Source organism: Choloepus didactylus, chromosome 2, assembly GCF_015220235.1.
Source record: "Choloepus didactylus isolate mChoDid1 chromosome 2, mChoDid1.pri, whole genome shotgun sequence".
Taxonomy (NCBI): Eukaryota; Metazoa; Chordata; class Mammalia; order Pilosa; family Megalonychidae; genus Choloepus; species Choloepus didactylus.
The window spans coordinates 240,690,246-240,834,424 of record NC_051308.1 but is presented as its reverse complement, the minus strand read 5'-3'; the positions used below and the strand labels follow the sequence as shown (position 1 = coordinate 240,834,424).

The 144,179-nt window shown below is 40.2% G+C and overlaps 3 protein-coding genes across 3 annotated transcripts; 2 read left to right on the top strand and 1 right to left on the bottom strand.

Annotated features, from left to right (window-relative positions):
* The first annotated feature begins 30,415 nt into the window (after positions 1 to 30,415).
* ERRFI1 (ERBB receptor feedback inhibitor 1) lies at positions 30,416 to 44,528 on the top strand. Its single transcript, XM_037828602.1, has 4 exons — positions 30,416 to 30,552; positions 40,603 to 40,794; positions 40,903 to 40,979; positions 41,868 to 44,528. Exons 2-4 carry the CDS (start codon positions 40,673 to 40,675, stop codon positions 43,052 to 43,054), a joined length of 1,386 nt encoding a protein of 461 aa, XP_037684530.1. The 5' UTR covers positions 30,416 to 30,552; positions 40,603 to 40,672; the 3' UTR covers positions 43,055 to 44,528.
* A 23,090-nt stretch (positions 44,529 to 67,618) lies between these two features.
* PARK7 (Parkinsonism associated deglycase) lies at positions 67,619 to 88,100 on the bottom strand. The gene is made up of 7 exons (XM_037828603.1): positions 87,971 to 88,100; positions 86,692 to 86,844; positions 85,237 to 85,338; positions 77,301 to 77,360; positions 76,390 to 76,459; positions 72,704 to 72,790; positions 67,619 to 68,190 (listed from the first exon to the last, which is right to left on the bottom strand). The coding sequence occupies exons 2-7, from the start codon at positions 86,779 to 86,781 to the stop codon at positions 68,030 to 68,032; spliced, it is 570 nt and encodes a 189-aa protein (XP_037684531.1). The 5' UTR covers positions 86,782 to 86,844; positions 87,971 to 88,100; the 3' UTR covers positions 67,619 to 68,029.
* A 14,520-nt stretch (positions 88,101 to 102,620) lies between these two features.
* TNFRSF9 (TNF receptor superfamily member 9) lies at positions 102,621 to 122,912 on the top strand. The gene is made up of 9 exons (XM_037818885.1): positions 102,621 to 102,722; positions 104,341 to 104,417; positions 105,176 to 105,359; positions 106,083 to 106,190; positions 106,600 to 106,737; positions 107,388 to 107,454; positions 109,536 to 109,666; positions 110,275 to 110,409; positions 121,963 to 122,912. The coding sequence occupies exons 3-9, from the start codon at positions 105,245 to 105,247 to the stop codon at positions 122,049 to 122,051; spliced, it is 783 nt and encodes a 260-aa protein (XP_037674813.1). The 5' UTR covers positions 102,621 to 102,722; positions 104,341 to 104,417; positions 105,176 to 105,244; the 3' UTR covers positions 122,052 to 122,912.
* The last annotated feature ends 21,267 nt before the right edge of the window (positions 122,913 to 144,179 follow it).

Genomic DNA, 144,179 nt, shown 5'->3' with positions numbered 1-144,179 from the left:
ACCTCTTTCAAGAAATGGTGAAAAGACTAAATTAAATAATGTATGTCAAAGCAGCTCACACTATGCCTGGCACATAATAGGGTCTGGCAAATGACCATTACTTGAGGGTGCCTGGTGCATCTTCCTTGATTTGGGGTTTCCAAAACTGAAATTATGAGAGATGTTTCCCCTTCTAGCATCAAATGAGGCAAAGCTGACCCTTTTCCTCCTCCTGTCCAACGCTCCTCATTTCTTGATTTGAATCATGAGGGAAGAGAAGGGAAGGGAAGGGAGGGGAGGGGAGGGGAGGGGAGGGGAGGGGAGGGGAAGGGAAGGGAAGGGAAGGGAAGGGAAAAGGAAAAAGGAAAAGGAAGAAAGAAAGAGAGAGAGAGAGAATTGAGTGCCTGCAGCGTGCAGTCAGTAGCTTCCTAAGTGCTCTGGGAGTGGCAGGAGATGGGGGTGGCCCCCTGCCCTCACGGTCCCCGCAATACAAACACGATGGTAAGACCTCTGTAGATGAAACAACTAGAATAAGACTAAAAGACAATTAGAAAAGGTTTTATAGAATCAAGAAATGCTAGACTATACGCTACAGACTGACTTGGCAAGGTGATTCACCAGTAGAAAAAAAACTGATGTGGGTTATAGAGCATTCAGATTCAGATTCTCAAACTAAACGTGGTGAAGGAGAACTTTTGTTTTGCTTTGCTTTGTTTTAATTTCTAATCTATCATGGACCAACAAGTGATCCTACGCCCATGACTATAACAAGCTCATGCTACAGGTGACACCCAAAATGGTCTATACCCTGTGTGGTAGGTTGAATTATGTACCCAACAAACATATATTATTAATCTTAACCGGTGTTCCTGTGGGTGTGAACCTATTGCAAATAGGATCTTTAGAAGACGTTATTTTTAGTTAGGGTGTAGGAAATGAAGCCGGGTGAGCTTTTATAAAAGACTACTGGAAGACTTACAAAGAGAACCCAGAAGCCACAGGAGCCAGAAAGGAGAGGACATCGCCATGTGATGGGAGGCAAAGATACAAGCCAAGGAACCCAAGGACTGCCAGTAGCTGGCACCAGAACACCACAGATTTTCGGGAGAAAGCACTGCTTTGCCATAGATTTCAGATCTCCTAGCCTCAGAAATGTAAGCCAATAAATTCCCGTTGTGTAAGCCAACCCATTTTGTGATATTTGTCATAGCAGCCTGGCAAACTAAGACACCCTGTCAACAAGGATACTTCATTGACCGTAGGCTGGGGGGTTGGGGTAATGCTAAATTGCTAAAAAGTGTCTAAACACTGACTATTTCTCTACTCTTCACTGACTGGTAACAGTTTTTGAACCAGTAAGTACTAGTCCCTGGACAACTCTCTGACTTTGTCCTGTGTCAGACCTAAAGGGGTGGGAATAAGATTATCAGAGGGGCATCCCAGGAAGATCAGTGACGGGCAAACTAAGCCAGAGTCTAGAGCTGGAACGGGCCCTGCGTGTACTTGGGATAATTATTCTTATCACAACTTGGTTTAAATCAATAGGAGGTGCAGTATAGCAAAAACTGCTATGTCTTATACTGGGAGGAAGCATGAATTCAGTAGGGATCCCCAAACAGCAAAACAGATGGACCCACATGAAGGTTTTCCGAACCACCACCTGATGAGCTTATCAGCAATGAGGAATGGAATCCAGAAAGACACTCCACTGTAAGAACAGTCCACACATCACGTTTGTGCATGCATTTCAGAACTCCTCCTGCTCAGCAAAGAGGAGGACACAGGAGTGATTTTTCTCAGGTTTCATTCAAGCCCTGCCTATTATGAATGTAGGATCTCAGGCTCTGGGTTCAAATCCTAGCCCTTCCACTTACTAGCCATGCAATCTCAGGCATGTTGCTTAATCTCTCTTGCCTCAGTTTTCTCACCTGTGGAGTGGGGATAAAGAAAGCGCCTTCCTCCCAGAGATGCTGTGAGGACTGAGTGAGGTGATACATGTAACTTTCAGTGTCTGGCACACTGTCAGCTACTATTACATTATTTTTACTATTAGTATTACTATTTTCTCCTGCAGGTTCCTCCTCTGTTCCCTATTTCTGACATCAGTTCTAGAGGTACAAACTGTCCTAGTCCAACACCCTTGAACTCTGATGATAAATCCTTAATGTTCAAAAGCCCTAGGTCTGAGCAGAGCACTTAGGAATCGCTCTCTCTGGGGGTTCCATTCCCACACCCTTCAAAGCCCCTTTTAAATGTCATTCCTTAAATAAGCTGTATCAGTAAGGATTTGCATTTGAATGTATGTAATAGAAACCCATCTACTGTAGCTTAATCAAATTGGGCCTCATTGTTAGCACCTAACAAGAAAATCCAGGCTGGTGCAACAGTTCCTAGATACTATCAAAGCCTCAGGCTCTTTTTATCTTTCTGCCTGACCCTCTTTAGCTTGGGACTTCAATCCTCGTGGTCACTACGTGGTCACCCCCTATCAGACAGGAAGCAGAAGAAAGAGACAAGGACCAAGAGGCGGTGTCTTTATCTGGAGAGCCATCCTGGCCCAGCCATCTCCAGCACACTTGCACTGTCTCAGTGGTTCAGGCTGTCAGGAAGGCACTCCTGGTTGCAAGGGGGGTACAAAAATGGAGGTTTGTTTGTTTGTTTGTTTTAAAGCCGCAAAAATATATTGCAAACCAAACAAAATTGGGGCTCTGTTAGTTACAAAAAAGGGAAGAATGATTATTGGGTAAACAACTAGCACAGAAGCTTTCCTTGACCCGTAAGACTAGCTCAGATTGCACTGTTAGATACTTTCATAGCATCTTATACTTCTTTGTGTATCACTTAAAGATTGTAATTCAATAATTTCCTATGTAACTAATTTTTAATATCTGTCTTGCAGCAGAGCACAAGCTTGGGCAAGGCAGGGGCTGTGCTTGTTTTGCTCAGCTCTCCCCAGGACCCCCAGGACTGAGCCCAATGACTGGTACACAGTGACCACACGACGAAGACAGGCAGAATTGATGAATAAACAACTTAATAAAAGCTTGTGGGTGTACTTCCTAGCCATGAACAGTTAATTTCACTTTTTTCTTTTTGTAAATCGGAGCAGAAATAATTACATGCCTTATAAGGTGAATGTTATGAAGAATATGTGAAAAGAAAATCAGGAAACACTGGGAAAATAAGTTGGCTAGGAATTCGATCCATGTGGTAACCAAACAACAGAGCTTGGTATTCACCAGGGATATGTTTTAAGGTCATGGGAACAGCAAGATGCCAAATAGGGGAATCCCAGAAAAACTAGCTACATTATTTAGTAATAAATATGGGAGGTGGAGATAACAAAATGAGAGGTAGGGTTATATTTGGATATGACTGCCTTTTTCTTTTCTTCTCCTCTTTCTCTCCTGCCAGTAAAAGAGGAATGCATTTTTATAAACTGAATTTAACTACTCAGGACACATTTACCAGTAGACGATTGTCTTGGTTTGTTCCCTCAGCAAACACTCGTTAGGAGCATGCTAAGCCCAGGCCTGTATTAGGTACCAGGACCACAGTGACAATCCAACAAACATGGTCTGACAGTCTTGGCATGAATGTGTGGGTTGGGTGCATGGGATACAGAAGTAAACAAATGTACTGCTTGTAATAGGTGCCATGAGATGCTGTAACACCAAATAATGAGGAAGGGGATGACACAGGACACCACCCAAGGAGGAAGGACAAACTACTAGAACAGTCTGGGATGGAACACCCAGGTATAGAGAAAGGCAAGAGCGAGAGGCACGAGGATGATGTGTCTTCAGAACAGTGTGAAGCACATCATGAGCAAGGGCAGAGTGGCCTTCCATGGCCCGCTTCTCTGAGGGCTGACCATCCCCTGGCCCGCACTGCTCGCTCTTCCTTGAACGTACGAAGCTCGCTGCTGCCTCAGGCCATTTGCACATACTGTCCTCTGACTCTTCCCGGAACACTCTTCCCTACATCTTCTCATAGTTCACCCTCATCTAGATTTCCTTAAATTTCACCTTATCAAAGAGGCTACCAATGACCATCCATCTAAAGGAGACCCTCCAGTTCTACTCTGTCCCCCAATCTTGCTGTGTTTTTCTTCTTAATCATTTATCATCTATTCACCTGGTATAAATACATTTTATTTAATAGATGCCTCCCATGCACTAGAATGTAAGTTCCTTGAGAGCAGGACTTTGTCCATTGATGTATTTCCAGCAACTACCTGAAACAGAGGAAGTTTTTAATAAATATTTGTGGAATGAATGAATGAGTAAATAATGGACTCAAAGAATAAGAGAAGCCATAAAGGACCAGAAGATAACAGTAAAATTGGCTACCTTCCTAGATTCACTAATCACTAAGATGAGTCATATCAAAGTATTTTAGAATATGAAACAAAATATCCAGTTTCAAAAGTGACACCTTTCAATATAGAAAAAACTGCTAAATTTGTAAATAAATATTTTTAAAATATCCCCAAAGTAGCTGAAACTAGCAAAATGGATGAAAAGAGCAAAGAATTAGCTGTGCTGAGTATATAGCAAATCCAATATCCTGCCAAATTAAACAAATAGACAATAACAAGGAAAGAGATATTAAAAGTCTTAGAGAATGAATCCAAAGAAATCCATTTGTTTCAAACAAATACACCAGAATAATTAGAAAAGGTCAACAATGTGGAAAATAAAAGTTGAAAAAAATTAAACAAGTATTTTCTAAATGAAATAAAATCCTAGTATCATTATTAGGTTGCATAGAATTCGTCTCAGGAATACTTTTAAAAACAAAAACAAAACACCCACACATCCACTTCTTAAGTTTTCAGACCAAAACTTTTAAAAAATGAAAAAATGAAAACACATGCATATATTAAAATGATCCCAACATTAAAACTAAGAGAAAAGTTCCTACCCTCTATACAGAATCCAACCAAGTTGACACTTCTCTTCAAAGGCCAATGGAGAATATTCTTAGAACTAGAAAGGTGAAATAATCCACAAAGACTAGTGAAACAGTGGTCACAATCTCTTCTCTCTCCCAATTATTCTTTAGTAGTCTAGCATTCTTTTGAAACTCTATGCATGCTTTCTTATAACTTTCAGCACTCTGTTGTCTAATTTTCTAATTAATAACTTGATATTACTAGCTTTGCATTTTGTTGATTTGATAGACTTATCTCTTTTCAATTTCCATATGCTTTCAGATTTCGGTTTTATTCTGATTGTGACCAATCAGAAAAAAACAGAGTGATCAAAAGAGGCCTCTTTGAAGAAGTAAGGTTTGAGCAGAGAAACAATGATGGAAACAAGCCGTGAGAAGATGGGGAAAAGAAGATTGAGGCAGAGAGAGCCACTGCAAATACAAAAGCCTGAGGCAAAAAATATCTTTTTAAAAAACTGCAGGAAGTCAGGAGCAGTCACAGCAGAGTTAGGTGGGGAGTGAGGGACCAGACCACATGAGGCCTTGACGATTCTGACTGGGATGCTGTCAAATGGCTTCTTTACAGGGGAATGACATGCTTTTAAAGCATCTCTCTGACTATGCCATGTACAACTGCAGGTCGGTTCCTGGCAAGTGTAGAAGCAAGGAAACCAGAGAGGAGGTTACTCAGTGTTCCAGGCAAGAGGGGATGGTGGCTTTGCCTGGGTGTCAGAGCAACACAGGTGGTGAAGAGCAGTGAGATGAGAGACGATCTTGAAGGGCCACCAGGACTTGTTGATGGATTGGATACGGAGTGTGAGCAAAAGAGAGAAGTCAAAGTTGTCTCCTGGGTGGTGTCTGACCCAAACAATACTGTGAGTGGTGCTGCCAATTACTGAGATGGGAAAACCTGAGGAAGAAGGCTTATAGGGTAGAAATTAAAAAAAAAAAAAAAATCTGTTTGACATGTTAAGTGTGAGATGCCCATTAGACATCCAAGTTCTGGAGTTCAGGAGAGAGTTTGGAGCTGAAGAAGTAAATTTGGAAATATAACTATAACACTATGAGCAAATAGTCTGAACTTCACTATAAAGCAAAATCCAACAATCTGTTGTCTACAGATGTTACATAAACACTAACAGATGTCAACCTTTAAAGTCAGGAGATGGTCTACATTCTTAGATGCCTGTACAAATTTAAGAAAAGCAGAGCCAATCACCACGGTATCAGATTAAATCAATGCCACAGCAAGAAGAATTAACAGGTAAAATCACCGTATAATGGCAGACTAGTAAACAATAAAAACATAATATTCAATTCATGATCCAATTAGTACAATAAAAAATGTATTAAATGGTAGAAACCTAGCAAATAGACACACATAGTGATAACTCGTGACCTCTATACTTCCTAAAATGATAGAATCAAATATCAAAAAATCTGACCGAGAAAGTAGACCAGGATGATACAAGTAAGATGGAATTAACAGGTATCAATGGAGAAAAGAAATAGCAGGACAATAAACTTCCTTTTTTAGTATATATGTTTCACTAATAAAAATGTTATCAGATTCTAGAACAGAATTTGGTCATATTCTTAGATCAAAACCACAACAAAACAAAATAAAGGAAAAGGTGCCTTGCAGTAATTAAAACTTACAGTTAAAACATCTTGTATGGGATAAATTCAGAACACATCCAACTGTTTTTACAGTGATTAAGATAAATATAATACCTCCAAGTATAAAATGCTGTCTTAAGTTAGAATTCCTGTCCATTAGGTTCCTGAGTGTGAGAAAAGCACAACTTTGAATCCATCATCCCCCCGACTACCATGGTTGATGGGCTGATTTGTCAGGCTAAGACCTTCCCTCCCAACACTCACGCTTCATCCTGTTGGAGGATGGCTGAGCTTTTCAACGAGAAGCTGGTGCAGGAAACTTTGACAGGCTTTTCCTTATAAAAGACCCTTAAGATGATCATTTTAAAAGAAATCTCATTGCATCTAAAATTCAGGTCCCAACTTTTATTCCAGCACCCTAATCAAATTAAAAACTGTGTAGAATCAATTTTAACAACTGTGATCCTGCGACTCCGGCGGGTTTCTGTGGGTGTTTGGCAGCAGTGGGGATTTCCTGCCTCCTCTGTTTGATGAAATCTCTAGTTGTAGCATTGTTTGGTCACCAAGACCCACAGCTTGCCAAACCTCATCTTAGACATTTATGTGGGTTTTCCCGAATATCCTTCAACAACTTGCATCCTAGATACTATTGCCAGCTACCAGAGAAATTAAATAAGGAATACAGGAAATATAAAGTGACTAACAGTTAGCAATTGCAAAACTTTTTCTCATGGGCATTTTCCATGGCTGGGAAACAAACTTGAGGGAACAGTGGAACACTGTAAAATGTTAGCAGACATCTTGAGGTTTAGTGTCTACAGACACATGGAGAAATTTCTGGTTTTGTTCCTGTTAGGACTGAATGTCTTAGTCAGAAACTGCTAGGTCTGGGGCTTGTTCACTTGTATCTGAGTCGTCGTGATCAAAACAATTGAAGTCATGTGTTTGCAAAGGTCAACACTGTAAAGTTTTATAGGTATACAGTCCTCTTTCTTTCATAAAAATAGCGAATTCATAATCAAAAAGAGCTGTCAATAGAAACACATTTTAGATCTTCCTATTCAAACTTAAAGTTCCTCAAACATTTGAGATTAGATGATATACTCATGAAAAGAGAAAATCTAAATAATACATGCTAATTTATTGTTAGTGCAGAATGGGAAACTGTTAAGCGGTAACTAAGTACAGATATTACCCAACAGGATGAGGAAGCCGGGGGAGGGAGTCTAATTCTTAGGGAAGTAAAGAACATGTAAAATATCAGCTATCTGAGGTTGTACTCGGGTGTATGAAAACAGAACAATGGAAGGCCAGAGAGCATAACATGAAGACATAATATGCACCTGCTTGAAATGGACTAAAAAGATATATTACAGAAGACAGAATTTTCTGACCAGGGTCCCTTACATCTGGAATCCCCTCTATTTTCAGGTGTAAAAAGAATTAAAGCCTCCAGTTAAATTTTCACTTGTATAATGGGCCTATTTTCTCCAAGATTTTTCTGTTGGGGTTGAGTTTTGTTATTAATTTCAATATATCCTTGTGAATTCACCCAACATAGGGAAGGTTTAAAAGTTGAATAAGTATGCTTTCTATATAGATGTATGCAAATACAACAAAACTTTTTAAAAGCATACTTGTTATTTATGCAAAATGCACTTCTCTGAAGAAAAGTTCTGACCCTCATACTCCAGAACAAGTAAACATTTTCCTGCCTGCCAGATTCTTTGTATCTGCAAATTTATGATTTCTCTAGAAGGAAAGGCAGTTTGCTTTCCCCTCTATTTTAGTGACATTCTTTCTTTCTTTCTTTTTTTAAACTATTTACATTAAGGTTTCTAATTGCAAAATAGGTAGTGCACAATTTCTCTGTCCCTATCCATCCTATAACTAACAGAAAGAGAAAAAAAATTTGAGAATCTATAAAACCCTGCTTGTATGAAATGTTCTTTATACCTACTGATCCCACCTCACAAACTAATAAACTGCTTAATTCAGTCCTAGTCTACCCTCCAGAATACACATTAGAGCCAGATGAAAATTCCACTGACTAAATTAAAACATACTAATTGGGCATCAAATTTCTCCTGAAAACGTTCCTTCCCAGCATCGTAGATGAGGTATCGTGTGGGTGTCGGATGTACGACTAAGAGGAAATTCATTCTTTCTGTATAAATAAATCATTCGGATTCCCTTTATTAAACTTTCTTATTGGCTCCTGGAAATGATCAAATGTAGGATGTGGGAAATTTAACTGAGCAAACATTCAAAAGGTTTATTCAGTGAATGGAAACAAGAATCAGTGCCATAAGACAGCTAAATCATATTCTAGATAAGAAGTGTTCCTTTGCAAAACAATTCTAGAAAATCAAAGACTACATCTGGGTCACAGACAAATACAGATGTTCTCAGCTCTATTTGGATAACATGTTAAACAACCTTGCAGTTCCAATAATATCCTAAATGTTTTTAAGAACAGATCTTAAGACTTTCTGTTGTAATATTAATTCCTAGTTCATAGTATTACTAAAAGCACACTGTGTAGAATTAACCTTACACTTTGGGACTCTCCATCAACATGTTATTCAGGACTGAAGTGCGCTACATACAACAGTTTTCTGACTGTTGTACAGTTTTCATGATGATTCAAAGATAACTCAAACCTCCAAACTTTGTTCAGAATAGGTGACCTGAAAGCTACTGATTATAATGTTTTCATAGGCCTTAAAAGGTAACATATTCTTCAGCCAGGTGCTCAAGGTCAACAGTAACAGTGATAAATCATGTTCACAGTATGTACCCTTGATACGATGTGATGAAAATGGCACTTCACCTCTGTGGTCTTCCTCCCCAAAACCACAGCTCCAATCTAATCAAGAGAAACATACCAGACAAATTCCATGAGAGGAGCATCCTACAAAATACCTGATCAGTGCTCCTCAAAACTGCCAAGGTCTTCAAAAACAAGAAAAGCCTGAGGAACTGACACAGCCAAGAGGAGTTTAAGGACACATGATGAATAAACACAATGTAGGATCTCGGATGGGATCTGGGAAGAGAAAAAGGTTATTCGATAAAAACTATGAATAAACTATGGACTTTAGTTAATAATTATGTATTAACTTTGGTTCATTAACTGTAACAAATGAACTATACTAGTGTAAGAAGTTATAATAGAGGAACTGGGTATAGGATATATGAGCACTCTGTCCTATATGCTCAATTTTTCTATAAATTTAAAACTGTCTAAAAAATAATGCCATATCTTCATGTCTACAATTTACTTGTAAATGGTTCAAAATAGAAATTATATAGAGATAGAAACAGGGGAAAAGAATAAAACAAATATAATAAAATGTTTTAGAGGTATGAGCAACAAAAGAAAAAATAAACTGGACTTCACAAAAATTAAAAACTTTTCTGCATCAAAGACATTATCAAGAAAGTGAAGAGACAACGTTTTCACTTTATAGTGAGAATGAGAGAAAATACTTGCAAATCATATATCTGATAAGGGTTTAATATTCAGAAAATATAAAGAACTCCATATAACCCAGCAACAAAAAGACAAACAGGCCAATTTTAAAGTGGGCAAAGAACTTGAACAGACTTTTCTTCAAAAACACACAAATGGCCAATGAGCACATGAAGAAATGAGTAACATCACTGGTCTTTAGGGAAATGCAAATCAAAGCCACAAAGAGATACCACGTCACACCCACTGGAATGGTTATTATTTTAAAAATGGAAAATGACAAGTGTTGGTAAGGATGCAGAGAAATAGGAAACTTTGCGCATTGTGGGTGGGAATGCAAAATGGTGCCGCCACTGTGAATGAGTTTGGCAGTTCTCAGAAAGTTAAAACACTGACTTAAACCATATGACCTGGCAATTCCACTTCTGGGTATATACCCAAAAGAATTGAAAGCAAGGACTCAAACAGATACTTACTTCTATGCCAATGTTCATAGCAGCATTATTCACAATAGCCAAAAGGTGGAAACACCCAATTGTCCATCAATAGAAGAACTGATAAAGAAGATGTGGTCTACGCATACAAGGGAACATTATTTAGCTACAAAAATGAATGACGTTCTGATACATGCTACAGTATGGATAAACCTTGAAAGCATTATGCTAAGTGAGGAATCCAGACATAAAAGGACAAATATTGTATGATACCACTTACATGAAATATCTAGAATAGGCAAATTCATAGAGACAAAAAGTAGATTAGAGGTTACCAGGGGCTAGGAGAGAGGGAGGAAGGGATAGTTATTGTTTAATGGGTATAGAGTTTCAGTTTGAAGTGACGAAAAAGTTTTTGTAATGGATGGTGGTGATGTTAAGACAGCATTGTGTATGTAATTAATGTCACTGGATTGTACATTTAAAAATGGTTAAAATGGCAAAAAAAGACTTAACTTTTGGGGACTCTGGGTGAATGGTATCTGAGAATCTTTTGCACTAATCTTGCAAGTTTTCTGTAAGTCTGAAATTATCTCAAAAAAAATTTAAGGTAAAAAATATTGCCATAAGCAAAAATAAGAGACAGACTAAAATGGGAAAAAAAATTTGTAACATATATAATGGACAACAAACTGATTCCTTATTACATAAAATCACTTAAAAAGGAAAATGCTACAATAGAAACATTTAATGAACAAGTAAGTAACAAAATTAGAGTGTAAGCACCAATCAACATGTATATGTATATATATGTGTGTGTGTGTGTGTGTGGTTTCACACACATATATATATTCAACCTCAGAATCAATAAGAGGAATGAAAATCTTTAAAAAGCTGTGAGAAAATTGTGCCTAATAAATTTCCCCCTCAAAAACAAATAAACTGGGGGAGGATCTAAGATGGCGGCATAGAGAGGAGTGGAAGCTAAGTAGTCCCCCTGGAACAACTAAAAAAACCAGAAACAACTAGTAAATAATCCGGAATAACTGCAGGGGGACAGACGTGACCGTCCACTCATCATACACCAACCTGAATTGGGAGGAATGCCCAAGATCACAGCATAAAATCTGTAAGAACTGCAGATCCAAATCAGGAGACCCTCCCCCACAGCCTGAGCTACAAAGCCTTGTGGTGCCAGAGAGAAGCTTTCTCCCAGCACGCAAATATAGCTCAGCTGAGCTCCAACTGGGGTTTTAATTAGCCAGTGGGAACTGCTCACTACAAGGTACGAATCCCCAACAAGTAGACAGAAGTTTTGGGTGACGAATGACCTTGGAGAGCCGGAGGGTCACCTTGGACTAGCTCTGTTCCTTTTTTGACTCAGTGGAGAAAGCCTCAGCCATTTTCAGTTCCCAGTTCTGTGACCCAGACAGGTGTGTGGCACAGGCAGAGAGAGACCATTGAAATGCTAATGACCTCCCCCTAAGGCATCTATCTTCTCTAAGAGGAAAGGGGTGGGGCCCAGCTCTACTACCTGCCTTTCATTCAGAACTTACACCAGTCAAGAATTATAGGCTAATCTTTGCATCAGGCTGGGAGTGCCCCTGCACGGCCCGGTGGCCCGGGGCTTCCCTTGAGGGACGATGCGCACTAGTGACATAGCACAGTCTTCCCTCAGCAGAGGTCCTGGAAGATCACAGCTGAGAAGGGGGACCTGCTCGGAAAACCCAGGGACGCTATGTCAATGCTGGTGGTTTGTGGGTCAGCGACAGAGAAAATCTGGGGCAAAACTGAAATGAAGGCTTTGACTCTTGCAACAGCCTTGAATCTCTGGGAACACCTGGGAGGTTTGAATATTAAAGCGGCCCTGCCTCCCTGACTACCCAAACACACACACCTCGTTCAGGGTGGACAGCTCCAACAACAAACCCAAACTGAATTCACCAACTGAACCCCACAAAAATCATTTCCCCACACACCACAGAGACAGAGTTGGGGAGAACTGACTTGAGGGGTATCGGTGACTCACAGATGCCATCTACTGGTAAGTTGGAGAAAGTGTACACCACCAACTTGTATTTCTGAAAAATTAGATTGGTATTTTTTTTTTTTTTACAACTTGAAAGAACCCTATCAAGCAAAGCAAATGCCAAGAGGCCAAAAACAACAGAAAATCTTAATGCATATGATAAAACCAGATGCTATGGAGAACCCGATCCCAAACACTCAAATCAAAATATCAGAAGAGACACAGTACTTGGCACAATTAATCAAACAATCACAATCGAGGAACAAAAACATGGCACAGGATATAAAAGACATGAAGAAGACCATGGAACAGGATAAAAGGGACATAGAGAAGACCCTAGAAGAGCATAAAGAAGAAATTGCAAGATTAAATAAAAAAATAGAAGATCTTATGGAAATAAAAGAAATTGTTGGCCAAATTAAAAAGACTCTGGATACTCATAATACAAGATTAGAGGAAGTTGAACAATGACTCAGAGTCCTAGAGGTCCACAGAACAGAAAATGAAAGAACAAAAGAAAGAATGGAGGAAAAAAAAAAACAAAAAAATTGAAAAGGATCTTAGGGATACGATAGATAAAATAAAACGTCCAAATTTAAGACTCATTCGTGTCCCAGAAGGGGAAGAGAAGGGTAAAGGTCTAGAAAGAGTATTCAAAGAAATTGTTGGGGAAAACTTCCCCAACCTTATACACAATATAAATACACAAAGCATAAATGCCCAGTGAACTCCAAATAGAATAAATCCAAATAAACCCACTCTGAGACATATTCTGATCAGACTCTCAAATACTGAAGAGAAGGAGCAAGTTCTGAAAGCAGCAAGAGAAAAGCAATTCACCACATACAAAGGAAACAACATAAGACTAAGTTGTGACTACTCAGCGGCCACCATGGAGGCGAGAAGGCAGTGGCATGACATATTTAAAATTCTGAGAGAGAAAAATTTCCAACCAAGAATACTTTATCCAGCAAAACTCTCCTTCAACTTTGAGGGAGAGCTTAAATTTTTCACAGACAAACAAATGCTGAGAGAGTTTGCCAATAAAAGACCTGCCCTACTTCAGATACTAAAGGGAGCCCTACCGACAGAGAAACAAAGAAAGGAGAAAGAGATATAGAGAATTTTAACAGACATATATAGAACCTTACATCCCAAATCACCAGGCCACTCATTTTTCTCTAGTGATCACAGATCTTTCTCCAGAGTGGACCATATGCTGGGACATAAAACAAGCCTCAATAAATTAAAAAAAAAAAAAACAAAAAACAATTGAACATATTCAAAGCACCATCTCTGATCACAATGGAATACAACTAGATATCAATAATTATTGAATTGTAACTCCACTATTTACTTCCTACAGGATATAAAATACACAAACTCTAATGACAAATCAGTGGTTTTGAAATCAATGTAAAATATGTCATTTTTGACAAGAACTATATAAAGGTGGGGGAATGGAGGAGTATAGGTACATAGTTTATGTGTCCTATTGAAATTAAGTTGGTATCAAAGGAAAACAAGATTGTTATGGATTTAAGAGTTTAATTTTAAGCCCCACAGTAAACACAAAGAAATTATCAGAGAATATGACCATAGAGATGACAAGTAGAGTATGGATCAAGAGAAATGGGGGAAGGGGCAATGAGGAGTTAAGAAATGAGTGTAGGGTTGCTATTTGAGGTGAAGGGAAATTTCTAGTAATGGATGGTGAGAAAGTGATAGCATTACAACATTCTACATGTGATTAATCCCACTAATGGAATGCTAGGGAGGGGATGGAATGGGAATATTTAGGCTGTATATATGTTTCCACAATTGAGGAAAAAAAAAAAAAGACAATCTAAATAGATGACAATTGAATGCCAAGGATGATCCTGGATGGGATCTGAGGATGGAGGACAAGAGGCTCAAAGGGACATAGTTGACACATAAGGAAAAGGAAATATAGAATGTAAGCTTTGTATCATTGTTGAATCTCTTGTACTTCTTAGCTGTGCTTAATGGGATTGCATAAAAGAATGTTCTTGTTCATGGGAATTGTATATGTGAATTATAGTGCTTATTCAAGGGTGTGAGCAGCTAGCTCTCATATGTTCAGAAGACAGAGCAATAGATGATGGATGATAGATAGGGAGAGAGGGAGGGAGGGAGGGAAAGAAATAGCAGTGTGACAACATGTTAAAGTTAGTGGATCGGGGTATCGGGGGGGGTCAGGGAATGCTGGAGTTCTGTGTATGGGGTTTGTATATTTTTTGCAACTGTTCCTATAACTTTGAATTTATTTCAAAATAAAATGTAAAACAACAACAACAACAAATAAACTAAGAAAAAAATAAAAACTAACAAAAAATCCAAAGTCGTAGAGTGAATCATTACATGGGCACTTTACTGCTGGTGGCGTTTGATTAGTCCAATAATCTGGTTACAATTTGGCAACAGAAAGTTTTTAAAGATGTTCAGTCCCTTTGATCCAGCATTTCCTTTTACTTAATTGAATTTATCTTGAGGATATAAGCAGAGAGGGGCAAACTTATGTTTAAGACAGTTTGTTACAGCATGATTTATGACAATATTGGTAAAAGCCTAACAATGGGGAGCTGGTCAGATATGAGCCATGCTATAGTCATATGATAGTTTCCTAAGCTGCAGTGAAAAAAAAATCACATTGGGGAAGAGTGTTTACTGACAGTGAGAGATGCTAACAATATGTACCCTAAAAACTGTAGTTATCTTCGGGTGATGGTGTAATATTGCTCACAATAATCTTCTGACACCATGAAAAGATATTCTACATAGGTTGTAGATTCTATTTCTGAAGGAAGGCAATGCCTATGACAAGTGGTTGATAAACCTAAGAAGAAACGAAGATGAAAGTAAAGATGACAATAAAATACTAAGTTTTACCAAATTAAGAAAAAAAGACTATATACATTCATTTTGCAAGTATTTAAGTAAGTCTTCAAAGTTGGATGAGGGATGCTCCCTCTCTTCAATGAGCTTACAATCTAGCAGGTGTGATAAAAATAGTTTTACAAATGACAGGAAAATGGGGAGAGTATACCCAATTGAGATTAAAATAAAGGAGATGAAACCTGTATTCGTTTCCCGGGGCTGCTGTTCCAGTTTGCTGAAGCTGCCATTATGCAAAATACCAGAAATGGATTGGCTTTTATAAAGGGGATTTATTAAGTTATAGATTTACAGTACTAAGGCCATAAAAGTGTCCAAATTAAGGCTTCAACAAGAGGATACCTTCACTGACGCCAATGGCGTCTGGAACACCTCCATCAGCTAGGAAGGCACGTGGCTGGCATCTGCTGGTCCTTTGCTCCCGAGTATCTCCAAAATGTCTCTGGGCTCCATCTCTTAGCTTAGCATCTCCAAGCATCTCTGAGCATCAGCAAGCTTCTGGGTCTGTGTTGGCTCTTAGCTTCTCTCTTAAATACTTCACTGAACTAATCAAGATCCACTCTGAATGGGCAGGGTCCACACCACCATGGAAATAATCAGAGTTATCACCCACAGTTGATTGAGTCACATCTCCATGGAAACACTCAATCAAAAGATTCCACTCAACAAAATTGGGTTAAAAGATCACAGCTCCTCTGGGGGACACAATATATCCAAACCAGCACAGCTGCCATAGCAAAATACCACAAACTTGATGGTTTAAAACAACAGGCATTTATTCACTCACAGTTGTGGAGGCCATCTGAAATCAAGGTGTCATTGGGCCATGCTGCATCTGAAACCTAGTGGGGAGAGTCTTTCCTTGTCTCTTCTAGCTTCTAGTGATTTGCTGGCAATCCTTGGCATTCCTTGGCATTGCTTGGCTTGCAGATGCATCTCTCCAATCTGCCTCTGTCTTCACATGGCCATCTTCTCTCTGTGTCTCTGCATTTGTTGTCCAACTTTCCCTCTTCTTATAAAGACACCAGTGAGGTGGACTTAGGGCTCCCTCCCCCTCCCCAGTGCTGTATAAACTATTCTCCACTTGATTATGTCTGCAAAGACCCTATTTCCAAATAAGCTCACATTTACAGGAACCAGGGTGTGCTAGCTTGGATGTATTATGTCCCCCAAAATACCATGTTCTTTGATGCAGTCTTTTGGAGGCAGACATACCAGTGTTGATTAGGTTGGAAACTTTGAATTAGGTTGTTTCCATGGAGATGTGATCTACCCAACTGTAGGTGATAACTCTGATTAGATAATTTCCATGGAGTCATGGCCCAGCCCATTCAGCATGGGCCTTGATTAGTTTACTAGAGCACTATATAAGAGCTCAGACAGAAGGAGCTCAGTGCTGCAACTTACAGAGACATTTTGAAGACGGCTGTTGAAGGCAGAGTTTTGTTCATGCTTTGGAGGTACTAGCCCAGAGCCTGCACCAAGAAGCTGACACAGAGACATTTTGGAGAATGCCACTTTGAAACGCAACCTGGGAGCAAGGAGATGCTAGCCATGTGCCTTCTGAGCTAACAGAGGTTTTCTGGACGCCATTAGCCTTCTTTCAGTGAAGGTACCTTACTGTTGATGCCTTTATTTGGACATTTTCATGGCCATAAAACTGCAACTGTGTAACCAAATAAACCCCCTTTATGAAAACCAATCCATTTCTGGTATTTTGCAAAATGGCAGCATTAGCAAATGGGAACACAGGGGTTAGAACTTGAACATGTCTTTCAGGAACACACTTCAACCCACAACAGTATCTGAGATGAGATTTGAAGATGGAGACATCATCTGACTGGTGGTTATAGCTATGGGACATGAAACATGTAAAGATAGTACAGGGCACAGCGTGAGCACAGGAGGGAGAAAGATGAAAAATAAAAGGATTATTCAGGAAACGAGTGTGGTAGTTCGGCTGAAAATATGACAGATGTAAAGGGTAGAGGGAATTAAGAACTGGAAAGACAGGTTCAGGTCAGATAATAAAAAGACTTAAAGGCCCAAATGAGAAGTTTGGACTAGATGTGTTAGGAAAATGCAGTTATTAAAGGTTTCTGGGAGGTTTGAAAGGCTGACAAAAATCTGTTCTGGTAAGATGAACTTGACTTCTATTGCTAACAATGCGATAGACTAGATTTCCAGAAAAACCTCCCCATACAGCTCAGCTCAAATGCAAGCAAAATATTTTAAAACATCTTTATAAATGCATGGCTGGATTGAGAAAATATTAAGTGAACTCCTCAGACATCCGATAAGGAGAAAGCATGAATCTAAATAAATAAGAAAATGATGCAGTTAGCATCTCCCCTGAGGGCACCTGCCAATTCCCGATGGCCTAGAGAAGTGGTCCACAAACTATAGCCCATGGCCCACATCCAGCAAGCAACCTGTTTGTGTAAATAAAGCTTTACTGGAACACAGCCATATCCATTCATTTATGTATTGTCTATAGCTGCTTTCGGGCTCCAAAGGCAAAGATAAATAGTAGTATTAGACTCTATGGCCTACAAATGCTAACATATTTATTTTCTAGCCCTTTACAGAAAAAAATTTTGACTTATGGATTAGCACATGTGTTTTAATGGGCTGAATTTTTGGGGTTTGGAAGTTAAAGGCTGGTACCTGCACAGTTATATGAAAGATTCTACATAAAGTAGGGACCCTAAAATCTGAATTCAGTAGAAGAGGGAGAAGGAAGGAATGCTCACCTGGTCATATCTTGGCTGTAAGCAGAAAAAAAGTTTTCCCCCAAGAATTTCTTATCACAAGCCTACTCTCACATAGGTCAGAGTCCACATTATCTGTACAGTGGTACAAAAACAACTCCAAGCCAAAAATTCAGTTTATTCAAGTATCCTGGGTCAGTAATGCAGGTGATTAGCAAAAACAAATGCCAATCCTTGAATTCCCACAGGTAAAGTTCCAAGAAACACAAGCTTTGAATCCAAAAGCATAAGCACATAAAGAAAAAGTTACTAAACGTAAATTTAACCAGAAAAAAAAACAACTGGAGACCCACGAAGATTGCAGATATTGGAATTATTAGATATGATAAATATTTAATATTATGTTCACTAAGATTAAAGAAAGTATAAGAGAAAGGAAAAAAGGTTATCAAAATGACCAAGCATATTTGGAATAGAACCAAATACAATTATCTAAAAATGACCAATATAATAATAATTGATATTATAAAGCCAATCAATGTTAAGGAGAAGATACAGCTGAAAAAGTAATAGTAAATTGGAAGAAAGATTTGAGGAAATCACAAAAAAAATCTAGCACAGAGAGAATAATAAAATGAGAAAGAGCTAAGAGACATGAAGAACAGAGTACAAAGATCCATTACTCACCTAATTGAGTTACAGAAGGTAATAAAAGAATGCAGAGGCAGTAGGGGCAATGGACATAATGGCTAACAATTTTGCAGAACTACCGAAAGACAACAATCCTCAATGTGATGGTTAGGTTCATGTGTCAACTTGGCCAGGTGATAGCACCCAGCTGTCTGGTCAGGCAAGCACTGGACTAACAATTGCTGCGAGGACATTTGTGGCTGGTTAATAAACCAACAGGCTGGTTTATTAAATTATCAGTCAATTGGCTGCCGCTGTGACTGATGACTTACTGAAGGGCCTGTCTTCCACAATGAGAGAATGCAATTGGCTGGATTTAATCCAATTAATCAGTTGAAGACTTACAAATGAGACAGATAGACGACCCTCACTTCTTCTTTGGCTGCCCAGCAAAGCATTTCCTGAGGAGTTCGTTGAAGTTGCTGGTTCGTTTCCCGAGGAGTTCACAGGATATCTTCATTGGAGTTGACAGTTTGCTGACTGCACTACAGAATTTGGACTTGTGCATACCACAGCTGCGTGAGTCACTTTTATCTTATATTCATAGATACCTCTCATTGATTCTGTTTCCCTGAAGAACTCTAATTAATACACTCAGTTATAAATAAAATGAAATTCCACAGACCCATTATAAATAAACTGCAGAACATCAACAAAGAGAAAGTCTTCAAAAACAGAGAGAAAAGATAAAATGCCTCCAAGAAAACAGAGAGCAGCTGATTTTTTTTCAATAATGACAGTATCAGAAGACAGCGAAATATTTTCAAGTTCTGAGGGAAAAAAAAAACAACTGTTCAACCTGGAATTGTATACCCTCAAAATTATCTTTCAAGAATGGGTGTTTTTTGTTTTTTTTAAAAAAACAACATTCTCAGGCAAACAAAAACTGACAGAGTTTTCAACCAGCAGATCATCTCTAAACAAACTTCTGAAAGAAATATATTTTGGAAGATAGAAAACAAACCCTAAAAGAAGATCAGAGGGGCAAGAAGGAATGGTGAACAAAAAAGACATATGGTTAAATCTAAATAAATTTTGACTATATAAACAATAATAATAATGTCCAATTACTGGGGATAAAGAAAGAGAGATTTAAATTCTAGACAAGAACATGAAAATTGGGAGGTGGTAATATGAATTAACATGATATAAGTGCTCCTTTTATTTTTCAGGAGGGTAACAAGATTAGCTTAAGACTTTGCTATACTAGGTATGCATGTTGAAATTTCTAGATAACCACTAGGAAAAAAAAAAATAGAGTGTATAACTCCCAAATTTGGAGGAGGGAAAGGAAGAGAAAAAAGTAAATGCAGTAAGTATTAAAGAAAGAAGAAAAAAGAAACTCTAAAAGCAACACAAATAGAAGGTACAACTAATATGGTAGAAATGAATTCAAATTATCAGTAAATAAATCAGTAATCATAAGAATTATAAGTGGACCAAACTTTCCATTTAGAAGACAAAGATTGCCAGCTGCAGTTTTTAAATATCCAGCTCTGTACTTTTTAATAACAAACACATCTAAAGCTTTGGATCCCAAACCAAAAGAAAGCCAGTATGACTACAGCAATATCAAACAAAATAGACTTTAAGGCAAGAGGTGTTACTGGAAAAAGAGGCTCATTACATATTAACAATAATGCTCAATTTACCAGGAGGATTTAATGATTCTAAACTTGTATGCACCTAATACCATAGCCTCAAAATATCTAAGTTAAAAAAAAAAAACAAAAACCTATTCACAAAAATGGAGTAAAAGGGGAACGACTACAGCGGGGAGAACAAAAGGAAGCCATGAGGAAAGCCCTATTCCCCTGGCTGCTGGGGCTGCTGAAAGAAAATGGCCCTTAGTTGTCAGCCCTTGTTGGAGATTGCCTCAGCTGAAGAGAACTGCCTTGCACAAGGTACACCTCCTTCCAAGACCAACCGACATCTAATAACTGACCAACAGGAGTGGGAGAATAAAGGCCCAGACCCTTGCTCAGCTTGTGATAACTCTCAAGGGCCAACTCAGGGGGTCAGATGAGAACTTTATTGGTCCTGCACCACAGCTCAATTTGTCTCCCCTTCCCTTCCTTTAACAGGTGTTGAGCCCAAGAGCACACTCTAATAAATATCCTCCATGCCAAACTCCACATTAAGTCTCTTCCCAAGGAGCTCGATTTGCAACAACTATTCAGGGAAGATGCAGTGGTAAGAAACTGAAGATATGAGATTAAAGTTCAGGAGAGAAGACAGAGCAACAAGTAGTTCCATTCCTATGGAGATGTTAATTAAAACTTGGGACTTGAATGAGATGGCTAAGTTAAGGAACAAATAAAGATAGCCTCATAGGATGCTACATCTAAGTATCCAAGGAAAAGAGGAACAGAAGCCTGAGGACTGAGGAGAGGCATTCACAAATTGGTGACAGTGTAGTGTTGAGATCAAAGAACAGAAATTTCTAGAAATTAACAGTGTTAAATGTTATAGATAAGAAAATAGTTTTTGTGGGTACTTGATTTAGGCTAACATCCACTTTCCCTTTCTTCTAGGCCATTCTCCACCTCCTCTACTCTCAGTCCATTGTGTTTCAGACGGAGCTGATTCTAACCATGGTTCCAAAGGTGGGCTCATCCTTAGACTTGCGCAGTCAGAGCATTACATTTCCAGTGGCCTTGAGTTTGGGCCAGCAAAAATCAGGCTTGCGGTTTTTGTTCACACCATTAAATAAGCTTCATTCTTTTTTTAAATTGGCTGACACTAAGGTTTGTTGGAGGCCATCTTACCACTTAGAGCTCCTGGCAGCCATCATGCTACCAAAGAGCCTCAAAATGAAGTCAACATAAAAGAGGACAAAGCCAAAAAGAGAAAGTCCAGATCTGGATGACATTATTTGAACAGCCAAATAAGGCTAGGCCTGTGCTACATACCCTTAGGCTTTTCCCCATTACTAAACCACTGAATTCCCTTTTATTTATCCAACTTGTTATCCCGATAACATGAGGATAAATACTCAATATTCAATTTTGTATTCTGCTCTTTTCACTAAGCATGATATTGAAAGCATTGGTAGTAGTTAAAAATAAACTGCCTTGGTTTGAATCTACAGTTACTAGCTGTGTAACTTTGGGCATAATTGTAAATTAATTGTTGGTACTTAACCATTCCAGTCGTAAACTGGATATGATAATAGCATGTTATCTCATAGTGTTGGTATGGATGTTAAATTAATAAATGTATGTAAGCCTTAGAACAGTTCCTGGTTCTTAGTAAATGCTATAAAAATGTTAGCTATTATTAGTTATTATTATTCCTAATTACAAAGTCTTCTTAAGTATCATTTTAAAAGCTGAAAAAGATATTCCATATTTTATTTGGCCAGCTGTCCTAATAACAGGCCAGTTATTCACTATTATGAATTACATTCACTGGACATTTTTGGGTATAAAGCTTTCTGTATTTACGATTATTTCCTTAGTGTAGAGTGCTAGTGAAAATACTAGTTCAAAGGTCTATTTAATTCTCAAAGATTTTAAGGAAGTAGAGTCTACAACTTTGCTCTGAAGGCTCTTCCTGTGTGTTTTTAATATTAATCACACTGTTTACATTCATCCAAACCTTCCTTCCTATAATTGAAGCTTATGTCTATGGCCAAGATAGTCAACAATGGTGCTGTGTACTATCAGAGATATAAAACAAATAATACAGTCTTTACTAGAATCGTAGACTCTAATTAGTGAGTCAGGGCAAATGCATATAAAGTATAAAATAAAACTTAAAATAGAAACAACCAGAAAGCTCAAATGAGTAGAAATTGTTCTGACTATGAAAAGGTAGAAACCATCAGAAGTATGTCGCTGATACTCAGTAAATAGTTGTTAAATGAATATAATGATTATCCTGAATGTTCTGAAGGCTTTTCTGATGCACCATGACAGCATGTGTTATAGGAAGAGATTTTATTACATTCCTAATTAGTGAAAACTAAGTTTTTATCACATTTCCCCCCAAACTGCTATTAATCACAATACTCTGAAATTAATGACAAATATAATCACACTTGTTTTCCAAACAGAAGCAACTGAGCATAGGAATGGTCATTTGTTTTCATTACACAAATATGCCTTTTTTAGAAAAATAAAAATCTGCCATCATTCATAATCATTATTTTAAGAAAATTATAATCTGGAACAATGAGGACTTTAATTCCACAGTCATAAATTGACTAAGGAAGAGGTCGGAAACAACTCAAGAGATTATGGTTGCCAATAACTAAGGCTGATTGCCAAAAACCAATCAACATTCATTTAACTTTCATAATAGATTTGAAGTTCCTCTCTTCTCTTATATAATTGAACCCAAAGCCCTGAGTTCTAGTGATGTCTCCAACCAATATCTGTAGCTTTTGCAATGGTGAGGGACCAAGAGATTTATGTATGCAAACATGAATATCAAACTATAATCCCCAAAGTAAGACTGTCAGCCAGAGACCATTCCCAAGTTACCCTAAAGGGCTAAAGACAAAAGAACTTCTGCCTAACCTACCCTGTCACTAGAATCCAGGTTGCTAACCACAGGGCTCTCTGCCCAAACTTCATTGAGCAACATGAAACCAGGCTACCAATCTCTACCCACATCCTACACAGGACTGATGAAACTAATCACTCTGAAATCTTCCACCAGGGAAACACCGTGCTTCACATTTCTCTTGTCCTTAGATCTTCACCTAAATTATAAACCCACTGGCCATCAGGCATATATCTTCTCCCATATTCTAATCCCCAATCTGCTGTCTTCCTCCCCTGGTCTTCTCAACAAACTGCACCGTTGTCCACCTAGTTGTTTAAGGCAGAAAGATGGAATCATTTCAGAGTTTTCCTTTCCTTCATTTCTCATGTGCAAGTTATCAAATGCAGTAGATTCTATGTCCAAATACATTCCTTGACTCTGTTTTTCTGGAATCATTTTGCTTTGCTCCATTTCTGCTGCCATTATCCTCTCTCAAGTCCTCATCTGCAACAGCCACCCGACTAATTTCAGACTGTCCCACTCCAAGTGCCTCCGCCACACCAAGCTCTCTCCCATTTCCTGGCCTTTATTCATGCTGTTTCTCTACCCAAAATGTATTTTCCCCAGGCTCTCCATTTGGAAGGTTCCTTCTCCAACTTCGGGCCTCAGCATACATGTCATCTCCCTAGGGTGGCCTTCCCTGTCCACTGTCTAAAGAGCCCATCTCCTCCCATCACCCTATCGTTCGCTGCCTCAGCACATTCTGATGGCACATTGACTTTGGTAATTATTTCCCTATCTGCTAATCATTTGTCCCCCCACACACACTAGACTGTAAGCTTTATGAGGGCAAGGATTATATTCGTTTTGTTTTTCAAATGACACCCATGCCTGGGACAGTGCCGGCATGCAACAGGCAGCTTAACAGATAACCGCAGAATAAATGGAATGACACCTTGTGATTCCTCTTGCCCACACCCTCTAATGTTCTCAAGTCTTTCTACTGGGAATTGAGGGCTTATCAGTACATGCACAACAAATGCAACAAACTCCCCCACCCTCTTCAGTGAACACTCCCTCCTCCTCCTTGCCTTAACACTAACTAGAAGGACCTAGTTTCCCCAGTAGTTTCTCCAGGTGAAACAGTTCCTTCTCCTACTCAGATATTGGACGGTAGACTCACTCCAGAACGTCTGAACAGAACAAGCACAGGAGAGGAGGTCCCGACAACTTCTTAGAGAAAAAAAAATTAGTGTGACAGTTCTAAGTATGAGAGAACTAACAGAAGTATGGGAAACTGACCACTTTAATTTTAAAACCTAATTCACAGCCTCACTGTTTCATGAATTGGTAAAAACAAGCACACACACACATGCCATTTTTTTTTTCAAATCAAGATTAAAAATAAAAGCAAAGTACAAATATGAGTAGTTTAGTAAAACTCAACTGACACTGATACTTTGATAAATTACACTGCTTGTGTGGTTCCCATGCCCAGGTAAACTTGTTTCTTTATGATTATACCCAAATTTGCATACCTTGTTTCACAAATGTTTGACTCTCCTTAAATTGTTTGATATTTTAACTGTATTCAGTTGTAGTTTCTTTCTAACTTCGATTATTTAAAAGTTTGTTTTTTTATACCCAGCATTCTCTCGTTGTGCCTCTCCCCAAATCTGTGCATCTGTCTCTTTCTCTCTGCTCCTTTCCTTGTTTCCTGTCTGCTTCAGCATTACCGCCTGAGCTTGGTGCAAGTCTCTGCCGCAGAGGGAGGAGAACTGTCACCCTAGCCAGAAAAGATGGCTCAGGACTAAGGAAGACAACTAAGCATGAGCGCACACACTCTCCCAGTCCCCAAATTATAACTCTTTTTGTTCACACAATGCCTATGGCAACAAGAGTGATTTCTCTAAAATGCAAATTCAAACCTTTCACTGCCCAGTTAAACCTCTTTAATGTCCCTCTACTCTTAGCACAAAGTCCACGCTTCTTAACACGAATTATAAGGTCAAGTAAAATCTGGCCTCTGTTTAACGTCTCCAGCCTCATCTCTTACTTTCTTGCAGTTCATAGAAAACTTGACTTCTTCAAACATGTCACATTCTGAACATCTGCTGTTTGCCCTGCCAAGAATATTCTTCCCCTAGTCTTACCCCTGCTGACTCCCAGTCATCCTTCAGTTTTCTGTTTAGACCTCACTTTGTTTTCCCGACTCCTCCAGGCCTGGGTCAGTGCCCCTCCTGTGTACTCCCTGGGACACTGCAGTTGTGTACCACAGCACCACCTTACAACTTCGTGTGTACTTGTCCAGTCCACTGCACTGAAAGTTTGCTGAGGACAGTGACTGTGTCTCTCCTGCTCACTGCTGTATACCCAGCACACAGTAAGAGCTCAATAAATATTTATTGATGGTGGATGAATAAAGTTAGAAAACCCAAGAAGTGTTGGCATTCTTCAGTTCTTAAAATCAGTCACTGGCTACGTTTCTTCTTTGCATTCCAGAAAAAATTAAAAGCTGTTCATATTAAAAAGTTCTGATCTTCTCCTAAACCTATTTTTCTAAAGGAAACATGCCTATAGATGTTTATGAGTATGGGCTTACATACTCCTAGACTCAGCGCTCACAGACTTAGGGCTACTTGTTAGCTGCCCTTTAGGGATACTAAGAAGATTCTCCCTGCCCAAACATATCTCCCCAAGGATTGCTGGTGCCTGAACTTTTAAGTATTGTGGATCCCTTTCTTTGGTTTCAGGTTTTATATTCCATAGCCTCTTTAGTGGCAATACTGCAGAGAAAAAGTAAGAATCTTATCTTATGAATCATTATACTCCAGGGATTTAACAATGAAACTATCTGCTGGCTGTATTAATCATGTACACTAATAAGCAACAGAGAATCCTGGAATCTTACAATGAAAGGTATTTGAGAATTTCTCAAAGAATATACAACGACAATAATAATGAGAATCACAGCAATAATAAAAACAGCTGACATTTACTGAAACCCGACTGGAGCCAGGCAGTGAACTAAGTACTTTTACATGTATGACCTCATTTATCTTTTCAATAACTGTATGAAATAAGAGCCACTATTACCTCCATCTTACATCAAAAAGTTAATTTGCCCAGTCATACAGCTAGTGAGTGTTAAACAGTTGGTATTCAAAACCAAACCTTCTGATTTTAGAGCCTATGTCTTCATCACTATACCATTTTGCTTATTCTTCTTTTACTCAGAATTAAAGTACCGGTTACTAAATTATTTTAGAATTAAATCCAAAGGAGTAAACATCTCAAAGTTTTCTTTAATATGACAACTTCCCATATATGCTGTGCTTACTGAACTATGAGCTTGTATCTATATAAATACATCTCGTATGTATTGGTGGCAGTGAAGGAGAGAAATATATTTCTGAAATCTCTTAATGAAGAGTTTACATTAATATTTTTAATTAATTAATTTATTTGGCAAGGGGCTACAGCACACCCTACTGCCAGCTAATAGGAAATACAGCATTTACTTGGGAGAAAATGTAAGATTAAAAAACTCAAAGATAAAATTTTAAAATCAGATTAATGTTTAAAAGCAACCTGAAAAAACTGTCTTGTAATACATGTATATTAAATTAATGTATCTACAGGGCACATAAAATTTTCTTACAGTTCTAGAAATGGGATGGAACTAGACATACAATAATCACCAATAGCCTCAAATGTTCTTTGAAGGAGCATTAGGTAAATGAAAAGTGGCTCAAACGAAAATAAACACTTTTACAAACAGTCTGTCTAAAATCATATTAAGAAAAAGCAGTTAAGCTCTGGCCCTAACATGCAAAACAACAGACTGAAAAACTAAAACCAGCCCACCCAGTATTTTCATAGGCTATATAAATATATTTTTCTCTTTTTTTAGGGGGAATGCTAGAAAGAGAGAGTAGTATCCCTAATTACAGGAGGGAAAAAAAGAATGGAAAGTTGCAAAGAAATGTTTTCAAACACTTTTTTTTCAAATGACTGCTCATGTTGAGACTTTAAAGAGAAGGTCCCTATTGTGAACTGCGCTCCTCATGGGTGAATGTTTGAAAACAATACACAAAATTTACTAGCTTTATATATATATATACCTTGCACAGATATTTCCGAAACAATGCAGCAGACCAACTGACCCACAATTGCAATTTTCTCATTTTTTAAATTGCACGCTTACCTACAAATTAGTAAAAAAAAAAAAAAAAAAAAAAAAGGGGGAGAAAAAAAAAAAAATGTAATATACGTTTATATCATGTGTAGACAAAAATAAAGCAAAGGCCCTACAACTAAGACAGCAATAAAAAAAAGTCTCATTTTGTACTATTTCTTTATAAACAAAGTAAAATAAAAAACATCTACAATCAAGAAGATCATCACCAACATGCTTATACTCTACTACAGGATTCAAATATTAAAATATAAGTTTGGGAGGATGATTAGGCCCCTGGCCAGCATATTTATGCCAAAGTACCACCTGGAGCTTCTGACTCTGAGAGGAAAGAAAGAAGCAATGACCTCAGGAAAAGAGTGTTTCTGACTCTAAGTTTCTGAGCCAGAGCCTCATCCTTGTTCTCACTCCAGGGACACATCTTACACTCAAGGAAAGGTGAGCACAAGAGTGACAATTTGGGTCAATATTATGTCATGTTTTCGATGTTATATTTAAAAAACAATCAACTAATTTAAGTACCTGGGAAATGGCCTCAGACATTAAATGGACTATACGAGATATAAAATATATTGTCTGACTTTAAATTTCTTTCTTACTTAAGAATTAAAATGTTAGGTTCAATAAAAAGAGAATATTTTCCCCAAACCTCTCCTCTAGTGTTCTAATCTTTTGACAGCCAATGAATGATGGCTTGAGAAACATGGTATGTTAGTATCACTTCAAGTTGCTTATCATTTTCCTTTTAAACTCTTCCCCCAAATATTCTACATCATTGACACATCAATGTTATTACGGAGTATCACTAATAGACTATTATATAAAAGATTTGTGCCATATAAGTCTCATGTAATTCCTCCACAGCTGAGAAATCTTTATCATCTCAATATAATTTTAAGCTAGATTCAGTAAGCTATCAGTTATAACTTTTTTTTTTTTTTTAAAAAGACTAAATCAAGATGTTTATTTTGCAGGTTTAAATGGAGCAGAAAGAAAAAAACTGCATTAATCACATATTACTCATGTGATTTCAAGATTTTTGATAATTCACCAAAACATGAGCACATCATACAACTCACAATTTTATACTGAGTATCCTGTTGATCTTCTTTCTCTAAAGAAGAGGTGTGTTTGACGGTTGCTCTGGTGATTATCACTGTTTTATGAACAGGGGAATGTAAAATCATGCCAATAAAGCCAAAGCACAAATTACAACCATATTGTAGTGACTTCAAATAGCGTAACTAGGGTTCCTTTCTGGTGCAACTTGAGCTCATCTACGTCCCCATTCAGTAAAGGCCGTACCATGAGGTCTGAAAAGATGTTCTCTGGCAAGTTCTCAGGCTGATCCTTTTTATGCACTGATAATAGCATCTGGGTAAGCTGTAAACATAATGGAAACAAAAGTGTTTTTGTACAGAAGGAAACCAAAATGGGAAAACACCTGGATAGATTTTCTGCGAATCTATAAGCCTAATTAGTTTGGTAAGAAAACCAACAATTAAAAAATAAATAAATAAAATAAATGAGTGGCAATAAGAAAGAAGATAAATTAGCAGAGAGATGAATAACTGAACTGCTGATAAACTGCAGGAAGGAAAACGACCCGACAGCCCCGGAGGCCGGAAGGAGCCATCAGAAAGGAGGATCGAGTTCTCTCTGCCGAACATTTGTTTATATGGCAACTGAGACGGCAAAGGGATGCTTCAGATTTTTTTCACCCTGGCTTTAAGACCTTGAATTCAAATTAGAACGCTGAATGAAAATTTTTAAAAGGTAAGTAAATAATAGAGGAGAAAAGGCAAATCATTTCATGGGGTGCAAAGTTAATAGTTAACCTGATAATGAGGTCGGAATCTCATTCTCTATGTTAAACCACCACAATTAGATGGTGCCAAATGGATAACCTGCGGGGTTACTGCTGAAGTGGAGGAGGCTGGAGAGGTCAGCGGGAGGCCTGTGGCCTCTCCTCCACCAAGAGCACGGTCCGGGGAATCCGTGCTAGTTAAAACTGGAGGGTTTCTGTCTGTTTGCTTTTTCTCTCACTTTAGTTACTCTTGGTTTGTTATCATTTGTGTTATTTATTTTACGGTTAAACTATAAGCTCCAGTTGCATCATCTGCGGCCTGAGGAGCCTCCTCCCGCGTTCGGGCCTTCGGCATCCGCGGCTCCCGGGACCGGAACTCGGGGGGCCGCCAGTGGGGGTGGGGGCGGACACACGCTACCTGGAGCCTCGTTCTAGAAAATTCTGTCCGGGGGAGCGTGGGTGCCAGGCCGGCCTACTCGCTCCTGTCCTCTGAAAAGCCCCGGGCCTGGCCTGGCCACCGCGGCCTCGCCCCTCACTGCTCTTCGCCGTCCCCCACGGCCCCCGCCCGCATTCTGCCGCACCCCACTGTCCTCCACAACGCGCGGCCCGCGCGGGCCAGAAAGGCGGCAAACGCGGCTTGCAGAGGCGCAGCCCGCGCGGGCTCTGAGCAACTTCTCGGGTGTCCCGGGCCCTCCCGCCCACCAGCGCCCACAGACACAGCCTCCCCGGGCTGGAAATTGTGGGAAATTCCGTGCAAGACGAGGCGCAGCGCGTTGGGTTCGGGCAAGAATCGCGGCCGAGGCTGTACTGCCCGCGGACTTCTGAGGAAAATTCAGCGTAAAGGGGTTCGCCGAGGCTGGGCAGCAGCCGTCGGAGCTTCGCAGAGGCGAGGCTCGGAAGCCGAAGTCGGCCCCCAGAATCTTTCCGAGGAGACACAAGCCCCCTCCCGCAACGCCCGCGCGACGCCACGATGGGCCCCGCGCAAACGCCTCAGTCGCGGCATCGCCCCTTTAAGCGGCTCACGGCCCGGATTGGCTGCGCGAGGGAGGTGGGGCGCGGGCGGCGACGTCACGGCTCCGCCCGCAAGCTATATAGTGGCGGCGGCTGGGGTGGCCGCGGTGACGGCGGCCGAGTGTGAGGCAGTGACAGCGAGCGAGGCGGGCGGCGAGGCGCCTGCGCGATGTCCAGGCCGCTGAGCCCGAGGCGCTGAGCCAGCCGGGACGGACATGCGCGGGAGGGCGCCGTGGGGAGCTGCGGCTCGGCCGGGGTAAGGGGGCCTGGCGGGCCGGAGGGGGTGGGGAGGGCGGTGCCGCGCTACGCCTCCTCCGAGTGCCCGGCGCCGGCCGCCGGACTTGGGGCGCCGCCGGGCGACTCCCCAGGCGAGGGCGGGGGGAGCTAGCGCGGGAGGGGCCGACGCCTGCGGTGCGGGGCACAGACGGTCCCCTCGGCGGCGCGGACGGGGCCTGGGGGCGACCCCCGGTGGGGAACGCGCGGGGGGCGCCGCGGGCTGCCGGCGCCTGCCTTCTGTTCCTCTCCCCAGCCATGGTCGCCCGCGGCCCCCGCCCCGCCAGGGCCCTGCACCTCTCCGCGACCGAAGATTTCTGGCTTTGGTTTTTGGGTGGTTTGTTTTTTTCTCCCATTTTCCCCTTTATTTAAAATCGGGGCTGCGTGACCCCGTTCACCACTGTGTGCCGGTAAACCCTGTCCTCAGAGCTTGGGTGAGAGGCTACGTGTAGCCTCGGGAGTCCCTGCTCAGTCTCAGCGACGAAGGCAGTCCCTAGTCAGTGATTTTTAATTCATCGAGTAGCTCCGTGCCCCATTCTCCGCCCTGTTTTAAAAACATGCGGCTTTCCTCTGAATGTCCTAAATCCTGATTCAAAACGAATGGAACTGCAGAATTATGTATTCAAAGTGTGAACAGTTTATTGGGTCTTTCTCTCATATATAGCTCATGGGCTTGTACAAATTAGATGTCTTCTTAACCGTGATTGGTGCTGTATTGGTGCTTGCTAAGTCTTTATTAGGATTTCGTCATTGCTTGAAAGAAACCAGTCTCTTACCTGATAAAAATATGAATAGATTGTTAGTCATAAACTTAAGTGCAGTCAGAATAGAGACTGTAGCTTTAGAAGAGATGTGTTGGTGACTTTAGGTACACCTGCAACACAGGTAGGGCAGGACTGGTTTCTAGGCAACTGTCAGGGGTGAAGAAAGGTGAGTGTAAAAAGCCCCTTTTTTTTTTTTTTTAAACTTCTGGAGAACAAGTGTTCTCCTAAGGTTTGAGCTTTTTAAATCAGCCTTAAGAATACAATGGATATAAATTCATTGAGGAGACTGAAACATCTAAGTTCACCATACCTAGTCTTGCTTTTTGAAAACTAAACTGCATTCCTTCCTTCCTTTTTTTTTTTTTTTTAAATTTCTGTAATTATACAATTTTAAGTGATAATTTACATAAAACAGAGACCAAAGACAAGCTAGGTACCTTTTTCAGCAACTGACTTAAGTTTGCTAAAACCAAAATAAAAGAAACTAGTTACCTGTTAGCATGCTGACTATGACTGGTTACCAGTATGTTATCAACCAAGCTCTTTTCCAGATTTTAGTGCTTTTGAAGAGAGATAAACGTAGGTTTTAGCATGTACACAAGATACTATTTTGTCATTTCCCTCATTCACACAGAGGTTTATTTTCAGCTGTGTGTTCCACTGAACACTAGCTAATGGGTGACAGAGGTCTTGGACTAACAAGTTTTAACCTAACTGATAGATTGTAAACTCCTCAAGGGCAGGAACTCTGCCTTGAATAGCTTCTATCTTACACAGCCTTGCACTTAGCTGATGGTTGATAAATAACTGCATGTAGGCACATTTTATTAAGGCTCAGCAGGATTGGACCAGTCACTGATAAGGGTGGGAAAGCACATCTGTTCAGTTTTTTAATGGCTGTTATGAAATGACTGGGTTATTCGTATTTTTGACAGATAGATAAAATTACTATTTTAATGAATTGTTTTTCCTCCTTTGGTTCACAATAGATAACTTCTTTTCATGAAATCTAATTATACCATAGACTTGAGTTTTTGTGTGAAAATTACTCTTAACTGCTGCTTCTCAGAAGTTGAAGCAGATAATACTTCCTTTCTGCTAATAATAATAGTAGCTTTTAAAAGCAAGTTGCCTAAATTACAGGTACAATCTAACATGCTTGAAACTGACCTGATTGTCTACATACCATCAGGTTGCTTTAGAAAGGTGAGCAGAGGAGGGAAAAGGTGGTGCCAAGGGTAATTCCAGGAATTTGAATGTCATAGGCTCCCTGTTCGGAGAAACCACTCTGCTTGGAATCTAAATAAATCTGAATAGGTACCTCATCAGCAGGATTCACCTAGCATCCTTTGGTGCTGGTGTTTGGCCATGCTTTATAAAAGCTAATGAATAACTCACTAGATAAACACTCTCCAGTTGTGGTATTCTGGCATTATTCACTCAGTATAAACACATGCTTTGCTTCAGGGTCCTGAATGTAAGTTACTAGCTTAAAAGAGAATTCGTTTTAAGGTAGGGAAAAATTAGTGTGCGATTCATATTTCAGGAGGGGATCAAAAGATTCTGAGATTTGGAGTCTTTGTTGATAACTTTAGTAAAATTTCTTTATTCCATAAAATTGGGCAGTGTTACTTAAAGACCATTTGGCTATATAGGAATAGTATGAGCCATAATGTCAATTGGGTAAGTCCCAGTCTTCCAGCTTGCAATAAATACATTTTTAAAATATGGTGCCCTGGCTGAATGAATAGGGTTCTTTTCTACTCTAAAATGCCATGATTCAACAAAACAGTACAGTAACGGGGGAAACAGTAGGAATAATAAGGATTAGAAGACATTGTCCAAAAGTTCTTATGAAGCACTTACAAAATATGAAACTCAAAAAGATACAGATTGTTTAAAAAAAAAAATACGGTTCACTCTGCCTGGCATGTTCTTTGCCTAACTCTTCTTGTGGCTGCCTCGTTCTCATCCTTCAGATTTCTGTTTAAAAAGTTACCTACTCCAGGAGGCCTCCCTGACCACCTGTGTAAATAGGGCCGCCTCCACCAATCCACCATACTGTTTTCTTGGGAGTTACTACAATTTGAAATTGTTTGCTTGCTTATTGTCTCTGTCCCTCATTAGAGTGAAGGCTTCAACAGGCAGCAACCACGGCTCCTTTTCTCACCTAGCATATTATGTAACCCAGAATAAGTATTTGCTAAACATTTGTGAACAGAATAAATTAAGCCATGCCCTCCTAAGAATTTGTGAGCGAAACACTGAGTCAAGTTCCAGTTGTGTTCCTGTCTCTGCACCTGACCAGCACTTGGGGCTGGAGAAGTCAGTTCGCGTCCTCTCCTTCACTTTCCCCACTTATGATCCGCAATGTGAGCAGGAGCCAGGAGGTTGTTACCTAAAGTGAAGATCCTGCAGAAAGGAGAGGTTGTGAGGTGTTGTGGAGTTCCTGGGCTAGGGCAGGGGAGCTGTCACCGCCTCACTGATCACAGGGAGGAAGACGTTTAACCTCACTTCATTTCCTCATCTGCAAAGTGGGGATTATAATCCCTGCCTCCTCTTAGAGGATGTTGTGGGGATCAAGTGAGATAATGGGAAAGAAAGTTCTTTGTAATTTGTAGAGGGCCTTACACATGTTCTGTTATTGAATTCCGGATTTTACAGTAGAGCCTGATTATAATGCCACCATTGGAATCCATGCTGTGGATAATGCCCTTTGGGTATATGTAGTAACCCCTTTTTACGAGTAAAGGCAGACCGGTATCAAACACCGTGTGGTAACGGTTAGTTATATTGTGGTGGGGCTTCAGTATATCAATAAAGATTGAGGGCTTCAAAGGAATTGTTTGAAGTGGTCATGGACTGTAAAATGAACACCCAAAACTCTCCCTTTTTAAATTACAATAAATAACTCTCATAGCAGAATTTGAAGGAGTTAAAGTAAAACAGGAACTTTTATAGGCTAAGGATTACCCAAGCAAAACTATTACCAAGTAGTAAATCCCTGAAAAAGTGTATCTGAGCTATCCTTCTAAATTGAGCATGGTACTAGGTCAAATCTTATTCCACCTGTTTCAAGAGCCTTAGGGACCGGAAAAGGTAGTGTGGTCGTGAAGAGTGTGAACTTTGAAGCCAGGCTCCCTTGGTTAAATCCTGAGCAAACTTCTTAACTCTGTGCCTCGGTTTCCTCATCTGTAAGGATAGTAATAATAGTGGCCCCCCTCACAGGGTTGTTGAGAGATTAAAGAAGTTAATACACAAAAAGCACTTAGAATGGTGCCAGGCAGGTAAACAACCAGTGGATGCTACCTTTTATTCTCATTGGTGTTATATTCATTGTCACCATCACACCACAACCATTGGGTGACTTAAATGCACTCATTGTCACTGAGATAGAATTCATTAAGAATAGGATAGAATTCTATTTTGGCATTAAATCCATTATGTATATGTGAAAAAGAAATAACATTTTTCCATCCTCTCTGTGTAGTGCTCTTGACTGTATTATATGAAAAGTACAAAGGACAAGAAAATGGATGCCTGCTATCACACTAATAAAAGTTTGTAGGAAACCAAGTGAAAAAAGAAGGCAATCAATGATGACTGTGTTAATTGAACGAATAGGTTTTTCTTTAACTTGCCATTTCTTAAAATGCTTAACTAGAAAGCATTCAAAATTATTCAACAAACCATGCCTTTTAGCTTTAATCTGGCAGTCTCAAGATTTAGCTTCTGCTTAGAGCTCTTTCTCCCTTCAGTCTGCTTAGATAAATTATTTTCCTTGTTGCCTCAATTTTCACCATCTACAAATAAGCCATTATGAATTAGGCATGTTGAACAGTCTCTGAGGAATGGAGCTACAAGCGTGATAAAATATTCCTCCTCACTACACTGAACTACATTGTAATTTGTCTGAAACCATCAAGTTTAGCTTGAATTCATGCAGGAGTATTTTACGCACTTGATTAACATAAAATGCTTAAAAGTCTTCTATGCTTTTAAAGGCTTTTTATGCATTCCATGGTAGCAGGGTCCAATGAAGGAAACTTTCTTCAATGAAGGAAATTTTCTTAACTTCCCTCTCCCCCTTTCCCTAGCCCCAAACCACCTATTAAAGCCTATTAAAATGAAATCTGAGAAAAAACTTGAATTGGAGCCTTTATTTTAAAAAATCTGTGCAAAATTGTCCTTTTGATTGGAGTAAACAAACTCAGATTACACATTATAACCATCAGAAATAGTGAATACGTTAATTTTCTTAGATTGCTCATAAAAATTAAAATAAATTTTCTAAAACAGCTAAACAATGTGTCAAATAGTTTGGCTACTAGTGCTTTAGATACTAATAATTAAAATTGGTAGTAGCTTTTTTCATTTTCCCAAAGGTGATCATTTCATTTGAACATAAAGATAAACCTGCAGACATTGGTATATTTGGGGAGAATCTAAAATCATGGAATTGTCATGTCCCTAAATCAGTTTCTGTTTTACAAATTTTAGCTCTAAACGTAGTTACCTTATCTCTCTCTGGGTATGGATCTAGTTATGTAGGTAATTTTTAAATGCAGCTGAAAAGACCGTTTATCACTCTGAATAAACAGAAATCAGGTTCTAAAACCAGATTGAAAGAAGGAAATTACATCACACACTTAAATAAGGAAGTACTGGGCAGAACTGGATGAGTTGTGTGACAAAAATGTGCCCCTCCTCCTCCTGTGGATTGCTCCTGAGATTTATTAATGAGATCTGGTGGCGAGGTAAGCATATTTACTGTCTTAAGGTAGCCTGGTTTTTTAAAATGGTTTCAAAGAGACTCCTCAAACGCAAGTCATGTGATTTCACCTTAGTGAAGAATGTGCAGTATGCTTTTAGTGTAACTTCTTTTACGGATTTAAATTTAACCACAAAAACACAATAGGTACATTGTAATCCAGAAGGAATAGTGAGTAAGAGAAGGTAAAATTCCTTGCGTTCAGGAAGCACTCCCTAATTTAATCACTTCAAATACTTAGGGAGCAACAGAAACCAAACTGGAAAGTTACCTTGTTAACCATTTAAACTTGTAATTCTACCAAGTCTGCAAACTATCCACTTTGGAATTTTGGAAATGATTTTTATAAGTTTCCCCTGTGTTACGTATCCTAAACTTGTTGCGTTGTTACCGGGCAGTCTTCCACTCCAGCATGTGAAGTTTATCCTTTAAAATCTTTGCTTTTTCCCTTAATTCTTTACTGACAGTATGCACGAATCTTTCATATAATTACTTTTTAAAAAATTAAATGAGAATTTAATCATTTAATAAATAATTATTAGGAACTAATGGTGTCAGGTCTTCTAGAAGATTTGGAGGGTGGAAGGAGAGTTGAGGCATGGCACAAAATAACCCAGTAACGCAGAGCATAGTAACACACTGCTTTGGTTTTTTTCATGGAAAGCAGAGGATTCATGGAGAAGGCTGTATACGAGATGACCTTAAAAAATAAGTTGAATTCTAACAGATATTTGGAGAAAAGGAAAGGCAAAGAACTAGAAGAAGATAGATTAGGGCAGTGTTGGGGAGGCCTTGCATGCCAGGCTAAGGAGCCTTGGAAGGTTTTTGAGCAGTGGAAGGTCTGAGTTTGAGATGTAGTTGAGGATTCTTTTGAGCTGGTACTGGTGGGTATGATGAAGTGGGTATTTTCAGACCCAAAGCAGAATGGTGCCAGTGAATAGAAGAAGATAGATCTGAGAAACAATGTAGAAATAGGCTATGGAACTTGGTGATTGAATGTGTATCTGCTGAGCCTCAGTTTGGAAAATGGTGCCTTGAGACGTGTGATCCTCTTAGACCAGGAACTGGTTTAGGGATGGAGGGCTGGGGGAGTGAGTGAAAGGAGGAGTTTGGTTTGCAGAATTTGACATGCCAGAGGACCATCCAAGTGGAAGGATAATCACCAGAGAATAGTAAATGAAAAGTTGAAGCTTGAGCCAGGGCTAGAGTCAAATTTTCAGGAGCTGCCCGGATGTAGTTGAAGCCATAGAAGTGTGGCTAAAACTCCAAGGGAGAGCATATGTAGAGAAACACATGGTTTCTGTAGGGTGTGGGTGTGGTTTTCTCCTCCCTTAAATTAAAAGAAAAAATCAAGAGAGATTAACAGGAAAAGGTAGTTCTTATTTGAGATTGGTATTTAATTGCATTTTTTGATACTGTAAAAAGGCTGAAGAGATTAAGTTCATAAATTCTAGGAAATGTATTATGCCCAGTTATTTGGATCCTGGTCCATGCCTTGCTGTCTGGATTAACATTAACTTTCATCATTTTGCATTTCATAACAGAGTGCCATCTTGTTCCTTTACATACTGATTTTCCCACAGAGGTATGTTTTTTCAGTTGTTTCCTGATGAATTGTTGGGCACAGCTAGTTTTTCAGTTGAAAGGGAATAAATAAAATTTGAAACACTGCAGCATTAGTGAAATTTCACTTGAACAGTGTGTTTCTTTTAACTTGACATTGACTAAATGGATTCATTTTTCCCCTGTAGAATACATCTACTGAATGCTAAAGGATTTTGAGAGAGATGTACAAAGAGTCCCAGGTGACTTCATCCCCTTCAGTGTACAACCTAAGGGATACATTTTAAAAGTTTCCTTCCAATCCTATGGTACCTTGCCTTTTTTAAGTGTACAGTTTAAGTTATTTTCCAAAAGAAGAGAACACGCACTTATATTGCCCTCCTCAGCTTCTCCCATGCAAACAAGTAGGAAGTTCAGACAGTTTCATAACATGGCCCATTCACAATTCCCCATTGAAATTTAGAGGCAGGTCACCTTCTATGAATACACAAAGACACTATTGTGGTCAGAAGTGAGCTGGCTTAGTGAACACAATTCTTTTTATACTAAAAAAATTTTTTTTTCTTAAGAAAGCTAACAAGTAGGTGATGGAAACAATGCTTAAAAAATAACTTTCTAGAACATATAAATAATTTTAAGTGACCACTGAAATGTAAGTTTGGAATTCCAAGGCAATTTCAGAAGTGGCGATGGTTACACAATCATTCTGTTGAAAGCTAAGATTTAGATGGCATTAGAGGCTGACACAGTAATTACTAGGAGGACTTGTTGGCTTGCAGACAGGTGGGGGCTGGGCCTGCAGAATCCCCTGCAGCATTTGCCTGTAATCTGGATGAGCGATCTTCAAACGTGTGCTTTCAAACTACTTAAATACCATATTCTTCTTCCTATCTTGCCTTTCATTTTTATGTTACCACAGATACTTTCCCTCTAGTCTTGCCAGTGCTTGTAGAATGCTTAGTAAAAGCACCATAAACCACTGGGCTAAGTAGGCAGAAAGCTCAGCAATATTTTTAAAAACTGGTTTTCTAAATTTTTTATACTTCTGCTTGATTCAGGGAAAGTGTATGTTTAAATGGGGAAATGACATATTTGCTTCATTTCAATAAGAAGCTAAAATCAACCATTAAAAAATTCCCAATGATTTAGATTTCTTAAACAATGGATTTTTTTCTCTTAATCATTTCTTTGAGACTGAATTAAAGAAAAAGAATCCTTGACTAATTTGAAATCATACTAAACCTATTTTTAAATCTCTGCCTAGTGTATCAAAACAGCTGACTTTGGGAGAGTGAAAAACAGAATCAGTAGTTGGAGTTCTTCCTCTTTACATCATCCCTGCAATCTTTAACCTGCAGAACGACTTTTTACATGGAAAAAAAAATAATAAACACTTCCAGAGTACTTTTTAGATCTTCAGCTAAAAAAAAAAGCCCGATGCCTCATACCTTGCATACACTCGGTACAGATGACAATAATTAGATGGCATCAAACAGTCATTCAACAATCATTCACTTATTGAGCACCACTAATGTCCCAGGTACTGATGATTAAAAGGTGACTGGGACCTAGCTCTGTTCTTGAGCTCTCAGTCTAGTAGAAGGTGACAGATTTATAAACAATAGATTTGAAGTTGCTGAGCCTTTAAAAACAAAGCTGAAAAATAACCTGTGTCCCACCCCCCTAGAGCAAACATGTCCTATGCATCTTTGCGTCATCCTCAGGTCTTAGCAGAGTGCTTAGCACACAGTAGGTGTGTGCATGATTATTAGGAGAATTAGAAAGTGTTATATGATAAAGGTTATGTGAACAAAGCCCACAAGTCAACATTATATAGATAGTCGATAAATCATGTCCTAGCAACCAAGCTTACTGTAAGTAAACATGTATATCTGAAATGGATGATATGAATATTGGTGACCTTCTGGCAGAGAAGGGGTCTGCTGGATGCTTATTAAAGCTTATTTAAAGAATAATTAAAACGAAAGTTAAAAAGAGGCTATGGGAAGCCGTCATGTAAAATCTGCCGGGGGTGGGGGTGGGGGTGGGGTCCTAAAGTTTAGGAACTACTAGATTAAGAAAAATGTACTTAGCTTTGAAATCCATGCCTTGCATCCAGGATCCAGGCTAGACATGAACTCCTGGGCATTTCACAAAGGATGATGTAAAAAGTGCATCTTTAAATTTATCTTGAAAAGGGAGGGAGAAAGCTATCTCCAGGACTCCACTGAAGCTAGTAATCTTGCAGAATTTGATTTTTACAGAATAATGGAAATTAGTATCTTCATATATAACTGTTTCTTTTCTGAACAAGTAATAACTGAAGAATTTGTCTTCCATAGCCAACCCTGAAATCCAAATCAAGTAAACACTAGGCTGTGAGCTAATCAGGAGCTGGTACCACAGAATCTCTCTTTAATTTAGGCATTTGGTTTTAGTGAATATTAGTTCTGCAGTATAAAATAAATAAATTTTGAAATTACTTTTTGAGCTTGGGGAAAATAAGTACAATTCACTTGTGCTTTGTGCCCAGCACAACCATACATTGGAAGGTTGGTTTAATATAGGAGGTTAGAGAAAGGTTAGTGTGCTTTGGCAAACAGCGTGGTTTTCTGTGCAACTGTCAGGTCCTGCAATAAGGGGTCTGCGTTTGCTGGAAATAGACTGTTTCTGACTTTACTGAAATATTTGAAGTCTTGGATTAGTATTTACAAAAGAATTATTTTTAATGTCTACATTTAAATGCCCTCATAAGAAGAACTGCTTAATATAAAAACATAAGAAATAAATTTAAGTCTGCAACTAAATTTTTCTGTCAACATCCCCCCAGATTCTCTAAAGCTAACTATTTATGCTGTGATTGACATTATCCTAATGGAGGTATTTCTGAATTGTTTCCCTTACTCTCTCATTCCACCCAACCCCCTTTCCCCAGGGAATGAAAGCTACTGGTTGACTAAAACCCCTGGGCTTCCCAGTTTGGAGTCATCCCAAAATAAGGCACAATGTCAACAGCAGGAGTTGCTGCTCAGGAGATTAGAGTCCCCTTAAAAACTGGATTTCTACATAATGGCCAAGCCATGGGAAATATGAAGACCTGCTGGGGCAGTCGCAGTGAGTTTGGAAAGTAAGTAGGGAATATAATGCCACCGTAATCCATATAAATTTGTGATGTTAAAATGAGATAGATAATGAGACTGCTACATGTTTATGACCAAGGTGTTTTTCCTTGTAGTAACTTTTTCAATATTGACCCAATAACCATGGCCTGCAAGCTGAACTCCACTGCCGAGGCACACCTGCCATCTCTTGGTATGTACTCTGAAAATCTGAGTGAAGTTAAACACTGGAAGAGGAAGTTGGCAGTCTGGATTAGTATTAGCTTGTCCTCCAGCATTATTTTTTTAATGAGGAAACAACCTGAACTATTTCCAACAATAGTCTGACCCCTAGTGGCAACAGATTCCGACGATCCCTTGTTCTTCACAAATGATTGCACCTGAGTCACTGGTTCCTGACTGGAACTGCTGGTGGAAGGTGACCTTTTAAAATCAAGAATTAAGTTCTAATCCCAGCTGTGATGCATACTTAACTTTTAGACACCTTGGACAAGATCTCTAATCTTTCTTAATAATATTGAATGCATGTTTGACCGTGGTCGGTGAAAGTAGTAAAAATGTTATTTAAACCTTAGTGAAGTATGTCTGTAGGACTTTTCATGTGAACAATCTGTTCCATACATTTTTGTCAAGAGTTCCTTATCAGTTAGACACATGGCAAGTGAGCCCATCTACTTGAAATAATGTGAGGGTGCTGGCAGTAAGGCCCTTATCTCACTCATGCCCTGTGTGCCTTGTATTGTCATATCTCTCAAGTGGCAAGGCTGGTATTCATGTAAATTATATGCTGTTCAGCTTCTGTGAGTGTTGCACACGTCACAAACTTGCCTGTGTGGGTGTGCACCATGCACATGTCCAAGGGAGATAGAAGAGATAATTTGTTCTTTGAACCAGATCATGTGCATTAACAATCTTCTGGTCTCTAATTACACCTGTGGTTGTTGCATGGGTGTTCTCAGGGTTATGGCAGTCAAGTATTTCAAATAGTTTAGGCAGAAAGCATAAGTGGCTGAGGCTCTACCTCACTTGGGTGGGGAGAGGCTTGTTGAACTTTTATTCATATCTCGTACTCGTTTTCTAGGGCGTACGTCAAAATCTGCTCCAGTGGATGGTCACTGCTTTGCAGAAACTGGTCCACCCCAGAAATCCAGCTTGCCCCCTCTTGTTATTCCCCCAAGTGAAAACTTGGGACGACATGAAGAGGATCAAGTTGCATGTGGTTTTAAGAAACTTTCAGTAAATGGGGTTTGTGCTTCTACCCCTCCACTTACACCCATAAAAAACTCACCTTCCCCTTTCCCCTGTGCGACTCTCTGTGAACGGGGTTCTAGGCCCCTTCCACCACTGCCTATCTCTGAGGACCTCTCTCTGGATGAGACAGACTGTGAGGTAGAATTCCTAACTAGCTCAGATACTGACTTCCTCTTAGAAGACTGTACACTCTCTGACTTCAAATATGGTGTTCCTGGCAGGCGAAGCTTCCGTGGGTGTGGACAGATCAATTATGCATATTTTGATACCCCAGCTGTTTCTGCAGCAGAAGATCTCAACCTTGCATGCGATCAAGATGGAAGTGTCCAAACTTCAAATCCTCCTCCACCACAAACCCACCGAAGATTAAGAAGATCTCATTCAGGACCAGCTGGATCTTTTAACAAGCCGGCCGTAAGGATATCCAGCTATTTACATAGAGCGTCTCCGAATTCCGATGAAGACAAACCTGAGGTTCCCCCGAGGGTTCCCATACCTCCTAGGCCAGTAAAGCCAGATTATAGAAGGTGGTCAGCAGAAGTGACTTCTAGCACCTACAGTGATGAAGACCGGCCTCCCAAAGTCCCACCCAGAGAACCTTTATCACGGAGTAACTCCCGCACACCAAGCCCTAAAAGCCTCCCGTCTTACCTCAATGGGGTCATGCCCCCCACTCAGAGCTTTGCCCCTGACCCCAAGTATGTCAGTAGCAAAGCCCTGCAAAGACAGAACAGCGAAGGATCTGCCAGTAAGGTTCCCTGCATTCTGCCCATTATTGAAAATGGGAAGAAGGTTAGTTCAACACATTATTACCTACTACCTGAGAGACCACCGTACCTGGACAAATATGAAAAGTTTTTTAGGGAAGCAGAAGAAACCAACCCAAGCACCCAAATCCAGCCATTATCCGCTAACTGCAGTATAGTTTCGGCCCCAGAAAAACTGGACTCCAAAACAAAAATGGACATGGGGGGCCATGTGAAGCGTAAACATTTATCTTACGTGGTTTCTCCTTAGACTTTGGGGTCATAATTCGGCAGAGGTTACATAGGAGGGAATGGTTCTCAAGCAGTTTTCCAATTTGATTGAGAGTCACAGAAAAATCTTTTAGATTGCAGGATAAATAGTTAGACTCTCTTGGTCTCAGAGAGGGAGGTTTAGAGCAGTTGTGAGGTGCTGTTCTGCGAGAAGCCCTGATTTTGTTAGCATTGGAGAAAAGTCCATTCAAGTCTATAATTTAAAGATGTGATGATGGGAGGGGGGATGGGGACACGTTTATATATGCATACATCATATACAATATATAAACTTGTGGTGTAACCATTGACCATAGTGGCAGGTTAACCAATTAGGTTCTATCTTAGAGTAATATATATATTCAGAATAATAAAAACTCAAGTTGGAGAAATGACTCTTGATAAGACAGAAAGTTGAGCAAATGGAAGAAAATACAGTATTTGTTTAGATCAGAATCATTAAAAATTATTTTTATTTAGTAGTTTTTAAGATTTCTGGCTTTTAGGCTTGTTATATTTTTGTTTCCTTTATTTTTGCAAATGGTCTTTTCCTTTGATGCAGGGTATGCGTTCTTTACCATGACTGTACCTACCTAGTTAAAAACCACCCCGAAGTCTGATACTTCCAGGGTTCATTTTGTTTCATTGAGGGCAGGAGCTAGCAGTTTATTTGGCAACCATATTCCCACCTGTATGTGTCTCACATTTGGAAAAACGAAATGATAAAATCAGTAAATAATTATTCTGTAACAATTCCTGCTTTATCCCACCCACTAAAATGACCCACTGTCATGCATGCCCCACAGAGACAATGGGGCCCGCTAGACTCGGCGGAAAGCATGCTAGTTGCCAGTGTTCAGGATGACAGTTTTAAGCAATAATGAAGCAGTTAGCTATGTGATTGAGAGTTTTTTTGTGTGGGGATGTGTGTTGTGTTTTTTGTTTTTGTTTTTTTAGACTCTGTTAATAAATAAATACAACACAAGCTGGCCTTGTGTTGCTGGTTCCTATTCAGTATTTCCTGGAGATTGTTTGCTTTTCAAAGTAAAACACTTCTGACCAATAGCACAGTATGTCTTAATTCCAGAGGTCACATCAGCATCTTTCTGCTTTTAAAACTCTCACAAGTGGCTGCTCCACTGCTTCAGTTCGATCCAGTGAGACCTACAGCTTGTGCACATATTTTCACATGCTTTAATGTATTTATCTTGTACAGATAAGCCCAAAAGAGAAGGTGCTCACTAACAGAGGTACATTACCACAATGTTCTCTAAACAGGTAAACAGGCTGTTTACAGTTTAAACTGCTGAATGATATTATTTGAGCTATTTAAAGCTTATTATATTTTAGTATGAACTAAATGAAGGTTAAAACATGCTTTAGAAAAAGGCACTGATTTCTGCATTATGTACAGTATTCATTTGTTGCATTATTTTGAATATTGTCTTTTCATTTTAATAAAGTTATAATACTTATTTATGACACCGTTAATAATGTTTCTTGCCTAAACTCTTATAAAATGTCTCAAGTAATTTGACAACATTACCATTTTTAAACAAAGGGAAGATTCTTTGTAGTTTCATATTTACTTGAAATTTACTGTCATTCCCTAAAATGACAAATAATTTGAGTAATTTATATTTAAGTATTATAAAGCAATGTACAGTGAAAATGGGCTGTTTAGATTTGTTGATAACCACTAAGAAAGTGAACTTGAATTAACTCTGGTAAATTACTACCAAAATACTGAGAATCTGGTGGGGAGGGTCCAAATTTGGAGAATGCAGTGGAAGAAACAAGCTCTGCACAGACTCGATTTGACTCATTTTGGGTTTTAGGCCCAGGTCAGGATTACTATGGGCCCTGTGGGAGGCTTTGTTTCTTGTTTGGTGTTGGGACCACCAAAGGAATCCCAGCCTGTCTTGGCCTCTTGAAGATGCGAGTCCACAGCCACCCAGAATGCTTCTAGTGGCCTTTTAGTGGAAGGAGGAAGTGAATGCTGCTCATGTACTCTCCAGCGTCCTTGGTCCTTTCCCTTGTTCTCAGCTCCTTTCTGCCCTGTTGCTAACCCACGCTGCCCCCTGTGGTGCTCCCAACACTCCTCCCCGGGTCCTCTATTTCATGGGTGGTGGCAGCAATGGCTCTCAGTGACCTGAGCACCCCACCTGCATCCTGCATGGTGCTTGATGCTCTGGAGTGAAGAGTGTGGACTCTACAGTTAGGCTGATCTGGATTAGAACTCCATCTCTGTCTCTTTCTAATGGTGGTTTAAATTCTCTGTACTTCAGTTTTCACATTGGTAAGATGGCAAGTGGGGGTTGTAATAAGATCTATGATATGGAATTACTTTGTGCCAACTGCATGTAAACCACCATGGCATCTGGTATACAGTAAGGGCCAAATACATGTTCATTGTTTTGTGATCATCCATTACTCTCAGTCACTCTGAAAACTGGGTATTAATTTCTGGCATTTTACAGATGAAGAAATGGCTCAGGAAGTTCATTTAGCAGGCATTTATTGAATACCAGCTACATGCTAGGTCCTGGAAAAGCAGGCACAGTCTCTGCCCTTGTGGAATTTAAAGCAATTAGAATTTTTGATGTGCTAGAAAGGCAGTGAACTGTGGCAGTGACAGAATAACAAAGGGGGATCCTACCTCTCCCTGATGATAGTCAGTGAAGTCCACAAGGTTAGAAGCTTGGCTGAAGGTAAGGGGGGAATGGAAAGGGAGGACTAGTAACTAGCAGAGGAAACAAGTATGTGTATGACCCTGTGACAGGGAAAAGCAGGACATCTGCAGAAGCTGGAAGCTAGTGTGGCTACAGTAGGATTAGGATAGGTGGTGGAAAATAGTAGTGGAGCCACTCAAAGTCTCAGCAGGTAGTAACATGATCTGTATTAAAAGATGCCTGGCTGTTGTGTGGGAAACAGGCTGGAAAGAAGCAAAAGGACACAGAGACAGAGGCTCCTGGAGTCCAGAGCAGAGATAAGAGGGCTTGGCAATGGAGAGGGAGACAAGTGAAAGGCATGGAGAGAGACTGAGGAGGTAGAAGCAGCAGGTTCGAGATGACAGGTACACCCACCACCCTTCTGATTCAAGTTCCCTGGCCCCTCTTCCTTGGCGCCCAGCCATGACCGGCACAGCTTGGGCAGTAAATCCTTGTTGATGGAATGTCTGAATGAAGCACATAACACTTATCTGCATCACATTTTTTGCCTTTTTCCCTCCACTACCTTTTCTTCATATTATGGTCAAGAATATCTTTCATTAGTTACATCTTTCCTCTAATCTTTGTCTTTTTCTTGATTTTGTGAAAATGTACTTCCCCTGATTTTTCCTGGCCAAGCAAATATGCCTAGCCATTATGCTAACGCCAAACTACCAGGACACAGTCTAGCATTTGCTAAGTTATTCCTCCAAGTCAACACATGGAGCAAACTGAATCCTAAACAGTTCTCATGGCACAGATCTGCCCAGGTCCGCCTGATGCTCTTAGCTGCGGCTCAGGCAGGTGCCGATGAGAAAGCCGACGGGAAAACACCTGTCTTGAGTTGCCCTTCATGCATTGTTGAGTTTTCTTTTATCTTCCAGTCTGAGGCATTATCCAGTAACAAATACAGGCCTATGAGTCAGGAAATGAAGGCTCCAGTCACAACCTTTTACTCACATTCTATGTGAAGGGTTAACAACTTCCCTGAGCCTCACTTTCCTCATCAGTATAAATGAGACCACAGCAGAGCATTTTACAACATTACACAAACTAAGGGATTTATTAGTAGTCACTGTTTCATTGGAGGCAGAAGCTAAGGTCAAGAGGGCTCATTTGTAAATCAATTCAAAGTTTGGATATTATTAAATTGTAAGATAATTTCTGTGCTGCAATAATCAAGTGTGTTGCCTGCTCCTACTTTTATTAAATTCCAAAAATATGCTAATTGGAATTTAATGTTTATATTTTGCTTATTTCTCTCTAGATATCTCAAGCAATGTCTTAACTATTTTATGAAAACTATCTTGGGCTAAGAGGACATTTCTTTACCCCCAGGGACCCTATTCAAGAAAGAGGCCCACAGAGTCTTCTAGAGCAATCCATGGCTGATTAGAGAAAAGAGAACCATATCCATTTGTACTGGTTCCAAGGAAAAAAAAAAAAAAAAAAAAAAAAAATATATATATATATATATATATATATATATATATATGTAGCTGGTCTCCTTTGGTTCTTAATTTCATCACCTAATTTATAGTTTTAGGGGATTCAGAACTTTCTTAAAAATGAGTAATGCTCCTAGCACCGTATTTCATACAGGTTTTTTTAACTTGTTATTTTGAAATAATTATAGACCCACAAAAAGCTTCAAAAATAGTAGAGATTGGCTCTGGATACCCATCACCCAGCCCCAAAACATCTTACAAAATTATGGTACATTGACATTTGACACTGACATTGGCATAATACTCATACAGTGGATTTGATTTAGAAACAGCCACAGTCAAAAGTAGGTCCTACTTTAAAAATCAGTTGAAAAGTTAATTTTTGCCTTCTATGAGGATTTTTGTAAAAAGTTAGTATAACTTGAAATGTTGCTATTTAAATATTTATACATTGGGGTAATGGTGATTGAGAAACAAGATAAAATTGACCCGTGTTAACTTTGATCTGCCCAAGTTTTATGTGAGGTTAATTTGTATTCACTCTGGTAAAGGCAGTTCTTTAATTAAGCTCTGAGGACTCACGCACGGTGGCTCCTTTCAAAGGCCTTCACGTGCACACAGCCCAGAGGCTCCACATCTTTGAATCTGCAACGAGGGACAAACTAGGAGGCAAGGGGTGAATTTCTAACCTGGGCCTGAAGTGTTGAGGTAGCCTTGTCCTTAAGAAGATAAGTTTCATTCACACTAAAATACACCTAGGGACTTGTTTCCTTTGCAGACTAGGTCGCTTGACAAACACTCTGGCCCTTTTCCACTCCACATGTGAACCATGCAACTTCTAAGAAGTGCTTGATTTTTATTTGGGAAAAGTGGAAAAAAAAGGAAAGGAGAGGAAGAAAACATTCAAATGTTGTTCAAACTTGGTTGGCCTCACCTTCTAGTCCCCATAACTAAGTGAAAAAATAGGATTTAGACATACCTAACACAATTTGATTGTTGGGAGGGTGTGAATGTTGATGCTTTCTTTTCACTCATTTGTATCCAACTTCAGGCTCCTCCTGCCCAAGCCACTGAAAATCTACGGCGAGAGCATGTTTCGACAAGCTCACCCCTGCTTTCATGTTACCTGCCCAGGATTCAGAGTGGCAGAGGCTGTACTTGGCATACCTCAGGAAATCAGTTCCATCTCAACCATGTAACTCATTTATTCCTCAACGTCAGCCACCACATGGCAGCAGAGGCGTTGGGGCAGGGGGATGGGAACGGGCTGGAAGGATTCCATTGCAAGTCCTTGTTTTCACCTGCGAAGAGAGCCTGCTGCCAGGCCCCTGGGCTCTGCGTGCCTCTCAAATGCCATCATCTCTCACCCTGGGGTCCCAGAACCTCCAGGAACCCCAAAGCAAGGAAGCCCGTAGTTAGGAGTGCAGATTCACCAAAATGGCATCCAGGAAAGCCACAAATCTGCTCTTTATTGCAGACAGAGTTAAAAGGGGAGGGGAAGGGGGGGCTTGGCTGTTGTCATCGAGGGACTAGCCCTCAGGAATGTAAATGTATCAGTTAGCTGGACATGTTCCTACCTAGAAAAGCAGCACTTTCCTTCCTGGAAAACAACTTTGCATCCACAGCAAATAAATATCTTAATCATATGCTTCGTGCTTTTTTCCTCATTTTACAGTCATGAGGGCTCACTCGAGCGCCTTCCCTCGAGACAGCATGACTTTTCGTACCCTCTTCGCTGGTGTAAGTCAGACGAGCCCGTCTTCCGGGCCACAGCCCTGAACCCATCCTCCAGCGGTGCCTCTGACCAGTGTGCAGGAAGCTGGAGTTTGCCTGTTTTGAATTCCTAGCTGTCCTGATGTTCTTAGATGAGCTAGTGTTCCCGTACACAGCGTTTCTACTTGGTAACTGATAGAAGTTCTAGGCTGACCAGAAGCCAAGCGACAGTGCCTCCAGTTCAGCGAGGAGTGGAAGCCGAGGGCTGCTAACCCAACTCCAGGCTGCAGAGGTAACTCTGAGCACCCACAGTGGCCCCGAAGCATGATCTGACTTGTCGGCACAGCGCGTCATCCCAGCCCCAGAGCCTCTAATTACACGTCTGTTTGGAAGAACGCAGGTGGCCTGCACTCACATGGTCCGAGAACTGTGAAGATAGCACCAGTTCAGTTCTCACTGCCAGTGCAGAGTTCGGGGGTGGGGAAGGCACCTTAAAGCCCCAGTGCGTCATTTCAATACAAATTATAACAACACATTGCAAAGAAAACAAGAGTCCGTTTAATAACATACTTCTCTTTTCTTTCTGAAAGAAAGCATTGCCACAATTTTATTTTCCCATAAAAGTTTCAAGCCCTAACTTTGTCAGTTTTATATCTCAACTTTCCAGTTGTCCTCTCTAATTTAGTACAGGCAAAGCCCACTTGGCAAGACAGGGGAGTTGGTTGTGTGAAAAGGCAAAGCAACGGAGTCTAAATGGTGGTGTGTTTTCCTTCACACAATGTAGCTTTGTCTTACTAGGTGTCTCATGTGATGGAACTGTGTCTAATTTAACATGTTTGCAGATGTCTTTAGTTTAACAGAATTAACAGCTACCAATTATCAGGAACTTGTCATGTGCCAGGCACTGTGTTGGGTACATGGGAATATTTTTGAATGATGCCCATCAGAAATAAGCCTTAGAACCAACAGACCTGGTTTAAAAGAAAGCACATTTGTACAGAACAAAAGGATAAAGTCACTGTCCCTGGAACCAAAATATGGACTGGCATGTGCCTGTCAGTGACTGATCGATGAAAGCTGCTTTGTGGGAGAATGTAACACAACAGTTGTTGATCCTGCCAATAACATCAGCTGTGTGGGAGGAGTGTGGGGACAGCAGCCAGAAATCTGTTTGTGTTTTTATTTTTGAAGCTGTTTTTTTTTTGCTTCCAAACTTAGAGATGCTGAATCAGTTCAATTGTTCCTTTTGCAAGAATCTGCAAACTTGTTATTGTCATTTGTAATCTGGTCATTTATAAGAATCTAATACAAAAATGGCTTTGCCAAACTAAAATGCTCATTTAAAACTTATCTAAATCCTGGAGTATCAACCTGTGGACAGTGTCTGGTGAAGTATTTTTCTTAAAGTGTATGACTTACATCGTACAGTTTAAGAATTCTATGTGTTCAGTAATCCCATAAAGGCTGTAGTTTCCTGGATTCAGAGCTTCCACTGAGCAGCCCTGGTACAGGCAAAAAGAGGTGCCACCACCCACCCAGCATTATAATTCTGTCCTTGCTTAATCCCCGCCCAAATGCCCATTTCCATCTATACAAACTCATATTATTCTTTCTGAATCATACATAAACACCACACCCTGAGTTGCACATAAAACTTTGCTGTATTATTTATACATCTCAGTGTACTGGAACAAGTTGTAGCTGATTTAGAAGATGTCTATTTGTATTTTCTGGAACTGTTTATCACTTCACCTCTCCGTAACTGGTTCTATGAAGGAATTGACTGAAAAGCATTCTTCTAAAATCTGATAGCCTAATTTTGAGGATATATTTTTAACTCCTTTTCTGGTAACAAATCCTGATGTTGGCAGGTCTTTTTTTCTGTAAGCGTGAACCTCAAATAGGAGTAGGTACACTACATTATTCAAAGTGGTACAGGTCTATTATCTTGGGGGTCACAGCCAGGACTATAATGTAAAAGGGCAATGGAGGGTTATGGAGATTCAATCCACACAGCAGCCTGGCATGTAAGTCTCCGGCCCCTCCTGCTAAACTAAATGGCTCCTGAAATCACAGGAAAAAAAAATTATATGTATGCACATCTCCCTTGGGCTACACTGCAGCAGTGTGTGCCTACCAGCCGGGGCACTGGTGCCAGAGAGCATGGCAGAGCCCCAGGGAGCGTGAACTCTTGGGGGGTGGACAGCCCCTCCTGATGGAGAGCCCTGTCTGGAAGCCTGCACCCAGGGTCATCAGAGGCAGAACCTGGATCCACAGGCAGAAAAGGGATTTTCAAACTCAAATATGAGCGTAAAATTGAAAATCACCCCACATTTGAGGAAAATTCATATCAAGAAAAGCACAAAAGTCTTACAACACCCATGCAAACATTTCATAAAGCAGAAATGTTAAACGTAATCCTCAGAGATTAGACAGGGTATTACATCCATGAAACAAGCACAGGCTATTATGGAAAAAATCTAAGGGATGGAAAGTGTGAAGAAAGTTCAGAGAAATTTAGGGGAGTCCAAGAAGGAAAAGAAAGAGAAAAGGGGCAGAAAGACTATTCAAAGAAATAATGGTTGAAAATTTCCTGAATTTAACAAACAAACAAACAAACAAACAAAAACATGAATATACACATTCAAGAAGCTCAATGAACTCCAAACAGGATAAACTAAAAAGATCCACAGGCAGACACATTACAATCAAACCGTCAAATGCCCAAGACAAAGAATCCTGAAAGCTGCAAGAGGGGAGCCTCAATAAGATTAAGTGTTGATTCCATATTCAGAAACCATATAGGCCAGAAGGCAGTGGGACCACATATTCAAAGTACCAAAAGAAAATAATTGCCAACCAAGAATTTTATATATGGCAAAAGTGAGGAGAAATTACAATATTCCTGGATATAAAGAAAACCTGAGGGGTTTGGTCATCATTAGACCTGCTCACAAGCAAGGCCAAAGGGAGTTCTTCAGAATGAAAGGAAAAGACACTAGACAAAGATCCAAGCTGCATAAAGAAATAAAGATCTCCAGTAAAGGTAACCAAATGGGTAATATAATTGACAAACCTTAGATAGACTAACAAATAAAAGGGAGAGGGCACAAAAAACTAAAATCAGAAATGAAAGGAAGGACATGACTACTATCCCCACAGAAATAAAAAGGATTATAAGAGGATACAATGAACAACTGTGCATCAAAAAATTAGATAACCTAGATATAATGCAAAAATTCCTAGAAACACACAAACTATCTAGACTGACTCAAGAGAAAATAGAAGACATCAACATACCAGTAACAAATAAAGAAATTGAATCAGTAATCAAAACACTCCAACAAAAGTCCAGGACCATCCCCCTACATGAGACATGACTCCTGGGGATGAGCCTAGACCCAGCATTGTGGGACTGAGAAAGCCTTCTTGACCAAAAGGGGGAACAGAAATGAAACAAAGTTTCAAAGGTGGAGAGATTTCAAATAGAGTCAAGAGGTCATTCTGGAGATTATTCTTATGCATTATATAGATATCTCTTTTTAGTTTTTAGAGTATTGGAACAGTTAGAAGGAAATACCTGAAACTGTTGAACTGCAACCTAGTAGCTTACACAGTGTGACTGTGCGATTGTGAAAACCTTGTGGCTCATACTCCCTTTATCCATTATAGGTACAGATGAGTAGAAAATGGGAACAAAAATTAAATGAATAATAGGGGGATGGGGAGGATGGGATGTTTTGAGTGTTCTTCTCTACTTATATTTTTATTCTTATTTTAATTAATTTATTGAGGAATGAAAATGTTCAAAAATTGATTTTGGTGATGAATGCACAACTATATGATGGTACTGTGAACAACTGATTATACACTGTGGATGACTATAGGGTATGTGAATATATATCAGTAAAACTGAATTACAAAAAAAAGTCCAGGACCAGATGGCTTCACTGATAAATTTTACCAAACATTCCAAGAATTAACACCAATCCTGCTCAAACTCTTCCAAAAAAACTGAAGGAGAGAGAACTCCTACCTCATTCTAGAGCTCCAGCATCACCTTCATTCCAAAGCCTGATAAAGATATCACAAGAAAAGAAAATCAAAGACCAATATCCTTTAAGAATATAAACGCAAAAATTCTCAACAAAAGACTGGCAAACCTGAATCCCACAGCACATTAGAAAAATTATATACCATGATCAAGTGTGATTTAACCCAGGAATGCCAGGGTGGTTCAACAAAATATCAGTTGATGTCATACACCACATTAATAGAATGAAGGAAAAAAGCCCACCTGATCAACTCAAGTAATGCAGAAAAGGCATTTGACAAAATCAGGACCCGTTCTTGATAAAAACACTCTGAAAATTAGGAATAGAAGGAAACTTCTTCAACATGATAAAGGGAATGTACGAAAAACCCACAGCTAACATCAAACTCAATGGCGAAAGACTGAAAGCTTTCCCTGTAAGATGAAGACCAAGTCACGGATGCCCACTTTCACCACTGTTAACTCAACCTTGAACTGAAGTTCTAGCCAGAGCATCTAGGGAAGAAAAAGAAAAGGCATGCAAATTGGAATGGAAAAAGTTAAACTCTCCTTATTCACAGATGACTAGATCCTATATAGAAAATTCTGAAAAATCCACAACAAACTACTAGAGCTAATAAACAAATTCAGCAAAATGGTGAGGTAAAAGGTCAACACTCAAAAACCAGTGGTTTTTCTATAAATCCAGCAATGAACTAGCGGAAAAGGAAATCAAGAAAACAATTCAATTTATAACAGCACCTAAAGAATCAAGTATCCAGGAATAAATTTAACCAAGGATGCAAAGGACTTATACACAGAAAACTACAAACTATAGCTGAAAGAAATTAAAGAAGACCTAAATAAATGGAAAGATATTCTGTGTTAGTGGATGGGAAGACCAAATATTGATAAGGTATCATACTACCCAAAGTGATTTACAGATTCAACACAATCCCAATCAAAATTCCACCAACATTCTCTAAGGAAATGGAAAAGTTAATCATGAAATTCATATGGAAGTGCAAGGGTCCCCAAAGAGCCAAAGCTGTCTTGAAAAAGGAGAACAAAGTTGGAAGACTCACACTTTATGATTTCACAACTTTTTTTCACGAAACTACAGTAACCAAACAGCCTGGCACTGGTGCAAGGAATAGACATATAGACCAATGGAATAAAACTAAGCATTCAGAAATCAACCCTCACATCTGTGGCCAACTGACTTTCCCAAGAGTGCCAAATCCACAAAATGGGGAAAGAATAGCTTCCTCCACAATGCTGGGAAAACTGGATATCCATAAGCAAAAGAATGTAAGTGGACTCCTATTTCATACCATGTACAAAAACCAACTCAAAATGGATCAAAGACCTAAATATGAGAACTAAAATAGAAAACTAGAAGAAAACATAGGGAAACATTTCCAGGACTTTGTATTAGCCAATGTTTTCTTAGACTTTACACCAAAAGCACAAAGAAACAAATAGATAAATAAATAAAGTGGGACTTCATAAAAATTAAAAACTTGTGCTTCAAAGGACAGGAACCTTGAAGACATATGTTTAGTGAAATAAGCCAGATGCAAAAGGGCAAATATTGTATGATCTCACTATTATGAAATAATTAGAATAAACAGATTCAATGAGTCAAACTAGAATATAGGTTACCAGGGGCCAAAGTGGAGTCAGAGAATGGGGAATTAATATTCAAATGGTACAGAGTTTCTGTTTGGGGTGAGGGAAAGGTTTTGGTGATGGATGGTGGTGATGGTAGCACAACATTGTGAATGTAATTAATAGCAATGAATTGTATATTTGAATGTGGTTAATAGGGGGAAATTTTAGGTTGTATGTATGTTACTAGAATAAAATTTTTTTTAAAAAGGACCATACAATGCACACAGGGAAGCCTAATGTAAACTATGGACTATAGTTAATAGTGCAATTATAATAATAACATTATTTCATCCATTGTAACACATGTGCCACACTAATGCAAGGTATTTATAATGGGGAGAGAGTATATGGGAACTCTGCATGATTGTCCTGTAAACCTACAACTTCTCTAATAAAAAAATGACACTATCAAGGAAGTGAAAAAGACAATCTACAGAATGGAGGAAAATATTTGGAAACCATATAGTTGATAAGGCTTTAATATCTAGAATATATAAAGAATTCTTACAATTCATCCAGGAAAATACAAACAGACCAATTTAAAAATGGGCAAAGAACTTGAATTTACATTTCTCCAAAGAAGATATGCAAATGGACAATAAGCATATGTAAACATGCTCAACATCATTACTCATTAGGGAAAGGCAAATCAAAACCACAATGAGATACCACCATTTCACACCCACCAGAATGGCTATTATTAAAAATGGAATATAACAACTGCTGACAAAAATACAGAGAAACAGGAACCCTCATGCATTGTTGGTGGGGATGTTAAGTGGTTCAGCCGCTGAAGGAAACAGTTTGGTGGTTCCTCAAGAAGTTAAGTATAGAATTATCATATGAGCCACAATCCCACTTCTAGGTATATACTCAAAAAGAATTGAAAGCAGGGACTTGGACAGATATCTGTATCCTATTGTTCATGGCAGCAATATTCACAATTGCCAAAAGGTGGAAGCAATCCAAGTGTCCATCAATGGAAGAAGGATAAACAAATGTGGTATATCTACACACTGGAATATTATTCAGCCATACAAAAGAGTGAAATTCTGATACATGCCACAACATGGATGAACCCTGAAGGCATTATGCTGAGTGAAATAAGCCAGTCACAAAAGGACAAATACTACATGATCTCACTTATATGAAATAAATAGAATATGAAAATTCATAGAAAGAGGAGGAGGATTACAGGGCACCAGGGTGGGGATGGTGGTGGGGAATGGAAAGTTAATGCTTAACGGGTACAGAGTTTGGTTTGGTAGGAAGGAAAATTTTGGTAATGGATGGTGTTGCTGGTAGCACAACATTGTGAATGTGATTAATGCCACTGAATTGTAAACTTGAAAGTGGTTAAAATGGGGAATGTTATGTTGTATAAATGTTACTGTGATGGTTTGAAGCTGTATGTACTCCAGAAAAGATCATGTTCTTGAAGCTAATCCATTCCTGTGGGTGTGGACCTATGGTGGGTGGGACCTTTTGATTAGTTTATTTCAGTTGAGGCGTGTCCCAGGTGGGTCTTCTCTTACGGGAGTCCTTTATAAGAGGATGAAATACAGAAGCTCAGAGAAAAAGATACAGAAGCTGAGAGAGGACACACACAGAAGCCAAGAAAGCCACAGAAACAGAAAGCAAGTCACTGAAGACAGAAGCTGGGAGCAGAAAAAACCCGGAAGAGAAGGGAGAGAGACTGGCGGGTGCTATGAGCCTTGCCATCTGACAGAGGAGTCCAGGTATCGTCTGATGATGCTTTGATTTGGATATTTTCACACTCAGAACTGTAAGCTTGTGTTCCGGTTTGCTAATGCTGCCATTATGCAAAATACCAGAAATGGATTGGTATTAAAGGGGGTTTATTTGGTTACAAAGTTACAGTCTTGAGGCCATAATTTGTCCAAGGTAAGGCATCAAAGTAGGGTACCTTCCCTGGAGGATGGCCAATGGCGTCCGGAACACCTCTGTTAGCTGGGAAGGCACGTGGCTGGCATCTTCTGATCCCAGGTTGTGTTCCAGCTCCTCTCTCAGCTCCTGTGCATTCTTCAAAATGCTGCTCTTGGGGAATTTATCCTCTCTTAGCTTCTCCAGAGCAAAGTGTCAGCAAAAGTCTTTTTCCAATGGCTGTCTCCAGTGTCTCTCTAAGCTGCAGCCAACATCAGGGTCTACAACTCCAAGCATCTCTGAGCTAAGCCAGCTAGCTTCTGGGCCAGCATTTTTAAAGGACTCCAGTGATTAAATCAAGTCCCACGCTGGACGGGCAGGGCACACCTCCATGGGAATAATTCAATCAGAGTTATCACCTACAGTTGGGTGGGTTACATCTCCATGGAAACAACTTAATCCAAATATTCCAACCTAATCAATACTAATATGTCTGCCCCCACAAGACTGCATTAAAGAACACGGCATTTTGGGGGACATAATACATCCAAACTGGCAGAGCTTGTAAGCTAATATATCCCCATTGTTACAAGCCAGTCTCTTTCTGGTATATTGCATTTTGGCAGCTTTAGTGAACTAAAACAGTTACCTCAATAAAAGTTAACAAAAACAAAAACAGAACACAAAACTTCAAGGAGGCTGGTGTAAAGCAAAAACTGGAAGACTAAAATAATAGAGCAGATTTCAGCAGCTGCTCAGCTATGGAGACTGAATTTGGAATTTAAGTCCAGTCATGTTAGGGGTGCTTGGTAAACACCTTGGGCTTTCCATTAAGAGCCATGTTCTGGAAGTGAGAACCGCATCGAAGGACTGGGAGCAAAACTGAAATAAACCTGACCTAACAAAGCCTGAAACCAAGCCTCCACAATATCTAGGTTTTCTGTCAGTGATTTAAGCATCTCATTGAACAAAATTCATCCTCTCAGAGGAAGATAAAAGAAACCACTGTACTTCAATGTATCATCCATAATGTCCAGCAGATCATCAGAATTTATAAAACATGCAAACAAGCAGGAAAATGCATCCTATAATCAAGAGAAAAAGCAGTCAATAGACGCAAACCAACAAATGATCCAGATACTGGAAATAGCAAAGACTGTTATAAATATGTTAAAGAATTTACAGGAAGAGATGGATACAATGAATGAAGAGAGAAGAAATTTTAGGAGCAATATGGAAACTCTAAAAAAGAATCAAATAGAAATCCTAGAACTAAAAATATAATATCTGGAAAAAAGTTTTTGTTTTACAGAATTGATAGCAAACTGGACATTGCAAAAGAAAGGATCAGTGAACCTCAAGGAAGATGAATAAAAATTAATCAAGCTATAGCACAAAGAGAAAAAATTAGAAAATTGTCCTAGTTGGGACAGCAGAAATTGAATGTACAACATCTAAACCGCTTGAGGATAAAGCAAATGAACTTAAAAAAATCAATCCATCAAATGGTTAGGAAGAGGCAAAATTTATCATAACAGTGAAATATGGTAGAAAGCAAACATGAAAATAAGATTGCAGGTGTAAGTTAAAACATATCAGTAATCACAAAAGGTAAATGAATTAAATTTCTCTTTAAAAAGTCAGGGACTTTTAGATTACATTAACAAAAACAATGAAAACAAAATATATATGTTATTTACAAAAGACATACTTAAAGAGAAAGTTATTTATTGGTTGGGAATACTTTTGAGTGCACATAATGAAAATGAAAACACCAACTAACAGGTGGCTAAACAGAAGGGGCTGTATTTTCTTGTATTACAGTCTGGAAGTATGTAGCTCTTGGTATTGATTGAACAGCTCAGGGCTGGTATCTCAGCAATTCTTTGCTTTGTCTTCATGGTCACAGAATGGCTGCCAAGGCTCCAGGCATTACATCCACATTGAAGGCAGGAAGAAAGGGAAAAGAGGCAACTCTTGTCACATTGCTCCATTTTTTAGGAAAAGCAACAGACTTCCTAGAAGCCCTCAAAAGACTTCTGCTTTTATTTCATTAATCAAAAACATGTCACATAGCAAGAGAGGGTGGCCCACATAGTAGAAACAGACAAGAGAGAAGGGAACTAAAGAGAAGTGTTCAGTAGCCAGTGTATAGTCTCTCCCACAGGGTGAAAACACAGAGACGGAAAAAAATACACTAGGCAAATGTGAACAAAAGGCTAACAAAAACAAAGCAGTTACAGAGCACTGTAAATATTACTGTGCTGAACATGATCAGTTGGCCTGCTGCTCCATTTTCAGCTCCTACGAACTTTCCTATACTGTAGAGGTTAAAAAGTAAAAATCTCAATTCAAAAGGCTCGTTTGCAGCTGGGATTCTAGATGTGAATTAGGTTCTGCCAATGACATGAACCCGCATGAGATATGGTAGGTGGACTGGAGACAGAGGCTAACTTCCTGCAGGCAAGCAAGGTCATGGAGACGTGGGTGTGGAAGATGACTGTGGCAGTGGCCGGACTCAGCATTTCAGTGTTTTAGCAGCAGCTTGGTGGGGATCGGGAGGTAGTTATGGTAGCAGCTGCTGTATTAGCAGAGGCCTCCTAATCCCAGCTTCCTTATCCCTGAATTTAAAACTATGGTGATGTATTCTTGAACTCAATAGTTCCAGGAGGTGCCCTAATTCCCACTCCTCCAGTTTTTCCAATGATTTTGTAAGCACCTAATTCCCCATCTTATACCCCTTTCTGCTTAAAATATACTGAATAGTTTCTGTTTCCTGCACTGAACCCTGACAACTGATACAGGCAAAAAGCAAAACAAACCACAACAATAAAAAATACAAGTGGAGAATTTAATTTGAAATGATCTTGGAATGACAGGGTGTCTAATGACTTTTAGAAGCAAATTCAAATTCTCTCTGGAAGAACTCAATCTCAATCCAACCCACAAAGAATATCTACAGAATAAAAAATAAAATGAAGATGAACCTTTCCCAAGTAAAAAACACACAATGAAACAAAAGCACCGTAAATTAGAACAGCAGAAACCACACAAGAGACAGAACTGCAAAGACTTCCGATTTTGGAATGATCAGATGCAGAACACACACAACAGTGTTTAATATGTTGTAATAAATAAATATATGCATAGAACAAAGAGTAAAGTTAGACATTTACAAACAAAAATTATACGTAATAATTGAGATTAAGAATTCAATGGATGCACTGGCCACTAGACTGGACACACTAAATAATGAACTAGATGAAGCTTCTGAAGAAAGTACACAGAATGCAGTACAAAAAGAGAAAGGGACTAAAAATATGAAAAAGAGGTAAAGAGATGTGAAAGACAGAATGAAAAGGTGTAAGTTACATTTCTGGAAGAAGACACCAGAGAAAATGAGGAAGAAGCAATATTTGAAAAGATACTGGATGAGAATTTTCCAGAATTATTGACATACACCAAGGCTCAAATACAGAAATCCTAATACCTCCCAAGAGATAGGAAGGAAGAAAGGAAGGGAGGGAGGGAGGAAGCCATGAGCCATGGATTTGTAGTGTAACTGTAAAACTATCAAGTCAAAGGATTTAAAAAAAAAGATAAAACCAGAAAACGGTAGCCAAAAGAAAGGTGGAGTAGATTATTAAGAGAAATAGGTGTTAAAGCAAAAATAGTTACTAAAGAGTTTAAAATAATGATAAAAAAAATTCAATTTGCCAGGAAGAAATAATGATTCAGAATTTGCATACATCTAGTAATACAGCCTCAAGATACAGAAAGCAAATATTTACAGATTTATGAGAAAAAACTGGCAAATCCACTGGTGTAGTGGGCAAGTTTAACACACTTCTCTTAGTAATGGATAGATCAAGCATATAAGAAATCAGTGAGGCTAGAGAAGATCTGACAAGCACAATTAACAAGTGTGATTTAATGAATATGTAAACATTGCAACCAGCAATTAAAGAATACACATTTTTAAGTGAACTTTTTATTGAACTATAACATACATACAGAATAGCACCCAAATCAAAAGAATATGGCTCAAAGAACACTCTATATAACCAAGACTTGGATCAGGAAATAGAACATTACAGCACCCCAAGACGCCCGCCCCGTGCTCTCCCGCCCAGTACAATCCGTGTTAAAGGTAACCACCGTCCTGACTTCTAACACGATAAGACGAATTTTGCTTGTTTTCAAACTTTGCTTGTTTTTAAACTTTATATAAATGGAGTTTATAAATGTTTTTAAACTTTTAACATTTAACATGTTAAACTTTTAACATTTAACATTTAAAATGTTTTTAAACTTTATATAAATGGAGTTTATATAAATGGAGTTAGTTTCTTTTGCTCAGTATTATGTTTGTGACATTTGCATGTACAATTTTAATTTTTATTCTGTAGGAATTGAGGTTTGGGTTAACATTGAGTTCAATTCATTCCATTATGTGAATAGATACTCGTTCTGCTGATGGACATTTAGACTGTTTCTTCTTCGTGGCTAATACAAATGACGTTGTGTGTGATGCACATTCTTGTCTATGTCTTTTCATGATTATATGTCCATATTTGTTGGGTATTATTTAGCTTATATTTAGTGTTTGCAGATATTGCTAAAAACTTTTCCAAAATGTAGCAATTTACACTCTCACCAGAAATGTAGGAGAATTCTAGTTATTCCATACCTCACCAATACCTGGTATTATTCTCGGGTGTGAAAAGAGCCATCCGTTTCACTGCTTAACACAAAATTCACGAAAATGATGACTTTTGGGTACCAGGTGGGGGATATCCTCAGAAAGGGTCACCCAATCAAGTCCTTTCCTTCTCTGAGGTGGTGGGTAAACACGCATTCATCTTATTGCTGTTCTTTAAATTATTCATCTGCATTTTCATATAATCTCTGTAGGTACGCTGTTTCACAAAATAAATATTTTTAAATAAAAATGTAAAAAACTGATAATCAGTATTACTGAGGGTAGGGGGTAACAGACAAATTGGATGGCCACTTGACTATATATATTTCAAAATTAAAGTGTGCCTTCTCTTTGACCGATAAACTTCCCTAAAAATATTCACATTTCACAAAGATGCATGCATAAATTTGTCCCCTGAAACATTTTTTAAAATACTGAATAACTGTTTAAAAAAAAACAAACTAAAAATCCATTTAATAGAGGAATGGTTAAGTAAGTTACAAGATAGCTGTGCTACAGAATCCTGTTCAACCATTAGATAAATGAGTTCAACCCAACGACAGATCTCTAAAGCATATTAAGTTTTAAAAAATACAATCTTTAAAACAATACTTATACTGGGATCTATTTATCTATTTGTTTTAAAATAATTTTAAACTATAATGCACTTCTCTATGCATATGTATAGTATATACATGATGTGTGTGGGTGTGGATGTGTATGATTACCCATTTGATGTTCACAGAAAGAAGACTGGAAGAGACTCCCCAAGATGGGATCTTTGGGAAGAGAAGTGGGATTGGGAGAGAGGGGTGTGGAAGGGAACTTTCAAGTCCTACTTTATGAATCCACATTTCATTTCAGACTTTTCCAACAAGCAGGTATTGACATATTTGCTGTATAATTAACTTTCAAAACAGTGTTTTAAGACCCATGTGGCACTGAGCTGGATGCCTCGGGGACTAATCACATAGAATTACCCACCACCCAGAGATAACATCCTCTGTCGTAAACTTGCTGAGTGGCTGTCACTCTTGAATGAGGAATGCAGAGGCATAAACTAAGTGTTAGAAAGGAGGGTGAGTTCGTGATTGCTTGTGAACTTTGCACCTTTTACTCTGGCCTTGATTTGCTGCCTTGAGGTTGAGGCCAGAAGGACTTAGGCAAGAAAATGTACCCACAGCTTATTTACCACCATCCCTTCTTCACCTGCCTCTTGCAGTGACAAGCTAGCCATAAGAAAGTTTCCTCCTCGGGCCCCTAGGTCCACGGAGCTAGGCACTCAGCCATGTGAAGGGAGAGGATTGTGCATTTCGTATAACTGCCCCACCCCCAGAGTGCAGGACCCACTGGCCACATTCCACCTGGGTTTAAAGCATAAAACATAAAACTTCTCTTCAGTAAAAGCAGTGAAATATTATTCTCCCTTTGAAAGAAAAACCTGAGTCAAGCACAATTTTTATGGCATACTTATTGTTACTGGCCTGAGAAAAAACTGCTCAACGAAAAACACATGGAATCTCCTGGAAGCTCTCCATCGAGTACTCTTCTGCATCCAGCCCTTCAGATCTTACCATCATCAGCCCAGGTTTGTGATGGAGATGTTAGTCCATCACCCACAATTTCTGCTTTTCTTTTTTAAAAAAAGACAATCAACTTTCAATTCTAATGTTATTTTTAAGCCAAGTAAAAAATCTCCAGGAGCAGGCTGAATTAAAAAATAATTGAAAAACAAATCTTTTTAAGGACACCTGAGAATTTAATCACATGCAGAATTTAAAAAGAAAAAGAAACTGGCTCCAAGAGGCAGCCTCGAGGTCCAGCAGGAACCAGCCCTGCAGGGAGACCCCGGCTGACCTGATGATCAATCAGCACTGGCCCGTGACTTGTTTGGGAACCTGGATGACTGGATGATGATGATGGTGATGATGAATGATCATCTGCATTCTTCCTATGAGTCAGCACTGAAGCCCTTCCTCAGTATTCTTCCTGTGGTCAGGTGGCCAGGGGCCCCACGAGAGGCCTCCTGCCTGGCCTGGGTGCCTCAGGGCAAACGCTGGGGCCTGGGGAGAGAGGCCAGCTCCAGAAGGGCTCCACAAGGGGAGCAAGAGGGTGTGTCCAGCTCACATGCACCCTGGATTTTCAAGAGCCCATTCCTGCCCACCTCTGATTCCACGCAAGTGGGAGGGAAGATGCTGTGGCTCATAAACAGGCAGAGTCTGCCAGCCAGCCCTGGCCCACGGCTGCTCCTTGCAGGCAGAGGTCCCCGTGGGGGCCTCCCCTCACCAAAAGCACAGGCAGGGCATCTCCTGAAAAACCAATGAGGTGATTCTGCAGGAGAATTTAATGTTCTCATCCCTTAGGGAACCAACACCCTAGAATACATATGTAGACAAGACAATACCATTGGCTACACTGAAATCATATGGTAGACCTAATGTTTCCCAGTTTAAGAAATTTACTTCCTCCTCCATTCTAGTCTTTGATCCTTGTGACAGTCCCATGGTACAGGAGAGACAACCCCTCGACCTCTAAAGAGATGAGGTTTTTCTCTTATTTTTCCAATGGAGGACAAGGAAGGCTTTTTAAGGTCGTTGGGAAAATTAAGTTGAATAATGAATGAGGCAGCTGAAACAGAAAAGGCTCTCTACGATAAAGTGAAAAAGTAAGGGGCAGGTGGTGTGGTATATAGGATTCCTTTTGGGTAAAGTGTGAAAGAAAATAAATTTAAAAACAAAACTAATCACCTAGCACAGTGCTTGGCATAAGAGGGGCTCAGGAGGCCCCAGCCTCTTTCTGATGATACAACTTAGATTCTGGGGAACAAATCTTGCTGTCTGGCACTCACAGCAATACCAGAAGGCACAATTATTAAATGTCTCTCCAGAAGAGCAGTTCAGCCATCCCTTTCCTAGAACAACACTCTTGACCAAGGCCCAAGAAACTCAATTCAAAGATGCTTGGCTGCCTTCCGCCTGTGTGCTGGGAAAGCCAGGGGCCTGGGGCCAGTGGAAGGATCTGAGCCACCGTCCTCAGAGAGTAACGTTCTGGCTCCAGGCACCAGGGCTGAGCTCCAGTTAAGAGGCTTGCTTTGCAGATGGGGTCTCCTCACTAACTCCAAAGAGCCTTGGGCAAGCCACTTGAGCTTTCAACGGCCACAGTTCCTGTCTCTGAGATGTGAGCATTGCTCACTAGGATGGCTGTTACTAAAAAATGGAAGATGGCAAGATGTTGGCAAGGATGCAGAGAAATACCAACCCCTGAGCACCACTGGTGGGCACAGAAAATGGTGCAGCTACTGTGGAAGTTTGGTGGCTCTGCAGAAAGTTAAGTAGAGAATTACCACATGGCCTAATAATTCTACTCCTAGATATACAGCAAAAGAATTGAAAGCAGAGACTTGAACAGATACTTGTACTACAATGTTCACAGCAGCATTATTCATAATAGCAAGAGGTGGAAACAACCCAAGTGTCCATCAACAGATGGATAAACACAGCGTGGTTCATCCAAACAGTGGAATATTATGCTGTAAATTGGAATGAAGTTCTGGTACATGCCACACCATGGATGAAACCTGAAGATACCATGGTGTGAAATAAGCCAGACCCAAAAGGACAGACATTGTATGATTCCACTTATAGAAAGTATCTAGAATAAGCAAATTCCCAGGCAGCAAGCAGATCAAAGGCTACCAGCGGCCAAGGGGAAGGGGAACAGGGAGGTACTGCTTAATGGTGCAGGGTTTCTGTTCCGAGTGATGGGAAAGATTTGGTAATGGATGGCGGTGATGGCAGCACAACACTGTGCAAGTGATTAATATCACTGAATTGTATATTCAAAAGTGGTTAAAATGGGAAATGTCATGTTGTATATATGTTACCACAATAAATTTCTTTTAAAATGACAGCAGTGAACAAAGATCCCCTTGAAGTCTGACTTCCAGGGACCCCAGGTTTAGGAGAAGGCACAATCAAACTGGAAAACTGAAAATGGACCACATACCAGGTAACTTTCCAAGGGTAGACACCCCCACTCCCGCTTCAGGCCTCAATTCCCCCTCACCCCCTCACTTCCTAAATGGAAGAGAGCAGGGTTTACTTAGCATAGGAAAGCAGCAGACCAACTGAGAGGGTGGAGCCTTTCTAAATGTTATGGACATGCCTAAAGCTGGGAATTCTTGATCTGACCAGAAAAGGCCCAAGATTTAGATAAGGTATGGGGGCTGAGGAGGGGGGGACCACAACTCATGACTCAGGTCCAATTCTCCTAGAGAAGCTCTCGAATTCCAAGTTGGTCCCTCAATGTGGCAGCCCTAAGGGCACAAAAATTCAAAGGGCTAATCTCATTACTTCCCTTCCTGTAATAGCTTCTAAAAATTCCAGGGAACTTATTCAGAGGTAGGGGCTGCTGGCAGAACACTCAGTGACCTGGGGGCAGTTTACAGATGTTCACTGTTAAACCTCTTGCAGCTCAGCAATCTTTCAATAGTAACAGGTCTCCAGGGTTTGTTTCCCTAATAAAAATGTATCATTAAGCTATGAAAACAGATGTCTCCAATTCGTTAATTTGAACTCTAAACTCGCTCCTCCTCCTGGCTTCTTCTGCAATCACTACAGGGAATGTCTATGGTGTGGGAGTTATCCTCGACACCCCTCACACCCCACCTCCAATGCTCTGGCACCCACTGTGGCCCCAGGCCTCTAGCCCCCCCACCCGGGGTGGCAGCGACAGCTCTGGTGCAGCTGGGTCTCAAGGTCAAGCAGCGTCCTCAGCTCTCCATCTCAGCCTGCGTTGGAGCCATTCTCGGGCAGGTATTTCCTCACAGCAGCAGGAGGATCCCTGCTCCACAGTGAGCCTTAAAGCAGGCGCCTCCTTCCGTGGTTCCCAAGTCAGAGTCAATTCCAAAGTCTTGTCAGCTCCCCAAGCCTCCAGCCCCTTCTCCGACTTTACCTCCCACAAGCGACTATAGCCATTCCTTCACACCCCAAGCAAGCTCCTGCCTCAGGGCCTTTGCACTTCCTGCTCCTTGAGCCAGGAATACAGACACAGTCTTCTTTCACACCCAAATCTCTTCAGATTTCCTGAGGTCCCTTTTAGAGATGCCTTCTTTAACCACCCTAGAGGAAACACCACCATCACTGCCCTCCTTAGCACTATCTGAGGCAGATATTTCTAAATGTATGTTTTATCTTGCTCTTCCTCTAGAACTTCAGCCCTGTAAGGACAATGTGCTTTTCAACAGCTTATTCAAGCACCAGGAACAGGACTCACTTAGCAAGTACTGGATAAATACCTGTTGAAGGAATGAAAACCCACCCCTTCTCTTATCAGGTTCCAGCACAAAGCTCCCTTCCTCAGAAAGGCCTACCCCCATCCCTCACCCACAGAAACAGGGTCTCACCTATTCTCTCTCCCATTAAAATTCTCTTTATATCCCTCACAGTGCTTATGGAAAGGTGTCGTTATGTGGGTTTGCATTTTTAAAAATTAACACCTGCCTTGTCTTCTAGACCAGGGGTGGCAGACTAGTCTGAGGACCACATCCCCTCTGCCTCCTGGTTTTGTAAATAGTTTTATTTAATCCAGTCACACTCATTCATTGATGTCCTGTCACTGTCTGCTTTTGTGCTACAAGGACAGAATTGAGTTGGAGCAATCGCAACAGAGACTAAATTATTTACCACCACAGGAGGGAAGGGGAAAAGGAATGCAAGGAAGGAAAGGAAGGATATCCCATCATCAGGAACACCCAGCAATGTGCCCCTCTTAAGCATTAAAAAGTTTTACCTAGTAGCTCAGCTCTCCGTGTTCATAAGCCTGACCCACTACCTTATTTCTTCCCTACTGTATTGTTCAGTCACATAAGTGACAAAACACAAACAGAAACCAGGAGATTTGTTGGCTCCTTGTTCCTAAACCCAGGAGCCGTTTGTGCTCAGGTGCAGCTGGGTCTCAGGCTCAAGCAGTGTCCCCAGAGCTCCTCTTGGCCTGCTGTGTTGGAGCCCTTCTCCGGCGGGTTCTTTCCTCACAGTGGCAGGATGGCTGCCGGTGGCTCCAGGCTTACCGCTGACCCTCCCCACCTCCCCAGCAGAGAGAAAATACCAGAAGCTTCGACAGGTCCCAGAGTCAAGTCTCACTGGCTGAATGGTCTCACCTGGGTCATGTGGTCAGAGGTAAAAGGGGTTCTGAACTGGCTGGGCTGGTTAACCTGCCCACTGCAGGCGTATGCTTCACCCCAACATACTACAAGTGGACAAGGATCTCTGGGGGCTATTATCTGAGGGAGGGGAAAACAGACACTGGGCGGGCCAGCCACCAAATGTTTTCGATTGCACCTGAGGACTCTTTCCACCATGGAAAAGAGAATCTTGTTTACAAAAATTTGCCATACAGCCAATTTCACTGATATTCTTTTAATAAGCACATTAAAAATACAGTTAATGAACAGGAGAAAATCACAAACCTCTTAAATCTTTGCTCTTAGGCTTTTCCCACTTGCCATGCAAAAATGCATTCAACTATTCTCTTATTTCAGTAGCTCTATCAAAGATTAAGCACTGCAAATGAAGCTGATAATAAATTTGATTTCACAAAAGAAACAACAATCATTAGTTTGCTAAATAACCTGTTTATCCTGCATACAAGATTCAGAAATGTATGGACACAAAATGAGCAGGTTGAGGTGTCTCTGTCTAGTTGTTACTTCACGAACAGAGTAACGTGACATCTCATTTCTGATGACATCTAACACAGTGAGAACAGATCATATCCGGCCTATTTCTCTAACTCATTATCATGTATTTCTGTGCTAGTCTTTAAGAACGAGTGGTGCCTTCACCTGATCGGCCACCTCCTTGCCACTGAGCGCCTCAACAATAGCAAGAGCAAACTCAAAGCTGGTGCCGGGACCGCGGCTGGTAAGAATAAGGCCATCCTTCTCCACACGGTTCTCTGAATAGCTGTAGTGATCTTCAAGGCAAAAATAAAAAGGGTTCATCCCAGTGGGCTAGGCTGGACAACAATGAACATCACTTAGCAATTTAATTCACCGGTAGAACCTATTTATTGTTCTCATAAATAAATGCACTCCAAGCTCTTCAAAGCACTGCATGAAGATATTAAAGAAAATATAGGGCAAAGGGTGAGAGAAACTAACTGCTGAAATGAAACAAATGCATGTTAAGTTAAATGCAGCTGCACAGGCCTTTCTGAGTGAACACTGAGGGGGATGTTGGGGGCTGCTAATTACTCACATTTCCATCATACAACAGATGTTCACGTGTCAATTTTGTGAACACTTGGGGGCAGGAGGGAAGGAGGTGCAAAAAGGCTGAAGGTAGAAACTACCCGTAATAGCAGACTAGCAAGCCCACACACACACTCTCCTTTCTTTAAATTTAATACAGACAGACAGACAGATGATAGGTAGGTAGGTAGGTAGATGATAGATAAATAGAGCACTACAACTCTGGAGGGGAAAAGGGGGAGATGTGTGGAGGTAGAACCATGTTAGATTTCTCAGGAAACTGTTCTCCTTCCGCATCCTCTAACTGTCTACTTTTTTGCAAATATCAGAAAAAGCAGCAGCACCCCCTCCTGGCGAGTCTCAGGCCACAAAGCTGAGACTCCCTCTCCTCTAGTCCCTAAGCTCACCCTCCATGCCAGGCAGTCATCAAACACCTCCTACTGCATGCAGAGGAAGTCTGAACTCCTCACGATGCTGCAGAACCCCACAATGGCTGGGCCCCTTCCTCCCTCCCTAACCTGTCTCCGTCACCTCTCCTACCACTGCTGAGCTCCAACCTCACAGACTACTGATACTGGAATGCACCAAGCTTTTCAGGCATTCCAAGAGCTACCTGGCTGATTCCTCTGCCCAAAAAGCTCTCACTGGCTCCTGGCCCTTGGGCACCAGCGTCAGCTCCTTGGGGTGGGTACCTCTAACCCCCTCTTAAGGCAGGTCCCTCTCATTGCTATCTCTAAAACAGGGTCTTTTTCTCTTTTCTATTCCAGCAGCCAGGCACTAAGGAAGAGCTCAGTAAAGCCTTGCTCAATGAATACATATAGAAAAAATTCACCTAATAACCTCCCTTAAAGCAGAAGCAAATAAACTTCTGCTATATTAATGAGCTTTAGAAACAGCATATCAACATTGATATCCTCTCAAAATGGAGTAAAAAAATACCCATAATAACTTATGTCTTCTTATCCTCATTAAGAAATCAAATTACCCACTGAAATAACAGAATAAAGTACATCAAAATTATATATCATGCTATATAGGGAAACAGAGGATCCCAAATTTGAGGGGGAAGAGGTTTTCACACTTTAATCTCATCTTACTGTGGCTAAACCAGGCCAAGATAATTTTAAACGCTAAAACAGAAAACCTGCTGGGTGAGGCCTTCCAGCACTGTGAGAGGGACAGCCTGGCTGGGGCAACACGAGGCACAACTGTAAATGGTTTGTTTGAAAATATCCTTGTGGCCAAAACACTATTAATTACAACTAGAACTTAAACTGGGAAAGAAGTTTAAAGATTTCACTGTTGCTTTCAACATATCAAACAGGAAAAGCAAAAGGTTTACACCTATCAACTACCTCCACGTGCAGGAGATGCTGAAAGAAACAGCATAACGTGTGCTCAATCAACAACATGACATGAATCCACGGAATTTTGTCTGTGAACTTGGGGTAAACTTATGTACTTTACACCCCATATTTAAACCTAAAGAAGGCATTTACTTCTTTTTAACATCAAGCAAAAACCCCAAAGCCAGCAAGTCTCTTAAGAGAAACAGCAACTGGGGAGGCAGCAGATACAGGGGCCAGTCAACTGCACCCAAGGGCCAAATCCAGCCCACCATCTGTTTCTGCAAATAAAGTTTTATTGCCACATGGCCACACCTATTTGCTCCCATACTGTCTGTGGCTGGTTTCCAGCTACGACAGTTAGTAGTTGCTACAGAGACCTTAAATCCCCACAGAGCCTAGATATCTGGCCCTGTAAGAAGTCTGCCAACACCTGAACACAGTGGTGGTTCAAATCCTACGTCTGCCATTTAGTAGCAGTCTGACCTTTCTGAGCCTCACTCACTCCACTCTGTTGTAAAATAGAGACAATACCTAATACTAATGGGATTTTGGTGAGAATTAAACCAAACCAAATGACAGCACTCAGTGGTGGTGTTACTTGGCTAGACAGCAGTCCGGCAAGGGCAGCCTTTTCACTGTTGTGTTCCCTGTGCTTAGCATGGGGCGGTGGACAGCAGAAGCGGCAGCAACAACAGCTCAAATCTGTACAGCAGACTCTGCGCCAGCCAACATTCTAAGTGCATTATGTTAATTCACTGAACCCGTCAATGATCTTATGAGGCAGATTTCCTCCTTCACATATGTCAGAAGAGGAAACTGAGGCTCAGAGAAGCTTGGGAACCGGCCCATGGTCACACCGGTGATATCCTAGGCATTCAAATACTAAAACAAGGGACAAATGAGAATTGAAATAAAATATTAAAGTCATCACTTATTTTAAAAATGGAAAAATTAAGATTTTGCCCTTCAGACTAGACAGGTTCTCTGAGGAAAACACACGATCCACTGGATACGTGAGGAAGAAGAGCAAAGAGCCTCATCAGAGCTGACACCAGGGAATGGCTGCAGCTCCACTTCTCAGAATATTCGCAAGAGGTGGAAATTTCAGATTTTTTTTTTCTTGTATTAGGATTTATAGCATTCAATGCCTGTTACTTAAATGCATATGGGAGCCACACTGCAACCAAGGTGGGTAGCAGCAGAAAGGCAAGACCAAACTGGTGACAGAGGGCTGGGCTTGAGTTCTGGCCTAACTCTGGGCAAGTCACCGCCCCTCTCAGCCTCAGTTTCCTCGTCTGCAAAGTGGAGATGGTAACACCTGCCTTCCTGGGTGCTGGGGCAGTTAGGCTCCACCCAGATACTGCACATGAGTGAACTGAGTTCAGGACTCTGAGTTCAGGACTGAGTTCAGGACTCTGAACTCTGAACTGAGTTCAGAGCACATGAGCACAGAGTTCAGAGCACTGAGGGTTCAGAGCACTGAGCAGAGTTCAGAGCACTGAGTTCAGAGCACAGAGCACATGAGAGAATTGAGTTCAGGACTCTGAACTCTGAACTCTGAACTGAGTTCAGGGCTCTGAGTTCAGGAGTTAACAATCTCATCTTTTTCCTCTTCTTGACCAACCTCAACGACTTGGAGGCATTACAAGAAAACAGATACAACGGATACCACTTCAGATAATGGAGGGACCTGTTCTGCTTGCATTTTCCATCTGAATATATCATAACTGCTAAAGAAGCTAGCTTCTGACCTATCCTATTTTTTCCCAACCTTCTAAAATCTCTACCTCTCCATTTGCACAAAGTAAATTAAATTCCTCCTTTTAAAGTGTCCAGAAGCCAGAGCCTTTTTATGAATTCTCATCCAGTTTTGTTGATAACAATATATTTCTAACAACTAAAATAAAATTGTAGATTTTCAAAATACTGCTTTGAATCAAATTTAAGAAGATGCAACATAATAAAAGATGTCTCCAGAAATGCTCACAAAAAACATTCAAGGATGTTCATTACAGCAAAAACCTGGAACCAGCATGTGTGTCCCTTCAAGGGGAACAGTTCAATAAATACATTATGACACAGTCACACACTGCAACAGCAGATGGCAGTGCAGAGCATGGAGAAGCTGCTCTACGTGTGCTATAAAAAGATAACAGATATGCTAAGTGAAAAAAACAAGCTGCAGAATAATACATCTAGCATGATCTCATTTGAGGAAAAACACTAAACTAAAAAAAAAAATAATGAATATATGCAGAGAAAATTCTGGAGAGTTATGTAAGAACCTTTTAACAGAAGTTACCTGAGAAGCAGAAAATGGATAGGGGAGAAAGAAGAGGGATGTCTAGTTTTTACTTCACCCTATTCTGTGCTGTGCTGTTTGAATTTTGGGCCATGAACAGAAATTGGTTTTATTAACATCAATTAAATAACAAAAATCATCTACCTGATATTTACAAAAGAAATACACTGGCCACACAGGCATTTCCTGAACAACAGAGGAGACAGTGAAGAAAGTAATACTCGTTTTACTTTGGACAGTGGGTTAAAGGGCGCTTTCTGAAATTGCCGTCGCAGTTGAAAATTTACCCTCAGGCCACTGACCAAGTATTTAATAAAAATCTAGTTAAACGGCATTTTGTAATCACTTTCAATCTGTGACCTTCAGAAATCCAACTCAGTACACAGACAGGGTAGACATTTAGAGGCCATCCCATGGCCATCCACACCTCACTAGTGAAAACACTTGCAAATGCAGTGAGGAGTCCACCACTCCCTGACCCACAGAGGAGTTCTGCAAGTTAGATTACACTGGCTGGAAAAACAATGTTAAATTACAGCTTTTTGAGAAGGTATTTTGCACATTAAATTATAAACATATACTTACTTCCATTCATCATTTTGTCTTTAGCAAGAGGGTGTGTTGTAACTTTGCTTCCAAAACCTATTTCATGAGCCAACAGAGCTGTAGGACCTAAAAATAAGATGAACAGAGACTTAATTAACTGCAGACGTAGAAAAATCCATGTTTTAAAAACTGCAACAGCAAGAATATTTTTCAAAATTAGGAGGTTCATACCCAAAATAGTTGTGATTATGAAAGTAAACATTTCTTTGTATGAGAGGTAAAGAATACTTACAACAAATCATTTGCTGAGCACATTTGGCAAAACTGTAAAAAGATGCAAACTCAAAATGCTTAAATAACCATTTAATGAAAAAGGCTGTCCCTGATGCCTGTGGAAGACACACGGATAACCAACCTGGGCGAGGGTCTAATGAGCAAACAGGAGGACGAGGCCCCCGTGGACCAAGCCTCACACTACTCTCAGCAAAACCAGACTTAGTTACACATTAAAGGCAACCTGTGCTTGCTGAACTCCTTGACTTTACTGCTATTTTACAAATTATTTGTATCTAGTTGAAATAGGGAAAACTGACACTCATTCATCCACCTATCCATTCAAGTAGAGCTGGTGCTAGGATTATGGACGTGAACAGGTATCATCCCTGCCCTGAGACTCCTCTGAGATGCCTTCCCATCTGAGATTTAAGGCACCGGTTTTAATTTAGTCAAGCTACTTAAGAGGAGAAACACGCCAAATGTCCATTTTTGATACTCCATCCTTAACTCTGCTTAAGATGAAGTTTTTGAAAATATGCAGGTGCTAATTTGAGATTTCTTTTCAAATATATGTACCAAAAGTGGTCAGCTTTAAAATTTTATACCTTTAAGCCTTATCTTATTATTTTAAAACATTTAAAGTAGTTATTATTTCTTTTTTTTTCTAAGTCACACACAAAATTACTCTCAGGCCTCATCTCACATCTAAAAAAAAACATGCTTTAAAACAGCACCTTGTCCTCGTAAAGGCCGGGGTGCCGTGGTTGAAATCCAAGGACAGTTACAGCAAATGTGCTCTTACTGAACTTTCACTTTCCAACCTGACTCCTAGGGAAGGGTAGTTATATAACATACCTCCAGGCTACTCAGATCATACCATTACAAACACCAACCCTACAGGAAGATTAAACAAATAATCCCTAATTACATAAGCTTTCCATCCAGGACTGGATATCAGTTTCAGACCAAATCCTGATTTCTCTCTTAAATCAAAAAACCTTGAATACAGGTCCTCTCTCCATCCTACTTTTATACTATGTATAAGATACCTACATTTGGTAGCAAATTTTCAAAGTCTGTAATAACTAGATGAATATAATCATCATTCAATTTTTATCTGAATGGATCCATGAGTTATCTGTTTCTTATTTTGTAAGATTTTAAGAAATGAGAAATAACCACATTTTAATTTTAAAGTAAACGTCACTAGATGAGTGTACAGTGAGGCGAGCTAATAAAATTAGGAACTTTTAGGCTGCTACCTTCAGGTGATAAAATTGCTGCCTATTGTTAATAAATTTATATTATAGTTGGATTCAGGAATTTACTCATCAGGTTAAGCTCGTAATTATTGCTTTCTGGAGCTTAAGATTCCTGTTTGTAAGATTAGAGCCTGGATATTTAAATGCTCCTGTCTGAAATCCTGAAGATGGGTGCTGTGAGCCTGCATGGCAGGTGCAGCGTGAACAGGCGGCGGCCGCTCCGCAGAGCTCCAGCGCCTCCAGAAACCGCCCGGAGCGCGCAGCGCCCCCGCGTGGTCACCGACGGGAAGGCCGCCCGCGGTCAGCGCCGACGCTCTTCCAGGCACGTCCGCGCCCTCCGCGCCGGTACCCCTGGAAACTGTTGACTACTTCTCCTTGAAGCCTGCTCCTCTCCGCACCAAAGAAAATCTCATTTTGTTCTGTTCCCAAGATAGTCCCCCTTCCAATTTCTGTTCTTCTCACCCACTAAAGATTAGGGGCTAAGCTAAACCTATTGATTCCTTCAGCTCAACAAACTGTTCCCAATTCCTAACTGCAACACTTAAGAATAGTTTTATTTTCCAGGTGCCAATTTAAAACATCTAAATCTCTTCCAGCATTCCTCTGTTCCATTCCCAAACTCATTTAACACCAAGATTACTGTATTTACTCAACTCATGACTGGGTCCTTTCCTATATTTTGCAGTACCCAAAATGGGCTACTCAACAAAATATACACATTGTTAGAATGCCGCTGTAGTTTATAAGGTGTAAGCTCCTTGGCATGGCATTCAAGCTCATCTGAAGACAAAACAGTGACTCAGACATGGCTGACAATTTTCCTACCTTAGTGACACAGAAGGACAAACTGAAACGGGGATTTTTACCTTGGGCTGTCATAAGTGAACAAATTCAACCCAAACTCCTTTCTTCCTTTGGTCAAAGGACCTAAAATGAAACTGGGGGTGAGGGCTGGGGAGCTACTGGATGAAGTCCTCATGACTATTAACAGGAGCTATGATATTCTCCCCAAAGAGAGGTGCAGCTCTTTGGGCTATGGCGACATCAGAGATGAACCCTGGGTCCCAAGGCCAGGTCAAGAGGCTCCTGCTGGGCAGTGGCCTCGTGGCCATTCCTGGTCTCTAATGCAGCTGTTCTCAAACACCAACATCTCATGATACCTTTAGTTTTTATGAGGGTTGCATCAATGAACATCTACCTGTGAGAAATTAAAATTGAGAACATTTTAAAACACAAGAATACACAGGCACACCTGCCATACCCAAATGAAGGCCTCACTGCTCTCCAAGGTATACTCTTAAGAACGGAGTGAAAAAGGCAAATAATGTCTCAGTGTAATGTTCTGACCTCACAGATCCTTTGAAAGACCTTTGAGAACCTCTGGTCCCATGCACAGCCCCCAGGATGCCTTTAACTCCCTTTTAAAAATGTCTTTTGAACAGAACATTAACATGTCATTTTATGACACTACTCATTTATTACTGTTTATTCACTCACTCTTTTGACAAACATTTAATAAAGACCCATAACAAGGTTAGTGCCCGGCAAAAGTTACACGACAAGTGCAAGATGGCAGAACATCATCTGATATTATAGTAACAAAAATGGATCTTAAAATGACATCAGAAAACAAAATATTACTAAGTTTCAAAGATGGGGGGCTACCTACGAAGTGCCAAATAGTGTTATACTAAACTATGTGGCAAATAAAAGAGTGCACACGACACCAAGAATCAGAAAACGCCCTGGAAGGCAAGAAGGAAGCCCCATGATGCTTCTGAATCTACACAGCAAGCACAGGGCAGGGCTGTTATGTTTGTGTCTGGCAGATTCTTGCTGACTGTGTTTGGCAGAAATGCCTTCTGGCACAGAGATTTGCTGTAACGAGCTGTTTACAGAATTCCAGAGGGCCTTATTTTTCTCTAACGTCAACAAAACATGAAAAACACTTAAGTTTCACAGAATGCGGACCAAAGCCATGGAGAAACAGAAAACAGAACAACTGTACTCATTTCTGAAATGACACCAACTTCAAGCCACCCAAACTAAATGCACCAATACACACGCTGTTCATATTTTATAAAGGGGAAAATTGTATGGAGCAGTATCTTATAATTAAAGGCTACCTATCACGTATTTTTGAAGAAAACCAACCACACATTTAAATGCAGATGGTTCTGCACATACCTGCACAGATGGCGGCTATGAGGCCTTTCCTCTTCTCTTGCTCCTTCAGTATCTCTTTCACGGCACCAGACTAGTCACAGACAACCAAACACACATCAAATCACCACTCAGCCACCACTGAGCCACTTTGGTAGAATGTGATTTTAGCTTAAACCACAAGATCTTTAATCTGACAGTTTTGTCAACAGTATTTCTAAATCATTAATATAAAAATTATTAAATTCATGTTTTTCCATTCTTAAACCTAACCAAGACATTTATTATATAACAGAAAGGCTTCCCACCATTTAAAGATAAGAAGGAAAAGGAAATTTCTCTTGGGTATATATGACCCTTGCCATTCTGTACTCGAGAGAGGAAGGAGGAAATGTGGTATTTGGGGTATCTTCCAGATGATGGAGTCATGAAGAAAATCTAACAGGAAACAATCCCAAATGTCAAATGTGACCTGCTTCATGAGTTTTCTTTGCCTTCTTTCCCCGACCCCTTGCCCCCCCACCCCTTTTTCTTTTGCTACAAGCAGATTGCTCACATAAGACTTAAAATGAAGGAGGGGGCCTCTTCTGATGCCATTTCTAATGAAGTTCTTGACTGCTGAAGAAACTGAGTCAATTTCTTATCTCCCTATGCTTAACTCTTCAAAAAACACAAAATTAGAACATTCTTCTTCTGCTGGAGGAAAAATAAATACTCTTAGATTTGGATTGTATTCACTGAATCTGTTCATAAATAACTGTCACATCAAGTCAGCTTACTTCTTTAATAAATGTTATTAGAAATGTTTTTAAATTAAGGGAGGAACACCATTTTATAAATTTCACTTTTTACTACTTTATTCACTCCTCCCTGAATATGTGAACAATATAAAAATCAACAGAACAAAAGAAAATTTTTTTTTTTAGAGTTTTTACCTCAGATAAATTCTGTGCACCAAGATTACCTCCTGGCAGAACCACCACATCATATGGTCCCTGTAACAGTTTAAAAAATAAAAAAAGAAAGCAAAAACATTTCATTCTAAATGTGCATTAAAGAGACAATCCGCTAACACTTTTTAAATGTGGAGCACAAGGAAAATACAAGAGATAATCCAAATATCTGTCAAAAGAAGTACAGTTAAATAAATTAAGGTGTATCCATGCGTTGGAATTTGATGAAGCTAGCTGTGCTGGTTTGGATGTATTATGTCCCCCAAAACGCCATTATCTTTGATGTAATCTTGTGTGGGCAGGAAACGTATTGGTATTGATTGGGTCGGAGACTTTTGATTGGATGTTTCCATGGAGATGTGATCACTCATCTGTGGGTGAGATCTTTCACTGGATACTTTCCATAGAGGTGTGGCACCACCCATTCAGCATGGGCCTTGATTAGCTTACTGGAGTACTATATAAGCTCAGACAGAAGGAGTGAGCTTGCTACAGCCAAGAGGGACACTCTGAAGAATGCACAGGAGCTGAGAGGAGCTGCAGATAAGAGGCAGTTTGAAGACGGTCGTTGAAAGCAGACTCTTGCTCCAGAGAAGCTAAGAAAGAACAAACACCCAAGAGCAACTGAGAATGACATTTTGAAGAGGAGCTGAGGCCTAGAGAGGAACGTCCTGGGAGAAAGCCATCTTGAAATCAGAACTTGGAGCAGACGCCAGCTACATGTATTCCCAGCTAAAAGAGGTTTTCCAGATGATATTGGCCATCCTCCAGTGCTAGAATACTAGCAAAAAAAAAAATGCAGAAAAGCATCTGAATATAGTAGCACAAAAGGATGCCCACTGTAGAATAGTAGGCCCAGTATGAGCTCATTCTTAAACATATATGTCCATGAGTGTGTAGATGTGTGTATGCATACAAATATTACATATACACCCCCCCACACATATATACACAAACACAGACAAAAGAGATACCCCAGCTGTGAATGGGGAATAGTAGGGGGTGGAGCAGAGGGAGGGGGCATGAGAAAGGGAAGCTTAATATTTTAACTTTGTATATGTCTAGATCACATGAATTCTTTTCAACAGGTATATACATAGTAAGGAAAAATAATTAAAAGAAAAACTAATTTTAAGTAAAAGACAAAAAAAGAAAGAACTTCCAAGGTGGCAGATTAGGAAACACAGAGCAAAATTCTCCTCCATGAAAAACGCTAGATAAAAGACAGGAAACGCTCCAGAACAGCAGTTCCATAGTGACTGTGTACTTGGAGAAACCGAGAGACTGCTCAAGACGGGTCAGTGTTTGGCCCAGAATGCTGCCGGGAAACAGGTGGCTGGAAACAGAACCAGCTGACAGCGTGGAGGGAAGTAGCATTCCACACCCCAGGAACCCTCCAAGGTACTAGGCTCAGGGGATAACCCTTCACATACCCGCGGCCAAGAGCCCCTACACCAGGGACTGGTGGTTGGAGCAGGCAGATGATCACAGAGGAGGTAGCTTTCCACACCTAGTACAGCCGTCTTTGCAGTTGCCTGAGAGACAACCTTTCACGGCTCCAGGGCTGGGACCTTGCAGTTGCTTGGGAGACAACTTTTCACAACCCCACGGCCGGGAGCTTCCTTAGGGGAATTTGGGATTCAGTGGGCTTGTGACAATGTGCACAGTCTAGAGGCGCAGGTGCCGAGAGGAGGTGCTAGGAGCCCTTTCCCAATCCCAGGGACTTGTGAGCACATGGCAGAGAGGGACAGTGGAGCATTTGAGCTGGATGGTGAGACGCGCTGGGTCCAGGGGTGGACTCTACGCTTAACTGCACAAGGCATGCCCCCCACCCACAGGACTGAGTCTGCAATGCACATGGAAAATTGTTGCACTGACTGGATTTCCACATGGTTTGGACCCCCGCTAGTACAAACAAAGTTGAGGAGAACTGGCTTAAGGAAAAAAGGTGACTCAGGAGCGCCATCTGATGGTAGGTCAGGAAAGTGCACCCCACCAAGTTGAAGCTGTTAAAGTCATAGATAAATGTTCAAATAATCCTGCATATTCTAAAAGAACTCTATCAAGATAAGGAAATGTCAAGAGGCCCAAAACAACAGAAAATTACAAAGCATATGAAGAAACTAGAAGATATGGATAACCCAAATGCCCAAATGAAAAAAGCCAGAGGAGACACAGAACCTGGAGCAATTAATCAAAGAAGTACTCACAAACATCAATATTATGGCTTAGGATATAAAGGACATGAAGAAAACCCTAGAAGAGCATAAAGAAGAATTTGCAAGAGTAAATAAAATAAATAGCAGACCTTATAGAAATAAAAGATACTGTTGATCAAATTAAAAATATTCTTGAGACACATAACACCCAATGTGAAGAAGTAGATTAGTGAACTCAAAGATAATGTGATGGAAAGTGAAAGCACAAAAGAACGAATGGTGAAAAAAATCAAAAAATTTGAAATGGATCTCAGGGAAATGATGGACAATATGAAGCGCATCAACATAAGAATCATTGGTGTCCCAGAAAGGGAAGAGATATTCTGATCAGATTGTCAAATGCTGAAGGGGAGAAAGTTCTGAAAGCAGCAAGAGAGAACTGATTCACCACATACATAAGATTGAGTACCGACTATTCAGCAGGCACCACTGAGGCAAGAAGGCAGTGGTATGACATATTTAAAATTCTGAAGGAGAAAAATTGCCAGCCAAGAATTCTTTATCCATCAAAGCTCTCCTTCAAAATTGAAGGAGAGCTTAAAATTTTCAGACAAACAAATGTTGAGAGAATTTGTTAACAAGAGACCTGCCCTACAAAAACTACTAAGGGGCGCTCTACTGGCTGAGAAAAAAAGAAAGGAGAGAGAGATCTGGAGAAGGGTACAGAACTGAAGAGTCTTAGTAAAGGTATCTTAAAGGAAATAAAGAGAGAGAGGGAAAAAATAGAGCTGACAAATAAAAACCAAAGGAAAAGATGGCTGATTCAATAACCACCTTCAGTAGTAACACTGAATGTGAACTGCCTTTAGTAATAACATTGAATGTGAATAGATTAAACTCCCCAATTAAAAGATACAGACTGGCAGAATGGATTAAAAAATATGAACCATCACTATGTTGTTCACAAGAGACTCATCTTAGACCCAGAGACAAAGAAACTGAAAGTGAGAGGATGGAAAAAAATACTCCATGCAAGCTACAGCCAAGAGAAAGCAGGGGTATCAGTACTAATTTCAGGTAAAATAGACTTTAAAAGATGTTACATGAGACAAAGAAGGACATTATATACTAATAAAAGGGGCAATTCACCAAGAAGAAATAACAATCATAAACATTTATGCACCCAATCAAGGTGCTCCAAAGTACATGAGACAAACACTGGCAAAACTGAAGGAAGCAAGAGATATTTCCACAATAATTGTGGGAGACTTCAATATGACACTCTCTCCTATAGATAGATCATCTAGACAGAAGACCAATAAGGAAACAGAGAACCTAAACAATGTGATAAATGAATTACTTAATAGACATATATATAACATTACATCCCAAATTACCAGGATATACATTCTTCTCTGGTGCTGATGGAACTTTCTCAAGGACAGATCATATGCTGGGGCATAAAACAAGTCTCAATAAATTTAAAAAGACTGAAATTATTGAAAACACATTCTCTGACCACAATGGAATGCAACTAGATATTAATAACTATCAAAGATCCAGAACACTCACAAATATCTGGAGGTTAAACACCACACTCCCCCAAACAATCAGTGGGTCAAAGAAGAAACTGCAAGAGAAATTGCTAAATATCTAGAGACGAATGAAAATGAGAACACAACATATCAAAACTTATGGGATACAGCAAAGGCAGTACTGAGGGAGAAATTTATAGCTCTAAACGCACACATTAAAAAAGACGAAAGAGCTAAAATCAAAGATCTAATGAACAACTGAAGAAGCTAGAAAATAATCAGCAAACTAATCCTAAAGCAAGTAGAAGAAATAACAAGGATTAAAGCAGAAACAAATGATATGGAAAACAAAAAAACAACAGAGAGAATAAATAAAACCAAAAGTTGGTTCTTTGAGAAAATCAACAAGATTGTTAAACCCTTAGCTAGGCTGACAAAGTCAAAAAGAGAGAAGACGCAAATAAATAAATAAATAAATGAGAGGAGGGATATTACTGTGGATCCTGAAGAAATAAAAAAAATCATAAGAAAATCAATCAGTGTAATACAACACATTAACAAATCAGAAGGGAAAAATAAAATCATCTCAACAGACGCTGAAAAAGCATTTGACAAAATCCAGCACCCTTTTTTGATAAAAACACTTAAAAATCTAGGAATTGAAGGAAAACTTTCTCAATATGAAAAAAGGCATATATGAAAAACCCACAGCCTGTACAGTACACAATAGTGAGAGACTGAAAGCCTTCCCTCTAAGATCAGGAATGAGACAAGGATGCCCATTGTCACCACTATCATTCAACATTGTGCTAGAAGTTCTAGCCAAAGCAATTCTGCAAGACAAAGAAATAAAAGGCATCCAAATTGGAAAGGATGAAGCAAAACTCTCATTATTGGCAGATGATATGATCTGATACTTGGAAAACCCCGAGAAATCGATGACACACCTACTTGAGCTAATAAACAAATTCAGCAAAGTGATGGGATATAAGATTAATGCACATAAGTCAGCAATGTTCCTATACAGTAGAAATAACATAACTGAAGAGACAAGAAAATGATTCCATTCTTAATAGCAACTAAAAACATTAAGTACCTACAAATAAACTTAACCAAGAATGTTAAAGACCTCTACACAGAAAATTATATAACTCTACTAAAAGAAATAAAAGGGGTCCAAAGGATATTCCATGTTCACTGATAGGAAGGCTAAACATTAAGACGTCAATCCTACCCAAAATGATCTACAGATTCGATGCAATTTCCATCAAAATTCCAACAATCTACTTTGCAGAACTGGAAAAGCTAGTCATCAAATTTATTTGGAAGGGAAAGATGCCTCGAATTGCTAAAAACATTCTAAAAAAGAAAAACAAAGTGGGAGGACTTACACTGCCTGACTGTGAAGCCTAGTATAAAGCCGCAGTAGTCAAAACAGCATGGTACTGACACAAAGACAGACATATTGATCAACGGAATCAAACTGAGAATTTGGAAACAGACCCCCAGAGTGATGGCGACTGATTTTTGATAAGGCCCCAAAATCCACTGAACTGGGACATAACAGCCTCTTCAACAAATGGGGCTGGGAGAACTGGAAAGCCATATCCAAAAGAATGAAAGAGGACCCCTACCTTACACCCCATAAAAAAACTAACTCAACATTGATCAAAAATCTCAATGTAAGAGATAGTACCATGAAACTCCTAGAAGATAATGCAGGGAAACATCTTCAAGACCTAGTATCAGGAGGTTGCTTCTTGGACCTTACACCAAAAGCACAAGCAACCAAAGAAAAAAATAGATAAATGTGAACTCCTTAGAATTTAAAGCTTCTGTACCTCAAAAGAATTTGTCAAAAAGTCAAAGAAGCAGCTAACTCAATGGGAGAAAATATATGGAAACCATGTATCTGATAACAGACTGTTATCTTGTATATATAAGGAAATCTTACAACTCAATGACAATAGCACAAACAGCCCAATTATAAAATCGGTAAAAGATATGAAAAGACATTTCTCTGAAGAGGAAATACAAATGGGTAAAAATACATGAAATAATGTTCATCTTCGCTAGCTATTAGGGAGATGCAAATCAAGACCACAATTGAGGTATCATCGCACACCAAAAAGAATGGCTGCCATTAAACACACAGGAAACTACAAATGCTGGAGAGGATGTGGAGAAATTGGAACTCTTATTCATTGCTGGTGGGACTGTATAATGGTTCAGCCACTCTGGAAGACAGTTTGTCAGTTCCTCAGAAAATCAGATATTGAGTTACCCTACAATCCAGCAATTTTACTTCTCGGTATTTACCTAGACAATCTGAAAGCAATGAAACGAACAGATACTTGTACACTGATGTTCACAGCGGCATTGTTCACAATTGCCAAGAGATGGAAACAACCTAAATGTCCTTCATGAGATGAGAAGATAAGCAAAATGTGGTATATACACACAATGGAATACTATGCAGCAGTAAGAAGCAACAAGGTCATGAAACATGACAACACAGATGAATTTTGAAGATATAATGCTGAGTGAAATAAGCCAGACACAAAAGGAGAGCTATTGTATGTTATCACTAATGTGAACTTTGTGAAAAATGTAAAATAAGTGTCTTATATTGCAGAATATAGGGGACCTAGAGATAGACAGCAGCTAGTGAAGGGGGAACGATAATCTAATAAGAACAGACAAGACATTGAGGATGATCTTAATGATATGGGAATGCTTAGGTGTGACTGTGGTTCATTAATTTTCTCTTGGTATGGTAGAAGCATATTGGAAGGAATGAAGCTATTTCAGGATATTTGGTCTTCCTATTGCTTTGCTTTGTTTTGTTTGGAAATGTTTTTTAATTTGATAAATAAAGTAATTTTAAAATTAAAAAAAATTTTTAAACTTTATGAAAAATGGAAATTGGGGGAGAAAAATGACACATTTTAGTATCCCACACTCCAAAACATCCATAATTTCAAAATGGAAACTGATTTAAAACTTTCAGATATTAAAAATGTTTAGTCATAAGCAAACTAGAAAATGAATATTTAGTAAATATTTGGTCCAACAAACACCTTTTAGAAGTGCTTTTAAGACCTTAAACATCCTGTTGTTTTAAAACCAAGCAAACCTCAAATCTGAAAATATGTGAAGTACAGAATCTTTCATTCCTTTCAGAATCTGAGCCAAACAATAATGAACACAAAAGGTAATCATTATTCTAAAATACCCAGACACCACAGCACTACAACAAACACAAAAGGAATATTTTCTACTTCTCACTCTTAATGTACTATTTAGAAAGTTTCAACAATTTATATTTAAATATCAATATTCTAGTTCTCCATAATCCATCATTGAAATATTTGAATTTATTAGAAAGGAATAAACATTTTTCTCTGCATTTTTAACGGATGGCTAGGCACGGGGAATCTTGCCCCCAGGGTCCCCAGCAGGGCCACAGGTGAGCTGACTCAGCCTCTTTTCCCACCACATCTTCTCTGCTCCACCAGGATACAGCTACACTCCCATTACTCCTGAACCCCAGGGATGGGTACACAAAGTGTCGGTGCATGTGTGGCAGGGATGCTTCTGGGGAAGGTGACCCAGCTCCTGACAGATTCCCAACAGTGTCCGTCACCCTCAAAAGTTAAGAACCATAATCCAAAAGATACTGAAAAAGTTGAACAGTCTAAGTAGAATTCTTACTCCTCCCTCAATCCAGCTACTAATGAAGTATGGGTTGTTGCAGATAAGTCCCCCAACCATCTCTGTGAGAAGGGGAAGGTACAAAGTAGCTCGAAATAAAGAATGAGAAATAAACGAGGACTGTGGTGGCTGCTTTTCTTACATCAAGTAACATCAAGTGTAATAGGAGGCAAGGCTGCCTGTGTAAGCCAAAAGGATAACAATGAAAGAACCATCCATCCACCCATCTGTCCATCCATCCATATCCATTCCTAGTTAACCATCTGTCCATCCATGCGTCCATTGTCCATTCATTCATACACTTCCTGAGCATATGCACTATGAAAACAAGGGGAAAAGGGGAAAGTCGTTGCCTTCCCAGGGCTTAGATTAATGGGGAAGACATCTAAGCAAAATTGCTTTCTTAAATAAAAATCTGTGTAATAATAGCCTTAGACATGGCCAAAAGACATTTCAGGAGACTAATAACAAAACCATAGTAAGGAATAATTCCAAGTATGGAGCACAAACCTCTTTTTTTGCATCTTCAAGACTGGCATCAGGACAAATGACAACATCTCGACTGCACTGTACTGGCTCTTTTCCAGCCAAACCCGCAACAGTGACCTTAATCTAAGAGAAACACATCATCATGATACTTGAGAATGCTGAAACATAAATTTAGAGTGACATTTTCACAGCTGCCCTGGGTTTTAAAATAACCTGGTTGGAAATATTTACAACCAAACTACGCTTAATTTAAGCTAATAAGTTTACTAAATACATTTATTAACTAGGTCTGTCCCAGTTTGCCTGGGCAGTCCCAATTTAAAGTTGCTGTCCCGGCATACTGTCTGGTTAAAGCATCCTTTCGCCAAGGATTCTGGTTTGGGTGATAAATTATACGATCATCCTGTTAATAACCTATCTTGCAAGGTTACCGTTGCCATTTAAACCTCATTTCATAAGGAAAAAATGTAATTTAAACAATGAAGTATTATTTTTTTCCAAAAAATTTAAAAGTTGATAATACCAAGAGCTGGTATTGAGAATATGGGAATTTTCCTACACTACCGGTGACTACAAATTGGTATAAGGGAGAGCAATTTGGCAAAATTGAGCACTGCTGACTAAAGGATATCCTTTGGTCTATCAATTCCACTTCTAGGGATATATTGTGAGAAAACTTTGACCAAGGAAACCCGTACAAGAATATTTACTACAGGACTGTAATACTGTAAGTAGAAACACTGTAATAGAAGAACGAAGAGACTGTGGCATATTCATACAGTGCATTACTAAGCAGCAATTTCAAATGAATAAACTGGATCTACATGTGTCTGCATTTTGAGAACCAGAAGGTTGTAGGGTAAACAGCTAGGTGGGGCCTGACTGCCTGGGCCCAAGTGCTGGCTCTTCCTACTCTGTGACCGAAGGCAGGTCATTTAGCGTCTCCATGCCTCAGTTTCCTCAATTGTAAAATGAGGATGGCAATGCCTAACTCATAGGATTGTGGTGAGGTTTAAAAACAAATTTATATAAGTGCTTAGAATGGCACCTGGCACACAGGATTTTAACCAAGTGTTCACTACTGTATAATAACATGGACAGACATGGAGAATAACTACAGTCTAATGATACTTTAAAGACATGCACAGGATGTATACACGCCAGTTTGAGGACAGCAGTTATCTCTGGGGACAAAGGAAGGGGAACAGGATTGGGGAAAGGAACAAAGAGAGCGTCACGTATAATTCTTTAAAGCATTTGTTTCTTAAGAAACAAGTCTAAAAGAAAGATGGCAAACGGTTAAATAGGATTAAATGTGGGCAGTGGATCATCCGGTATTATATAGTCTCTGTGCTTCTATGTTTGTTCGAAATAATTCATAAAATACTTTGGATATTATTTTATTAAAAACGACTTTTTTAAAATTCAAAAATGTTACAAGAGAGGGTGAGGGCTTGAAACCAGTGGGGGACTTACTCCAGCTCGTCTCATGACATCCACAGGGATGACTGTCTCCATCTCCTCTGCTCCTTTAGCCAGGATGACCAGAGCTCTTTTGGAAGCCATCTTGTTGTATTTTTTTAAAGACTTAATAAAAAATACAGACGTTCAAAAAAACTCACTTCAACCCTGGAATAGCCAAAATTTTTGAAATTTAGGAATGTTTTCAAGGAGAGTAAATTCAGTACTTCGCATGGATAAGGTTCTAATGAACAAACATAACCAAATATAAACATTTTGAGTTAATAGCTTATACAGTCGTTTCAAATGCTATATTCTTGAGAGGGAAACATAAGCGAAGTTCCTAATTCTCTCAGAGGGAGTCACAAAAAAGCACATATGTTAATATCGTTGGACATCGTTGACCATTATGTTTTTACTGCATTTTCTTAAATCTAATTTTTAAAAATATATTGCAAAGAATGTTTTCCAAAACATAAGAACAGGGGTCAGGCATTTCACACATTGAGGGGAGATTAAAAAGTATTCCCTATTGTACTTCTATTTCATAGAGAAAAACTGAACTGCATTTTATGGTCATAAAATTAAATACAGTAGTCTTTAGCAATTAACCTGCAAGATTTTTCGAAGGGATTTTAATTTTAGTTCCGAAATTCTGCACTAAAAAAATTGGAAGGTAGCAAAGGCGTAACAGTGTTAAATGTTTTAAGACATATTTTAAGACTGAGAAAGATGGAAAATCCCCTCACTCTAATCTAATCCAGCTAGATTATCTCTGCACATAGCTCTCATTGTAAAGGAAGCCAGCTAAACTAGGGTCTTAATACTTTCCAGGCTATTCTTTTTCCGCAGTTTGTTGTCCTTGTCAAACACATGATCTCAGTACATCTATCTGAACAAATACAGCGTTAACTAGGTCCAAACCAGTGAGATGTTACGTATAAAATTTTGGAAGCTTTTTTCTTTAGAGTTGCTTCTATGAGTGACAATCAAAAATAGCGGCACGCTTTTACATTAAAAGACCTTCTCTTAATCAAACACAACAAAACCCACGGGGCCCGCCGCAGTCCGGGGACCTGGTATGAGGGAACAGCTTCTCGTGCCGGGGGCGGGTCTCCCTTCCCGCGGCCTCCTACGGCTGGGTCTCGGGACCCGGCGGGCTCCAGCCAGCGAGCACACGGCCCAACGCCGGGCAGCGGGCGAAGGCCGCGGCGGGCCAGGGCCCCACACCATCGGCAGCGGCACCGCCTCCGCAGCATGCAACCGCGGCGCGACCCCAGCCCCAGGCCCTGACCTGATCTTCGCGTCTCTTCCCTCAGACGTAGCGTCTGACCCTCTTCCGCCACACGTCTGCACAGGGAAAAGCTGAACCGGAACCAGACACCCCTCCTCCACTGCGCAGACTCGCGCCGCTCGGCCTAACCCTAACCCACTGCGCAGACTCGCGCCACTCGGCTTTCCCCCTACTGCGCGGATCGCGATGCTTGGCGTCGGCCCCAGCTATTTTCCGTGAGCTCGGGGACCTGGTCGAGGTGGTGCGGGAGCGATGTATATAACTTCTCCTTTTTGGTCTAGGGACGTTTTCAGACAAGCTTTTTTTTTTAGTATTTTTTATTGCAATTTTACTCAGGTATATTCACGCACCATTCAATCCATCCAAAGTATATAAGCAATGGTTCATAGTATCATCACATAGTTGTGCTTTCACAATTTTAGAACATTTTCATTATCTTCCCCCCGACAAAAAAAAGAGAAAACCCAAAACATCCATTCCCCTCATGCCCGCATCACTGACGCCTAGCTAGACATACATTTTTTATAGTCAATTTGTTCCTTCACCTTTCTTTCTGTGCATTTCTGTCTCCCTTTGCCCTGTTCCTCCTTCCTGGACCGCCTTGCATCTCGCCTGTGACCTCCAAGGACCCTTGTTCAAGGTCTGCTTGGTGCTTTGCTTTGACGGCCTGAGCCGATGCGAATCTGTTTAACATTTGTTTACACATGCAGTGTCATGTGAATTAGTTTCTCTCTCCAAGTTGATTTTTTAAGATCCTGTTGTGGCTTGGGCATTTACAGGACTAGAGCATTGCTGAGTACATAAATCTAATAGGTACTTTATTAAATTTATTTACATTATAATCCCAGCATTTCTTTTGATTTTTATTGTGGTAACATATATACAACATGAAATTTCCCATTTTAACCACTTTCAGGTATACAATTCAGTGGTTAATTACACTCACAATGTTGTGCTTCCATCACCACCTGTTCCCAAAACTTTCCATCACCCCAAACAGAAACTCCCCATCCCTCCTCCCTCTGGCCCCTTGAAACTTCAGTCTACTTTACATCTCTATGAATTTGCATATTCTAGGTATTTCATGTAAGTAGAATCACACAAAATCTGTCTTTTTGTGTCTAGCTTATATCACTCAGTCATCCATGCAAGTATTCTTTTTATGGCTGAGTAATATTCCATTGTGTATATATATTCACACACCACATCTTGTTTTTCCATTCATTCTGTGACTGACCCTTGGGTTGTTTCCACCTTTTGGCTATCTTGAATAACACTGCTATGAATAACTCAAATATTGGTTAGAGACCCTGCTTTGAATTCTTTTGGGTGTATACCTAGAAATAGGATTGCTGGGCCATGTGGTAATTCTGTGTTTAATTTTCTGAGGTACTGCCAAACTTTTCCACAGCAGCTGCACCATTATGCATTTCCAGGCAGGAGGATTCCAATATCTCTGCATGCTCACCAATAACTATTTTCCATTTAAAAATAATAGCCATTTCAGTGGGTGTGAAGTAGTATCTCATGGTTTTTATTTGCATTTCATTAATGGCTAATGATGTTGAGCATCTTTTCATGTGCTTATTGGCTATTTGGTGTATTTTCTTTGGAGAAATGTCTATTTAGTCCTTTGCCCATGTTTTTGCATTGTTTGTCTTTTTGTCGTCATGTTGTAGGAGCCAACATTTATTTTTAAAAGTTTTTGAATATCTATACCTTCACCAGTTTCAAAAACCAAGAAGATGAGGGTTACATTTAAAAGACAGACTCCCATCCCCATCCCTACAAGTAACCAGTGTAGTATCTTATGACTCCTTCCAGTATTTCTTTATGCAAGTACAAGCAAAAAAACAAATTTATACTGTTAATTTCCCTCTTTCTCACATAAAAATGTTAGGCTAAATACATTGTTCTGTGCTTTTCTCCCAGTTACATTATTATTATGTGAATATCTTGGAGGTCTTTCCATATGAAAAAGAATGTCCTCATATTTTTTTTTCCAGATAAGTAGTATGCCATTGTGGAAATGTTGAGATTTTTCTTTTTTTTTTTTTTTCACCAGTGCCCTACTGAAGAACATTTAGGTTATTTCCAGTCATTTTCTGTACAGGCAGTGCTGCAATTAATAACCTTATACAATGTTCCACTTGTGCAGGTATAACCAGAGGGTAAATTCCCAGAAATACCAAATGCATTTGGACTCCATAGAAGTTGAACCGCTCAGCACTCCCACCCATAAAGTACGAGATCAAGCAGTACTTTACAGCACTTTTTAAAGTTTTGATTAAAAACATATTTATTTTCAGGTTTTTTTTCCTTTGTTAAATACACCGCTTTTTGCATGTGATCCTTACCATGGTGGTGAAGGGTGTATTTTATTTTATTTTTAAAAATGTAAATAGATAATCATTTAACTTGTACACAATTTTTAAAACATTTTTAAACAATCATTTGACATTTTAAGAAAAACCTTTGGGGAGTTCTGGAACGACTTCACCTATGGCTATTTGCGAAGGAAGCAGGTAGAAGCTACCTGTTTCCCAGCACTGAAGGAGCATGGAAAACAGGAGAGACAGAGAGGGAGGACAGGCAAGCAGTCAGATCTGTGCTTCAAAAACCAAGGACAGGTTTAAGTAGATGGAAGGAAAATCAAAAGAAGGCAGGCTGTTTTGCTCCACTCCCCATAGTGAACTCTGGTAAGGAGATAACCATGCTGGTGGCCTCCTGTAGCATGAGACAGCTACAAGAGAGTAAAAATGGCAAGACAGATGGTTTGGCAGAGTGGGGGGAGGGTGGGAGAGAACGAACCTAAATACTAGGATTAACCCTACTTGGACATCTGCATCACTGTCAAAATCTCAGATGGACTTGAGTCAACATTGATTTTCATCAAATTAATACAGTGTGCATGGTTTTAAAACTCAACTATTACTTATGGATTATTTTTTCAGAAATATTCACTCTTTTATCTTCCGACTGCATGGGTGGAGGGTACTTCCTACCCCAAGATCTGGGGTTTGGCCTTATTTTGGCCAATGGAATATTAATAGACATGACCTGAATAAAGGCTTGGGAAGTACTGACTTGGTAGTCAGGCTTGCCCTTTTGCACTTTAACACTGCCACAAGAGCTTCCCCACCCCAGGGAATTTTGCTGGTGCTCTCTCAGCCTGGGTTTCAGAATGAGCTCATATGGAACAGAGCTACCCCAGCCAACCTGTGCAACCCACAACCTGAAGCAGAGACACTGCAGCCAACTGGCAGACTGTAGCACTCAGGTTGTTACACTGCAATAGCCCACTGATTTGGTATTAAAAGGTTTATAATAAAAAAGTAGTCCTCTGACTTTGGTCCTTCTTATCCCTCTTTCAGTTCTTTCAGTTATTTCTTCAGTGAATTATCTCTAAACAAATATGTCAATTATTTGTAAACAATATGTTGGCAATATTAACATATTAATGATATGTTAATACCTATTTCTCATGTGTCGATTCTAGACATCAAATATTGTCTTCCTGGCAAGCGTTATAATTTTCATTTCAGAGATGCAGAGATTGAGGTCCAGAGGGAGGGAGAAATGACTGTATAAGGTCTTGCAGCTAATTCATGACTGGGCTTGGCCAAATTCAGATATCCTAATGCCAAATCCTACACTTTTCCACCATATACTGCCAGGAGTACTCAATAACAAGTCAACAACTCTCATGACAGTGTCTTAACTTTATAAGTCACAAATATTTCTCATCACGTGTTTACAGAAAAAGCCAACAAATCAAACTATTTACCAAAAATACTGCTCTAGTAATGGCAATGAAGACACCTCCTGGTTCGTCCCCCCGTTTCCAGGCAGGAAGACTCCATCTTATCCACTACCTTTTTTATACAATTTACACATTGTGGGAAGTACAAACCAAAAGATTCTCCCTGTTTTCAAGGAGTTTAAAAATTGTCAGTTCCCTGCAGCAATTGTTAACAGTCCAAGGCAGTGGATTCTTTTGCCCGATGCACTCAAATGACCAATTCCTGAGACACCCAGGTTTCGAAGAGATCAAGTTTTATTGCTAGGCATGAAGCAGAACAGTTGACCTATGGGTCCAAAATATGTCTCCCCAAACTGCAGTAATTCTGATAGTTTTATAGCATCAGATTTTATGATAATGAGTACAATGGCCCCAGATCATGTAATTAGAAGTGATTTAATAATTGAGCATGTGCAGAATGATTACATGCTTAGTCATAGAACATATTAAGAAAATGGGAGCCTTAATATGATGATGGGCATGAATTTTAGCATTATAATGAGGTATAGGTGACTTGTAGGTTAAAGTCTAAGCTGTGCACGTCAGGCAGGCCCATTTTGGTTAGATCCAGCTTCAGTTATCAAGATAACTTTGGACTTCGGGTGGGTTAGTTCTGGGCTGACCCAAGACCCTTCATTAATAAACATTAGGGGCTGTCTTTAGTGATCATAACAGTTTGAAGTTGAAAAACTGGATACATCGGTACAAGGGTAGGTTAGTCACAAGGTTTTTACAATCACAAGGGCACAAGATAAAGGCTATACAATCATTATTAGAGATCAAGGCAGCTGGATTACAGTTCAGGTTTCAGGTATTTCCCTCTGTCTACTCTAACATACCAGAAAGTAAAAAGGAATACCTGATTTAATGATTCAGTAATCACTATCAGTCCTTAAATCCTAATTGCTCAGTTACACAATTGTAACATTTAACTAAGAGACATTGTTCGGCCTCAAGGTGCTAACAATCCAATAATGAAGAAATGACAAGGACATTAGGAGCAGCCACCCATGGGTGTTCTTATCCTGGCTCCAAAAAGCAACTCCCCCAGAAGTATCCTGATCACAATAAATAGCAAAGAAACTGCGGCAAGGTCATTATTTTTTTCGTAGATCACTTACATCTGGCACCTCATCTTACTCTATAAGCACACTAATCGAAATCATTCTCTTACTGTTTCCTTTTGTTTATAGCACTTATTACTCTGGCATTTTCTTGTCCTTGTTTACTTACTGTCTCCTCCCACTCCATGAAAGGACTTTCCTGTCTCAGTCACCTCGGAAACCCCAGCATCTCTTAGAGCCCCTGGCACATAGCAGGCACTCAAATATTTTCCAAGTATTATCCTAATTTCACTGTTACCTTCTTTGATTATTGCTATAAATACTTTACATTTGCAGTCAACTAGAATTTACAAAGTGATTTCAACCAATTTCTCTTTTCTATTTTAGTCCTATTTCCTAAGACAAATTCATTTCCCCTGCCGGTGAACGTGAAATTTTATGTGCAGTTGAAAAGTTAACATTATTTTCATCTGTTTTCTAGCCCCACTAAAGAGAAGGAAATAAAATTGCAGTCACTGAACATAAGGAAGACATATGGGACATTAAATAAACGTTGTTTAAAAAACAACCAATAAAACGTGCATTCCGAGCACGCTCTAGGGGTCCGGCAGAAACGGCCAATTTCCCCTCCCGAGCCTTCGAAAGGTTAGGCTGGTGAGACGGCAGAAGAGTGGGCGTGCCCTGACCTTTGAGGTAGCGCGGGCGCAAGGGGGGGAAATTCTGACACCGAAATCTGCGACTGACCCCGCTGACGGCTTCGCCTCTGCTCCCACCTTGTGCGAAATGCCCCCCGACTGTAGGCACCCCCCGGGAAGCCCCCACAGCGCGCCTGGAGCCGGAAACCGGCCTGCCGGCCGTCAGCAGCGTACCCCACTTCCGTAGGCCGCGGCGCGCAGACCCCCGGCGCCTGTGATTGGCCGCGTGGGCCGCAGGGGGCGGGGCAGAGCGGGAGTTCGCATCCGCTCGCGCAGTCGTGGCGGGTCCTGAGGGCGCTACGCGCGGGTTCCGCTCACCGCGATCTTGGAAGGTGCTCCGCGTGGGAAACAGAACGTGAAGGTCACTGGGTTTTGCGCGGAGAACAGTGTTGAATGGCTCAGCCGGTCGCGCCTGTGTCCGCACGCACGCACGCACGCACGCACGCACGCCCCACATACACACCGCCCTGGGGTCCGCGTGCCTCTGCGGCTCCGACAGCTTCCGGGGAAACATTGCGGCCTGCCGAGTGCGAGGCGGGAAGATCGACGTCTTTACTCCCCCTCACCTCAGCTTCGTTTTGGTGACCGAAGCTGAAGGGCTCTCAACGTTTAACCAGTTCCCAATCCCTTTGGCGTTTTGAAGACTCGAAATCGCATCCCCGCCTCACTGGTGGCTTACTGGAAAGCTTACTGGAAAGCGTGCCAAGCCCTGCTTCCCACCCTGCCTTGGGCTAGGTTTTTTGTTTCATTTGAATCTCGAGATGTTTGCGGAAAACACCGACGTGGTGTTGTTGATGTGTTTTTAGAAGTGAGATTAAGCCCTGATTGTGTAGCTTTTCGATAACGGGTTATCAGAAAGCTTTTAGAATACTTTTCATTTGTGAAATGTGAGTTGTGATACCTGCCCATAGGTTGGTGAGGACCTGGTGGGGTTTATGGATAGACGCTAAGCTAAATAAATGTTGGGATCTTTTCTTATTATTTGTTATTGTGCTTCTTTATTGGAACTGTGCTTCAATAGTGTTTTCAGATTCCAATAATCTTGGAAACATAATGATCCAGAAGCCACGCCTGTATCTCAGTGGGCAGGGTAATCAATATTCCATGAGCATTTGAAGCTAGCAAAAATTTCTTGACCGATTCCCTGTTCCCTGCCCTTTAACTGTGTCCTGTAGATTCGCACTTACTGGCCAGGTTGTTAAACAGTGGCCACACCGAGGGTGAGAACAAAACATTTTGGTGACACTTTGCACCTTTGCATAGTTCCGTAGATCTGCTGACCTTGGCTGGGCCTTCCTAAGTAGGGGATTTAAATCAATACAGTGGGTATGCTGACTTTCAAAGCCCTCCACTTTGTGGTCAGAACATCTTTTCTTCTTTGTCATACACATTCTTACATGTTACTCTCCTCACTTATTTTCTCTGTTCTTCAAACATACCCTGTACTTTGCTTTTTTCATGTGTTGGCTTAACGGTTCCCTCTATCTGTTTCCATATCAGCCTTTCAGTCTGTTCTCCATTCTCCAATACCCGATTGCACTGCCATTCTCTCCAGAAACTATATTACCATGGCACTTTGTCCTTCGATTACAGAATCTGTAAGAGATGTGGTCTTATTTATGCAAACTTTTTCCTGCCTCATGTCTTTATCTATCTGTATGCCTCACAAGACAGCAAAATTCATTCAAAAGATATTTATTGAGCACCTGTCTGTGCCTGGCACTGCTCTGGGTGCCAGAGATACAGCAATGAACAAAGCAAAGTCTTGTCTTGAGGAGCTTACATTGTAGTGGGGGAACCTGAACAATAATGAAAAAAATACACAGATATGTGTGCCATGTGATAATATGTACTCTGAAGGAAAGTAAAGGAAAGAAAGAGATGGAGAATAACTGGGAGGGGTGCTCTTTTAGAGAGTGGTTAAGGGAAGCCTTTTTGTCTGAGGAGGAGACCTGAATAAGATGAGGGAGAAAATCGTATCAATAGTGGAAGGAAGAGCATTTTGTACAAGAAGGCAGCAAATGTAAAGTTCCCAAAGCAGCAGTGTGTTTGGCATAGTGAAAAAAAGCAAGGCAGTCAGACTGGAGGGGGTGTGGTTGGACATGAAGTAGAAGTAAACAGTGGTCAGATCATGCACAGTCTTGCAGTAGACATTCAATAAATGCTTGTTGGATTGAATTTATTGAATTGATAAAGGATAGAGAAGAAATTAGTGATAGTAATGATGAAACTTGAAGAAACTTCTTGTGATTGAGTGTAACAGACCCTGTAGCATGTTTACACTATTCACAATTTATACACATTAGAACTCGTCTATTTAGTGTGGTGACATTTAACTGAAAAAAATCTTTGTGTAATCCAGTGGTTTATGCAGTGATCTTCCATTACAATGGAAACACAGAAGAACAGAGGCACATTTTGTGGAGGAGGAAATAGGTTGGCTTGTGAGTAGAATTATTTGATAGGTAACACTTGTCAGTATTAAGAAGTTCAGAAGGAAACAAAATCCGACTTCTGATGTTCCTCTTGCTTTTTATTTGGAGGAAAAATACTTGAATGTTGGTTGGCAAGCATTGAATTTATGAAATAATTGGGTAAACTTATATATTTATTCATTCATTCTAATAGCACTTTCCTTCCTGAGGGCTAAAATGGATGCTAGGGATAGGGAGCTGGTAACTTGCAGACAGCAGCTGGACTTCAGCACGTCATAAGCTTTATTGCTTACGTATGAAACTGCTTTGGTCTCAGCTGTCACTTGCAAGCCAAAGAATATTTTTTCCCTTCGGTAGAATGTTAGCAACTATCCCTATCCAGACGAATTTAAAGATACAGGCACTTAATATTTTTTGGTTACATGCTCTTAATTTTTTTTTTTAATTTAGTTTAACCTAGCTCCCTCCAAAACGTGGCAAACATTACATTTTCGATTCTGCTGTTTGTCACATGTCTCAAAGTTTAAATTGTCAGTTTCTTGGCAATCATTCATGTAGATGAGATCAAATGTGGTTTCCGATTTGGCTCTAAACCACTGAATTGACAGTATCACTCTTGGTTGCTGAGTCAACACGTCATTCTATTCATTCACAGGAACGAAGCACACCAAGTAGCTCCTGAGTTAGTCATATCTCTTGGTCAAATGTTAAGGTAGCTTTGGAACGAGAAGACCTGGGCTGTATCCTGGCTTCTCCAGTCCTTACAAGTGGCAATAGGGTGTAGTGGTAGAGTGAGCACCAGCCTGTCTGCCTCGTGTAGCTCACTGATCTCGAAAAAGTTACTTACCCTCTAGCCTCAGGTTTCCCCAGGGATGACAGAAACCACATATTTCAAAGGGTTATTCTGAGGATCAGATGAGTTAACAGAGGGAAAGCTAAACCCTGGTCTAGAGTAAGCACTCAAATGTTCAAATGCTGCCATTAATATTTGGCTCAGTTACTTGAACTCCTTCAACTTCTGTTTCTTTAACATTGGAACAGTAACAATAGTTCTTACCTAATAGGGTTGATAAGAGGCTAAATGAAATATTTAAGGTGCCAGTATAACATCTGGAACACAGGAAGCAGCCCATAAATATTGGTTATTATTAAGTATGAGAAAGCATTTATCTATCAAAAGAACAATCTCTTTAAATTCAGAGGCAAGGGGTTTGTAGGAGAGGAGCACAGAAAGTGACATGCCATAAAAACATGCCAGTCTATTGAAGAGGGAGAGGGATAGAAATTGTATAGATAGAAAGAGTGTTTGCTTTAATATATGGGAAGGGGTCTAACACAAGGATTCTAAGGAAGAAATAACCAAAGTGAAAATAGCTTTTCTTGGGGTTAAGAACAAGTTCTCAGAGTTAAAACTATTTAAGGGTCCAGTATGTGTCTGAAAACAAGGCATTTATCTTATCATGAAAGGCAGGGAAGGGGTGTGGTATAGGGACTGTGATCCAGGTCCACAAATCCTCAAAGGGACACAGATAAAATTCAGGGTGTCTGTGAACTTGGATGGGGAAAATTACATCTTTATTTTCACTAACCTCTCTAACTGAAAAGTAGCATTCCCTTCAATTTTGAATATAAAAATTTACAAAGCACCACCAAAGGTACAATACTATAGCTTTGCACCCAAGAAAATCAAAGTTGTTACATCACGTTACAGTTGTAGATATCACAAGATACCATTTGTGCTCATGATTAATTTGAAATTATGAGTTTGTGTTCACAAAGAAGTCCATATATTACCACATCACAAATTTGTTTTTAAAATATTTAATAACTGTATTTCACTATAATTGTGGTTTCTTTGTAATCCTCTGTTATATTTTATGTACCTAAGGACACTATTCTGAGAAGGGGTCACAAGCGTAGGCTGATGACAGGGTCCCGGGCACAGAAAGGTTGAGTCCTGAGTAAAAGCAGGTCTGGAGTCAGGCAGTGGCCTCTGACCCCTGGCCCTGCTGCTTCATGGCCAGGTGACCCTGGGCAGCCCATCCCACTTCTCTGTGCCCTGGTTTCCTTTTCTGTGCAATATGCGATAGAAACGAGGCCACTGAAAGGTGTAAGGGAACTTATATACACATGCAGAACAGGGCGTGGCACGTAAGAATGGCTAATTATGTTAGCCATTATTAGAAATTAATTTTCTGGGAGACCTAGGGAAGGGGCACTGAGGAACTTAGGTTGGCACGTATGCCCAGGACGACCTCCTGGGGGAGAGAAAGACCAGTGAAATGTCAGGTCATGAAGAGGCAGCCACACTCTGGCACCGGAGTTAACAAATTCCTTTCTTCGTCCGTTTGTTCATCATTTGTTCATTCGATGTGCCTCTCAAGCCTGCCTCTAACCCTTTTTGAGGTTCACTGGAGCTAAAATATAAATGGAGCCCATGTACCGTATGTCTAAACATTTTAAATTAGCTTGGCAAATCAAGCTAAAGTAGTGCCGAATGTGTTCAATTCTCCTACTTTGACAGAGAAAAATCAAAACAACAAAATTAAAAATTATGTTTTTTATGTGACAAGGTTGGCAAAATATCAATGACTGAATTTCATTGTTATTGCAGACGTCTGGTTGTTCTTTCATGGTCTGTAGTGTTTAAATAGGTAGTAAATAAAGACACATAATTCATAAATTATTGAATTTTTTTCCATAAATTTATTTTTCTTGCTTTCATTTCAGTTGTTATATCGAGAATTTCATGATTAATGTGTGTTTTGTTTACAGTAATAAGCTAAGGATTTAAAAGTAAAGTATAATTTTAATTTTACAATTATACAGAATTTGAATATATTTCATGTAAAGTGCAAATTTAAGTACATAGAATTTTTTAATTAAAATATTTTTTCTGTTTTTAAAAAGTTAATTTTTTTCTATTATTTACAAAATTAGCTATTAAAAGGAAAACGAAAAATAGAAATTACAATGGATAAATATGAAATGTTTAAATTAAAATGTAAATACACAGTGTCTGAAATTTATATTTTTGGAGATTTAACTAAAGTCCATTAAATAATTTTATAAAAAATAAAAATGCGTGCAATTCTAGGACTCAGTGGCCCTGTTGATTCTAGTTATGCAACAGTATTACAGTTTGTATACAACATTCTTCATATATACGTATTTAAGAGTAATATGAATTGTTTAATGTTGCAAAGCATTCTTCAGACTAAATGTGCAATTGCTGTGAATTCCATGCTAAATCACAGGGACTTCCAGAGCCGCTGTTGGGATTATTGGGAAACTACACTTCCCATAACAACAGATGACACAGGAATCCATTACGTTCTTCGTATCTGAAAAGGCCTTGACAAATTAACTTGTCTTTGGTCTGATCTAGGTGTGTCCGTGAAAGGGGTCTGGTCTGCTGGTTGGCACAGTCCGCGGCCTTCACAGCATGGAGATGCCATCACCTTTTGTTTCATTTTTGTCTCAAGACTCAATCACCTAAAGCAAGACGTGTGGAGAAATGTTTATCTGGTGCCTGAGAGCAGACAGAGCAACGTTGAGTTTATGTGTCCCCCATGCCAGCACAAAATGCCAGGTTCCCAGCTACAGAGGCACGGAAGCGTCAGTTGTGGGTGTGTTTGTAATTTATGGGTCCCTGTCCTGGAGAGAACATACCTTATTTAACTCGATTTTTAGCTTCTAAATATTTGGACGAATGTCTCTTGTGTACTCTTGCCCTGGGTGTTGTGCGGTGTTGCTGTTGGGATGGTCTGGAGTTGGAGGTAAATATTTATGAGCCATTAACATAAGAATGTGGATGTCAGAGAGAAGATGCAGAACACAGAGAAGAGAGCCAATTTGTTGGCTGGTAACTTCCACTCTTCTTTCTGTACTTTCTTTTCTCTCCCTCCTCTACCTTCTTCCTCTTCTCTGATTTTATACTCATTTTCTTTTCTCCACTTCATTTTTCTTTGACCCCTTCTTATACCTGAGCGCTCCTTTTGGCATCATAGTGTGTGTGTTTGTGATTTGCGGTTACTCCCTTGAAAGGGTACATGGTTGGGTGAGGGGCAAGGACACCAGATCTTGGAAGACTAGATCCTTGGGGAGTGTAACCAGGATAAGCACCGAATATTCCACTGATTACATTGCCTCTAAGTCGTGTCCCAGTAGACAGGGAAGTATTTTATAGGAGCTACCGTTTATTTTATTCAGAGTAGTTGAGCCTTCACGCTGTTTAGCCTCAAAGCACACTCACTTGAGATATATTCAATATTAGAGCCACACTCAACCAAAACAGAACAAAAATTCTTTTGTTTAGTTTAGAATATGCTAAAACAAATATTACTGTTAATACTGCTAAATTGTTGATGCTTTGTTGGTCATCTCTGATTTGGTTCGGGAAGACTTTATGGAAAAGATGAATTTTTTGTGGCATTGGGAAGATTAGAAGGCTAAAATGGATAAAGCAATGGGATATGCATTTTAAAGCAAATGAAAATCATTCAAAAAGAGTATTACACCTTTTGCTAACTTAGATATCTGTCCATTCGGTTAACTATATAATTTGCCTTGGCTTACTATGATGATTTTATGAAACAAGAATGCAGTCACATGAGTATTATAAAACTTTTTAAAAGCCTGAATAAAGCTGAGCATAACTTGCAGCAGCATAATCCTGAAGTAGCTGACTTTGCTTTACTGTAGGCTGGCAAAGCTAATCTTGACAATCTTTTAGCTCAGTGAAGACTTCAATTGCCACAGGCCCAGCTTGTGAAAGTGAGCTAATGACCGTGCTGGGAAATGACATACGTCACTTTCAGAGGTGGTAATACCTCTGCCCACAGACTATTCGAAACGTAGATTTAGTGAGTAGCATTTAGTTCAATGAAAATACAGTCAAAATGCCAGTGCTGCAACACTGAGCTCTTGGTACGACACGTCAGCGACGAGGTCCATCAGTTGGACTGTGCCTTTGAAAGTGTCAGGAGGCCCCTGGCAGCCTAATGTCCCTGGTCTAACTCTTCTACATTCAGCCAACTCTACTGAAGTGGGGTGTGGGGAGTCCCCACGGTCAACACAGGTAAGGTAACTCCCAGATAACGCTCAGAATTCAGGAACAAACTTTGTAGCCAGTCCACACATTTTTATCCTTTTCTGTGGCTATTTGCCCTGTGGTTGCTTGACTGATGACCAGTGTGTCTTCCACAAGAGAGTGAGAGGTGAGGGAAGGAAAATTTCCAAACAGTGAGTTTCTTAATTACAGTTACTATTTTTTTGAGAACTATGTGCCAGACATTGAGCTAAGTACTTCATATTCATTGCCTCATTTAATCCTCACTAGAAGAGGACGAAGTACTGTTATCAATTCCATTTTACAGGTGTTATTGTATTTATAAGGTATGCTGAAATAAAAAATTGGGGCTTGGGGATGTTAAGAAATTTGCCCCAGGGTTACGTGGTCAGTCTGGCAGCAAAGCTTAGGCTCTTAAACACTGTGCTCTGTTCTTCCACTCCCATTACATGGGGGTGTGACAAAATTGGGGTAAGGGTAGCAAATCAAAACCACAGTAACACTTTATACCCACTAGGATGACTATCATACAAAAAAAAAAAAAAACAAAAAAAAAAAACAGAAAATAACAAGTGTTGGCAAGGATGCAGAGAAATAGGAATGCTCATGCATTGCTGGTGGGAGTGGAAAATGGTGCCGCCACTGTGGAAAACAGTTTGGCAATTCCTCAAAAAGTTTATATGTTTGGAGTTAATTCAGTGTTTATAGAATTACCAGCAATTCCATTTCTAGATATATATCCAAGAGAATTGAAGATATGTGCACACAAAAACATGTGCACAAATATTCATGGCATTATTCGTAATAGCCAAAATGTGCGAACAACCCAAATGTTCATCAGTGGATGAACAGATAAACAAAATGCGGTCCCTCCCCGCAATGGAATATTATTCAGCCATAAAAAGGAATGGGGTTCTGATTCATGCTACAATAGGTATGAACCTTGACAACATTATGCTAAGTGAGAGAAGTCAAACACAAAGGGCCACATATTATATGATTCCATTTATATCAGATGTATGGAATAGGCAAATTCATAGAAACAGAAAACAGATTTTGGTTGCTGGGAATGGGGGGACAGGGGAATTGGGACTGATTGCTAATAGGTATGAAGTTTCTTTTGGAGGTAATGGAAATATTCTGGAATTAGATAGCAGTGATGGTTGCACAATATCATTGAGTATAACCAAAACCAATGAAATGTACACTTTAAAATGGTGAATTTGATGGTATGTGAATTATATCTCAATTTTTAAAAAGATAATTACAGGGCCTGAAGTTCCCTGAGTAAGGAATTACAGCGTCCAGATTTTATTTTGTGGGCAATGGGGAGCCACTGAAAGTTTCTAAGGAGGATAGTGACATGACAGAAGTCTTCTTTGGAAAGGCTGAATCTAAGATAGTGGAGTAAGGATGGAGAAGAGAGGGCAGTTTTATAAGAGATGAAAAGGTAGAATTAACAGGCCTCAAGGAACTGATTTTATGTTTATAGAGGACTTATGATGCTAATGTATTAGTTCATATAATCTCCAAAGTCTATGAAGAAACAGAAGAGCAGAGAGGTCGATTAACCTGCCCAAGGTCGCACAGCTATCAAGTGAGAGAGAAGACTCAACCAGCCAGAGCCCTAGGCACTCCTGCTCTACAGGAGACATGCGTGATGCGGAAGCAGGCATGTGAGAAAGGTACACACAAGTGGAGGCTGCAGAGGCCAGAAGAGGGAGAGGCCAAATCTCCTAAGCGTTCATGCACTAATAAATGATAAGTTTATCAAGGAAGGATGTGATGAGATTCGAAGCCATGGGGCTGCTTTTTTGAGGCTATAGGAGTTTTGGAGTCAAACCAGGGCTTAAATTTAGGCCCCACTTCCTTGAATTACCAGTTACCTTAACCTCTTTGAGGAAAGCTCCATGTCTTTATCTGTAAAATGGTGATGATGATAATAGAATGGGGACAACAGTAACCATCTTGTACAGCTGTTACTGGAAGGATTAAATTAGAGCTAAAGTCCTTAGCGCGGAGGAGGTATTTAGTAACAATCAGCTCCCTTCTCTTCCCTCTTCCCCAATCAAGACCAAGCCTCCATTTCTCCTGTGGGAAAATAGTTCTTTATAGTTTGGGTCCTAACAGAAAACCCATCTTTTTCATCAAAACCACTCTCATTATCATCCTCATTCCCATACCCCACCCCAGCCAAAATTCCCCGGTCGAGCTCCTGAGGCTCCCTAGACCCTCAGTGCTGCACACGCTCATCTTGGAGTCTCCAGAGCATTCGTCTCCTCCTCCTGCTCCTCCTTCTCTTCATTCTCCTCCTCCTCCTCCTCCTCCTGCTGCTCCTCCTCTTCATCACCTCCTCCTCCTCCTGCTCCTGCTCCTTCTCCTCCTCCTGCTCCTGCTCCTCCTCCTGCTCCTCCTCCTCCTCCTCCTTCTCCTCCTCCTCCCTTTCCCCTCCTCTTCTTCTCTGCCTCCTTCTCCTCTTTCTTCTCCTCCCTCTCCCTCCTCTTTCTCCCTCTCCCCATTTCTTGTCCCTCTTCCCTCTTCCTCACCCCCTCCTCCTCCTTCTTTTTCTTCTTTTTTAAAAGACTAATTTTGAAATCATGGTTTCCTGAAAAGTCCACCTAGATCTCAGCTTTATTGAATAGTGCCACCCAGGCACGTAAATCCCATGCCTCCCTCATCTCCATTTGCCTCCATTTCTCCCTCCTCCTTCCCCACTCTCACCCACACAGGAGGGAGTCCACCAGCAGAAGCCGGTGGCCCTGGGTTCCGAGCCCGGCTCTCGGTCCCGCTGAAGACCGACAAGACGCACAGCCCCAGTGTCCTCACTTACATGGTGATGCCTCAACAATAACAGTACAGCTCCTAGGGTTGTTTTGAGAATCGTTAGTTACGGTGCTTATTGGGGTCCTGGTACATTAGTAGCACTCGATAAATCACAACTATAGCATCGTTATTGTTAGGGCATTAAGGGATAGTGTATGGCAAAAAATGCTAATCTACTGCTAAACCAAGGTGGTTTCATCCCTCAGATCTTGAATATTTTAAGGACAAAATATTTGAGGCTCTGACCGAGAACTATTTAAATGACAAAATCCTTTTCCCAAACAAAATGTCCCAAGAGTAGAGAGCAGCTTCCAAGAAACGGTCTGCAGTGCCATTAACAAGTGGGGGCGAGAAGTGTAGGGAGTTTTGGGGTCAGCAAATATCAAATGAGTTACCCCACAGAATTGTGGCGGGGATTTCCCACCACGCCCCGCCCCACCCCCGGCTGAGTCACCAAAGCTGCCTGTGTCAAACCTGCAGTGTTCCCGAGCTGCAGAGCGCTCACTGCCGTGAAGATCAAGGAGTGGAAAGTTCTCCGCCAGCCCCGAAGCCTCGAGGTTTGTCCATTTGGGGAGGGCGGGAGGGCACTGAAGTGGGATGAGGATAGAACCTTGGTTCCCATTGCATATTTCCAGACTTTTTTTCTCCTCTAATTCATAATGTCTATTCAATAGCCTGTTAAATAAAGCTGATCCAAAAATCCTCAGTTTTGTAACCATCTGAGCTTTAAATCTCAAAACAGGCGAATCTATGTCTACCTGAAAGAAAACAGGGCAGTGAATTGGGCAGGGAGGTGTCTTAATCTTCAAGCAATGATGTGTTGAAACTTCCCACAGGCAAATTCCAGTCTAAGGGAGAATAGTAAAAATGAGATGTCTTCTCATTGAGCTGAGCTGTCAGATGCCTCTGGCAGTGTCTTTTTTTCAGAAGTCTATTTCAGAGGCAGCCAGCCACAGGCATTGTTGAAATCAGGATGCTAATGCTAACTATCTATGGAAGTCCCCAAAAGTTCTTGCTGTTGTTATTTCTTTATTTTGGCAGAACATGTTGGAAAGTGCACTCATAGATTTTGACAAACCTGCACAAAGCTACATGCTTAGTCACACTTGTCATGTTGTAGCAGATTCTATGTCTACTCAAAGAGAAGAGGCACTCTTGAATTTGCTACCTTTTCCATAATACTCCATTGTGAATTTAGTTCCTGAAAAGCCCCAAGTTAATATCTGGTGGACTTGTGAGAAGGTAATGGTTGGAAGGAAGACAATTCTGGAAGGAGTAGCCACCTCATTATTTGAAATGTGTTTACCTTTTGTAGAGTGACATTTCTGGAATCAGTAAACGTGATTAAAATTCTTTTGGAATCTGCTTTGCCAGTGTGAAATCTATGCAAGATTTCATCATGGGAAATGGCTATTACAACATGGTGGCAACTGTGCTGTTGTTTATGAATTTCGAGAGGACAAGATCAATACAAGATTCCTGTAGCAACTGCCCAGCTGGTAAGAACCAAATTAACGTGCGCATGGCATCTGTTCTGTTGAGAACATGGTTTGGTTAGGCTAGTAGACAGGGCTGATGGGCTCCCTTTTAATCATCTTTTATTTGTTTGTTTGCAAATATGTGTTGAATGCCACAAACTTGTTGTGTGAACATAGCCAAGTCACTTAACGTTATTACCTGGAGATAAGAGAAATTCTCTCATAGTCTTGCTGGGAGGATCATATGAAGGATTTAGAACAGTCCATGCCACATGGCAAGACCTCAGTAAATGTTAGTATTGTGTGTGAGGTCTTGTGCTTAACTAAGGGTACAGCAGGGAACAAGCAAGTGGCTGGGGGCTTAACCGAGTGGGGAAATTCAGACCCTCGTAAATTTTAGGGTACCAGTCATGGACATTGGTCTCCTCCAGGACCCAGTCCAGTTTCTCAGCAATCAAGAGAAATCATTCTGTTTTATTCAGGGGATAAAGGAACATTTTTTTCTTTCTGTTGATGTATTTGTTACAGTATCTCTACTTTGTTATTTCTAACTCTGTAAGTATGCTAAAGGCAATCTTGCAAATGTGCAACTTTAGAAAGTCAACCAAGAAAATAGTCTTATCACTGTGGCATCTAGAAAATGAATAATTTTTTCCAATTCTAATTCTCTCATAAAACCTCCTAAGGCTCTGGGTGATGATTGAACATTGTCAAACATGTTCAGCCATTGTCTGCCTTTCTTAGGTACTTTCTGCGGGAAAAACAAGGACCAGATTTGCATTCCCTGTCCTCCAAATAGTTTCTCCAGCATAGGAGGACAAAAGGCCTGCAACATATGTAGGCGGTGTGAAGGTATGATTTATGATTTATGTATTCTTCAGGATTTGCTTTGGGAAAATGAGCTTTTATTCCCTTGTAGGACTGAGATCTACTAAAAATCTCAGGTGTCCTAGTTGCTGATTCCTCTACCAAAAGGCCAGTCCAGTAAAACAATTTACTGTAAGGGCAGTTATTTGTGGATTGAGCTTCTCAAAAACTAGAGGGGACATTCATTTGGCCAGGGGAGAAATGTTTAATTAGCAAAATATAAAATGTCTTTTATAGAGATTTAAAGTAAACATTATACTCTAAGGTCATTAGGGACATCATAAGTAGGGTGAGCCTGTTTTGATTGCAGACTTTCCCAATGAAATTATGCTTCCTGAATTTGGAGTTCAAGCATAATCTAACACTTTGGGGGTGGGGGTGGGGGACTTTGTAGGTGTTTTCAGGACCAAGAAGGCGTGCTCCCCCGACAGCGATGCAGAGTGTGAGTGTGTGTTGGGATTCCACTGCGTGAGGGCAGGATGCACCATGTGTGAACAGGATTGTAAACAAGGTCAAGAATTAACAGAAGAGGGTAGGTTTGCTGTTCTCCAATCTGTTATAAGTTTGTTCTCTAGTCCTATGTGTAGATAACATACGTAAGACCTGCTCTCTGCCCTCCAACAGCTTTTACTTGAGTGGGAAACACAAACTAGAAAACTGCAATTTTCAGTACAGACTGATTATTTATATATTAGTGTCTCCTTTTTTTATCAGTTATTGATTCCAATTGTGGGTGTGTCTGTTAATCCAGGCAATCATATCCATTTTGTGCCAAGTATTTTGAAACTCTATTATTTGGTACATACGTGTTTAGTGTTGTATGTCTTCTTGATGAATTAAACCCTCTATCAATATGAAATGACCGATGAATACAAAGTTAAAAAAAATAGATTCATCAAAACTTAAAGTAACAGGTAACAAAATACTGAGTCAAGTTCCAATTTGAAATTGGAGCATTTGTTCTTCATCAGGAAAATGCATTTTCATACATTTATGCATATTCAATACTTTGTACAATTAGAATAAATACTTTAGTAATCTCAGGGTTTTGTTTCTATATGCATCATTGAACAATTTGTGTAGGTTGTATATTGTTAACAACCATACTGTGCTCATCACAGGAAAAGTTATGAAATGATGGAGGTGCTTCCTTTTTAATTATTGCTTTAATTTTTATGCAAGGTTGTAAAGACTGTGGCTTTGGGACATTTAACGATCAGAAACATGGCATCTGTCGACCCTGGACAGAGTATGTATAAGGTTAATTTCCTGTTGCTCAAAAAACAAATATCTGTGTTAAATATTTTTAAAGACAAGAAATGTTATCTCTGGAGTTTTAAAAATATATCTATCAAGTGTAGACACATAATGACATACTAATAGGCAGGGTGGGGACAGTGTGAGGCAATGGCAACTCGGTACACAAAATGGGCACTTTCTCCAGAAATAATGCCGACAGCGTCTAGATCAGATTTTCCCAGGGAACTTGGTTACTAATCTGCCCCAGGTGCTCGTCTCTGCCCCATTTCTTTCCTGTCTCTTTGCTGCCTCTTCCTCCCTCATTAGTCCTTTCATCCTCAAGTTTGCAGTGCCAGCACTGAGAATGAGACAGGAGAAGGGTACCTTGATGCATAGTTGGATAAACAGTTCCACCACATGTAGTAACACAGCATAAGGGAGAACGTTACTACTGACACTGTGGCCTCCACCAGAGCTTTCAAAGCATGGTCTGCGGACAGGTGCTGTCCACAGCTGGTGAGTTGTTCATCCACAGCAGGAGCAGAGAGAAACTGTTTAGAAATGTTCAAGGCAAGTTGGAAGACTAATTTTTGCCTATTGACTTTGATGATAAAAATCTGGGTCTGTGTTCTGTATGCTTTTGTTCTTTGTTCATTTGATTTTCTAGTGATTCATTTTTACTATGTTTTACAGAAGCATTGGTTTGCAACAGATTGGTTTTGTTTTGATTTGTTTTTTAAAAAAGTCTTTTGATACAAATAGTTCAGAGAAGTCAAGTGAGTCTGCATGGAAAAGTGGGGTTTGAACTGGGTTTTTGAAAGCTAAGGGGGTGTTCCGGTTTGCTAATGCTGCCATTATGCAAAATACCAGAAATGGATTGGCTTTTATAAAGAGGGTTTATTTGGTTACAAGGTTGTAGTCCCAAGGTCGTAAAAGTGTCCAAACAAAGGCATCAAGTGTAGGTACCTTCACTGAAGAACACTGATGGCATCTAGAAAATCTTTGTTATCTGGGAAGGCACAGGCACCTGGCTGGCATCTGTTCTAGGGTTCTGGTTTCAAGGTGGCTTTCTCCCAGGATGTTTCTCTCTAGGCATCTAGATGTATTCCCTTAGTTTCTTCCAGGCAGACTCCAGACTAGCATGAGTCTATTTTCAATGGCCATCCCCAAAATGACTCTCTCAGCTGCAGCACCACTGAGTTCTTCTGTTTGTCACCTCTTTTATGTGGCTCCAGTGATTTAATTAAGACCCACCCTGAATGGGTGGGGCCACAACTCCATGGAAATAATCTAATCAAAGGTCTTGCCCACAGTTGATTGAGTCACATCTCCATGGAAACACTCAATCAAAGGATTCCAACCTAATCAACACTAATACGTCTGTCCCCACAAGATTGCATCAAACAGCATGGCGTTTTGGGGGACATAATACATCCAAACTGGCACAGGGGGCAAGAGAAGAGGCATAATAAAAATGACAACGATGAGGACAATAGCTACTACTTATTGAGAGGGTATAAGGCACGCACAGGTGCATCACCAGGGCTCATTCATATGCTCTTTGCCACAGTCCTGGGAGCAAATACAGACCTTATCTTGCAGATGAGGAAACAGAGGCTTAGAGAGTCTTCATAACTTGCCCAAGATCATTCTGCAAAGCAGCTGAGCCAGGGACTCAAACCCGAACCTCTCTAATGCCAAGGCCAGAACAACCTTATGCCAAGGTGTCTGCCCTTTGTCTGTGCCCAAGATGTTCAAATACGATTAGAAGTTGGGGGATGAGAGAGAAACCAGGCAAAATGGCTTGTCGTAAGCTGCTGTGAGACAAGAAGTTTCCCCTGCCCAGGAAGAAATGGGAACCCAGTTAGTTGGGTAGAGTTGGGTGGATTGTGGCGCACCTAGAACCCAGAGGGAAAGCAAGAGAAAGTCCCACCAAGTGGAAATTTTCAAAATATTTTTGCACTGCCTGTGAACCCAGCCCCACACATCTTTATCACTAGCCTCTTTGCTAGGTGAACAATGTCAACGTCTTTTAATTAGGATGATCTGTACCTAAATTAACTATTGGAACTTTCCTTTGAACTCTCTAAGCTGCTCTTCAGATGGAAAGTCCGTACTTGTGAATGGGACGCAGGAGAGGGACGTGGTGTGTGGACCTGCTTCATCCGACTTTCCGCCAGGTACACCCTCGAACACCGTTCCTGCACCTGTGAGAAGGCCAGGTAGCTCCTTTGTTGCTATTCTATCCAAGTGAATGTGTCATGGCAATCCCGATGGGTATCTAACTCACTTCGGTATCTTGCTGTCTCATATCTCTGCCTACAAGGCCTCCTTGTTTTACCCTGGCTGCAAGGTACCTAGTTTTACTCAGGTGTTTGTCATTCTCTTGGTCCATCAGGGAGCAAGATAAGGTGAGACTTGACCCAAACAGGCTGTACACCTTTATTAATGCCAACCAAAGGGGATAATAGAGGCAGGGGCTTGGAAGGGCCTCTAAAGGAGAACTGGTGGCTGCCCCCTGACCGCCAGCTTCATTCCTATGTGCAAATGCATCTTATTCTTAAATATTTCCAGGCAAGAAGAGGCTTTATTGCCTGTGATAGCATTTTCTACATGTTTGAAAGGCCAAGCGCCCTTCACTTTGGTGGGCCTCTAGGAATATTATTCAATGTTTTAAGTTTTCTGAACATGCAAGCACGCTTGTTGAGATTGGAGATGCCCAAGGCACCACTTCCCCTCTCTTTAGGAGCTTTTGAATATAAATATAAACATAAATGTATTTGCATATGTATCTCTGCATGCAGTTCTCCTTGTGCTCTTTTTTTGAAAGATCTCGACGGTTCCTGGCTCGTGACCGGGCTCGTGCTGACCCTGGCTGCCGTCTTGTTCCTGGTATTCTCCCTCGTGCTCCGTTTCTCTCTTGCTAAGCAGAGCAGAAAGAAGCTCCTGTATATATTCAAACAACGTAAGACTAACATAAAAGCATATGATCCTTTCTGAGACAAGGCTTTCTGCAGTAGGAAGGAAAAGCCAACTTTCTTTTTCCTAAGCTATTGGGACTAGGGTAGTATAGCCCAGGGATTCTCAACCAGGGGTGATTTTTGTCCCCCAGGAGATATCCAGCAATGTCTGGACACTTTCTAGATGTCACGACTGAGGGGTTGCTACTGGTATTGGAGAGGGTGGAGGTCAGAGATGCTGCCAGACATCCTACATTGCACGGGGCAGCCCCCACCACAAAGAATCATTCGGCCCAAATTGTCAACAGTGCTGAGCCTGAGAATCCTTGGCTTTTGCAGAACATAATCCAAGAGATCTAGAAAAATGACCATTTAAGTAAGGATGCTTCAGGCTTGGATAAGTCCGTGTGTATGTGTGTTTTAAGCCAGTCAGTTGTGCATACAGGACACTGGCAAAGAGGAATCACAAAATGATCTTCCCACCACCCTGCGCTGCCTCCTCTGGCTAATAAATGGCCGCAACCTGAGTTTAAACCTGCAACTTGAGGTTTAAGTAGAGTAGAGAGCTAGAGGGAAGTAGAGAGCTAGAGGGGAGTTTGAAGTAGGTTTAAGAAGATGGATTATTATAGCACCAGTCTGAATTAAATGAAAAATTTTAATAATGGATTTAATTCTTTAATTCACTAAACAAGATACTGTTTCTATAAAATACCCAGCAGGTGCATGACCCAGAGTCAATATTCATCAAACAAAGGCTGTTAATATTGATTTGAAAAAGTTTATCGATGGGAATGACCTGTTCTTTGTCTTCTTAGAGGACAGAATAATAGAAAACAGGCTAGACTTAATAATAGGGATTTATATACTGGAAGAGTTTTCCGAGAGCACAACTGTAAAATTTCAAACAGACTAAGACTGGCTAGTGGCTCTTTGGAGGAGGTTGTTCAAATATATGTGGAGAAGCATTATTAAGGTCTGATCGAAAGAGTCACTACATTAATTTGTTTAAAGGGTCTTTTTTTTTAAGCAATATGAAAAACCTTCTTACATTGTGAAACACCCAGAAAAGCGCATAAATATAAAGTTCAACGAGTTGTAAAATAAACACCTAAATAACCCAACTCAGTTCCAGAAACAGACCCCTCTCTGCTCCCCGGAAGCTCTGCATGTGCCTTTTGCAGAGAGCAGCCCCTCCCTCCACACAGTGCTAACCATGTCCAGGTTTTTATGCTATTCACTTCCATACTCTTTATGGTTTTTCTCCCTAACCACACGGTTTCATTTGGCTGGTTTTGAATTTCTTACAAGTGGAGTTGAACCATCTGTAGTCTTCCATATCTTGCCTCTTGTGCCCAACACTGTATCTTTAAATCCATCCATGCGTTGAGTTTATCTTAGTTGATTTTTATTGCTGATTGGTATTCTATTGAGTGACTCTATCATATCCTGTTACCCATTCTAGTATTGATGGACATTCAGGTTGCTTTTAGTTTGGAACTATTACAGATAATGATGTGTGAATATTTTTGTCCACCTATCTCAGTAAATATGAGTGTACTGCTTTTGTGGTTTTTTTTTTTTTAATTTTTTTTTAACCTAGGAATAAAATTGCTGGGACATGAGGCATGTGCATCTTGGTCCTTAGTAGATATAGCAAACTATTCTCCAGAATATTGGGCCCCCTTTACACTTTCTTAGCAGTACCTGGGAGTTCCTTTTGCTCCAAATCCCTGCTAACACTTGCTACTGTCAGACTTACTAATTTTTATCTATCTGGTGGGTGGATCGTGGTATCTCCCTATGGTTTGAATCTGCATTTCCCTGATAACTAGTGAGATAGAACACCTTTGAACCAATTTTATATTGGCCATTTGGATTTCCTGTTTTGCAAAGTACCTGATCAGGTTTCTGAGCATTTTTCTATTGGGTCATCTGTCCTTTTCTTATTAATGTAAAGTAATTCTTTAGTCTGTTGTTCACGTGCCACAAATATCTTTTCCTGCTCTGTGGTTTGTTCTTTCGCTCTCTTTTTGACTTCTGAAACTCTTATCTAATTTAAACCTCTAAACTTCTCATCTTAGCCTCTGACTTAAAGTTAATTATCCCTCCCACCCAACCCCAAACTACAACACAGTTCTTTGTAAAATGCTTTTCAAATGTATTTATGAGCAATTTGTAAGTTGCAATGGAACTGTAATCCATTTTTAAATGTTTAGGTCATTTTCAAAAACTCCTTACTTTGCAATAATTCTAGATTCAGAGGAAGCTGCAGAGATAGAATGGAGAGTCCCCACATACCCTTTGTGGAGCTATAGCCTATGTAAATACAGTACAATATCAAAACCAGGAAATTGCCATTGGCACATGGTGTGTACATAGTTCTATGTCATTTTCTCATATGTGTAGATTCATGTTAAACACCAGCACAACAAAATACAGAACTATTCCATCACCACAAACATCTCCCTTGCACTGCTCTTGTAGTCACACCCACCACCTCTTCCCACACTATGAATCTGTTTTCCATCTCTGTATTTTTATCATTTTGAGAATGTTGTATATAAACAGAATCATACAGCGTGTGACCTTTTCAAATGGCTTTTTTCACTCAGTGTAATGCCCTTGAGATCCGTCCAACCTGTCATGTGCATCAATAGTTCATTCCTTTTTATTGTTGAATAGTATTGCACAGTTGTACCACTGTTTGTTTTGCCAAACACCTATAGAGAGCCATTTTGGTTGTTCCCAGTTTGGGCTATTACATATAAAGCTGCTATGAACAATCCTGTGCAGGTTTGGGGCAGACATAGTTTTCATATCTCTAGGACAAATGCCCAAGACTGCAGTTGCTGGATCAGATGGTAATTGCATGTTTAGTTTATTTAATAAACTGCCAAACTCTTTTTCCTGAGTGGCTGTATGTTTTACATTCCCACCAGCAACGTGTGAGATCCAGTTTCTCTGCATCCTTGCCAGCATTCAGTATTGTCACAATTTTTGTTTCAGCTGTTCTAATAGATATGTAGCAATATGTTATTGTGCTTTTAATTTGCATTTCCCTAATGTTTTAATAACTTTTCAGGTGTTTATTTGCTATTATTTTATCCTCTTCAGTACACTGTTCCTTCATGTCCTTTGCCCATTTTCTAATCAGATTATTTGTTATTTTACTGTTGGTTTTGGAGAGTTCCTTATATTCTTCATGAATCCTTTGTCAGAGATGTGCTTTGCAAATCATTTCTCCCAACCTTGTCTTCTCATCCTCTTCACAGGGTCATTTACAGAGACAAAGTGTTTCATGTTGATGAAGTCTAATTTACTGACATTTTCCATTTACGGATCATGTTTTTAGTGTCAGGTCTAAGAATTCTTCGCCAAGCCCTAGGTCTGAAAGATTTTTTCCTGTGTCAGCTTCTAAAAGTATTCTAGTTTTGTGTTTTACATTTATGTCTATGATTCATTTTTACTTAACTTTTGTATAAGATGTGAGGTATAGATCAGGTTTTTGTGGGTTTTTTGTTTTGTTTTGACTATGACTATCCAATTGCTCCAGCACTATTTGTCACCCGTCATAAGCTACATTTTTATACAATCGTCTTCAAGATTTATGGGTTCTGGGTTGTAGTTTGATAGTTTCAGGTCTTCACTGCTAGCTATTCCAATTCTTTAGAACCTAAAAAGGGTTGTCTATATTGTGCATAAGAAGGCCCACCAGAGTGACCTCTCAGCTCCTTTTGGAATCTCTCTGCCACTGAAGCTTATTTCATTTCCTTTCACGTCCCCCTTTCAGTCAAGAAGATGTACTCCATCCCACGATGCTGGGTCTAGATTCCTCCCCAGGAGTCATATTCCATGTTGCCAGGGAGATTCACTCCCCTTGGTGTCTGATCCCACGTAGGAGGGAGGGCAGTGATTTCACCTGCCAAGTTGGCTTAGCTAGAGAGAGAGGGCCACATCTGAGCAACAAAAGAGGTTTTCTTGGAGTGACTCTTAGGCACAATTATAAATAGGCTTAACCTCTCCTTCGCAGTAACAAATTTCATAAGGGCAAGTCCTTCTAAATTGGTAGCCCCCAATGCTTGTGAGAATATCGTTAATTCCCTGGGTGGGGAAATTTAATATTTCCACATTTTCTCCCAAGTCCTTCTTATTCTATTTTCACAAGAGATTGTGTAGATAGAATTCTCCAGTGAAATTATCAGGGCCTGGAAAATTTTTCAAAGGAGCATTTTAATTAAAAATTCAATGTCCTTAATAATTACAGGAGTATTCAAGTTATCTAATTCATATTGGGTGAGTTGTGGTAGTTTGTATAGTTTAAGGAATTGGTCCATTTCATATAAGCTGTCAAATCTTTTTACCCTTTAGATGTCTCCAGAGGCTGCAGTGATTTCCTGTTTCAATACTGCTATTGGTGATGTGTGTCTTCCCGCTTTCTTTTCTTTTTTCAGTCTTGCTAGATGTTTATCGATTTTATTGATCTTTTCAAAGAAACAGCTCTTTCATTGATTTTCTCTATTGTTTTTCTGTTATTTCACTGATTTCTTCTCTTTATCATTTCCTTCCTTCCTCTTGCTTTGGATTTATTTTGCCCCCCCCCCCTTTTTTTTAAAATTATTCATGTTATTGAGATATATTCACATACCACGCAGTCATACAAAATAAATTGTACATTTGATTGTTCACAGTACCATTACGTAGTTGTACATTCATTACCAAAATCAATCCCTGACACCCTCATTACCACACACACAAAATAACCAGAATAATAATTAAAGTGAAAATGAGCAACTAAAGTAAAAAAGAATCCTGGGTGCCCTTGTCTCTTTGTTTGTTTGTTTGTTTCCTTCCCCCACCTTTCCACTCATCCATCCACAAACTAGACAAACGGGAGTGTGATCCCTATGGCCCCCCCGAATCCCACTGTCCCCCCTGATAAGCCACATTTATTTTGCCCTTCTTTTATTATCAAGGTAGAAGCTTAGAGATTTGAGGCTTTTCCTGTTTTCTAATTTAAGAATTTAGCATTATAAATTTCCCTCTTAGAACGGTTTATCTGGATCTCACAAATAATGATATGCTGTTTCTTCATTATCATTCAATTCAATATATTTTTAAATCTCCCTCGAGACTTCCTATTTAACCCATTGATTATTTATAAGTGTGTATTTTTAGTTTCCAGGTATTTGGAGATTTTCCTATTTTCTTTCTCTGTGGTTTCAGTTCTTTTAAATTTGTTTGAGTTTGTTTATAGTCCAGAATATGGTCAAATATATGTTCTGCGAGTGCTTAAAAACTTCTGTATTCTGTTGTTTTGGGTTGGTGTGTGCTATAAATATTGGTTAAATCTTATTGGTTCATGACATTGTTGAGTTCTCTATTCTTGCTGATTTCCCCTCTAGTTGTACTAACAACTGTTTGGCAAGGGAAGTTGAAGTCTTCAAATATAATTGCATATTTGTCTATTTCTTTTATCAGTTCTATCAGTTTTTACTTCACCTATTTTGCAGCTCTGTTGCTTGGCATATGTACATGTAGGATTGCTGTGCCTTCTTGGAGAACTGACCCTTATGTAATTATGCAGTGTCCTACTCTGTGTCTGGTAATTTGTTTTTGCTCTTAAGTCTGCTCTATACGATATTAACATAGCTACTCCTGCTTTCTTTTGATTAATGTGTACATGGTATTTCTTTTTGCTTCTTTTTACTTACCTACCTACATTTTTATATTTGAAGTGGGTTTCTGTAGACAGCATATAGTTGGGTCACTTTACTAATCTCTTTTAATTGGTATATTTAAATTTTTATATTTAATGTAATTTTTTATATGTTAGGGTTCAAGTCCGTCATTTTATTTTAATTTAGTTTTAACTTTTTGTTCTGAAATAATTTCAAACTCACAGGACAGTTGCAAAAATAATAAAAACCCCATACAGAGAACACCAACAAACCCTCTCCCCCACCCCCAGATACCCAGATCTACCAGTTTTAACATTTTGACACCTTTGCTGTATCATTCTATCATCTATTTACCTATCTATTTATATTTTCTGCACATTTGAGAGCTGTTGGCACATATCATACTCCTTGAACACATACTTCTATGTACATTTCCTATGAACAAGGATATTCACTTATATAATCACCTTAAGAGAAGTTATCAAATTCAAGAAATGTATGTTGATATGAAGCTTACATTCTGTATTCCAGTGTTTTCTTATGTCCCAATAATATCCTTTTGAGCCTTTTCTCCTCCATTCTTAGACCCCATCCAGTATCATGTATTGCATTTAATTATCATTATCTCTTTAATTTTTCATCCTTTCTTTCTTTTTAACTGTGGAAACATACACAGCATAAATCTTCCCATTCCAACCCCTCCCAAGCATACATTCAGTGCAATTAATCACATTCACAATGTTGCAGTACCCTGACCACCATCCATTACTAGAATTTTCCCTTCACCCCAAACAAAAACCCCACACTCTTTTTGAATCAATTCCCCATTGCCTCTGCCCCCAACCCCAGTAACCTGTAGTCTACTTTCTGTGTCTGTGAGTTTGCATATTCTCTGATATTTTCTTGGTGGTTACCATGGGGCTTAAATTTAACATTCTAAATCTATAACAATCTCATTTGTTTTGATACCAACTTAACTTCAATGGCATACACATTCCAAGTTCCCATATCTCTCCACCCTCCAACTTTATGTAGTTCTTGTCACAAATTTACTTATTTATTCATTTTGAGTCCCAAATCATTGATTTATCATCATATTTTATGCATTTGCCTTTTAGATCTTGTAGGAAGTAAAAAGTGGAGTTACAAATCAAAAATACCGTAGTACTGGTATTTGCACTTACCCATGTCATTATCTTTACCAGAGGTCTTTATTTCTTCATTTGGCTTCAGTCAATTGTCTTGTGTCCTTTCCTTTAACCTGCAAAACTTTTTTTGGCATTTCTTGTAGGAATGGGCTAGTGGTGAACTCCCTCAAATTTGTTTGTCTGGAAATGTCTTAAATTCTCCCTCATTTTTGAAAGATAGTTTTGCCAGATACAGAATTATCAGTTGGCAGTTTTTTTGCTTTGATCACTTTACGTATGTCTTCCCACTGCCTTCCTGCTTCCATGGTTTTCAGTGAGAAATCAGCACAATCATATTGAGGTTCTGTTATACCTGACATGTTGCTTCTCTCTTGGGCTTTCAGAATTCTCTCTTTATCTTTGGCATTTGACAGTTATAACATGGTGTGGTGTGGGTCTATTTGGGTTTATCCTGTTTGGAGTTCATTAAGGATCTCAAATATGTATATTCATGTCTTTCACTAAATTTGGGAAGTTTTCAGCCATTATTTATTTGAATATTCTCTGTTTCCTTTTCTCTTTTTCTTTTCCTTTTGGCACTCCCACCATGCATATATTGAGAAGCTTGATGGTGTCCCACAGGTTCCTCAGGCTCTGTTCACTTTTCTTCATTCTTTCCTCTTTCTGCTCCTCAGATTGGATGATTCCAATTGTCTTATCTTCCAGTTCACTGATTCTTTCTTCTGCCAGCTCCAATCTGTTGTTGAATCCCTTGAGGGAATTTTTAATTTCTGTTACTGTGGTCTTCAGCTCTGTTTGGTTCCTTTTCATAATTTCCATCTCTCTATTGATATTCTCTTTGTGTTCATCTGTGCTTTTCCTGATTTCCTTTAGTCCTTTGTCCACATTTTCCTTTAGCTCTTTGAGCATATTTTGGAGCATTTTTAAAAAGTCTTTGTCTGGGGTGTCCCAAGTCTGGTCCTCCTCACTGATGGTTTCTAATGCTTTAATCTTCTCCTTTGCCTGGGTCATCACTTCCTGTTTCTTTGTATGTTTTGTAATCTTTCATTGAAAACTCAGCATTGGCTATTTTAGCATGTCAGCACTGGAATTTAGACTCTGAGACGTCTATTCCTTAAGCTTGTATCCAGTTAGTGTTATGACAGAGCTTTCCTTGAATGTCAGGAGTTAGCAAAAGAAAAAAGAAGACCAAGAAAAAGGAACAATAGACAATACCTTTCCCAGTCTTTGCAGATTGAGCTGTACACTGCTCTTCTTCAGTGCTTATCCATATAATGAGTATAGAGAATAGCTCAAGGCCAAAGCTGAGGAGCCTCCCTGATCCTTTCTCTGCATACATCTTGTCTTGGGCATGTGTGTGTGGCCTTAGGAATTTCCCCATTCACACGGATATAAATATCTCCTCTTCCCTAGGAAACAGTTTCCTCAAGGTCCCAGGCACTGCACTGTATGCCCTACATTCAGCAATCTCTTGCCCCAGGCAGTATGATTTGCTTCTTTCCCACAGGATTGCTCAGTGAGCTCCCTTCTATATGTAGGGCAAGTTCTGGTACAGAAAGAGCCTGAGACCACCACAAACAGATTGGGCCAGACGTACGTGCTCCCAGTCTATGCTCCGCTCCTTCTAGAACTGCATCCAGGGATCCACACTGGGAGCATGGCCTGGCTCCAGGCCAAGCTGGGGAGGGGCAGTAGGGGGGCCACCCAGGGCACCACAAGATCCTACCACTCTTAGTAGCCTTTGCCTTGATTTGGTGCTCACCCTGTTACTACAGTCCTTTAACTGTTTTCTGGATCTTTGAGAAAGACATTTCTGCCAGATCTTGCTGGTCGTTCAAAGTGTCTATGGGGAGACAGAGGCCTGAAGCATCTCATTCCACCATCTTGATCAGCATGGGTCTTTCATTTAATTTTTTGTTTTTTGTTTGTTCTCTCTGATTTCCATTTCTCTTTTTTCTTTTTCCTGCCTTCCTGGGGGTTACTTGAATATTTCTTAGAATTCCGTTTAAATTCATCGATGGGTTTTTTTTTAAGTGTATGTCTTTGTATAGCTCTTTTAGTAGTTGCTCTAGATATTACATTATATGTACATAACTTTCCCCAGTCTACTGAGGCTGACATTTATCAGTATGAATGAAGTGTAGAAAGCTTGCCTCTCTTTACATCCCTTTAACCTCCTCCAATTTATGCTTGTCTTAAATATTTCCGCATATACACTGAGAACCATATAAGACAGTGTTATAAATTTTGCTTCAACCGTCAAAAATAATTTAGAAAATTCAAGAGAAGTCTATTGTATTTACCCATATATTTGCTCATTTTATTGTTCTTTCTTCCTTTCCAATGTTCCAAAATTCCTTCCTTTATCGTTTCTTTTCTGTTTGAGAATTTTCTTTAGCCATTCTTTTAGGGTATGTCTGCTGGTGGCAAATTCTTATAGTTTTCTTTTCTGAAAATTTCTTGGTTTCCCCTTCATGTTGAGATATTTTTACTGGATATAGAAATCTTGGTTGACAGGTCTTTTCTTTCAGCACTTGAAAGATGCTGTTTCTCATCCTTCTAGCCTGCATGGTTTCTGATGAGAAATTCACTGACATTTGAGTTGTTTTTCCCCTATAAATAAATGTGTTGTTTCTCTGTAGCTGCTTCCAAGATTTGTTTCTTTGTCTTTTGTTTTCAGAAGTTTGGCTATGGTTGTCTTGTTGGGAATTTCTTTCTATCCTGCTTGGGGTTCACTCAGTTCCCAAATATGGAAAATTTTCAGGCATTATTTCTGCCAATACATTTTCTCTTTGTCTTCCCTCATTCTGAGACATGAATGACATGAATATTAGCTCTTTTCCTACATTTCCACATGCCCCTGAGGCCCTGTTCATTTTTCATTTTTTTTAGTCTTTCCTCTCTGTCCAGATTGAGTAATGATGCTCTCCTCTGTCCTCTCCGTCCTGCTGTTGAGCGCCTTCATTGATGTTTAAAATTTCTGTTATTGTAATTTTCAATTCTAAAATTTCCACTTGGTTCTTCTTTATATTTTTTATTTCTTTCTGAAACTTTCTATTTTTTTCATTTGTTCCCAGTATGTTCCTAATTGCTTGTTGAAGCATTTTTATTTTAAAATCCTTGCCAGGTATTTCTGTCATCTGTGTCATCTAGGTGCTGGCCTCCGTTGATTGTCTTTTCTCATTCAAATTGAGATCTTCCCGGTTCTCAGCATGACAAGTGATTTTCGATGGGAACCTGGACATTTTTGGCATTATATTATGGGATGCTGGATCTAATTTAAATCTTGTATTTTCTCGGTCTTCCTCTGATACTGCTCCAGCAGAGGGAGGGGGATGCTGCCTTGTGGAAGTCCAGGTTCCACACCAGCCCTCCTGGGGGTGAGGGTCTCCTTGGGACCGCTGGGCATGTGTGGGAGCTCAGGGCCCCACAGAGCCCCCATTGGCTCCCACCCTGGCTGGGCTATGGAGGGCTCCACTGACCTTGCAGGGCTGGGGATGGGGTGGCTTGCTTCCACTGAGCGGTGGTGGGAGTCTTCACTGTCCAGCAGACTTCCTCAGACAGTACCCCCTGAGGAGGGGAAGGAGCACCTTGTCACAGCCAGGTGAGGGTGGGAGTCTAGCCTTTGCTGGCAGTCTTGGGAGTGGAGCCGTGGTTTTTTTCATGTTTGGGAGGAGTAGAGCGGTTATCGTCTAAAAGTTTTCCATCTTGCTCTACTGCCCTTTCCTGTCCTTGTAGCCAGGGAGGGCAGGCTTTTCTTCTTTTAGTGCCCACTGGCAATTCCAGATTGCTAGCTTTTCCAATTCTCAGCCTGAGGTATGTGAGGCTGAAAGAAAACCCAGGAAACTCATCCCTCTGTCATCCACTGGGTCCTGAGAGCCTCGGCTGGTCAGCTTTCTTCTCTCCACCTTTCTTCTCTCCACATAAAGGCCAGAGTTTCCAGCTGTGCTTAGCAGGACGACTAGAGAAAAGTACCCACTTCTCCAGATTTCTGGAAATGGATCTCCAGTTTTACATTAATCTTTGATACTATTTTCAAAATAAAAGATACATCCTAGTAGTATTTCTGAAAGTCTGCCAGGTTTTCATATGTTCTAGTTAGACAGTACAGTTATTGGTATTTTGTTTTTATTTTTTATATTAGTAAGCATGCTTTGTCAGGTGTAAAGAAATACCTGCTTAAAATTCAAAGTTGCTCAGCGGAAACATAAATACTCCATGTGAACAAGTCAAAGAACATCTGGAAGCTAATGCATGTTTTCATAATACATAAACCAACTTTTTACTTCCTAGCAGATGGAGGTAGTGGTATACTTTTAAAATCTTAGTACCATAAGCATTTCATTCTAAAGAAACTAACTAATGTTTAATCTAAGTAACCCTGAAGACTAAAATATGTGTTGCTGAATTCAACCTACAGTTACATTTGGGATATGGCTAATATTTTATGCTATAGTGATTCGTGCTCAAGATTTTTTAGTTGTTTGTTAAAAAAAAAAAAGAAAATAATCCTTAAGGACCCATACAAAAATCTGGTAAAAGGAAAAATCTTAAATTAAATAATCCTGAGTGAAATCTCATATTTACTCTTACCTTTCTTGTTGATGAATTTGCTAAAATTAAAGTTGAGAATGTTTGCTACTCAGAGATGGTCTGAGACTGTTTTATGAAGGAAAGATTTAAACAGTTAAAGCAGACAACAAAAGATAAATATCTTTACATTATTTTTTAGCCTTTATAAAACCAGTACAAACCACCCAAGAGGAAGATGCCTGTAGTTGCCGATTTCCAGAAGAAGAGGAAGGGGAATGTGAACTGTGAAATGGAAATCCAAAGAGACGTTGGAATGCTCTTGAGAAGAAGAAATGCAAGTGATCCCTCTAACATGTCTTCTAAAATTAAAAACACCATCCTAGATAACACCCAGGATTACACCCCAGAGTTTTTTTCCAGCTGCCAATGGGTTGACCATAAAAAATGTACCATTTTTAAAAGAACATAAGTATGGGCCAAAGTTGGTAGTAAAAGGTCATTTTCTTAGTCACTACTTAAGACTTGGACTAGTTCTTTTTTTTTTATTCCAAAGAGAATTATGTTTTTAATGGAGTCATATAGGTTCAGTGGTTCAGATAAAATTATAATCAAAATCAATTCAGTTTTTGTGTGTGTGTGGCAATAAGCCATAAAACTCAGATAAACCCCAACCAAAATTCCATTGGTTCTGTCATTGAGCACAACAATCTTCTCTGCTGCCACGGAGAGAATGGTGAGAGGGCCCAAGACTGGGGTCAAGAGGAAATAAATCCGAGACCTCAAGGACGGGCATCTGGAAGTGTTCAAGCTTCTTGGCATATCCTCTGGTCCTTTCCATCATTTCGTCTGCCTTTGCTCTACTCCCCTCTGAGCCAAGTCTTAACACCTTTTATTTTTAAAAATGTTTTATATGATATTCGATGCACAAAAACTAATACCTGAAACGTGTTTCCAAGTTAAAAGCAGAATGAACACCTGTGAACCTGAGCGCTGGAGCGGAGGTTGTCAAACTTCACCCGTGGACCAAATATGAGCTGCCACCTCTTTGTATAGCCCATGAGCTAAGAATGGATTGAACATTTTTAAATGATTTTAAAAAATCAAAAGAAGAGTAATGCATCATGATGCATAGAATTATAAGAAATCCAAATTTCAGGGTCCATAAATAAATTTTTCTTGGAACAGAACCACACTCATTTTTTTTTCTACCCCTGTATTATATAAGGCTACTTTTGCACTACAATGGCAGATTTAAGTCATTGCGACAGAAACATTATAGTCCACAAAGCCTACAGTATTTAATATCTGGCCCTTTCCAGGAAATGTGTGCTGACCCCAGAGCTGGAGCATCCAACTGTAAGCTGCTTCCTGCCCTCGTATCCTGTCCAATCCCCCACCCCACACCCAGGCAACCTCTCTCAGGAATTTTGAGTTTCTCATTCCCTTACTTTAAAAAATGATCATTTATCCCATAATTAGGTGCCCTAAAGCTATGCTATTTTGTTTAGTTGCTTGTTTTTTAGCTTTATGAAAATGGTATGGTGTTATATGTAGATTTCCACAGCGTGCTTTAACCATCAAAATTATATTTATAAGACTTACTCATATTGCTGTGGATAGCTGGAGTGTATTCATTTTGACTGCTGTGTAATTTTGCAAATATACCATAATTTATCAATCCATTCTTTACCGAAGGACATCTGGGCTGTTGACAGGTTTTTTGTGATTATGACCAATGTCGCTGTGAGTGTTCTTTTACAGGTCTCCTCAGCACCTGTGTGAGAGTGTCCCTAGGGGAACTTCCCAGGTGGGCTTGCTGGACCTTTGGGCCTTTGAGTGTTCGACTTTACAAGATAGTACCTGTGTCAGTCCGAATAGGCTAGGTTCTGCAGAAGTAACAAACAACCCCCAAATCTTAACAGGTTCCAACAAAACAGCGAAGGTGCATTTTTGCTCTCGTTACCTGTCCACTGCGGGCTGGCCATGGCTCTGTCCCATGATGTTTCTGGGATTTAGATGGGGAGAGCAGCCTCTACTTGAAACACTGGCCATTCCTTGGAAAAAGGACACACATCACCTCTGCACATAGTTCGTTGGATATACTCTAACCATTAAAGTAAGCCACACAGCCAAGCCAGGCATAAACAATAAACAGTCTACCACAGTGCCAAATTGTTTTCCAAAGTGGTGGCTCTAGTTTATGCTCCTTTCAGCCGTGTACAATTGCTCCATTGAGCTACATCTTGGCTGCACTCTGGTATTACCAGACTGCTTCAGTTCTGCCAATCTAGTGGGTATAAAATGGCATCTCAGTGTGGTCTTATTTTGCATTTCCTTGATTACTAACGAGAACCTTTTCACACACTTATACACCATTTGTGTTTCTTTTTGTGTGTGTGTGTGAAATATTTGTCCATGTCTTTTTTGTTTTGTTTTGTTTTGTTTTGTTTTGGTCGCACTTCTTTCATTTGGTTGTCTTTTTCTTACTGATTTGTAGACATTCTTTATATATTCTAAATCATACTCTTTGGTTAGTTTTACATGTTATAAATGCAAATATTTATGTATTCTGGTTCATTTTGGTTTTTCACTCTTTAATGGTGTCTCTCTTTGTCTTTCTGGTAATAAGCAGGAAATTTGGTTAAATTTATAACTTTTTTATACAATTAGCTTTTTTTGTTGTTGCCTGTTTAAAGAAATCTTTCCCTGCCCCAATATCAGAAAGGTATTTCCTCATATGTTATTCTAAAAGTTTGGAAGTTTTGTCTTTCATTTTTAAGTCAAATCTATGAGGAATTGACTTTCGTGCATGTCGTGAGGCAATGATCTAATTTTGTTATTTCCAGATGGCTCACCACTAGTCCTGGCGCCCTGTAGTCAATGCTTCATCTTTTCCCCACGGATCTGCAAGGCCACCTCTGTCACCCCTCAGGTTTCCATATACCCAGGCGTCTGTTTCTGGGCTCTCTGCCCTGCTTCCTTGTCAGGTGGTCTACCCTGTTCCAAGCCTACACTGCCTTCTTATAATAGCTCTTGGTCTCTGATAAGACAAGTCTCCCCTTATTTTTCTACTTCAAGGATGTCTTGGCTTTTCCTGGCCCTTTTTCTTCCATGGAAAGTGTAGATTCAAATTCTGAAAGATTTTGATTGAAATGTCATTGAAACTCCAGATCAGTTTACGGAGGGATGACATTTTTACAATATTGAGTTAATGTACATTGGTGCTTGAAACAGTGCCTGGCACACTGTGTACATGTAGGCTGGTATCACTCAGGAGGATGGTGTGTAGATTCCTTTAATGCCTTTCAATAACATTTATGATGTTTCTCCAGCAGCAGCTTATTCAGCTTTTGTTAAATTAATTTCTAGATACTCTGCTGTGTCATTGCTTTTCGTATGGTTTTCTGTTTGTTGAAGTGTAGGGATGTAGTTGATTTATTTATATTGATTTAAATTCAGGCTCCTTGTTAAACTTTCTTATTATTTCTAATAGTAAGTGTGAAGATTCTTTGGGGTTTTCTGTGGAGACAACCGTGTTATTTGTTATTTGTTTCCTCCTTTTCTGGTCTTTTTTTTTTTTTTTTTTTTCTTTTACTTGACTTTTGCACTGGCTAAGGACCTGCAGTTCAGTGTGCTCATCTGTTCTTATTTTATAGGGAACACTTTTCAGTTTTTTGTAAAGACACTTGATCAGGTTAAAGAAATTCCTTTCTATTCCTGGTTTGTGAAGAGAGTTTGTTTTTATTTTTAAATCATGAGTAGGTGTTGAATCTTATCAAGTGATTTTTTCTGGAGGGAAAAAAACATTCAATTGTGGATGACTCCTGATGTGGTTCTGTCCTCTTTGACTTAAATGTTGGGTCCAAACTTCAGCAATATTCTAAGAAAGTTGCTGCCTAAATGAAAGTTAATGTAATAATAGGTATTTCTTTTTTCTTTTTAAAGGTTGTATTTTTCTATGCTTTGGTGTATGCTATAATTATATATATCTGTTCAGGAAATATTTGTTGATGGGCATACTTTTTTTTTTTAATTATTAGAGAAGTAGTAGGTTTACAAAATATTATGCAGGAAATACAAAAATTTTCACTCCCCCCCCCCCATACACACAGTTTTCCCTATTATTGACACTTTGCATTAGTGTGGTATCTTTGTTACAATTGAAGAAAGAAAATGATTACAATTATACTACTAACGTCCATAGTTTACATTAGGGTTCACTATTTGTGTTTTACAATCCTATGGTTTTTAAAAAGTTTTTATTCTAGCAACATATACACAACCTAAAATTTTCCCTTTTAATTGCATTCAAATATAAATTCAGTGGTGTTAATTACATTCGCAGTGTTGTCTTACCATCACCACCACCCATGACCAAAACTTTTCCATCATCCCAAACAAGTTTCTGTACCAGTTAACCATTAACTCCCCATTCCCTACCCCTAACTGGGTCCTTGGTAAGCTGTATTTTAGTTTCTGACTTTATGAATTTGCTTATTCTAATTATTTCATATCAGTAAGATCATACAATATTTTCCTTTTGCATCTGGCTTATTTCACTCAACCTGATTTCTTCAAGGTTCATCCATATAGTTGCATGTATCAGAACTTCATTCCTTTTTGCAGCTGAATAATATTCCATTGTATGTATATGCCACATTTTGTTTATCCATTCTTCAGCTGATGGACTCTTGGGTTACTTCAATCAGTTGGCAATTGTGAATAATGCTGCTATGAACATTGGTGTGCAAATATCTGTTTGAGTCTCTGCTTTTAGTTCTTTTGGGTATATACCTAGAAATGGGATTGCTGGGCCATATGGTAATTCTATACCAAAAATGAACGAGTGTTCCTATTTCTCCACATCCCCTCCAACACTTGTTATTTTCCATGTTTAAAATAATGGCCATTCTGGTGAATGGGACTTGTTATCTCATTGTGGTTTTGATTTTCATTTCCCTAATGGCTGATGATGTTGAGCATCTTTTCATGTGCTTACTGGCTGTTTGTATATCTACTCTGGAGAAATGTGTGTCAATTCTTTTTGGGTATACTTTTTTTTAATGGGACAGATGCCTTTTATTGATCAGACCAGCATGACAAGTGTTAGACTCAAGCAGAGCTTCCCTGCTTTCTTGGCTCCCCTCTTCCATTTCCTGGAAGTTCATGGCCCACCTGCAGGAGAGAAGAGTATCTTGGCACAGGGGTGACAGGGAGAGCCAGGATAAAAAGTGTGGGTGGGTATCTGCAAGGGACTCAGGGTAATGTAGAAAATGTGAGGCTCCTAGGCCATCCAGAGAAAATGTCCATCAGGGCAAAGGAGGGGCTCTCTCCCAGCACAGACTACTCTTTCTGGGAAGGAAAAGCCATCTGATATTTTGGGAGCCCAGCCAGTAGCAGGAGACCTCAGACAAACGTCCTGTTGACCTGGCACTCGGGCAAAAATAAGAAACAAAGCCACTGATGGTACCATCCTTTCAAAACAGGTGGCAAAGCAAAGTGAGGGAATTTACCAGTGCCATTTCAGGAACAGGGTTAGGTATAACTTTTCTTGTGTGTTTGGTCTTCCAATGAAAAAGCGTCCCCTTTCAGCTTTGGGCAGTGGTGTTTCATTCTCTGTTGTCCATTATCTGTCTACAGAAAGGAACCAGCAAAGCCCACAGGCTCTCACTGGAAGCATCGAAGATAACCAAATTCTCCTTTGTCCCAGATTATAAAGTCCACCAATTATTCTGCTTATCCAGCAGAGGCTGTATATATTAGGCAGACTATATGATGCCTTTATTGTAATATAGTTTGGTATAATGTGTAAGCAGTATAAATGAGAAACACAGGAACTTGGAGTATGAGTCATCTTTCCCCCTAAATAACAGTTAACAAAGAAAGAAAACTGAGACAGAATAAAATGATTCCCTCTAGGGATTGATTTAGGAAATGCAATAACTACATTTAATAGAAATCAATGAAAATGTTCTATGATAAAAATAAATTATCATACTTAGGAATATACAAGTTGGAAACAGGTTTCTAAATGCTTAAAAACAAGCTTGGGTTATTTCTGACACAAATTTTGATTTTCTCCTCTAGTGGAAGATATCACTGATGGAAACTTTTGATATGAGGGGCATTTGATTACTAAAGTGGGCGTTTTCCTCCCCCACAGAGCACAAGTTTCCATTTGTGGGTGGGATGCACCCGTGAGCCAGGGTGGGGTACGCGTAGTCTGCGGTGGGGTGGGGTGGGGGTGGGGGGCTAAGACTGTAATTTTCACCACTGTTTTTAAAAGAACACTAAAATAAAAACACAAACTATAATTTTCACAGAAATAAGAGTATCTGTGGAAAAAAATCACATTTTTTAAACATTTACATATTTTAACTTTATGTTGCTTTTGCAAAATCAAGTCATACATAAAGTCTAATAATGAAATAATATGCCATTCTTTGTAAGCAATGGAAACTTAGACTATTTTGAGCCAAGGTAGGTTAAGGTTTAGAATCTGGGGTTTCTTTTTCTCCCAGCAATTAGTCACAAAAGTGAATGCAGTTTTTTTTTTTCTTAATCAGTACAGATTCAGATAGACATTGTTCAAATTAATTAAATGATTGAAGCATTTCAAACAATGTGTCTTTTATATAATTCACAGAAGAGGCTGATGCTGAAATACAAATGCCTCTTCGCTGAACAAACACTGAGGAGGTGCCAGCTCTGCAGGGTGAGGGAGAACGAGGAGGACAAGTTGGGGATACCCAGGCATTGTGTTTCCCACGAGGAACAAAGGGCTCAGGCAAACAGGAGGGTAGGGTGGGGTCTGGGGGCCATGAGATTTGAAGGAAGTTGCAGGGTAAGCAGAGAGCAGATACTCCAGATTTAACAGGCCCTGTAAAGAAGCTCAAATTTAACCCTGCAGACACTGGGCAAGCAGGGAAGGGATGTGCATTCCAGAAAGATCTCCCCTACTACAGTGAGAAAAACAGAATAAAGAGAGGCAAGCATGGACTCTGAAGCCATGTTGGGAGGCCCCTATAGGAACCGGTGAATAAAGAGGAGAACTGGAAAGGGGTGGGGTCTGGGGGTGGTGGAGGACGAGCCCCGGTTTCTGGCTCAGGCAGCTGGGCTGGGCAGTGGTACCATTCACAAAGCCAAGAATCCCTGGATGGGGAGTCAGGGAGGGGAAGACAGTGTGCCCAGTGTCAGCGCCGAGGTCACAAGCAGAGATGGTGGGATACCCAAGCAGCTCTAGGCTGTGTGGAGCGGGAGATGGCATCTCCAGACTCCATCGATGACAGTGGAATTGGGGCAATTGAGGGCCCCTGAGAGCCCACAGAGGTGACACCCCAAGTGGACATGGGGTCTAGCAGCAAGGCAGCCACTTTGATGAGAGCCCGTGCAGAAGAGTGTCAGCCATGAGAGCCAAACGGTGGTGGACCAAAGAATGCACGGGAAGTGACACAATGGTGAATGGCAAAAGTACTCAAACCTTTCAAAAGTTTGGCAATGAAAGAAAGGGAAAGATGGTGTGGGGACTGGAGAGCCACAGGGGGTTAAGGATAGAGTCACCAGATAAAATACCTGACACCCAGTTAAATTTGAATGTCAGACGAATGAACCATTTTTATATAAGTATGTCCCATGCAATATCTGGGACATACTTATGCTAAAAAACAATCCATTGTTTATTCAAAATTCAAATTTAATTGGGCATCTGTTCTGGTTTGCTAAAGCTGCCAAAATGCCATATACCAGAAATGGGTTGGCTTTTGCAATGGGGATATATTAACTTACAATTTACAGTACTTAAGTCATGAGAATGTCCAACTCAAGGCATCAGTAGGATGACGCCTGGACTCTGAAGACAGGCTGCTGGCATCTGGGGCTCCTCTGTCACCTGGGAAGGCACATGGACGTCGGCTCGTCCTTCTCTCCCAGTTTCGTTGCTTTCAGCTTCTTTTCAGTGGCTTCCCCTCTCAGCTCCTCTGTGCTCTTCTCTGTGAGCTTCTCTTGATTTTCTCTCTCTTAGCTTCTCTCTCACACTTATAAAGGACTCCAGTGAGAAGATTAATCAATGAAAATAACCTAATCAAAAGGTCCCACCGACAATAGGTGTGCACCCACAGGAATGGATTAAAAGAACATGCCTTTTCATGGGTGCATAACAGTTCCAAACCAGCACAGCATCCTATGTTTCTATTTCCTAACTTTTGCAACCCTAATTCAGTGGGTATTTGTTTCTCCTGTAATTGGGGAGATGAGTCTAAAGAGGGGATCAAGGACAGCAGGGACCTGAGACAGGAGGGGCTGGGGCCCCAAGTTCAGGGGAAGGCTGATACCATGTTCCCATTGAATAAGAGGGTGGGGGCAAGGCCAGTGCAGACTGCTGAGCTCTGGGCCTTATGGAGGGAGGAGAAGGGAGTGCCTGCCAGAAGGTTCTCCGAGGTCCCCTGCTTTGGGGAGGGGGTGGGGAGGGGCTGGGCAAGCCTGGAGGACCGGGGAGCCAAGGGGAAACCCGTGCCTTGCTCATTGGAATCGACAGCCCTTCCCCCCTGCAGGGACATGGATCTGCTCCGGGGCTGATGTTCCCTGGAAGAACCCCGAAAAGACAGAGGGGACCGACCTCCAGCCGGGGTTTTCCAGAAGGGTGGGACAGAAGGCCAGTCGGAGGAGGAAGTTGAAAATATTGGCAGGAATTTATGCTTTACCTATGTCCCTGTTACAAAGGACATTTAACATGCTACTCAGTCTTTTGCAGACAGGGCTAATTGGTTAACGAAAACACATGGGGGGGGCAGGTGATAATTTAGTACACTACAACACCGCCTCCTGGGTGGACAGCATTTGAAGGAGGAAACAGTTAACAGTTAAGTGACTTCTGTGGCAGAGATGAGGAGGGGAAAGAGTCCAGCTGAAAAGCCTTCCTTCCTTCCTGCTTCCCTCCCTTCTCCACCCATCCCACACCTGCGTCTACACAATAGGCGCACCCCCACCGTGCCTTGATAACAGAAAATGGCCTTGACCCTGACAGAGGCCAGGAAAGCACCTCCACCTACCAGAGCCCAGAGAGAAGTCACTGTGACCCTCCCAGGCCTGGCTTTACGTGAATATTTAATTGCCTCCTGTCTGCTTCCCCGAGAGCAGGGACTTGGGATCAATCTCTGCTGTGTCCCCAGCACCTGGAAAGGGCCAGGAAATATGGGATGGTAGAACAAATGAGTGAATGAATGGGGTCCAGGAAGCACCACGGTAGCCATCCACTTAGGGCATAAGTGGCAAGACAATATTTCTGCGACGTGAACTCTCTTCGCTTATTGTCGTGAGGTTTCACCAGGTTCTCTTCTGCCCCCACCACCCGGTGTAGACAAGGATTGGATGGCTGCTACCTGATACCTGCTGTCACCTCCTCTTCCACCCTTGACTGCTGGCACACCAGGGAGCCCTGGTAAGACCACTGAGCACAATGTGAGTGCTATTTTCAGTTTTGGAGTTATTTAGGGGAAAATTAAAGATATTATCTTCCATTTTGGAAGCGTGTTCAATTACCCTTGTGTTCCTACCACACTTCCTTTCAGAGATGCTGAGGCTTGGAGGGAATTCCAGTTTCTGCTCTTGTGGGTGCTGGCAATGACCTGGGAAATAAAACACTGCACCCAGTGTGGAAGAGACCATCCAGCTTGTGCACCACGATGGGAAAGATGAGCTGGCATCCGACCAGCATGCGCTGGCAGATTTAAGAAATCCCCTGGCTTATACTTTTTTTAAAAAAAATTTCCTTTTGCTACCATTGTTTATTAAAGGCTTACAACAAACCAGAACCCAATGAAAATTCTTCAATCCCCAAACACCTAATTAAACAATTTTGAGGTTATTTAGTGTTGGGGTTAAGTCCATGGGTTTTGGACTCACTCAGTCCAACTAAGTTTTTATTACTGTTTTTGATTACTTTTGGTCGCTGAGTGCCCTTAGGCAGTTTACATAATCTTCTTAACCTTGGTTTCCTCATCTGTAAAATGACCTAGGGCTGTTGCAAAGATTAAATAAAATGAGCTGCTTTGCCCAAACCAAGCATCCGAGAAGTACTATTATTGCACTATTATTAAATGAACCAGAAGAACAAGTTTAACACTACTCAGTGCAATTAACGCTCACTTCTATGAAGCAATTAAACATGCCAGATGCAAGAAATGCTTATAACTCAGAGCAATTATAATCACACATCCTGCAATTGTGGTGTTTCTAAATATAGACCCTGGCTGGTCTGGTTCTTTAGAGGCCCCAGGAACTCAATTCAAGCAAGTCTGACCGATTGTGGGGGACACCTGCTCACCTCCTCTTGTGCATCTTTGCACAATCGCGGACAACCAGCAGTGCCCCTCCACCCCACCCCGTTCCTCCTTGCTCCAGGCCAAAATACAGGAAGTTGACATTAGCATGGACTTTCCTTTCGTCAACATTCCATGCGTTAAACTTTACAAATGAATTCTGCATATGTGCTGGACAGGGAAACAATGCTCAGTTACTTTTAGAAGACAAATTCCTGGATCGTCTGTATGCTGTTAACAAATATCTGCTTAGTGAATGAAGTTACATTATTCCTATGCTTATTCCTGTGCCCCAGAAGCACTGTTTGAAGAGCATGTTTTTAAAAGCAGAATTCTACTTCTGACCCATAGATCTCAAATATGAGGCACACCTAAAATAAGTAAACTTACATGTTGGTAAACAAAACTATTGGAAAATAGTGCTTTATTAGAATTTTTAGGTATCATTGCTTAGCCTTAATAATTTTAAAGATATAAATTATAGGTACAATTATGGAATGAGAGTTTCAAAACTGTTTCAAATGACAAATGCATAAAGTGTTGCAGATAATTATTAAAAAACAAATTGGTTCAAATGATACAATGTTTTTAATAAGTTTTTAAAAATTGATCCATACCATTTTCTTTTTTATTTTAATCTTTATTTTTCAGATAATGATTTATCCAAATCAAAGTTTGATTGTGGTGATGAATGCACAACTATATGACGATACTGTGAACAACGGATTGTACACTTTGAATGATTTATGTTATGTGATTGTATCTCAATAAAATTGTATAAAAAATTAAGCCATACCCCTATACTATTTGTGGAGACCCAGGGCCCAGCCTCCCCCTCCATATAAAGATTAAGTCGCTGCATGTAGCCATCTATATAACCCAGACAGAAGTTAAAGGTCAATAGAACTCCTTGAGGGGGAAAGAATGTATGGATGGTATCCTAAACCCCTTATCTTGTAGAACACTGAAATTCCCCTCCCCTGATCACTGCTGATGACAAATCTCCAGACCTGTGTGTCACGAAACCCTGCTGGAACTCTGATCTCATACCCCATGGAATGTCTTGGTCCTAAACCCTTATAAGCCACCCCTTGCACTTTGCCGAGTGCTGACTTCCCGAACAGCGGCCACTGGGAAAAGTCTTCTCCTGTTCGTAAGTCCTAATAAAACTCATGTCTGACTCTGTGCCTGGCATGTTTCTTTGATCCTGAGGTTGCACTGACCTGAGCCCTTCAAGAGCTGGATTGGAACACTAGTATATATTCTTATTAACTATAAAATAGAATACTAAGATAGCATGAATTTCTTCTTACAAACTTATTTTTTTTTTTTTAGTAAATTCAGTTTTATTGAGATACATTCACACACCATACAATCATCCATGGTATACCATCCACTGTCCACAGTATGATAACATAGTTATGCGTTCATCACCACAATCTATCTCTGAACATTTTCCTTACATCACAAAGAACCAGAACAAGAATAAAAAATAAAAGTGAAAAAAGAACACCCAAATCATCCCCCCCATCCCACCCCATTTGTCCTTTAGTTTTTATCTCCATTTTTCTACTCATCCACACACTAGATAAAGGGGGTGTGATCCACAAGGTCTTCACAATCACACTGTCACCCCTTGTAATCTACATTATTATATAATTGTCTTCAGGAGTCCAGACTGCTGGGTTGGAGTTTGGTAGTTTCAGGTATTTACTTCTAGCTATTCCAATACATTAAAGCCTAAGAGGTGTTATCTATATAGTGCATAAGAATGTCCACCAGAGTGACCTCTCGACACCATTTGAAATCTCTCAGCCACTGAAACTATTTCATCTCATTTTGCATCCCCCTTTTGGTCAAGAAGATGCTCTCAGTCCCAAGAAGCCGGGTCCACATTCATCCCCGGGAGTCATATTCTGCATTGCCAGGGAGATTTACAACCCTGGGAGTCGGGTTCCATGTAGTGGGGAGGGCAGCGAGTTCACCTGTCAAGATGGCTCAGTTAGAGAGAGAGAGGGCCACATCTGAGCAACAAAGAGGTACTCGGGGGAGACTCTTAGGCACAATTATATGCAAGTTTAGCCTCTCCTTTGCAGTAATGAGCTTCATGAGGACAAGTCCCATGATAGAGGGCTCAGCACATCAAACCGCCAGTCCCAATGTTTGTGACAACATCAACACCAGTCCAGGTGAGGATGTCCAACACATCCGCACCTTCCCCCAGATCCTCGGGGCTGGGGAGGGGAAGGCTGTAAATATATTTTTTATTATCTGCCCAAATTACTCTGGGATGTGTCACTATTTCACTCCAGACTTTACAAACCTACCGTATCTCAATTCCTATTCAAAGTTCCATGCAATTGTGGTGTTTGAACAAATCGACTGTACAGACAAACTAATTTTTTTTTAATCTTCATTTTATTGAGATATATTCACATACCACGCAGTCATACAAAACAAATCGTACTTTCGATTGTCTACAGTACCATTACATAGTGGTACATTCATCACCTAAATCAATCCCTGACACCTTCATTAGCACACACACAAAAATAACAAGAATAATAATTAGAGTGAAAAAGAGCAATTGAAGTAAAAAAGAACACTGGGTACCTTTGTCTGTTTGTTTCCTTCCCCTGTTTTTCTACTCATCCATCCATAAACTAGACAAAGTGGAGTGTGGTCCTTATGGCTTTCCCAATCCCATTGTCACCCCTCATAAGCTACATTTTTATACAATTGTCTTCGAGATTCATGGGTTCTGGGTTGTAGTTTGGTAGTTTCAGGTATCCACCACCAGCTACCCCAATTCTTTAGAACCTGAAAAGGGTTGTCTAAAGTGTGCGTAAGAGTGCCCACCAGAGTGACGTCTCGGCTCGTTTTGGAATCTCTCTGCCACTGAAGCTTATTTCATTTCCTTTCACATCCCCCTTTTGGTCAAGAAGATGTTCTCCATCCCACGATGCCGGGTCTACATTCCTCCCCGGGAGTCATATTCCATGTTGCCAGGGAGATTCACTCCCCTGGGTGTCTGATCCCACGTAGGGGGGAGGGCAGTGATTTCACCTTTCAAGTTGGCTTAGCTAGAGAGACAGGGCCACATCTGAGCAACAAAGAGGCAATCGGGAGGAGGCTCTTAGACACAACCATAGGGAGGCCTAGCCTCTCCTTTGCAGCAACCGTCTTCCCAAGGGTAAAACTTATGGTAGAGGGCTCAACCCATCAAACCACCAGTCCCTATGTCTGTGGTCATGTTAGCAACCATGGAGGTGGGGTAGGCAAATACCCTTGCATTCTCCACAGACTCCTCAAGGGGGCACTACATCTTTTTTTCCTTGTTTTTCTTTTTTTTTTTTTTTTTTAACTTTCCCTTCTTTTTTAAATCAACTGTATGAAAAAAAAGTTAAAAAGAAAACAAACATACAATAAAAGAACATTTCAAAGAGACCATAACAAGGGAGTAAGAAAAAGACAACTAACCTAAGATAACTGCTTTACTTCCAACATGTTCCTACTTTACCCCAAGAAATTTACATAATATAGCAACATTTCTGTGAACTTCTTCCTACTATATCCATCAGAAATTAACAGACCATAGTCATTGCTGGGCATCCCTAGAACGTTAGATAGCTTATCTGTTCTTCTTGGATTATTGTTCCCCCTTCCTTCATTGCTCTCTACTGCTAGTTCCCCTACATTCTACATTATAAACCATTTGTTTTACATTTTTCAAAGTTCACATCAGTGGTAGCATATAATATTTCTCTTTTTGGGCCTGGCTTATTTCGCTCAGCATTATGTCTTCAAGGTTCATCCATGTTGTCATGTGTTTCACGAGATCGTTCCTTCTTACTGCCGCATAGTATTCCATCGTGTGTATATACCACATTTTATTTATCCACTCATCTGTTGAAGGATATTTGGGTTGTTTCCATCTCTTGGCAATTGTGAATAATGCTGCTATGAACATTGGCGTGCAGATATCTGTTCGTGTCACTGCTTTCCGATCTTCCGGGTATATACCGAGAAGTGCAATCGCTGGATCGAATGGTAACTCTATATCTAGTTTTCTAAGGAACTGCCAGACTGACTTCCAGAGTGGCTGAACCATTATACAGTCCCACCAACAATGAATAAGAGTTCCAATTTCTCCACATCCCCTCCAGCATTTGTAGTTTCCTGTTTGTTTAATGACAGCCATTCTAACCGGTGTTAGATGGTATCTCATTGTGGTCTTAATTTGCATCTCTCTAATAGCTAGTGAAGCTGAACATTTTTTCATGTGTTTCTTGGCCATTTGTATTTCCTCTTCAGAGAACTGTCTTTTCATATCTTTTGCCCATTTTATAATTGGGCTGTCTGTACTACTGTCATTGAGTTGTAGGATTTCTTTATATATGCAAGATATCAGTCTTTTGTCAGATACATGGTTTCCAAAAATTTTTTCCCATTGAGTTGGCTGCCTCTTTACCTTTTTGAGAAATTCCTTTGAGGTGTAGAAACTTCTAAGCTTGAGGAGTTCCCATTTATCTATTTTCTCTTTTGTTGCTTGTGCTTTGGGTGTAAAGTCTAGGAAGTGGCCGCCTAATACAAGGTCTTGAAAATGTTTTCCTACATTATCTTCTAGGAGTTTTATGGTACTTTCTTTTATATTGAGATCTTTGGTCCATTTTGCGTTAATTTTTGTGTAGGGGGTGAGGTAGGGGTCCTCCTTCATTCTTTTGGATATGGATATCCAACTCTCCCAGCCCCATTTGTTGAAAAGACCATTATGACTCAGTTCAGTGACTTTGGGGGCCTTATCAAAGATCAGTCGGCCATAGATCTGAGGGTCTATCTCTGAATTCTCAATTCGATTCCATTGTTCTATATGTCTATCTTTGTGCCAGTACCATGCTGTTTTGGCAACTGTGGCTTTATAATAAGCTTCAAAGTCAGGGAGTGTAAGTCCTCCCACTTCGTTTTTCTTTTTTAGAGTGTCTTTAGCAATTCGAGGCATCTTCCCTTTCCAAATAAATTTGATAACTAGCTTTTCCAAGTCTGCAAAGTAGGTTGTTGGAATTTTGATTGGGATTGCATTGAATCTGTAGATGAGTTTGGGTAGAATTGACATCTTAATGACATTTAGCCTTCCTATCCAAGCACATGGAATATTTTTCCATCTTTTGAGGTCCCCTTCTATTTCTTTTAGTAGAGTTATGTAGTTTTCTTTGTATAGGTCTTTTACATCTTTGGTTAAGTTTATTCCTAGGTACTTGATTTTTTTAGTTGCTATTGAAAATGGTATCTTTTTCTTGAGTGTCTCTTCAGTTTGTTCATTTCTAGCATATAGAAACATTACTGACTTATGTGCATCAATCTTGTATCCCGCTACTTTGCTAAATTTGTTTATTAGCTCTAGTAGCTGTATCGTCGATTTCTCAGGGTTTTCTAGATATAAGATCATATCATCTGCAAACAATGACAGTTTTACTTCTTCTTTTCCAATTTGGATGCCTTTTATTTCTTTGTCTTGCCGGATTGCCCTGGCTAGCACTTCCAGTACAATGTTGAATAACAGTGGTGACAGTGGGCATCCTTGTCTTGTTCCTGATCTTAGAGGGAAGGCTTTCAGTCTCTCACCATTGAGTATTATGCTGGCTGTGGGTTTTCCATATATGCTCTTTATCATGTTGAGGAAGTTTCCTTCAATTCCTACCTTTTGAAGTGTTTTTATCAAAAAGGGATGTTGGATTTTGTCAAATGCTTTTTCAGCATCTATTGAGATGATCAATTGATTTTCCCTTTTGACTTGTTAATGTGTTGTAATACATTGATTGATTTTCTTATGTTGAACCATCCTTGCATGCCTGGAATGAACCCCACTTGGTCATGGTGTATGATTTTTTTAATGTGTCTTTGGATTCGATTTGCAAGTATTTTGTTGAGGATTTTTGCATCTATATTCATTAGGGAGATTGGCCGGTAGTTTTCCTTTTTTGTAGCATCTTTGCCTGGTTTTGGTATTAGATTGATGTTAGCTTCATAAAATGAGTTAGGTAGTGTTCCATTTTCTTCAATGTTTTGAAAGAGTTTGAGTAAGATTGGTGTCAGTTCTTTCTGGAAAGTTTGGTAGAATTCCCCTGTGAAGCCATCTGGCCCTGGGCATTTATTTGTGGGAAGATTTTTGATGACTGATTGGATCTCTTTGCTTGTGATGGGTTGGCTGAGGTCTTCTATTTCTTCTCTGGTCAGTCTAGGTTGTTCATATGTTTCTATGAAATTGTCCATTTCTTCTACATTATCCAGTTTGTTGCCATACAGTTGTTCATAATATCCTCTTATAATTTTTTTAATTTCTTCAGGATCTGCAGTTATGTCACCTTTTTCATTCATTATTTTGTTTATATGGGTCTTCTCTCTTTTTGATTTTGTCAGTCTAGCTAGGGGCTTGTCAATCTTGTTGATCTTTTCAAAGAACCAACTTTTGGTGATATTTATCCTCTCTATTGTTTTTTTGTTCTCTATGTCATTTATTTCTGCTTTAATCCTTGTTATTTCTTTTCTTCTACTTGGTTTAGGATTGGTTTGCTGTTCATTTTCTAGCTTCTTCAGTTGATCCATTAGTTCTTTGATTTTGGCTCTTTCTTCCTTTTTAATATATGCGTTTAGTGCTATAAATTTCCCCCTTAGCACTGCTTTTGCTGCATCCCATAGGTTTTGGTGTGTTGTGTTCTCATTTTCATTCGTCTCTATATATTTAGCAATTTCTCTTGCTATTTCTTCTTTAACCCACTGATTGTTTAGGAGTGTGTTGTTTAACCTCCAGGTATTTGTGAATTTTCTAAGTCTCTGATGGTTATTGACTTCTAATTGTATTCCATTGTGGTCAGAGAATGTGCTTTGAATAATTTCCATCTTTTTAAATTTATTGAGGCTTGTTTTATGTCCCAGCATATGATCTGTTCTGGAGAAAGTTCCATGAGCACTAGAAAAGTATGTGTATCCTGGTGATTTGGGATGTAGTGTCCTGTATATGTCTGTTAAATCTAATTTATTTATCAGATTGTTTAGGTTTTCAATTTTCTTATTGGTCTTCTGTCTGGTTGATCTATCTATAGGAGAGAGTGATGTGTTGAAGTCTCCCACAATTATTGTGGAAACATCAATTGCTTCCTTTAGTTTTGCCAGTGTTTCTCTCATGTATTTTGTGGCACCTTGATTGGGTGCATAGACATTTACGATTGTCATTTCTTCTTGCTGAATTGCCCCTTTTATTAGTATGTAGTGGCCTTCTTTGTCTCTCAAAACATCCCTGCATTTGAAGTCTATTTTATCTGAGATTAATATTGCTACACCTGCTTTCTTTTGGCTGTAGCTTGCATGAAATATTTTTTTCCATCCTTTCACTTTCAGTTTCTTTGTGTCCCTGTGTCTAAGATGAGTCTCTTGTATGCAACATATTGATGGTTCATTTTTTTTTTATCCATTCTGCGAATCTATATCTTTTAATTGGGGAGTTTAATCCATTTACATTCAACGTTAAAACCGTGAAGGCATTTCTTGAATCGGCCATCTAATCCTTTGGTTTATGCTTGCCATATTTTTCCCTGTCTCTATTAATATCCTTTATTGTACCCATACCGAATCTCTTTAGTACTGAACCTTTCTCCAAGTCTCTCTGTCCTGTCTTTGTTTCTCTGTCTTTAGGGCTCCCTTTAGTATCTCCAGTAGGGCAGGTCTCTTGTTAGCAAATTCTCTCAGCATTTGTTTGTCTGTGAAAAATTTAAGCTCTCCCTCAAATTTGAAGGAGAGCTTTGCTGGATAAAGTATTCTTGGCTGGAAATTTTTCTCACTCAGAATTTTAAATATATTGTGCCACTGCCTTCTTGCCTCCATGATGGCTGCTGAGTAGTCACTACTTAGTCTTATGCTGTTTCCTTTGTATGTGGTGAATTGCTTTTCTCTTGCTGCTTTCAGAACTTGCTCCTTCTCTTCTGTGTTTGACAGTGTGATCAGTATATGTCTCGGAGTGGGTTTATTTGGATTTATTCTATTTGGAGTTCGCTGAGCATTTATGATTTGTGTATTTATGTTGTTTAGAAGATTTGGGAAGTTTTCCCCAACAATTTCTTTGAATACTCTTCCTAGACCTTTACCCCTTTCTTCCCCTTCTGGGACACCAATGAGTCTTATATTCGGACGTTTCATATTATCTATCATATCCCTGAGGTCCATTTCGATTTTTTCAATTTTTTTCCCCATTCTTTCTTTTATGCTTTCATTTTCCATTCTGTCATCTTCCAGGTCACTGATTCATTGTTCAACTTCCTCTAGTCTTGTACTATGAGTGTCCAGAATCTTTTTAATTTGGTCAACAGTTTCTTTAATTTCCATAAGATCATCCATTTTTTTATTTAGTCTTGCAATGTCTTCTTTATGCTCTTCTAGGGTCTTCTTGATTTCCTTTGTCTCCCGTACTATGGTCTCATTGTTCATCTTTAGTTCTTTGAGTAGCTGCTCTAGGTGCTGTGTCTCTTCGGATCTTTTGATTTGGGTGCTTGGGCTTGGGTTATCCATATCGTCTGGTTTTTTCATATACTTTATAATTTTCTGTTGTTTTTGGCCTCTTGGCATTTGCTGAACTTGATAGGGTTCTTTTAGGATTTGTAGACCAATTGAAGTCCTTATGTCTAATTTATCAGATCTACAGCTTCGTTGATTACACTTTCTCTAACTAACCAGCAGGTGGCGTCCACGAGCCACCTGTTCTGCACAAGCAAGTTCTCCCCTGCTTAGCCTTTTTGGTGAGTGGGGGAGTGAGTCTTGTGGGGTCCAATTGGTGTACCAAGCTTGCGTGTGTAGTTGGTGTTGCCTGCCCTGTATATGGGGCATGTTTCTGGGCAGTCGGGGGGGGGGTGTGGCCCTAACAATCAAATCTCCCTGGTGATCCTAGAGTTTTAAAGCTGCTGCAATAGTCTAATCCTTCAGTTCAGTCCTGCCACAGTTTGTCTCTGCCACAGACCCACAAGTCCTTGGTATTGGCGTATGGCTCCTGAGACTTGCAAGTGGGCCCCTCTTCCAGGCTGTGCACCCCGGGTCCTCTGTTGAGGGATGACTGTGCTATGTCACAGGTGAGTGCCATCCCCCCAGGGCAGTTCTGGGCTGCTGGTCTGTGTAGGGAGGCTCCCAGTAGATTTTGCTGATCTCAGCAGTTCGACATTTTCATGAGTGTTGTATGAAGTATGCCCAAAGTCAGATTGCTCTGTGGTGTCCAGTCCACGCAGTTCCTGGCTTTCTGCCTACTTTCCTGGAGGAGTAACCGGACTCGGAGGCTCCTTCTCATCCCGAATCTCCTGAGGCTCGGGGCAGGCCCGCTTTGGGTGTTCACGGGGCGGCGGGGCTGAGGCCTCCCGCACGGCGAGCGCCGCGCATACCTGACAGCGTCTCCTCCCGCCCTCGGTTTAGGCCGCCCCGTTATGCCGCACCCGGGTCTGCGCAGCGCTGGGCGGCCGTCAGGGGCCCTTGGGGCTTCAGGCTGCTCGCGCCGCTGCTGCTCCAAACTTATTTTTATAGGCTAGAGTCCTAGGAGTGAAATTGCTGGACTACTGGGTATGCAAATTTAAATGTTGGTAGGTATTGCAAAATTGCCCTTTTAGAAAGCTGTCTCAGTTCACAGGGCAATCAGCAATGCAGAGCCACAGGATTTTTCAAGTGGAAGGAAAAGAAGAGGTGAAGCCAGGAGGGAGGAAGTGGCCGTCTCCCAGCTCTGAAGTTGTGTCGGGTTGCCCGGTTGGGGCTTTCCTGGCTGCCTGTCCGTGGTCTTCATTTACCAGCCGTAATCTTAAAAGGTAGATGATTATTTGTGGATTTGAGGCTCATAAGCTGGATATTCTGGAGTGAACGACATTTGTACATTTCTCCTCTGACTCTGAGTCGAGAGCTGTTGAATTAAAGGTCTAGGAGAGCCTCAGAAATATACGCGTGCCCGACATAGCATGGGAACTCATTCTGTTACATTTGGGTTTGTGTTGTTGCTAATATTTTTTTTTTTTTTTTAAATCATCATTTTATTGAGATATATTCACATACCACGCAGTCATACAAAACAAATTGTACTTTCGATTGTTTACAGTACCATTACATAGTTGTACATTCATCACCTAAATCAATCCCTGACACCTTCATTAGCACACACACAAAAATAACAAGAATAATAATTAGAGTGAAAAAGAGCAATTGAAGTAAAAAAGAACACTGGGTACCTTTGTCTGTTTGTTTCCTTCCCCTACTTTTCTACACATCCATCCATAAACTAGACAAAGTGGTGTTTGGTCCTTATGGCTTTCCCAATCCCATTGTCACCCCTCATAAGCTACATTTTTATACAACTGTCTTCGAGATTCATGGGTTCTGGGTTGTAGTTTGATAGTTTCAGGTATCCACCACCAGCTACCCCAATTCTTTAGAACCTAAAAAGGGTTGTCTAAAGTGTGCATAAGAGTGCCCACCAGAGTGACCTCTCGGCTCCTTTTGGAATCTCTCTGCCACTGAAGCTTATTTCATTTCCTTTCACATCCCCCTTTTGGTCAAGAAGATGTTCTCCGTCCCACGGTGCCAGGTCTACATTCCTCCCTGGGAGTCATATTCCACGTTGCCAGGGAGATTCACTTCCCTGGGTGTCTGATCCCACGTAGGCGGGAGGGCAGTGATTTCACCTTTCAAGTTGGCTTAGCCAGAGAGAGAGGGCCACATCTGAGCAACAAAGAGGCATTCAGGAGGAGACTCTTAGGCACAAATACAGGGAGGCCTAGCCTCTCCTTTGCAGCAACCGTCTTCCCAAGGGTAAAACTTATGGTAGAGGGCTCATGTTGCTAATATTTTAAAGAAAGCATGTGCTGGAGGATCTTTGTGGAGCAGGCATGTGAGTGGCCCTCCTGATCGCAGTGAAGGAGGGTCGGGCTGAGTAAGTGCCTCCCCGGGTCTGTGGGTCAGGTGCTCCTCTGGCAAACTCTCCAAGGCTCCCCCTGGCCTGCAGGCCCCCCGCTTCAAATGCAAAACCTACAAGGGTAGAGATCATAGCTTGTTTGTTGCTGTGTCCCCAGCACCCAGCACCATGCCTGGCTCTTAGTACATGCTCAGTAAATACACAGTGAATGAATGAATGAATGAATGAATGACTCTATAAAAGTCAGTGATGGCAAGAGGGTAAATCAAGTGAATGGCCACATGGGCACTCAATCCTTGGAATTTTGTTTACTTTCTCTTTAACTAAAGTGTGAAGGAGACAGGGCCAAAAATTACCCAGCCTGGCAGAATATATTTTTTTCAGAATATAGATATTCTATAGAGATATAGAAGTTCTCAAGAAAAACATGAGCGGGCAAAGAACTTGTCTGCTCTCACTTTGTGAGCCTCCCCTTCTACCTGTAATCTGCCCTCCCCAGGCATTTCTCCATCCTTCTGCAGTTACTCCCCTCCCTGAAGGACCAGCTAAGCCCCTGCTCATCCCGCCGGGCCTGGGGCCAGAGCTCCAGGGCTGTGCATCCAGCAGAGTCACAGAATCCCAAGTGGTGAGTAATTGTGATTAGGGAATTTATACTGCACAGCCACAGCTCTACTTTTGTAGCTTTTAATGTTTTATTGGACAAATAAATTTTGTGGACAATTAGAAAATACACACAGACTTTTTTTTTTTGGCATGAAATCTTCCTAACAACACTTCAAGGTAAGTATCATGGTCATCCCCATTTTGCAGATGAGAAGATTGAGGCACAGTCCGATAACTGGTCAGTAGCTATATGTCTGAGATCACGTGGCTGGCAGGTGGCTGGGCAGAGATCTGACCCCAGGATGGGCCCTTCTGGGGCCCTTGTTCTCTCTGCTCAGCCCCCATCCATGATTCTTGCTAAATGCACCTGTCTCTCCCCATTCTCCACACTGAGAGTGTGCAGACATGTGCAACAAGTTTGATGCACCAAGGTCATTTACATGCCCATTCAGGACAACCGGCCCTGCCACTGAGCTCCGGCTCCGTCCAGGCCAGTCCCTCCCCTGCCAGGACCTGTGCTGAGAGTCAGAGAAGGGCCCGGGAGGGTCTTGAGGGGCAGTTTTCTGACCG

Excerpts from the sequence above, each read along its gene's own strand:
- ERRFI1 (XM_037828602.1), top strand. The coding sequence starts at position 40,673 with ATGTCAACAGCAGGAGTTGCTGCTCAGGAGATTAGAGTCCCCTTAAAA. Across the intron at positions 40,795-40,902 it reads AGTCGCAGTGAGTTTGGAAA|TAACTTTTTCAATATTGACC; the intron begins GTAAGTAGGGAA and ends TTTTCCTTGTAG. Across the intron at positions 40,980-41,867 it reads GGCACACCTGCCATCTCTTG|GGCGTACGTCAAAATCTGCT; the intron begins GTATGTACTCTG and ends CTCGTTTTCTAG.
- PARK7 (XM_037828603.1), bottom strand. The coding sequence starts at position 86,781 with ATGGCTTCCAAAAGAGCTCTGGTCATCCTGGCTAAAGGAGCAGAGGAG. Across the intron at positions 72,791-76,389 it reads CATAGCCGCCATCTGTGCAG|GTCCTACAGCTCTGTTGGCT; the intron begins GTATGTGCAGAA and ends TCTTATTTTTAG. Across the intron at positions 68,191-72,703 it reads AGACAAAATGATGAATGGAA|ATCACTACAGCTATTCAGAG; the intron begins GTAAGTATATGT and ends TTTGCCTTGAAG.
- TNFRSF9 (XM_037818885.1), top strand. The coding sequence starts at position 105,245 with ATGCAAGATTTCATCATGGGAAATGGCTATTACAACATGGTGGCAACT. Across the intron at positions 106,738-107,387 it reads TCAAGAATTAACAGAAGAGG|GTTGTAAAGACTGTGGCTTT; the intron begins GTAGGTTTGCTG and ends TTTTTATGCAAG. Across the intron at positions 110,410-121,962 it reads CCTGTATATATTCAAACAAC|CCTTTATAAAACCAGTACAA; the intron begins GTAAGACTAACA and ends ATTATTTTTTAG.